Source organism: Cavia porcellus, unplaced genomic scaffold, assembly GCF_034190915.1.
Source record: "Cavia porcellus strain 051 isolate PalLab524CR breed Dunkin Hartley unplaced genomic scaffold, mCavPor4.1 scaffold_2, whole genome shotgun sequence".
NCBI lineage: Eukaryota > Metazoa > Chordata > Mammalia > Rodentia > Caviidae > Cavia > Cavia porcellus.
The window spans coordinates 75,367,254-75,489,149 of record NW_026947485.1 but is presented as its reverse complement, the minus strand read 5'-3'; the positions used below and the strand labels follow the sequence as shown (position 1 = coordinate 75,489,149).

The window sequence follows — 121,896 nt, the reverse complement described above, 5'->3', positions numbered from 1 at the left end:
TGTAAGGAAAGACCAGTGCCAGAGAGGTAGAGACAACCCTGGAGTCGTGGGGAGTGACATACAAAATTTTATTATTATTATTATTATTTTATTTCTCGTGTGCACAAAAAGAAAAGAAAAAAGAAAACGAACCGACGCGCTGAAAGTGGCTACGGTGACCAAGGGCATCAGGCCGCAGGGCTGGGCCGGCGGGGCCAGGGCCTGAGCCTCGGCACCCTTTGCGCGTGCCGCGGGTCCCTCCTCCCCCACTTCAAATACAAAGGCTCGAAAGGCAGAGAAATCCGGGAGAGGACTCCACACCTTTTCGGATTTGCTCAAGGACTTTTATTTATTATTATTATTTTCACTTTGACTTTGTTTCTGTTATTTCGAGTCGTCACGATCCACGGGTGAGGAGACATGCAGGGCGCATCGCCGCTACCGAGGGCAACTACGGGGCGGGGGCGCGGCTCCCGGCGGCCGGGCCGGGCAGCCAGGCGCGGGGCTCAGGGAGAGGGGTGCGGGGAGCAGAGCGAAACCGCGGAATTACAGAGGAAGGGCCAACGGAACGGGCGGGCGGGGTCCACGGGACCACGTTCGTCATTTTGCATAGAGATTTCTTTCTTAATTTTTTGTAACGTAAAAAACGCCCCTGCCCGCGATCTTGCTGTGCTTGAAGTGGGGTGCAGCTGAGTCCCCTCCCGCAAGCCGCGACTCTCCGGCTCCGCGCGGGCGCACCCCTGGCGGGCTCCAGCGCAGCCCTCCGCGGTTCGCTCAGTCCCCGCCGGGCGGGCGCCGGGGAGCGGGGCGGGCGCGGGGGAGCCGGAGGGCAGGACGCTGAGGTAGGGCGCAGCGGGGTCCCTGCCTGCGGACGGTGGCCGCGTCCCTGTGCCCCCTGCGGCCCCGCGGCGCAGCCCCGCGCCCGGCCGCGCTGATTGTGTGTCACAGAGGCGCCCCGCGGGGCGGCGCAGCCGGGCCTGAGGGTGGCGCCTTCGGTCCCATCGGTCCCGCCGGCCGGGCGCGGGGCGCGGGGTCCGGGCGGGGGCGCTCCTCGGCGGCGGTCACACGGGGACGATGTGCAGGCCGAAGCCGTCGGCCTGGAGCCGGACGTGGTCCGCGCGGTGACTAGTGGCGGTCATAGGCAGCGGCAGCAGCGGCAGGGGCGGAGCCCCGGGGGGCGGCACTATAATAATAAGGGGAACCTGGAAGTTAACACAGGAGAAGAATGGGCTGGGTGAGAGGACAAAGGAGAACCAAGGAGGAGAGACAGCCGGCCGCGCCCTCCCCAGCGGGTCCAGCGGGTCGGGCCGGGGTCGGGCGCGTGGGGAGGAGACCGCGGGCACGAGTAGGAGCGATGGGGCCCGGGCCGGGAGTCCCCTCGGGGGTCCGCGGGCGGCCGGGGACAGGGGAGAGTGTGCGTCCTTAGGAGCAGCCGAGCCTCTGCGGCGCGCGAGCCAGCCCGTCCCTGGGCCCGGAGGCCAGGCCGCCCTGGGCCGCGCGGGGACTCACTTAGTAAGGCGGGGTTGCTGAATCTCCAGGCCTCGTTGTAGGCGGTGTACTGGGGGTGGCTGTACGGGTTGCCGGAGAACTCGCTGCCTGCGGAGGGCGGGGTGGCGTCAGCTTGTGCGCTGGGCTGCACGCTCCACGCCGTCCGCAACTGAGGCAAATGCCACCGCCTGGCTGCCACCAGCTGGGCAGAGGTCGAGCGGCGCGCGGGTCCGCTCAGAGGCGGGAAGGCTGGGGGCGCCACGTCTGTCTCGCACTCGAAGGGATGGTCGGGGATGGCTCGCGCGCCTGGCTCCGGAGCAACGCCCTTTGGCCCTCCGGGAAGGGTTCATTCTGGTCCGAGGGCATCTACCCCTGATCATTCGGGCTTTTGTGGTGGACACTGTGGTTTTAGTAGCCATCGCCACACAGGGTGGGACCAGGAAAGGTAGCCCAAAAAGGCCACCCTTGAGACATTTTGTCCCAGAAACCCCAAGAACAGCGTCATCGCGCGGTGCCAATGCGAGGTGTGGGATGCGCTGCCTCTCACCGGAGTTCAGACGCGTGGGCCACGCTGCAGGGGAGGGCATGCAGAAAGCAAAGGGACCTACTGACTGCGCGCGCGTCCGGTCCCAGAGGGGAGCCCCTGGGCCTGGAGCGATTGGTAGCGTTCTCCCCACCTCCTGCAGAAAGTCCAGGCCTCCAGGTTTCCCCTCGCCCTTTCTCCTGTGTGGTGACCCCAGACTGTTTACAGTGATCCCTAACCGCGGGTTAAGTAGAGGAGAAGGGCCCCTCTCTGAGAGGGAGCTGAGTGGGGGTGGGGGATGCAGCCACTGGAAAGCCTGTTTATTGACGAGGAGGGAAAGCATGCGTGCAGCAGGATAATGAGCTTCTGAGCTCAACTGTGACCAAGAGGAACTGAGCTATCTCCTTCCCCATCGCTAATGAAACAAGTGTAATTTCCTCATCAGCACTAGATTCTGTTTAACGACTCCCCCCGTGCCATCATGAGCTCTCTGCAGTTTCCCTCATCCCCACCTCCCTGCAAACTCCCCACACCCACCTCCCCATTTTCCCTGTCCCCCAAGACCTCCTCCAGCCTCCACCTGCTAGATGCTGCACCCTTCCCCCAAGAGTCTGCCCTTCAACAATGTTTCTACTTCCCCAAGTCGGGGCAGAACTCCTTCCATTCACACCTCCCATTTCTTTCTGCCCCCTTTCCTAACACCCTGCCCCACTCCCAGCACCCTAAGCTCTGTTTACTCAGAGCTGTCTTTGGGTAGGGGCAGCCAATCAGCCTTGTCTCCCACTACCAATGACAGTTGAACTTCAGGGACAGAGCACACAAGACCATCTCTAGAGGCACTGGGGTTGTAGGCTGGGTTGATTCTTACCCTGTTTAAGACAAAATTTTTGGGGTTTCTGCAGCTATTTTTTGGGTCTCTGGCTTCAAGTCCTGCTCCCAGTCTGAGAGAGGGCTAAGACAGTGTATTCCAGCCTCAGGCAGCAGCCTCTGCTTCTCTGATTTGAACAACACAGATACCACACCTCCCTGGCAAGGGCCCTAGAAGAGCAGCAAGGGCCTAGGTCCTTGGGAGCAATATGGGGATGCTCTAGCTCAGCTCTCTGAAGTCAACCTCTCTGGCCCCTGCCATAGCTTGTCCCTGTTCTCTAAGGGACTTGCTCCCTCCTCTCTCTGAACTGGGTTGGTCCTCCACACTGGTCTTCCCTGTGGTTGGTGTGGCCCGGGGTGGCTTTGTTTGACTGAATAACATGGCCCTGGAAATGGTTCTTGGCTCCAAGTTTCCATGGAAACAAGGGCAGGCTCTTCTAAGTGGAGTCAGCTGGCTGGAGCTGGCTGGAGCAGAGGATGGGCTGAGCCAGTACTCCTGGGGTGTGGGCGCTGGGGAGGGGCCACGATGTAAAGTGAAGGGCACTTCTGCAAGCTTCCTGTCTGAGTTGTTCATGAGGGAGGATGAGGGGCCATTGCAGCCTCTAGGCAATGAGAAGAACCAATGGACAGGGAGTTTGCAGGGAGCTGGTCTGGGTCCTCCACTCCATTCCCAACTACAGAGCACTCAAGCACACCCACTGTACCATCTCAGGCAGTAGCAGCTTTGTTACCTACCAGGAACCATGCCTGCCAGGGTGGAAGTGGGGTAGCTTCCCTGGCCAGTAGGGGGCACATGAGGGGGGTAACCAGGCAGAGTGGTGCTGGCCATGTCACGACCTGGAAAAACACAAAGGGGAAGGAGTGAGGGCTGGAAGACAAAGGCTCAGCTATGCTCACACCAGGACACTCCTGGAGCAGAAGGAGCTCAGTGCTCCTGGACAAGCAGGACTGGAAGTGCCTATGGCTGGGTCCCCCGCATGTTGCCCAGATACCTATGTCTACATCAGCTGTGTGTGTACAGCGAAGTTCTGTGCACTTCTTTGTGTCTGAGTATCTGTGTGTCCTGCCCTAGTCTGTGTCTCTGCATTGCAAACCCAGATGGAAGGGGGCAGAGCTGACCTGATTTTACTACTCCTTTGCAAGGTATTCTGCTATGGTCTCTCCTGTAGCCAAATGGACCTCTTCTTGTCTTGCTAACCTCCCCACTCCCTGACACCTTATCTTGCCTTCAGGCTTACCATCACTCCAGGGACTGATGAGGATGCCCTATCTTCTCTGAGGGAAGCTGCAGGTACTGGGCCTGGCAGGTGTGCGGGGCCAGTGAGCTATTTTGCAGTTAATGTTTATGGCATTTAAATGGCAAAAAACCATTCCTGAAGTGAATCAGGAGCTTTGAGCCAACAATGCAAGTGGATCAGATCAAGTTCCAGTAAGCAGACTCCACCCTCCTGCTTCTAGCAGCTGCTGGAATTCTGGAGTGTGGGAGGCAGGGCCTTCCTCGATAGTGTCCTTCCTGCAGAAGGCACAGTGAGTAGAACTGGGGAGGTGCCTCTCATGTGCAGACACTCCCCGGTCCTCAGCTGACCAACTGGCTTCCCTTCCCTTCCTGCTCCCTCCATGGCTGTGGAGGGGACAGCATCTCCCTTTGCAATGTTTAAGCAGGCTGCATCTTTTAGTGACAATATTTGCTCTTTCCCCTCTCCTGCACTTGCACATGGCAGACTACTCCATCCTGCCGGGGGCCTGTGGGTCCCCTGCAGATCCTCCTCAGCCTAGTCAGCTGCTGGCCACCGCACCACTCCTCTCATGCCTCTTCCAGCCCTGAAGACAGTGTGTGGCTGGAGGAAGTCAAACAACTCTCCACACCCTCCCAGTTTGCTTCTCCTCAGCCAGGCCCTGCTCATCATCGCTATGACTGTTGGACTGCCCTCTCCAACACTCTTCCCTTGTCGGTGACCTCACCTCCTGCCTTCCTGAAATGTATGGTTTTCTCATCCCTACTGTGACACATTGGAATGATTCATCCTTCTCCAAGTGTACAACACAGCTACAGCAGAGGCCTTTGCGTCTTCAGCTGCCTGCTGAACATTCTCATTAGCTGTTCCACTGTACCTCAAACCTAATCAAATCAAGGCAGATTCATTTCTACCTGCTCATTTCTACTAGGTCTTTGAAGACTAAAAGACCAATAACCTTGGGAATCTTGACAGTGCCCCCCATAGGAAGCTCGCCATCAGTGTTGTTGATTTTGTAGCCAAGTCTTCTACATCTGCCTGGTTTCCATTTCCTTTATCACCTTCATAACTCAGCATCCAGGTACCTAACCTTGGCTCACCTCAAGGACTTTCCTTTTCTTTTCCCTTTTGTCCATCCAGATGTGACTGCTTGGGTAGTTCTTGGCTCTTATTGCACTATTTCCCTTCAAAAATCATCACTGACTTTCCAGAGACTGTAGTCTGAATCAAACCTCTACAGGCTTTCAGAACTCTCCATTCAACTTTTTCAGCTCTGATTCTTACCCTGCCTGGTTTCACTGACCCTTTAATCTGTGTGTCCTAAACGCCCTGTGCTTCACTGTAACCTTTCCCTCTTCTTCCAGCTCAAGCCTCAAGATTGCTACTGTCCTACTTATTAGGAAACTTCCTTTTAATTTTTCTATATAGCATCTGAGCTCATGTACCATGCCAGTGTAGTGCATAATCAGCCCTGCTGTTCACATCATGGTTTGTTTCTTTGTAGGCAACCCAAGGGCAGGACCTGTCTTTGGCTCTATCCTGCATAGATGAGAACATGGTATATATTCAGTGAACACTTGTTGATTAATTCTCTGTCTCTCCATTGCACTTACAGCCAATTCCTACAGGGTTATAATTGTTTTTTAATTGTTTCATAAATGTTGATCTCTCACTAAAAGGTAAAACTGGGATGGCATGTAAATCAAGCTGCTTTTTCTTTGACACCAATTTAAACTATACAGTATTTTATGAATTTTTATAGGCAGGCAAAAGATCTACAGTGAAAGACTGTGTTGTCACTTAGCTTTAACATGCAGCAAAATGATTTTCCTCTATACCTGTCCAAAGTAGCTAGAAATTTTACATTCCCTAAAACTCAGCAACAAAGTAGGACAGCCAAACAAAAGATCACTTCTGACTATGAGATCGAAGAACCTGTCTTTGATTTTTTTTTGTCAGTTCTTCTGTTGACAATAAAAAGTGCACATTTTCTGATGATCTCTCAGTGTGGTGGACCCAAAGTGGGCAATGACAACATTTTGGGTTTTTGTGAGATGCAGCTGTCACTGTGTTGCTCAGGCTAGCTTCAAATGCCTAGGTCAAGTGAGCCTCCTGCCTCAGCCTTCTGAGTAGCTGGGACTGCAGGGAAGCACTACATGGTTCTTTCGATTCCTAAGGAGATCAATAGTTTGACACTTATGGTCTAAAAATGCCCAGCACAGGAGAGTTAGGGAAGATGTGGAGGTTTTGAACCTGCCAAGTTTCTCCTGACTTTGTGGTCTTAATCATAAAACAGGAAAAGGAATGTGACTTTTTCTTACAAACAAATTTAAATGCATCTGAGTTCTGGGTTTTAGAGGCATAGCTCCCATAAGTCTTTTCATAAAGAGTCCCTCAAACTTCAGTCTTTTCACACAATTGCCCCCCTATTTCAGGAAAGAGAAAACAAGCTAGGCACCTAGAAAATTGTCTATAGCTAATCTGGCAACCCTCCTCTTGTGGTCTATTCCCACTGAAGGAACCTTCTGTCTTGTAAAATGGTATGGCCAGCTTCCAGCAGGTAGAAACCTTTACATGCTGAAAGTCATCCCCTGAACTGTTGGTTGGAAGACACGTTTCCAATTTCTATTTTTAAAAACAAACTGATTCTGGAAAGCACTGTGTACCAATTTTTTAAAATTTGTGGGAGAAGAGCCCATGCTGAGGAAGAAGCATTTGAACTTGTTGGGTTTGGTACACAGCTATGCATAGTTCTGTTACATCAGTGTCATTATAGAGATGACCTGTCCAGGACCCTTGAGCAGACACAGGTATAAGCCACTGCGCACAGAACACGCTCCATGGCTTCATTAGTACACAGGGGCTACCTGGAGAGCAGGGGAAATTGACCAAACCCTTGCCAGAGCCATATATCCTGCTGCAATGCCACTGTCAATAATGGAAAACACATACTGCAGGAAGTTTTCAGATTATTAAGATCATCACACCATTTGCCCAGCAGCATTCTCTGAGCGAGCCTCCTTCTATGAGAGAATATGAATGGGCAGTGGGACTTGTGCAAGGAACAGTCAGCAGGGAAGTGGGCACTGAAGTACTACAGACAGACAGACAGACAGACAAGAGTGGACTCTCAAACTGCAGCAGCCACCTCTCTTACACAAATGAGCCAAAGCACAGAAACGGCAGAAAACAGCTACATGGCAGAACGTGTCCCTTATAAAACAGGTGCCAGCCGACAGAAGACGGCAAGCAGTAAAGTACTGGCTTTGCTCTCTGACAAGGCCAGGAACATGAAAACAGCACCAGGAATCACAAATGGCTAAAAACCCTTGTTATAGCGAGAGGATGGGCACTTCCTGTGCCTGCTTGCTTGCTAAGGTTACAAAGCTTTTAAAGACAGCAGTGCCTTCCAATCTAAAGACATTAGATTTCTTCAACTAATGTCCTGTTTTAAAAGTGAGGAAGTGAAGCCTCGGAGAGGCACAATGATGGTCCCGTGGTTACAGGACCAGCACATGATGGAGCCGGAGTCCGAAGCCGTGTCTATACCACACTGCTGTTAGCGAGAGCATGGACCAGACACTCCACAAAAGAGCCCAAGAAAAGGCAAAGGAGCCAGCTGACTGGCAAAATCACACACCGTCACACTGCTGCGAAGCTGAGCCCAAAAGAGGACACAAAAACTAAACTGACACGGGAGGTCGGTAGTAAAACTCCATGGTGTGGAATATTAATCTCCTTTGAGAGTTCACTAAAGAAAGTACTTCAAGAAAAAGTAGTAGTTGAGAGCTTAAAGTACTCAGAAGTGTTGGAAGCACTGTACTTGAGAGGATGTCTTCTCAGTTCAGCTGCTGAAGTCCCTGAAGATTCTAAAGCCAATTTCTGCAGCAATCACTACATCTGAATCAGACAGTGCACTTTTGTCAGACATTCCTTAGCAAATGGGCCAGAGCAAATCAACTGTTTTGGAGAATCTAAGTACAGAGAAAAGTAAAGTGAGACACTTTCTTAAGAAATTAGAAAATTGGGGCTGGGGATTTAGCTCAGTGGCATAAGTGCCTGCCATGCAAGCAGGCAGTCATGAGTTCGATCCCTGGTACCGGTAAAAAGGAAAAAGACAAAAAAAAAAAAAAAAAAAAAAAAAAAAGAAATTAGAAAATTTAAGCCATTAGATAATTTGCTACTTTAATCATCAGGCGTGTGACCGCAGGGCAGAGTTATATTTCTCTGTTCACCTTGTTGACACCTACTATGTACTAAGCACTGTCATATTTTATTCCTTTGTCTTGTTTTGTGGGGGGAGTACCGGGGATCAAACTCATGACCTGATGCTTGCTAGGCAGGCGCTTATGCGGCTGAGCTAAATCCACAGCCTCTCCCATTATTTTATATGTATTAACCCTTACATCAACTTCAGTGATGTAGACCTGTTTTTAATCCCTGTCTCAGACATAAGAAACTGAAATTCCAATGAGCTAAGTATAGTCAAGATTTCAGTGATTAGATGGCAGCACCTGAATACAGAACACACAGTACAGTTGGGAATGATTTTGGAATGATGTTCTCAAATACCACACAGCTAGAAAAAATGTTATTTGGTTCAGGTGTGTAACCTGGGATCATGTTAAGCTATTCGTTCCTGTAGAGGAGCATCTTGTGGCCACTGCTTCTCACATTTCAGCTTCCTTTTCTTTTCTTTTTTTTTTTTTTTTGGTCTTTTTCCTATTTATCGGTACCAGGGATCGAACTCATGACTGCCTGCTTGCAAGGCAGGCGCTTTATGCCGCTGAGCTAAATCCCTAGCCCCCTCAGCTTCTTTTTCTACATCGGGGTTTTCATTTGATCCCATAGGACTACAAAGATAGGGGTCCATAGGAATCCAGACATGAAATGTTATAGACCCTATAAAAGCATATCTTTCTGGGTAGATGGCACATGGCTTCTGTTATTTTTAAAAGCATTCATGACTCAAAAATTAATAAAATGTGCTTATAAAAAACCAAGAGGTCTATTTTTTGGCAAAAGACATTGGTTTGTCTGCAACTACTTGAATAATATCAATAAACAAGGCCATACAGAAAGCAGCAAAACATGGACCAGGGATGCAGCTCAGGGGTAGAGCACTTGCCCTGCATGCACAAGTTCACCCCGGGACTTCAAAAAGCAAAAGCAACAAAGCAGCAAAATGTGAAGTACAGCAGGGAGGCCTAGCTCAAGTTCAGGGAGATGTTGGCATTCAGAAGACCAAAGAAATAACAGAAAGGAAGCTGCCCAAGAAGCAGAAACCGCTGCGAGTGATGGCCTCAGCAATAAGACTTACCAGACACAGACTTATACAGCAAAATTTATACTCAAAGACTTTAGAGATACATTTTCTTGGCATATTTCTCTGAAAATGAGCACTTTTGCTACCCATTTGACACTGTGGAGGACCCTAAGGCCAGAAAACATAACTCTTGTTTTACTATCTTGTCCTCAAGTTTTGTCTGCTTCTTATAAGGTGGTAGAAATGAAGACATTAGATTTCTTCAAGGTTGGCAATCTGCGCTTGCAATTGACACAAGCATATATAACACAGGAATATAATTATTAAATTTGGTAATTTCTGCCTAAATGTACTCTATATTTGCATTAATATACCAGTTACTATTCCATTATGACCCATCCCAGTTATGCACAATAGAGTAACAATCTTTGAATCTTTGCATCAAAGGAGTGGGAGAGAGTTTTTACACGTTCTATTTTGTTTATCTTTCTCGGGTTTCTGAGTTCCCCGGGGCTTTGTCCTCTGGGGCATAGGTGCCTGTGTGAGGAAACGTCGGCCCTGGTGCTGACTTGGGTGGATGCATAGCTGGGGACTTGCTTGCTCCAGGCTCCAGCAGAGGGGGCTGTGCCCACAGTGAAGGGTAGCTGCTCTAGCTGATTGTGCCACCCATTGACAGCAGGACCTATGGTCCCTGGGGTGTGGGATGCTTCCTACATTTGCACAGGCTCAGTAAAATCTCCTTGACAGCCAAACAGCTGGTCACAACCTGTCATGTTGTCCCCACCCCTTCCTCCCTAGCATGTGACCCTCATCAAGTTGAGAGCCTGCCAGCCCAGGGCCCCAAAGAAAGTGGACAACAGATAGAGTGGTGCTTCTGGATCCCAAGGCAAGACTAGATGAGAACTGTGTTTTCAGGGTGAAAAGGCGCCTGGTTCCTTCATTTATGGAGGATGAGACTGAGGCTTAGTGAGGAGAGAAGAAATCTCCAGCATTCACCTCAGCTCGCTCTCAGATGGCGCTTTCTCGGGCTCCATCAGCAAGTTGCAAAGGCAGAGCAGAGCTAAAGGCAGGTGCTGGTACCAGAGGCTAGGACCAGGCTCAGCAGGGGCTCAGTGCATGCTGAGACCCTCATGCTGGGTGGGCAGAGGTTAAGCCTGTTTGCACAGTCTCCTGATACTCCAGGTCTCCCAGTTCCTCTCCGGCTTTATTTTGTTTTCTGAGAGCACTGAATTGTCAGCTCTAATCCTTCTGAAAGCGCAGCGTTTTTCAGGCTCTCTGTGTAAGTGAAACCCTAATCCCAAGGAAAACGGGCACTTAAGCTGCTGGAGCATTAGGCTGCTCTCAGAGCTGCTGCAGGATATCCTCCCACCCCACCTGCCAGCCCAGCCGCCACTCGGAGGAGAGGGGGTGATTCCAGGCTCCAGGCAAGCAAAGTCCTTGCAGAAGTGACAGTGGTGGCAGAGCTGCCACCCAAAGCTCAGGGTTACAAAAGCACTAGCCCATTTGCCCCCCGAGACTAGGCTGAGGGTGGGGTGGGGGTGGAGGACAGAGCTCTGATCTTCCAGAGGAAGCATGAGGGGATTTGCTTGTCACCTTGAGGGTAGATCTAGAATAACAGGTTTTCAGGTCTTACCTAGATGGCTTTAAAGCTCCTGACACATTTTCAAGCTGTTAGCTCTCGTATATACCTGTAAGAGTCATTTGGACGCCACTATGGAGAACTTTTGGTTATTCAGAAAAGACCGAGTAGACAGACGCGGCTTCCTTAGTCCACCTTTTCCTCATAGAAAGTGCCAAGTAATGCAGGAAACAAGCGCAGTGTTGAGGGGTCCCCATTTTGGAGAGTTCCACTCTGGTTACTCTAAGCAGCTTGATGCATCTATGACAGCCAAGCAGCAGCCAACCCTTTCCAACTGGCCGGTCGTGACAACAGTGCCCAGTGAGCTCACTGGGACAAGCTTTGTTTTAGCCTCAGATGTCTACTGTAGATGACTGCAATAAACATTGTTGACGATTAGAAAATACTTTCGTTCAGATTTGGACTGGCCTCTGTTCCTGGCCCCTAAATGGATTAGGGAGACCATATTTGGAGGAGCAAGTACAGCTAGCTGGCATGCTCTGCCTCTCGGGTGTCACCAATGGTGCAGAGATGAAGGGAAGAAAAGGCAGAAAGGCTCATGGCCCTGTCCAATTGGCATTTGCTTAGAAGACGGAAGAACTACGTCTCTGCTAAGGCGCCCCAAGCCCCTCATACCTTCTGTCCTCCTTAGTGTCATCTGCCCATGTGCCCTGGGGATGGCAGCCTGCCCTGCTAACATGGCCACTTGGCATTGACCTGGCCCCGAGTGGGGAATGGGCGTCTGGAGAGGCAGCTTTCTTTGTGCTCCAAAGTTGGCTTCTCTGAGTCCTAGTGTGGGTAAATGCCTCTTCGCTTTTACCCTTCCCTTCCAAAGGAGGACAGGGAAAAGGAGGGGACCGCAGCCTGGGCAGTGAGTCCCTAGTCTTCAGGCCTGGGCACCCGCATATCTGTCACTGTCTCATTGCTATGGAAATGCCCCCATAATTAAATCAGGGTGCGTTCAGGGACCAGAAGTCCTTGGGGGATGTAGTGGAGGCCTCAGGATGTCTCCAGGAGGGAGTCCCTTCTTTGGGGGCCTTTTCAGTTTAAAGGCAGGGTCCAGGCTCATGGGTGTGGAGAAGCCATCAAGCAGGTTGGCCCCTGCTAGAACTCCCCAACTGGTGGTCACATGCTCTGACTGCTCCTTTCAGGCTGGAGAAGAATTCTGATGTCTGAACCCTAAATTCCTCCAGCTAATCAGAGGCTTTGCTCTGACAGACAAGCCCAGGAGACTTCAGCCTCCTTCAGAAACACTTCTTGGCCTTTATTGCCCTCTCCTCCCCCAGAGGCGAGCCACAGGCTAAGTGTTTTATGGAGGGAAGTGTGATTGCATGGGAAGGGGCTGTTAACTACAGGAAAGAGGCGGACCCTGGAGGTCGCAGGACTCCCTGAGGGGGAGGAGGTTTCCCAGGGTCTATGCTCTGTTTGTCTGCTTAAAGGCCACTCTGCTGCTTGCCATAGAGATGGGGAAGGAGTCCAAGGTGCTGAGAGGTGGCACCTCTTTTCCAAGCAGAGCCTACACTGCTCTCCTCACCTCTAGAGGCCAGCCCTCTGCTCAGCCTTCTGGCCTCTGTCAGACCTGATCCAGGAGAGGACCAGCACCTCCTGTCTCAGACACTTCCCCTTGGGCAGCATCCACAGCCTCTCTGGGCCCTATCAGAGCTTCCTCCAAAGCTGCAGGCTCTAAGCATTAGGCAAGCCTCTCCCAACCACTTAGACAAAAGCATTTGCTAGCATGGGGAGGCACTCACATGCTCTCTGTCCCAAGCTCACCAACATTCAAGTATTTTCCCAAAGAAAAGGAAAGATTCTTTGCTAGGATTCAGCAGTCTGTGAGCTCAGATATGCCTGGAACAAGCTCTGCTTTCTGAGCTGCCCGAGGCTGAGCTCTCCCAGGGGCTCTAGCCTCCAAAACAATAAGCTAAAGGTGTGGACTTCTTTCTCTCCCTTTTTATTTCTATTGGCCCACAATTTGCTGAGCAGTGGTGGGGAAGGGGCCCCCGGAATCTGCATCTGTGATAAAGGTGAAACTGTTACTTCTCTGTGATCTGTTTGGAATATCAAACAGGTTTAGTTTATAGCTGCTTTTACATTATTCGGTGATCTCCAGCTTTACATATTGCTTCTGCTAACTCTTCTTCATGATAGTTCCTATTCCCACGGTGGGTAGCCTTTAAAGATGGCTTCCCCTGCCCTGGGGAGTTCTTCGTGTCCTGGGTTACTGTAGGCCGTCTCCACAGACAGGTTTGCTGTTATTGGGGGTGTCCGAGTGGGTTACTATCTCGGTGAGTTGCTATGTAAATTCTCGGCTTAGGGTTCCTATGACACACTCCTGCTATGAATTCAGACTCTGGATCAGGCTGGGGTCCGGGCTCTGTGTCTCTTTTGCTCTCTGGGCCGGTGGCATGAGCACATGTACTTCTCTTCTCTGGACAAGGCTGACTCTGGCTTGATGCAAGACAGCACTGGCTCTAGCTTCCTGCCTCTCTGGAGTCAGGCTGCATCTTGGGTCTGGTGTTTCTCACATCTTGCTGGGGCCCTGACTATGGCTTTGTTTCTAGCATGAGAAAGGGAGGTTTGGGCTGCAGTAACAACTTCTGCAGTTCTGTTTTGCCCAGCTACTTGAGCTGCACTTAGCCTGCCTTGTATCTGACACCAACTTCTGCCCCCACTACAGCTCCTCATGAAAAGAAGGTGCCCTCGCAACACTGGCCAGTGCCCACTAGAGGCCAGCGATGCCCGCTGTGTGCCCTGCTCCAGGACAGGTGTGTTCTAGGCTTCTAAAGAAAGCGTGGGCTGCAAAATCCCTGACTTCCTTCAGTCCTGTCTTGACCCATCTGGCCTCTGGCTAGGGGCCTGCCCGCTCCTTACACTGGCCTTCCCCAAGCCAAAGAACTCTCTAGAGACCTCGGAGCATCTTCAGTGACTTTGGAGATCCTGCAGCTCACTCTCACTTTCTCCACCCAGATCAGCAATCCCCCTGGGGTCTCTGCAGGTTCCCCTATTGCTCCAACCTGGCCAGGCCCAGGGAGGTAGGGGGCAAGTTGCAGGAGCCGTGGGAGGAGAGGCTGCTGCTTCTACCTTTGATGGGCAATTTAAGAATGAAAACTCCAGCACACAATTTTAGCCAGAGTTCACACTGCCCAGGCTGTGATCAGGGCCCTGGAGCTGCTGAGGGGTTGGTGTGGTCCCCTGGAGAGGTAAGGTGTGATGAGAGGCAGCTGCAGAAGCCAACCTAGGGACACCTGGGGCCAGAGTGCCCCGGCCGTTCTCCGTCTGCCAGGTCCCTTTCTCCTTATCACTGAAGGAGGGACTCGGCTTAGTTCCAGACCAGCAGCCTAGAGCAGTGGGCTGGAGAGAAGAGATGCCATCCAGCCGGAGCAGCCCAGCGGCGGAAGGGAGAGCGGGTGATAAATTTAAATAACCAGCTTGACTTGGCAGCTTGCTGAGTTGTGATGCAGTGAAATTAAAATCTCGGCAGAACCTGCAAACACCACCAAGAAAAATCGGTGTCTCGCTTTGGTTCCACACTAGAAGGGGGCGTGGAGAGCTCGGGGGCTGAGCGGCAGCCTCTGGCAGCACCTTGAGTGCAACGTGATCAGCTGCATCCTGGCCCACAGGGCCCCACTCCCCTCTCTACACAGTGGTCTCTCAGTCTTGACCTTGTGGAACGGCTGCATCAAGTGGCTGGTGAAGTTTGAAATCGGCCTCCAGAGCCAGGAGGTGGCAGGAATATCAATAAGGCCTGATTGTGCAGGTGGGGTGAGGGCCATCCCAGCAGCTTCCCGAGGACCCACCTGAAACTGTTGTGGCCTCCACTGCGCATCCTTAGGGAGGAGGATGGACTGGATGCAGGCCACCCAGGGGTGAAAAGAGCTTTGGGAATGTGTGGCCACCTGAGCCACGATGCTGCCCAGGGTGACCTTGCCATCCTGTCAGTCTCACTCCCACCTGCCCACAGTCACCTACCTACCAGGAAAGACCTCCCTTTCCTTTCTCTGCCAAAGCTCTTGATATTCTCCAATGAAGTGAGCTGCTAAAGCACATTGGGGGATTTCTACAAACATAACCAAAGTCTCTCCAGCCTGAAACCCAGTTCTCACAGACACCAACGCTGTTCTAGAAGAACTTGCCCAAAGCCCACCCTGTCTGGCTGGCCTTGCGGTCTTGGTGCCACAGAGTCCCACTCAAGGCTGCAGGCTAGAGTCCTCTCTCAGTGGCCTACGGAGACTCCACGCAGCATCCGAGTCTCACCTTGACAGTACTGCCAGCAAATTTGGTTTGTCCCCATAATAAACATGTCATGAATCATTCATCTTTAATAGATTATGCAAATTAGGAGGACATAAAATCAACAAAGATCAATAGCTGCAGCAGTTTAATTGCCAGAAAAACATTTTAAGAGTGAGCATAATCTGCAGCCTTTCCTTGGGTAATGGCACTATTAATCCAGACATTAGTTCTTGGCCTAACTGAGGGAAAACTGTTCCTTACCCCTGTGCCACCCCTCCCCCACGCTTCCCCACACTCCTCTCTTTTTGGTAATTTCCAGTTTCTGAGCGAGTTTCCCCGTCATTACCACTGGTGAACAGCTCCGAATGTTAATGGTTCTGCTTTTGTTACTCCTCGCTTGATTGAAATGTCGCATACAGATTGAGATGTTAGTGCTAACTTGCCACCTGGGAATGTCAAGCTGGGTCTGAAATGAACTTTTCTCACACTTGGATCCAGATGGATCAGCCGGAGATGTTCCCAGGCTGAGCTGGGACCGTTCCAGGGCCATGGGGGGGAGGTGGGTGGGGGTTGCCCAAGGTGGAGGCACTTTTCACAGCAGCCCTCACATGCACTGTGGCAGACGCCCTCACCCAGGGGTTCATATCACTACTCCCAGGATGTCCTTGTCTTGTAATCATGGGCCAAGCACCAGGAGTACTGTGGACCTGGAGCTCCTGTGAGCTCTTTTACTGGGTCCCCGGGCAGGCACCTTAGGAGTGACCACTGCGCCTCTCCACAGATGAGGAGACAGGAGGCCTGGCCTGGTCCAACAGCTCCCAAGCTGCTGCAGAGGGATCCTGCCCAGGGCCAGCAGATCTAGGCTGTATCCCAGGCAGAGTCATCACTCCCCACAGCCCATAGCACTTTCGGAACTTAACTGCAGGGTTCCTGCCCAAGGCTGGGCCCTACTGTCTGCCACCACCCTCCTCGGGAGGACCTGGAGAAGCTGGCCCGGGGATCCCTTCACCCCCAGGAGGCTCACGCTTACTCCAAGGCCACTGCAGCCTGGGCCACACTCAGCCCTGTCTTGTGCAGCACCTGCCTGCTTTGCCACTGGCTGTGCTGCTGACTGCCTGGGGTCCTGTTGCCAGCTCCCCAGGCTGCCTCAGCATCCCCTCATCCCTTCTCAGTCACCCTGACTCTCCAGAAACAATGGCACATTTCCTTCAGCGTCCCTGGAATAATCAGGTGAATTTTAATAACACCTCCATGTGTGTCTCTCCTGCCTGGGTGCTTTCCTGGTCCAGAAACCCGCTGCAGTACCAGGCACCTTCTACAGTTTGCAGCCCTGCAATCTGGAGCTCTGTTCACAGAACTCACTGCATAGCGACTCCAGCTGCCCCCACAGGGCTTGACCCATGGGAGCTGCTGGGCATCAGGAGCTGCTGTGTTTGACCCCAGCCAACCTTGGGCCAACCTTGGGCCCAGAGACTTCCAGCCACAAGAGAAGGCTGAAGCCACTCTGACTGCAGAGAGCTGGGTGGCAGGCCCTCAAGTACAAAGTCACAGTCCTCTGTGCTGCCAAAAGTGACAGGAAAGGGGCTCCCCAGGAAAGAGCCTTGGGGATGCGGGCTCTGGAGGTTATACACGTGCCTACTGACCTACTTGCCCTCTGCATTCTTTGGCCTATGTTGTAACTAATGGCTCAGAAGTCTTGGGCACCTTGGGGGAGGTAAGTGAAAAGGCAGAGGCCAAGCAGGAGGACAGGCAGCCAGAAGCAGCTTCCTAGGGTCCATCTTTCCAGGCTGACACCCAAGTCCCCTGCCCAGTATTTTCTTCCCATGTCTGCACACATCTGTTCAGAAAGTACCCTGGTTTTTAGAGGCACACTCTCAATCTCTCTCTCTCTCTCTCTCTCTCCCTCTCTCTCTCTCTCTGCAGATATCATGGCAGGCAGGGCACCCACTTGTCACAGTGGGCCCCAGATGGCACAGCTGAGGTGCCCTAACAGACAGCAGTGATCCCACCCTCCTGGAAGCCCCTTACCAGTCACGACGGGGTACGTCTGTGTGCCTGACACGTTGCTGCCCAGCTCAGGATTTGTGGATGCAGACAGACCCGACTTGACTTCATCGAGCCCAGGGGTCAGTGTTGGGAGGGAGTACTCGTTCCCCTGTGAGGCCAGAGAAAAGAGACAGCCCTCTATTGATGTGTGCACAGAGAAAGGGCTTGGTGTGCAGATGGAGAGGAGGAACAGGGCTCCCCCAGATGGGGCAGAAGGGGGAGATTGGGAGGGAAAGCTGCACAGAGATGGGGCAGACCTGACACGGTGAGGCAGGGGTGCCGTTTACACAGGGTGGCCGTTTTCCCAGGCCTTTCATTGGTAGCACCTCCTGCCTAAGCAGCTCCAGGGGAGCCTAGCACTGGATGCCTTTTGGTGACAGGTGCTGGATGTGCAGGTGTCCCTGGGACAGGAGCTTGGGAAGATGGACCACCTCAGGAGGGCAGAGGCAGTAGCGGGGGAAGGGGCTGAGAGGCCTCCAGCCTGGCATGGCTGGGTTGGCTGATAGGGTGTGGGTGCCCCTTCTTAAAAAACAAACAAAGACAGCCCCACGGGCCCCTTGCTCTCTGCCTGTGCACTGGGGTATGAAATTGGGGAGGGGGAGAGTCCACATGCCCAACAGAAGGGTGGGAGGGGGCCAGTCATTGACTCTGAAAGGGTGTCCTGCCCGGAACACTCGGGTAATTGCCTTTTTATTGCAGCTACTGCCAAGCCAGACCCCGGAGCTGGGCCGGCCAGGAGCCGCACAAAGCAGGAAAAGTTGCTCTGATTAATATTACCTTAAATTAAAACTGATTTTCTGCTCTTTCGGGTCTGTTTTTTTCCCTTCCGCTTCCTGGCCCCCCCAGAGGACCCCTCCCCTCCCTGGCTGGATGGGATTGCCTCGTCATTTCCAATTCCTTCTCGTATTGATCTTCCTGTAGAAATCAGTTTTGTAATTAGCTGCAAATTAGGCCTTCTACTGGGGGTGAAGCTGCCCCCTGATTTATCACCAGAGTAATTCGCTGTGATCGGAGAGAAATTAAAATGAACTCAATTAGGCTTCGGATTTGCTTTATGGGCCCTGCTCCGAGTTTCAGGGGGAAAAATGACTGTGCTGGTGTTTAATAGTCTAATGAAAGTAAATAAAGGTTATTCATTGTAATACAGCCGGGGACTCGGGAGGGTGCATGGAGCCGCCCGCCTCGGCCAGCTCCTCCTTTGTTGGTTTATGGCTCAGGGCACCTTAAAAAGACTTTTGATTTTTGTTTTATGAAGACAAACAGCTTATAGGATAAAAGGACGGGCGGGGAGCAAGGCCAGTGGCTGGGAGATGCTGGAGTCTCAGAGTGGCACTGAGTGGCTTGGAGCCCCAGGGGCCTTGCTGGGGTTCGTGTGCAAGTGCTGTGGGCTGCGGCCTGACCGAGACCCCAAGCCCTCGAGGGATGGTGGTGTGCTTAGGGGAGGCACGTGGGGGACGCCCTCTGGGTGAGTGGGAGCAGGTCCTGGAAGTGCACGCATCCTGGCCTGGCCTGGCCTCCCTGGGGAACACCCACCCTGCCAGATGCAAGGGGTGGGGGCGGAAAAGGCTATGGGTGCTGGGGTGGAGCCGTTGGAAGGAGAGGAGCTGGAGACGGTCCTGCTCCAGGGCTGTGGGAGGCCTGGGTGTTGGGAGGCGCTACTAGCCTGCATAGGGGCATACGCACCACTGGGTGGAGGAGCAGGAGGTGGCATGGGCAGCCTGTGATGAGGCTGAGTGGGGGATGCCGCAGACTCGCACAGACTTTCTACAGGACCAGCGAATAGAGAAGGGACGTGGCATGAGGACACTAGGTTGCAGAGTAATGGTGAGAAGGGACCTGATAGAGCCTTTGTTCACAGCCTTCATTCTACGGATAAGAACCAGGTTCTGCGCGCTCTCTTCAGCACAATTTCTTTGAAATAAAACTCCAAGAACCTGCTGTTCAGGTAAACTTTTGGCACTTAGCTCATTGTAGATTGGAGTTCTAGTTGGCTATGTTGCTTTGGTGTTTAAATTTGAATTTCCTTAATATATACAAGGATGGATTTGGGTTATATTGGAATAGACATTGATTTTATCTATTTACCAATAAACTCATCTCTTCAAAAAAAAGAATGAATGAAAGAAAGAAAATAAAAAGAAAGAAAGGCTGTGGAAGGCTTGCCCCAGAACTCACTGCTAACTCCCGTTATCATGGTGCTTTCTTCTCACTGTAGGCCAGTGGCCCTCAGTAATCACGCGTACAGTGCCACACAACACCCGCAAGAGCCTGCGCCCTGCAGACATCCACTGAGTCTTCATGGCAGACCTCATCTCCTCCTCCCCTACTTCGGCGAGCCGGAGGCTATGCCCTCACCTGTTCGGACTTGATGTGCTCTGATGCCTGGAAGACATCAGGGTAAGACGGCCGCTCAAAGACCCGATCCAAAGCTTCTAGCTGCTGCTGGGTGAAGGTGTCAGCTCTCAAGTGCTTCCGCAAACTGTCCACACCACTCTGGGAGTCTCCGTTGGGGACTGAGCCCTCGGACACATCTGGGGAATACATGGACGCCTGGACATTAGCAGAGGAATGGGAGAATGAATGAAGTAGATGGGGACCTGGCTCTGGCCCTGCCCAAACCTCTTCCTCCAGCTGCAGGCTGCCTCAGAGAGCTGGCCAGGAAGTCAGAGCCCTGCAGGACTGAGGGAGGGAAGAAAGGAGCACAGCCGGGGTGCAGGAAGGCCTGGAAGAGGTGGAGCCAGAGGGACTCCCTGGGGCTGCCTCCTAGGGAGCTGTCTCCCAGCTGCCTGTGGCTCCAGGATAGGTGAGCACTGACCGGGAGCTGGGGTCTCAGGTGGCATTACGGAGCTTGTGGAGAAATGAACTTGGCTCTGAGATGAGTTCAGTTCCACTGAGTCCATGGGTTGAAAAATCAAGTCTCCAAGGGCTGAGTGTAACATGGGGCTGGGTGGGATGATTAGCTGTGACCTGAGGAGAGGCCTCTGAGAGCAAGACTGGGGCTCTCAGAGGCGTCACGTGGGCTGGGGATCATCCATGTGGGCACATTGTGGGGTGCCCCTCTCCTGAAGGTCTCTGGCTTGGCCTTCATCCTGAACCCGCCTCTCTGTCCCCTGATGCTGCTGCGGGTTTCCATGAGAGGCTGAGCCCTGCCCTGGGAAGGACAGGTCTGCTGGTGCCCTGCTAGTGCCCACTCCCTTGGGGCCACAGCCCATCCTGTCCCCAGGTCAGGCTCTGCCCTGCATCCTTCCATGGCATTATCCCTGTTCCCATCTCAAAGTCTCTCAGCATGAGGGCCCCTGGAGAGTAAGAGGGCAAAGAGCCCGGTGCTGCCTCTCCCTCAGCCTTACCCCGCAGCTCTTCCAGCCCCAGCCCCAGCTCATCACCTTGGCTTAGGACCAGCTGAGGGGTTGTGGGCTTGGGGCCAGCCCATGCTGTAGGCCTGGTGTTCCTCTGGGGCTGTTATATATATCAGTTTATAGGTGATTATATGATATGATATAATCAATATTGCATTATATACAGTAACACCATACGGTATCATTTGGGAGACTGTAGAAAATATTACATATTGATTAACCTCATCCTGCAGCCATCCACCCTCTTTGGGCCTCCTGGAAGGCACCCAGGGCTCTGCTTTCCTGAAGGGACCCTGTTTCTTCTCCACACTCTGCTCTACAGGGGACAGCAAGGGCTGGGACAAGCAAGTGTGCATGGGCAGGATCCAGTCTAAGAGGTGAGGGGTAGTGCGATGGTCTGGTGTTCCAGTGGACACAGAGCCTGGTTGCTGTGTTTTTCAGCATAAGGTTCTGGAATATTTTTCAGTCTTAGTGGGTGGAGGCATCCCATCATGTGAGATCCCTGGGTGGGACTGGGGTGTGGCACACTTTTTCCTTTCATGTGAGTTTTCTCTGGACTTGTGCATGCTTGCATGACAGAGTGGGCCTTTCCCTTTCTGCAAGGACCTCTGTGGCTACGCAGAAGCAGGGCCCGAGTCCCATAGCTTCCTGTGACTGCTGGTCTCTCCAGGGAGTGTGCACCTTGATTTCATAAAGCCACTCCCAGTGGTTCTCTACATGTGCTGCTGTGGAGCCCTCTCCTCCTGCAACTCCCACCTCTTAGGGAAGCCCTATTACTAGGGCCGAGGGAGGCATCCATGGTCTTTGTTTGTGGCTGCTGACTGTCACCAAGTGGGCTCTGGGAGAGAATGTCCATGTATCTCAGACCAATATTAACACATGATTTTTGTGGATGTTTGCATGTGTAAGTGTGGCAGGCTCCTGTCACACCTCTCTTCAGTATAGATTTGTGTTTATGCCTGTATATGGTTTGGTTCACCCTGTGCATGCATGTGCATGCATGTGTATGTGTATGTGCATATGTGTGTGTGTGTGTGTGTGTGTGTGTGTGTGTGTGTGTGCATGTGTGTATGTAGAGACTGAACTGAAGCTTTGTCCTCAGGTCACTGGCTGGAGGAGTCTCTTTGCCTTCATTTATTCAGAGGCCCTTCAGATCTTGACAAATCTGTCACTCTAAATTTGCGAGAGATTATGGTGCTCTCTCTCTAGCCTGCAGAGAGGTGATATATGATATCTGCTGCCCCTATTGATTGCCTGATCTGGTGGCAGAGGCCGGCGAAATGAACTTGAAATGAACATCATGCCTCAACTCATTGTGCGTATAATACACTACTTAATCCCACATTTTTCAGCCGCTATGGAATTCAATTGATCAATCATGTTCCACTGATAGTACTGTTTTAGGGGTTATTGCTGCTCCCTCCACTCACTGACCTTTTTATTTATTTATTTTTTTTGTCTTCCCTGCCCTGGTGGGGAGACAGGTTACAGAGGCACCATGGAGAGAAGGGGGAGGGCGGGAGGAAGCCTGTTACTGGAGGCAGCCTGTTACTGGCCAAGGGAGGTGGAGACTGGGGGAGAGGACAAGGAAGACAGGGTGGGTAGCAAGAAGGCCAGTGGAGCAGGACAACAAAGTGGATGGCAGGAGCAGGCATGGCCTCCAGGGTGGGAGGAGGCCCGAGGAGGGGAAGGAGGGCTATGGGTCACAGTCCTGTCTCCATAGGTGTCGAAGCAGCACAACGCGGGCTATGTGTGCTGGGTGAGGCACAGTACTACTGCAGGGGCTGGGAGCGCACTCCTTCTGGTCCCCCACTGCAGGTCTCAGGGCCATCCATACCTGTCTCTCTCCAGAGGAGGGGTCGTGAGGGAGAGGGCAGAGAGTGGGGAGGAGCGGAGGGTGGCAGAGGTCGGGGTGGGCAGTAGCCAGGAGAAGCTTCTGGAAGGAGGAAGCCAAGGAGCACGGGAAGGGCAAAGGTGGAGAGAAGAAGCCAGGCCCTGGACAGGACGAGGACACTTGGCATGGGATGGAGCCAGCTGGCAGCTCTGTCACTGATGCCTGGACATCCAGCTGTGAAGGGCAGCAGGGTTGGTTGGAGAGGGCTGAGAAGGTACAGAGGAGAACAGAGTAGCAAAGAAAGAGGGAAGAGAGCACAGAAAGAAAGCAGGTAACTGCGGACAGTGCTGGCCCCAGAGTAATGAGAGGTACTCAAGCCAGTGCTCCCAGAGGCAGAGCCCAAGGCCACAGCAAGGGAGACGAAGAGACCCCAAGAGGCCTGGCTGTCAGAGGGCTCACAGCAGAGCAGGGCTAGACTAGAGCTGGGGCGGGAGCAGGTCCCTGTGTAGCTTTCAGAGCAAGAAGGAAAGGAGGCACAGGGACAGTCATATTGCAGTACCTGTCCCAAGGAAGAGGCCCACCTGGCAGCCCTGGCCACGGGCTGCTAGGCAGTACAGTCCTTGTGGACAAGGGCCACAGCCTGATGCATTTCCTAACTTCAGTGTCCGGCATGGTACTGCAGCTGTCCAGTAAATTGCTCACTGCGAGAGTAAGACCCTCTTGGTGGAATTCACAGTCAGACCTTGGGCAGGAGTTTTGGAATCGTGTACCTGACTGGCCTGGTGCCCCAAACGCTCTGAGATGAGCTGTCTGTCTAGTTAGCCTCCAACGGTGTCCCTGCATCCCTTGGGGCTCTCCTCATCTCCAGCAACCCTGTCCTGCCAGGTTACATCAGAGCCTCAGGGCAACAGAGGTTCCCAGTGAGGAGTGGGACCCAGAGTTGGAGCCACAGAGCTGCCATTGCAAGCAGACCACAGAGGCTTCTCAGAAATGGGGCCCAGGGGGCTGGGGATTTAGCTCAGGGATAAGTGCCTGCCTTGTAAGCAGGCAGTCGTGAGTTCGATCTCTGGTACCGATAAAAAGGAAAAAGACAAAAAAAAAAAAAAAAAAAGAAATGGGGCCCAGGAGCCCGGAAGTCCTTGGCTTTCTGGAACATTCTCATTTCCAATATTCTTCCCCAAGCTCAGGTCCTGCTGTTAGGTGGAGTTCAGAAGTCCGGGTTACTGCAGGTGTAGCAAGGGTGGCCACCTACTAGAGCCAGGAAGGGCTCCATACTAATCTAATAGTTTTTATCTCTGGAGGACCCTGCTCTGTTCTCTGCCCCCTGCCCAGCTACCTGGGTGGCAGACAGGTATTAAGAGCACCTTACATGTCATTGCTATACTTCACTGACTCTGTAACCCTTCCAACAACTCTAAGGGAAGTACTGATACCCACTTAAGGATAAGGAGCCAAAGAGAGCTTGAGTAGTTTATCGAAAGCTATGCAGCTAGTAAATGAGAGCCGAACTTGGCACCCAGGTGTGCCTGACTCCAGAGATTCTGTGTTGCTTCACTCTGCAGCCCCGGGGGGTATCCCCCCGCTCGCTGCCGCACACCTTCCCACACCCTGCAGGACGACAGCATGTCTGGTAAGAGCAGGGGAAATTATCTGGCTGGGTGAGAGGAGGGCAGGCCGCCTGTGCTAGGGCTCACCAGGAAGCAGGACTCTGAGGACAAGGAGCCAGCTTACAGGCTCTCTGTCCCCTGCAGTGCAAGGGCACACGCAGAGGACAAGCTCCACAAGGCCTTTTTAGCAATGTGAAGAGGATATAAACTAATCAGTCAACAAACAAACAAGCCAACTTTGTCATCTATTCTTTCAAGGGGAGCAAAGCTCATCATCTCCTCTGCCTGCTTCATATCTGCATAGTGCCTAATACTGTCGTCATAGACCTGAGGTCTTTTGGGCTTTCTGACCACTCCCCAAAGTGAGCTGGAATTATAATGCCCCCTTTCCTGGGGAGGAGACAGGCTCAAAGCCACTAAGGTGCAGATGAGGTGGGGTGGGGAGCAGCTGGCTCCAGGGCACACCCAGAAGGGAAGGTACTTGGTGATGAGCCAATGGGCAATAGCAGTGCCCATGAGTCGCCGTTAGGGCGCTGGCCTCTCTGTAGACAGAGAGAGATGGGCTGGAAAGATGGCCACCAACTTGGCGACAGTGGTTACTTCCTGACCATAAGTGAGTTCTGTTTTCTTCTTCTCTAAATTTTTCCATACTGTCCAGGCTTTGTGTAGTGAACATGTACTACTTGAAGAGTCACTAGTAAAAATGCCTAGGGTGCTGGGGGCTTAGCTCAGTGATACAAGCGCCTGCTTGGCAAGCCTGAGGTCATGCGTTCAATCCCCAGTACCGCACCCCCAAAATGCCTAGAGGTCGGAGGTGTAGCTCAGCGATACAGTGCATGTTTAGCACACCGAAAGCCCTGGGTTCAAATCTCAGCATCATTAATAAAAATAAATGGATGTGAAGCCTTATTCTCCTCAGTAGAAAGATCTGATCTCATCCCTTCAGCCCTTTCCACCTCCACCTGCCCCTGGGGCGGAGCTTGGCCTCACATTCCTCACCCTGGCAGAGCCCCTGCTCCTCCCAGTGGGTGCAGACCTCTCTGGAGCTGGGGCAGGGGTGGGCAGTGGGCAGCATGTCTTGGCTCAGGCTGGGGACAGGGGATGGAGAGTGCTTTCTTTCTCGTGTGTTTACATTCCACCTCCACTTGCCAAGTGGGCATCTCAAAGGTTAAGAGGCAGAAGGAGTGACATGGAGTGACCAAAAAATAGTGGGGGCAGGGATACAGAGGGACCCAGGAGCCTGAGGCTCTTCCGAGTCTACAGAATCAGGAGGAGACAAGAGCAGGTCCGCCCACCAGCCCAGTGAGCAGGGCTAGGTATTGAGAGGAATTTTTAAAATTGTACCCAAAGCCCACATTAATTTCCATGTTCTAAGTCACTGTACAAATATTCACAAATTGCTTTAGTATTCTAAACCCAAATACAAATACGCAGAGATATTTCCAAAGATCCACAGGGAAACAGACACTTATTAGGGTTCTGTCTGCCCTGACTAAATCTGCTAACTTTAGAGACCCTCCTCCCACTCCCCATCATTATCATTATCATTGTTATTGTTGGTAAGGTTACCCAGGACTGAACCCAGGGTCTTCGCACTGATCTACCGCCTGCCCCTTTTATCTTGGAGACAGGGCCACGTGAAGTCACTAAGTCGCCCAGGCTGAGCTCGGCCCAGGCGATCCTCCTGTGATCCTCATCCTCCTCGAAGGCTCGCACAAGGTACTTATAGTTACTCTTACTATTTTTGAGATGAGGAAATAGTCTTGGAGAGGCAGAATTGCTTGTTCAACATCAACAGCAAGCAGAAAGCCTGGATCCCAACGAAGTAGAGTGTGGATCCAGTCTGCCCTTTGTGCCTTCGGCATCACCATCCCAGCCACCATTTGTGGCTGAGTCCCAGGCAGGACTGGGTGCCTCACACACTGCTGGGGCCTCCCAGGAGAGACACCCTTAGATCAGTGTGCAAAGGAGATGGGTCAGGAGAGTGCAAAACCCTTGTGTGATCACACTTCTGGGAAGAAAACAAATATTCACCACAAGCAGAAAAGTGGCATGGGAAGGAAAGAGACAGCATGGTGGAAGTGGGGTCAGGGACTGTGGCTAGAGGCTGTACCACCTTCCCTCTCTGAGGGGCTCACCCCTGCTGCCCCCAGTCTCCCAGCTGCCAGTTGTTGCAGTTTCAAACTCAATTGTTCTCCCCGGTACTGAGGCAAATGGAGTCATTAATTACCTTCTATCGGCTGGGCTGAGTTCAGAACACGATCAATATCCCCGCTTGTCATGCAGGACAGCGGCCTGTGCAGCCCCAGCCCCACCCCCACACTGCGGCTCGCCAGGCTGCAGGTCGGGGCTGCCACCTGGAGCCAGCCAGAGCAGGAGGTTCTAGATGCTGAAAACAAATGGGGCTACCGCCCTGAGTCTGGTGCCTGGCAGAGGGGAAAGGAGGAGGGCCAATGTGATGGGAAGGGAAAGGGCAGGAGGAGAGGTGGAAGAGAATAAAAAGAGGGAGAATGAGGGGATGAGAAGAGGGGCAGGGAGACAGGAAAAGGGATGGAGAACAGATGGGAGGAAGAGAGGGTGGGCAAGTTCGGGACGAGGGGGAGAGAGAGACAGCAAAGGAAGATGGAGGAGAGAGGGCCGGCTGGGGTTGGAGGGTGGAGCACGGCTTGATCACGGATCACATTACTGTCTCCAGCAACGAACTGGACAACCTCTGGCGCATAAGCCCTTGGCCAACCTTGGTGGCAACCCAGAGCTTTGGCTCTGGGCAAGACCAAGTCTGCCCAGCCTGCCAGTCCTGGCAAAATATTTGTGATCCTCCACCAAACCCAGCTTCTAAACATTCCAAAAGTTCACCATTCCCTGCCTTTGGATCCCACACCACTGGCCTCAAGGGACCCTGGCAGGGACCCTGGCAGGGACCCCTCCCTGGCTCAGATCCTGGGTGGGCTGCTCACTTCTGTGCCGCCAGGGGTAAGTCCTGTGAGCTTCTCCAGAGTGAATCCCCTCAGACATACATAAGAAGGCGGCCAGCAAGACTGCTGTGTCCTTTCTTTGTTCCAACCATTATTCACCTGACTGTAGGAATAAAAGTAACTAAAATGGCCCTGGTTCCTGTTACGGTACCAGACACGATGTTTAATGTACACACATGGATTCAATCCTTAGCAGAGCAGCAATTGACATTTATTAGGCACTTACTATATATCAGGCTTTCATGTAAGGTTTTATGTGTGTGAACTCATGTAATTTTCACACAAAACATGAGCAGGAAGCTTCTCCGGTCATCCCCATGTCACAGATGAGGATAGGGATGAGCAGGGGCTAAGGAATGTGCCTGATGTCACACAGACGCAACTAATGGGCAACCGGGGTGCACAGCCAGGCTTGGGACACCCTCTTCTGGCGCCTGAGCCCATGTAACTTGGCGCAGCTGAGGACGGGTGAGGCTAGGTAACTTGCCCGAAGCTACTTACTACAACCAGGAAGAGGCACAGCCAGCTACAAACTCTGCACGAGGCACAGTTATGTCTTAATGCTTGTTTTCTGCATTAAATTATGAATTTCATAGGCAAGCAAAGACTCCACATTCCCATCTATAAACCTAGCATGGGGCCTCTTACTTGGTAGATGATTCCAAATGTTGGCTGATTTGTTGAACAGAATTCTAAAAGCAAAGATTTATACATTCTTAGCTTTCCCTGTTCAGCCCTACGCCTTTCAGAAGGAAAAAGAAGCAACAAAAGACACTGTTCTGCTGGGTTCAGTATCATGACATTTTATAACTGGGAAGTATCCTGAGATAATTCAATCTGATTCCCTCTTGAGATATTTAAAATTAAGACACAAATAGAACCAACTCAAACTAAAACCAGGCTCAAGGAGTTTAGTTAATGCTCTATGTCACAGCGCCGGCCATTGTTAGAAGGAGGCCTCAGGTTCCAGGCTTCGTCCTTTCCACTACTGCAAGTTGCTTACTTCTGACCAAGAAAGAAAACAGAAAAAAGTGGCAGTGGGGATGTGGGGAGAGAGCGAGTGCATGCAGCACTGCCTGGAGGAGAGGAAGGGGCTCTGGGAAAGGTGGCCAGGTCAGCAAGCCATGCACACAAAAGGGAAAGTGGGCATGAGACCACAGCAAAGGCTCAGGGCCAAACACAAGCACAGTGAACTAGCAGGAAACAGCTTCAGAAGCTCAAGTGACTGACCTGACTATGCAAAGAGCATGGGAGCAGAGGAAGAGCGGGGAGAGAAGACACTGAAGGAAAATCACCCCATTTTAGACAGCTAAGATGAGCCTGGATCTTAAAAGGACATGTATTCCAAACAGTGGAAGATTATACAGCCATTAAAAAATCATGTTTCCAAAGAATATGTACTGATATGTGAAAATGATCCTCTACACTATGAAGAGGCAATTGTGGACGCAAAACTGTATTATATAATATCATTCTAGTTTTGATTAAAAATTACATATATAAGGTTACCCATGAATAGGAAAAAAATAGAAAAAAATCAAATTTCAGTAGTAGTTATCTCTTAGTGATGAGATTATGGATTTTTTAAAAAGAAATTTGTTTCTTCCAAAACTTTGCAGTGAGCACATAATATGCTTATGATCAGACAAAAATTATTCATTCACCCATCTATCCACCCATCCATTCATCCATCTCTGTCTCTATTTCATAAAGAACACAAGACAGATGGAAGGGGGCCCATGATGAAGGACCTGGATAGGAAAGTAGGTTGGGGCTATCGGGAAGACAAAGACTCATCAGAGCAAGCAGAGATGACAGAAAAGGGCCTTGGCCACTACACTTGGAGAAAGAACAGAAAAGAAGACAGGTTTACATTTATCCTGGGAAAGAAGAGGTAGCAGAGCCTCTCGCCCCTCAGCTTGATTCTGTCTTCTCCACCCAAGGAGGGAACCTTCCAAACCTAGCCCATGGTAGGTGCGCTGGCCACTGGCACCCCAGTCCAGCCCATGGGCAGTTGGGCCTGCATGCTGGGAGGGCTGAGATTGGTGACAATCACTGAGCCAAGACAAGCTGTGAGGGAAGAGAAAGGAGTGACAAATCCTACACTGTCTTGCCTCGAAGGGAAGGGGAAAGGTAGGATTATGTGAATGAAGCTAAAGAAATCCAGTATCAGACTCTGGATATTTTTCAGACATGATTGTTATTACAGCTAATTTGAGAGCACTAGAAAAGAAAACGTGATAGCCCAGAATCTGCAGTTCTGGCCAAGAGTAAGCTGTGGCAGCTGACCCAGTAGCGGGGTACAGGTCGAATGGTGTCCCCAGGAATTTGGCCCGGTGCTCCTCTTAGAGCCCAGCCCCCTTTCCTCTTTTCCATCACTGCCTCTCCAGCCTTGACCGCAGCCTTATCATATTTGTCTGTCTGGACGTGCATGGATTATAAGCTTCTTGAGACCAAGACTTTGCATAGCAGGAACTCAATTCACTCAGCAAGTTAAGCTGAAGTTTTCATCAACTGACTGAGGGAGTTATGTGGCTGTCCTAAAAGTTAACACATCACAAAGAATCTCCTTTCCAGCCTATGGCCAGTAAAGAATGGTTGGAGATTGGTGGGCTCATCATTCACTACTGCAACCAGGAGGGGGGTGGGCCATTTGCTTTCTTTTATTTTAAAGGAAAGTATCTTTTAAAAAGAAGAAGAAATGACTTGGATGACACAGAAGACATCCTTGTGACCTTAATCAGGTGGAATTAAGAACCCAAACCAATGAGATGAAATTCAACAAGGATAAATGGAATGCCCTATGTTTAGGTTAAAAAAAAATGGATTACACAAATGCAGAATGGGTAGACACGGCATGGTGGCAATTGATGTGAAAAAGATCTTGAGGCTTTAGTTGACCACGGACTCAATATGAGCTTGAGTCTGACACGGCTGCTAAAAAATCGAATGTAATCTTAGGCTACATCACGGGCACAGAGTCTCCAGGAGGGACAGTGGCAGTGGCGTCACCGTGCCTGGCACTGGCTGGACTGTCTCTGGGGTCTGGGGTCTGCTTAAAAGGAACATTAGCCTGCAAGAACGAATTCAGCGACAGGTGACCAGGATGGCAAGGGCACTTCCACAGAGGCAGAAATCACATCATGTGAGAAGCTGAAAGCCACCTAGGCTGGGCCAGTTATGCTGAATGAATGGGAGGGAAGGAGGGAGGGAAAGAGCTAGGGAGAGAGAGGGGATGCTGAATGGAGACCTTTACTGCCACCCAGCACTCTGCACAGTAAAGTTCCTGATCTCTTATGTATTTTAAGGATGGGGGACCGAGGCATTGAGAGACTGTGTAACTGGTGGAAGCTCCCAGAGCCTGTTTGAATTCCAAGGCCCATGCTTTGCCCCCAGTTCCACACTGACTCTGCACAGAGGCAGAAGAGTGGATGTGGTCACTGTCCCTCCCTATCTCCATCCAGGCAGAGGCAGCAGCTAGCCAACAGAACTGTTGGACAGAGTACAGGTGTGAGTGGCAGGGAAGATCAGATGACCCTGAGATCCCAAGACTGCGCCTCACTATTCTCAGCCAGTCCCTGACCTCCCTCCGAAGGCCAGGAGTCCCAAGGGACGGCTGGTCCCAATCTCAGCCATCCCTAGGCTCAGGTCACCTCCCACCTGCTCTGTTCCCGTCCTCCTGGATGCTTGCTGAGCACACGGCCACATGGGCCAGCACTAGCGGTCAGGGAGCCACATGGTGGGAAGGCTTCACGCTGGCCCGAAGACCCCGAGAGGAAAGCTAAGAGCTCTCAACACCCACCAACGCAGATGGTGACGCCACCAACTCCCAGCTCAGAAATCCACCCGCCAGGACAGGACAGGGTAAATAACCATGAGGGCCCTTATATTTCCTAACCATTCTGTCATGAAGACAGAGAAAGCCGGGAACCCAGAACTCTGAGAAATTATACTGGCAGTTACTTTTCTCCTTTTATCTTGTGTGTGGTATTGTGGAGAGAACTGGGGCCTCACACATGCTAGGAGAATGACGCTAAGCGACAGCCCCACCTGTTAAAATTTTTATCCTAAGACACGGTCCCTGTAAGTTACCCTTGAACTTGTGATCCTCCTACTTTGCGCTCCTGAGTGCTGGGATTACAGGTGTACTAACACATTCACATAATGTTCCCAGACTGAATAAATTAACTCCCTCTGTCCCCTCAAACCACCAGGTTATCTACTGCTGAGGCACAGCCAGCCCAATGTGTGGCCCATGTGTGAGGAATTAAAGATGCTGAATAGGTATGGACCAGGGAAAGGGAGGTGAAGGCCTTGGCAGTAGGAAGGTGGTGGTGGGCCCTGACCAGGAGGGGCAGTGTCCTGGGTGACCAGCCTTCCTGCTGGCCTGCCCATGGGCAGGCAGGCTTGCTGTGCATCTCTGATGGGACACCAGCCTCCTCTGTCCTCCTTGGGCTATCAGGGAGGCATAGGCCTCCTGCCTGGTGCTGCCCCTGCCCAGTTTCTAGCCAGGGCTAGAACCAGTTAGGAAGCTCTCCAGCCAGGAGGGAAGGGGGCTTTGTTAGCTCAAAGGACACAAGCAAGGCGAAAAATTACATACTAGGCCGCCCTAAGTATGCTTGTTTAGAGAAACTGCTTGCATTTATGAAGTCTTTGGTGCGGAAAGCAGGGTTGCAAATGACTGCATCAGAGCGACAGTAAAGGCCATTAATTTCCTGTTATGTTTTCCTGTGTTGGGGCTTTATTAATTTAATTTTACACTGTCGAACAACAGCGAGAGCTGACACTGCCACACTGCCTCGGCTGGGGTTTTCTTTCTGTGTGTAGCAAGGCTTTTCCTGACACGCAAATCAACACCATCAGCAGAGCCAATAAAGGCGTGCTGAGGGAGGGGGCCATGGGTTGGGCACGGAGGGCCCAGGGGACTGCAGGCTGGCCAGGTGGGTTCCCCTCCCTTTGCCTGGCGCCTCGGCTTTCAGGACACCCCCACCATGGGCGACCCCTGCCCGACCTCCTCTCCACCTGCCCTCTCCATCCTCTGCACCCTGCCCTTGCTGACTCCGCTCTGCTGATCTCTGTCCCAGCTCCTGGGGAATCTGGAGTAGAGACGGGAAGTTCTCAGGAGGAGGCAAGAACGAAGTTTTTCTTGCTTTCTGTCCCAGCGGAGGCACGAGCCACCCTTGGGGAAAGGCCTTTGCCCCACTCTCCCCTGCAGGTGGTTTTCCTCCCCTGTGTTCTCCAGGCCCAGGTGATGTGTGCGCTAGCAAGGGAATGAGCATGCAGCCTTCCCTCTGTGAAGGCGCTGCTCTCTGCCCAGGCTGTCTGCTCCGAGGGCTGCTGGACAGAGTACAGATCTCCCAAGGAGCAGTGCACATGCCTCATGGACCGCACTGACTGTAGTGCAGGCTGGGGCTGCATTCCTCTGGCCAGCCTTCCCTCCACTCCACCACTCTGCAGTCCACCCCTGCTCCTGCCTGTACTCAGACTTACCCAGACCCAGACCCAGACAGACATTCAGACACACACATACAGACACACATATGCACACTGTCAGACCTTCTCAAAAGATGAAGCCTGGGGCTGTGGAGAAGGGAAGGGGTAAGAGCGCCACCTGGGCATGCCCAGGAGATGCCCAGTCTGTCTCCAGTGGAGATGGCACAAAAGGTGTTTGGAGGTGGGCAAGTGGCCCCAGCGGGGGATGGCCAGTGGAGGGGCCACCTGGAGGCTTGGTGCAGGCTTGCAGGAGAGGGGGCAGAAGCACAGGCCTGCGCAGGTTGAAGTCTGGGAGGCCTCTCTTGTTGGGGCTGTCAAGGTCAGCAGGCCTGAGTTCACTGGAGGGTCAGGGTGGTTTGAATTACTGGTTCTGCTGCTGCTCAGGCTCTGAGGCTGGCGGCTGTCTCCCAGCCCCTGTGCCAGGCCCCACCCTCCCCCAGCCCTCTAGGCTTTCCCACTCCCAAGAGAAAAGAGGGAGGGTCCCAGAGGGCCCTGAGGGAGCCAGACTGGGGCCAGGTCCCTCCTAGGGCTCCACAGCCCAGGCAGCCAGGAGGACTCTGTGTCCTGCAGGCAGCCATCCTAGGTCTCCCAAAGCCTCCATTTTCTCCAAAATGCATTTCCTGAGGGTCCCCATGGTAGCTCTCTGCCTTCCTTTCTGCTGCTCAAGCTGGGCTGCAGTGAGGAGGCACTAAGGAGGCACAGTGGCAGGCTGGGGACAGCCCCTAGCCTGGCTCCTCCCACTGCATCCACAGCCTAAACCAGGAGAAGGGCAGAGCTGAGGCAGCGGATTTCTCGCTCATGCCCTTGCTGGGAGGGGAAGGAGAAGGTACCTATGTGCAGGGCTAGAAGGCAGTTGCCAAGGGAGGACCAAAACTGTCAGACACGACAAACTGCTGCTAGGTGCCTGCATGGGAGGGGTGGAGAGCCTGGGCCTTGGAGAAAGAATACCCAGTGCTTTGGGAAAGCTGCCCGTGCCCAAGGCAGCCCCTTCAAGGCAAACCTGAACATGCTCTCCTGGGGTGCAGCTAGCCAGTCTGGTTTTCTGGAGCTGCACGAAAAATACATGTCTTTTGCTGGAAAACTTGAAAAACGCTTCCTTGAACAACCCATTCTACCCACAACAGCATGAGCTGGCTGGGAGGTGAAGACAGCTAACGATTCGGGTGCTGCCTCTCCTAGGAACACAGGGATTGACAGGTGCACTCCAGATCCTGTGTCAGCCATGCAGCTGAGCCTAAACTTCCTGCAGAAAGCATGAGCCACCAAGGCGGAGCCGCAGCACAGGTCCTGATGTGGCAGCAACGAGACCTACATCCACCTTGTGGAGTGATATGGTTGCCAGCCACCAGAGGTGGGGCCAACATCACCCAGAGTGTGATTAAAACTGCGCTCCAACTAAAATAGGAAATCCCCTCCAGGTATGAGCAGCCTCATTTCCCCAGTGCTAGGAAGATACCACCACGACTGAGACTCTGCTTTCTTCAGTTGGCTTCTTTGTCGGATGCCTTAGTGAATGCTGACCTTTGAACCTTAAGTTTTTCTTAAACTGAAATGAGTGGACATGAGCCAGGTTTTGAATATAAGTTGGAAAATGACCACAGGCGGAACTCTGCAGTTAAACTCAGGCACTCGCCTCTGTGTTGTTCTGCTCTCTAGAATTTCACAGGACCTGTCCTGTGGGGCAGCATCTGTGATGTGTGTTATGCAGCTGCACGGCGTACCAATTATGGAATTGGGATGGTAGCATATGTAATGTCAACAACAACCCACAAAGCACCCTACCCCATCTGAGGTTTTGCTTCTGTGGTTTCAGTGAGCTGCGGTCAACCACAGTCTGAAATATTAAGTGAGGGTATTCCAGAAACAAGCAATTCACAAATTTTGAATTGCACGCTTTTCTAAGTAGCGTGATGAAATCCTGTATCCTCCTCTGTCCTGCCCCATACACAAATCGCCCTCTTGTTCTGTGTTGCACTGGTAGTCACTTATAGCTGTCTTGGTTACCAGATTAATGTCATGGTATCAATATATTGCTATAATTATACTATTTTATTAGTTATTGCTGCTAATCTCTTATTGTACCTAATCTATAAATTACATTTTATCATATACCTGCACATAAAGGAAAGAAACAAAGCATGCCAGGGGCTGAGTACTGTCACAGTGCATGCCCTGGTCTCCCCATGAACAAGGTCTGCTGGGCTGCCTGGGTTGGGAATCAGAGGGTGAGTGTTGGTGAGGGGTAGGAGGTGAGCCACACATAGCTGTGCCCACCGCTGGACTGCAGGAAGGAACTGGTGCCACACCGGCACTGTTCAGAACAGTATGGCCGTGTCCCCTGGGCCTTCGCGGCATCCTCTGCTGTGTATCCTACTCCACTACAACAGTAAGGACTCAGCAAAACCCCCAGCTCCTCCCTGGGGCCACAGACCACTTAGAAAGTCAATCTTGGGCTCTGGGCAGTACCTCTGGACGCCAGCCCAGGCCTGCCCTATCCAGGAGGAGAGCTGGGTGACCAAGGCGGGCCTGCTGTCCATTAATGAGATGCGCTGAGTGAAATCCGGCCACCGAGGCAGCCTACAAAAGGAGGGGATCGCAGGGCCAGGAGCAGAGCTGCTCAGGTAATTGGTTTATCTATCTGGAAGCAGGGGGAGCAATCTCAGCACAGACAGACTAGCAGTAAAGTCTCTTCCTTAAGGCTATTTCCTTTGTCTTTTCAATTGCTTGCACATCCATGTGAGAGAGGGAGAGAGTGTTAAAGAGAGAGGGAGAGGGAGAAATGTTAATTTGTGAATTAATGGCTTTTCTCAGCGGAATTGTAAATTCAAATGTCACCTCACACGGTGACACCATGGCTGGTCTGCTGAAGAAGCAATGATAAAATCCCCCACCTCCCTCATAGCCCCTCCCTCCCCAAAGATCGCTGTGGAGTGGAACATGCTACTTTTAATTTGCAATAACAACACAACGGAGGTATGCGGTAATGACTGCCGCTTCCATCCTCCTCCCGGCTTCCTGCCCCCCAGGCCAGGTGGCTCCCCACTCCCCCGGCCCAGGCTCCAGAAACACTACCCTGCCACACCCTGGCTGCCCCCCACGCGCCCACCACGCCAGATCATGTTGGGGTGCATTTGGAATCGGCGCTGCTGCAACCCTCTCTTCTTCAATAATCAGGGAATTAATGACCCTGAAGTTAAAGTGAGGCTGATACCCAGGCCCTGCCCAGCGTTGGGAAAAAGCCTTCATTGTTTTCAAGCAGAAGGCGGGCAGCAGTGAGGGAGATTCATGGATGGAGATTGAATATGCAATTTTCTTTCACCTTGCCAAGAGCTGCCCCTGGGCTGTGCCTGGCCTAAATTTTTCCTTTTACCATCTCTGCCTTATCCGGCCCTCCCACCTCCCTTCCATTCTTTCCAGAAAATTACCTTCAAAATTGATTTCCACTTTTACAAACAAATATAATGGGAACACAGGAAAAAACTTGGGCTGTGATGAATTAGGGCTGTCAGGTGCTTCCAGGTCTCCTTTGCTTTTGTTTTACTACCCGATCTACTCTTTGTTTTTCCAAGGGCTGGAAAATCTGCCCCATCCACTGAGCGCCTGACCCGCAGGGCCAGCAGGGCCTCAGTCCCAAACTCCCTCAGCCGCTCACGGAGGAGCGATTCAGGCCCCCGAGGCTCTGCTGGCCTCTTAGGTTCCCCACTGGAGCTTGAGCCACTGCCCCTTTCTGTCCTCTGTAAGCAGCCTCTCTCTGGACAGTCTCTAATCTCCACCTCCAGGCTACTTGTTCCCTTTGAGCCCCACATTGTACTCCCCGGGCCCTCACACTGCTTGAAGTCCGGACCAGATGCAAACTTGCACCTCTGATGTGGGTCACATCAGTGTAGGCCTCGGCTAGCACAGATGAGAGACAGCAAACACTGAGAGATTCTGAAAAACAGGTGGGTAGAACACGGGGCCAGGCGCCTATCAAAGCCCACATGCCCTGAGCGAAGAGTTTCCAGCCCCAGCTTCCTGCAGTCAGCTTGCCAGCAGACTAGGGTAAGGGGCCCCTTGGGCTAAACCAAATGCATGCCTGTGCCCAGGACCACATCTCCTGGTCATGCTCAGGCCTGGCTCACTGATGCCTGTGGGTGTGCATGTGGTCACCTTGGTTCTCTCCAAGTCTGTACACTACCTAGAAAATTGCAGGCATCCCCAATGCTGGACATTCTGCACCCCTACACCCAAGACCTCAGAGGGACAGAATATACATATATTCACACGTGCACAAACCATGGGGAAAATTACACGTAGGTCCATAAAACAAGCATGCATTTTCCAAGGCAAAGAGATGAGCTTGTGCACGAGGGCAGGAATGGACAGATGGACAGAGGGAGTATGGTGCGCCTCTCCCGGAGAAAAAAGGGGCTCTGCTGTTTGTTCACATACAGAGACAACACCTGTGGAGGTGGATGGATGATATGTGGCCCAATGGGCAACCAAAGAGCAAATGAACAGGGAGAGACAGGTGAAGTTTTTGCCAAGCGTAGAGGAGAGGACAGTTGTACTGGCCTCCTCCAGGCTAGCTTATCCCGGCATCCGGTGAAGGTCACCATGGGTACAAGGACAGCTCCAAGGGTAGGGAGCCTGCACCACACAAACTTACCTCAACCTCATTTTCCCGAGAAACCTAACCTAGCGTTAGGCACCCAGCCCACCTTCCAGCATGGCTAGCCCCACACTCTAGGACTCTTCTCCACTGTCCTCGTGGAGGAAGGGCTGCTACCTCATCCACTTTATATAGCGGAAGACCAAGTGATACAAGCGAAGTGGCCTTCCAAGGTCACACAGCTAGCGAGTGGGACTCACTCTGCCATGCTAAGCCACTGTCCATTGTAGCCGGCTCCTGGGACTACATCGCCTCCTGCTCTCTGCCTGCAGGAAGCAACCAGCCCTTCTCTGCAGCCTGCTCTCTCCTGGGTCCAGGGTTCTTAGACAAGGGCAGGTGCTGCTTATTTCCACAGCGTATTCCACTCATTTGCTCCAAGTCCAACCTGAGCAATACTCTTGGGAACTTCCAGGGGAAACCAAGTAAGGAAATAAACTGCTTTTTCCAGTTACAGAAGCTGAAGGAAGCTAGTAAAGGCAGTGATAGGACTGGGCCATTTTCAGCCGTACGACCTGTCCTGCCTACAAATGCACAACTGCACCAGCTTGGCGCCACTCAACTGCACAATTCATTGTGCACCTAATTAATGAAATGCAAAATCATAGCCCCTGTAATCTCACACATCAGAAGACGATGCCAGCACACCCCTCACACAGGCCATGGACTCTCACCATGTGACTTCATTTGGGTTTGGGACAAGTTATGTAACTGCTCTGCACTCCAACACCCTGGCGAAGGACAGGGATGCTCTGGGCTGTGGCCAGAATCAATAGGGAGAAGGTAAAGGGTTTTGTTTGTTTCTTTGTCATGCTGAGGATCGAACCCAGGGTTTCATGCATGCTGGGCAAGCACTCTATCATTGGCCCACACATCCAGCCTGGATTTTAGTAGACTATGGCTAGGGCAGCACAGATCTCCAGGGCATGAACATTCAGGGAACCAGTGTCCTGTCTGTGTTGGGGAAACCAGCCCTAGTTTACCCAGCCAGAACTGGGTAGCTAAGAAAAGAAGATTTTGAAAGGGAAAGGATGGGGGCTGGTGCACAGCCTGCCTTCTGGATGCTTTGGGACATGATTTGCTCATCTTTCCCTGGCCTACCTCCTTCCAGGCTCGCCGCCCGTACTCCTGGGAGGAAAGTGAAGCTATTTCTCCAAGGGAAGTCCAGGGTTTCCCCACTGCCACAGGCCAGGAAGGCAAGGAGTCTCAAGCAGCCTGTGATCACTGTCAGCTTTCCCCTCTGGGGGACAGCTGAGCGCACTTCACGAATATCCCTACAGATACCACTGCTGCAGATACTCAGAATGCTGAGAATACGCTGAGCGCTGGTGCCAAGCTCTGGTTATTGTGGCTGTGAACACCAGTAACTACTGCTGAGGTTGTCTCCACGAATGCCAGCACACGCTGCGGTGATCGTCCTCACTAATGCCCACCACTGTGCCCCTGTTAGAGTAGAGGAATAGGCCATGCTGTCTCCAGAGGCAGAAGCTGGAGCCGTCTCCCAGAGGGCAGAGAAGTGTCTGTCTTGCCTTCAGGGTATGACACTTTCATAGAGCTGCCAGGGCCCAAGGCCACAAGAGGGCCAGATGGTGGAGACAGCCAAAGTCCTCCTATCTCTGGCCCTCTACTCTCTCTAGGGCCAAGTCCCTGGCCATGCATCCCCCATCACACCCCGCACAGCAAGTTCCTCAAGTCAGCTTCTCTTCCCTCTGCTATCCTGGCCCAAGAGCTGAAGGACACAGTGAGGTGTCTGTGCAGCCTGTGCCCAAGGCCGCCTCCTGCAACCGATGGGCCTGCCAGCTGCTTTGCTACCTTGGCCTGACTGCAGAGTTGGGCTACATCATCTTGACACATAATTATCTCCCTGTTCTTAATCATCTGAGCTGTTTCCTAATGCAAACTGGGTCTGGCTGCTCAGAGGCATGGGGCAGGGGAGGGGAGGAGGGCTCCTGAGGTCTACCTCTGCTCTCTCCTCTCTCCTCTGTCCTTTGTCCTTACCACCTGGGTCCCGTGGAGCAATGGTCAGAGAATGGTCTGCCTCCTGGAGCCAGAACAAGGACAGCTCCATGCAGCCTGGGGCTGGTCAAGAGGAAGGTTAGTCAGGACAGGAGAAGCCTCACAATCTAAGCAGGCCTCTGGTCCTTGTACCACCTGGCTGGGCCCAGCAGTGACAGGAAACTTCAAGATCCCATGACCCTCTCTTGCAGACCTCGGTGGCTCCCTGCATGGTCTCCCTGCTGCCATGCTGTCCAGACCCAACCCTGTTCCTGTACTGTATGTTCCTGTCCAGACCCCTTCAGAGGCTACTCTTGCTTTTAGGGAAAACCAAAAACCAAAAACCAAAAACCAAAAACCAAAAATCAAACCAAAACTTCCACCCTCCTTCCCTGGCCAATCCTGGCCTGCTCTCCTGCAAACCTGACCCAGCTACTTAGTCTTAGGTCTGCCACTTCCCTCCTGCCCACACCTCCCTGCCAAAGCTGTCCTGTGCTGCTGGCCACAAGCCCTTCTGGTCACAAGGTCATGATATCAGGTAGAATTTCAGGCTGCCATTGTCTTGGCTGTTCCACGCCAGGGCCCCTCCTCAGAGAGGCGCCAGGGCCCATGGCCAGGTGACCATCAAGAATGGTGTCTGACATGCCTTTCTGAGCTGTGGGCTCAGGGCTTTACATGCCCCATTAGACTGTAAGCTACTTAAGGTCAAGAGCTGTATTTGTTCTGCTTGGAAATCTCCTCCACTGAGCCTTGCTGCTGACGTGCAGAAAGCTTCCCTGGCGGAACTGACTCCAAACAGTGCATGTGAGCAAGTGCTCAGGAAGGAGACCTGGGCCTGCCAGGCCATGCCCCAGGTGGCCATGGCCTCGGGCCAGCGCCCAGTACCCTGGTCTCCCCTTTGGCTCACCATCAGGGCTCAGGCAGTGGGAGGCAGGAGTGGCCCTACTTGGGCCAGTGGGGGAGAGGGTAAAGAGGCTTCTCTGGCTTCCCTGGACTCTCGGCTCTGTCACAGTCTAAACGATGCAGGTGATTAAAGAGAAACCCTTGGGTTTGCGGCAGCTTCCACCGAAGCTCTCGGGGTGCCAGGGAGCTTGGCTGAGCTGCAGTGGAGGAAGCCCCAGGGACAGCTTGGACTTAGGGCCTTTCACAAAGTCTCCCCCTGCCCATCAGGGGCTGCCGCCAAAACAACCACAATGAAATTTAGTGAGTGGCAAAGGCCGTGGCAGCCAAATGGGTTTGGATATTTTGGAAGAAGGAGAAATAGAGCCAGACAAGCTGTTTTCCTGCAAAACGAGGCCATTAGGGCTTCTGGAAGGAGGCCAGAGCCAGGTCATCACTGTCTTGCCAGGCCGAGGCTTCTCCTACACTCTGTCCCTTACACTGGAGGCCAAGACTCAGCGCTCTTCCCTCTGCTTGGGTCCCAGGGGTCCTCAGTGTGGCCCTTCGACCCTCAACTTTGTCCTTCTTCTCCACTCTTTACTGCCTTACAATTTCCCCAACGGGGCACAACTGTGTATGGCATGACCATAAGACCTACCGCCCGCCCCTCAGTGCACTCTGGGAAGTAAGAGTTGCTGCCAGCCAGGATGCAGAGACAACAGGTGTGAACCAAGACTGCCCTGGGCTAACGGGCTCTAGTCCCTCCTTTTATGGGATTCTGTTTCACGGGACCCCATATCCTGCTAAGGACAGCAGACTACTCCTCTCCCAGCGGGGACCATGATCGAACTGAGGCAGAAAGCACATCTCAGATACTTCAGTCTGTTTGGCTGAGCCTGCCAGTGCGGTTGCTGGCTTCACGTACCAGAAGGGAACCAGAAGTCACCATGGGAACCCCCCAACGCCAAGGAATTCAAGGAACATCTTGTCCAAGCTTGTCCCACCACCTCCCCTGCATTTCTTACTCCCTTAGCTCCCAGCTAACAGCCTGGCTGCCCTTGAGGGAAGCAGGGCAAAGGCCAGCAGGAAGCACGCGTGGAGGTCTGCTCTCGCAGAGAAGCAGTGTCCAGAAAGGTCCCGTGCTCAGCTCGCTGAGTGTTCAGTGGGAGAGGACACCAGTCAGCTACATGCAACATCGCTCCTTATCTTCAGATGGTTGGGATCAGGTGAGGACACAGCGGGGTGGCCTTTTACCCTTGGGTCAGAGACCAGTTGTTCACCTAGCCTCTAAAACCTTTTCACGGTAAATGGCCTTCTCCTGGCACCCTGATGGGCTAGCTGGGGTGAATCCCAGTGGAAGGTGAGGCCATGGGGCTGAGCAGATGGTGAAGCTGGTAGCCCCACCAGCAGCCTCCCTCCTCTCTCCAGGAGCCAGCAGGGCAGTGGGGGGACTTGAGCTTTGCCACTAAAACTGATCTGCCAGCAGAGCAGCTGCAAGGCCAGCGGAAACCGGAGCTCCAAACCCAGGGACAAAGCGCGCGAAGGGGAAGCCAGACCGCTTCCCTCCTCCTACCTTCATCACGTTTCCTCTTCTCACCATTGGAGCGAGGAATCCCCAGGATCCCATTGATGGAGTAGGATCCCACCGGGTCATTGGAGGCGCTGGAAACAGGAGGGGAGGCCGTGCTGGGAACTGGACCAGAGTAAGGAGGAGACACCGTAAGGACAGCAGTTTTGATTACAGGCCAAGCCCAAGGCAGGAGCAAAGCAATTCCACACACGCCCCTTTGCCCTCAAGGTACGAGGTGATCACACTGCCACATACACCGGGTCCTTCACACTTTTTCCAGCCCCACAGGTGAGTGGGATCTGCTGGCCCAGGCCTCCTCTGCACCGAGGCTGACTCCCTCCCAAGCACACCTCGGCAGCGATCTGGAGAGCAGGGCTCTGAGGGCACTGGAGGACAGCCTTTAACACTCCTGGTTTAGAGACCTCTCAGGTTCTCTGGGAGGGGCAGGCTGCTCCTGGGCTGCAGCTCTCCCGGGAGTGTCTCGTCTTGAATTCACGAGGGAAGGTCCTAGGCTTCCTCTCAGGGCATGGACCACTGAGCCCATTGACTGTGCAGTGACCAGCTTGTTATGGTGTCACTCCACCTTGACCCCAGGACACACTTTAACCGAGGCCTGGGAAACAATAGCACCTGCTAATTCCAGGAGGGTTGGGCCACCACTTCCACTTCCTGCTGGTCAAGAGCAAGGGGGATGGTGGTTAAGACGGGTAGCAGGAAAAGTTTAAGCACATTCCAGCCCCTTAGACCCCAGGCCTCAGCTATGGGTGCAGTGTCACTGAGTATCCTTAGGCCAAAGAGAAGTCAGCCTGTGTGAACCTGGGGCAGGCCTGGGTGGGTCTAGGAGAGACGTGAGCATGGCCAGAGAGAGGCAGAGAGCTCCAGCATAGATGAGGAGGGAAGGAGAGAGGAGAGGGATAGATTCAGAGCCATGTATGAGAGAGGAGAGGAGAGAAAGGGAGAGGCAGACCAAAGAAAGACAAGGGAAGGAGGGAAAAAGGAAGAAAGATAATTTTTTAAAAAAATTTAAAAAAGTAGAAACCTGGGCATGATCGTGCATGCCTGTAATCCCAGCACTTGGGAGTCTGAGGCAGAAGGATCATTGTGAGTTCAAGACCAACCTGGGTTACAAAGTGAGCTCAAGGCCAGCCTGAACTGCATAGTGAGACCCTGTCTCGAAAAGACAAAAAAAAAAAAAAAAAAAAAAAAAAAAAAGAAAGAAAAAAGAAAAAAAAGAGTAAGAGACTAGATATGAAGGAAAGAGAAACAGATAGGGAGACAGAATTTGATAAAAGATAGGAAAGAACAAGAAGAAGAAATGGGGTTTTTTGGTTTTGTTTTGTTTTGTTTTTGGTACCACGTGAGAGGCAGAGATGGGCTGTGTGAAGTAATCACATTCAGGAAGACCATGATTCTAGGCACTCGAGGAGAAGACAGACTGGAAGCATGGGGCCCTGGGCCTTGTTGGAGCAGATGGTCTCCAGGGCTTTCCCTGGACAGGGCCAGCCCCCTCCCCCCTGATCCCTCTTACCGATGGTGTGGCCGGGGGCACTCACTCCTGTCCCAGTCCCGTCTGGCGTTGGGTGGAAAGGCTGCTGAACTTTGGTCCGGATGATCCTGCAATGGCACCACACAGTGTCACACACCATGTGTCACACACCCGGCCTCAGCACTGTCCTCAGCGTCTTCCCTCTGCATGCCTGCCTTCACCGTGAGCTCTGGGCGGAGCTGCGCATGGCATTCTGCCCCCACTTCCCCATGTGTCATCTGAATTGTAGCTTGAGTTCTGGCAGCAAGGTAGGGAACATAGCACCTTCTCTTGTTTTGGGATGAGGAGACTGGACCTTCACCTTCCTTCCTAAATCAACACATGTGCCTGGGTGCCACAACTTCCTGGGTCCGGAGATCTTTTTGGAGCTGGCTCCTCCAGATTTGAGGGGAGAGGGGTGTTTTCCCCATGTCCTGAACTAGGGAGAGCGAGAGGAACGCTGGGCCCAGGAGACACTCTTGTCACCAAGCCTCTAACACCACATGTGGTCCTCTGCCACAGTCAGGTCTTACACACCCTCCTCCTGGGCCCACTCTGCTCTGAAAGGAGCCACAGCCCGGCCCTGCATGGCCGCTGGCTCCATGGCTCCTTACCATAGGGCCTTTCTAGACACAGCCTCTTTATAGAGGAGGGCAGGACCAAACCACACGCTGCACAGCTGGGAGGAGCCTGGCTTCCAGGGATGCCAGAAACCTAGGGCTTAGTGACGTGCAGGGTCCACACTGGAGCCAGGGTTGAGAATGCTTCCTCTGCCCTGCACCCACAGCCTTGCCAGCCGCACTGCTCCTTCCCAGTGAAGACTCGAGCCAGGTGTACCTTAGCAGGCCGGGTGCGCTGCCAGCTGTGAGCCAATGAAGCTCTGACTGACTTGGCCAAGAACCTGCTGGCAGGAGGGCTGAGGCCCCTGCCTGCCAGTCCTGGAGCGTGGAGGCGAGGCTCACTACCAAGCAGAGCTAAGTGTCAGAGCACGGGTGGTCAGCGGCACAGAATGTGCAAATAGGAGGGCTGGGAAGGTCAGCAAGGACAAGGCTTGGCAGAGCTCCGAAGCAGCACTGAGGTGCACAAGAAGCACAGTAGAGAGGGTCCCCTCTGTGTGGCAGGGCCCTGCACCCCATTCCTGCCTCTGCCATTGGGAGACCCCATAGCCTTTGGCTCCTCATTCAACTTCTCTGTGCCTCAGTTTCTTCAAATCTAAAGCAAGGGGCTGGACCACTGTGGTCTCTTTCTCCAGTAGGAGTGACATGGTTCTGAGATGGGCAGACAAGGGAGAGGCAGGCAGTGTGAGCAGGTGCCAGGGAGAGCAGAGGTCCAGCCTGGAGCCGTATGGGCTGGACGCTGAAGGGCTCAGGCCTCACAGCCTGCCAGGGATGTGGCATGGAGGGAAGAGGCAGCAAATCTGCAAACCAGGTTGCAATGATGAAAACCGCTGTCCCCCATTTACTGAACTCCTATTACGTGCCAATACGATGTACACTCTATATTATTGACATACACTCCTCTTGATTTTCACAATAACCTGCAAAGTCGGTTCTATTGTCCTCATTTCACAGGTTGAAAAGCAAGACAACTGAGAGTTCCACAACTCACTGAAGCTCACGCTGCTGCTCAGGGTAGAGTCTGAGTTCAGTCTCCTTCCTCCTAAAGTCAGGCTTAGGGCATCTTAAATCAGAGCACTGCCTCAAACTAAAGGAATCCCAAGGAAACTAGTCCCAGGAAGCAGCGTCCAGGCAGTGAAGGTAAAGAGCTGGACTCAGGAAAGGAGAGAAAGAATTTGCAAGACACTATTAGGGCAAAATGGTCAGATTTGACCACTACTGGTGGTTAACCGTGGCTGTGAAATCTCTGTCCCGTGTCACGGTATTGGTGATGGGGAGGTGACTGGTTTTTGCGAAAGTGATGCTGTGGGTCTTGCACATGCAGCACACGAAGTAGACACAGCCAGCTGTGACACACAAGCATTGGCTGGGACAGTGAGAGGGACCAAGGAGATGTTCTGGGCAGGTGTGTTGAAAGGACTCAGAGGCCACAGGCATGGATATAGCAAAACCTATATTATGTACAGAGTGGCCTCACCCAGGTCCGGAGAACAAGATGCTAAGAAGAACACCGGAGATGAATGGATAAAGAAAGTGTGGAGTTTACACACAATGGGGTAATGAGGACTACAGGGCCATCAAGAAAAGTGAGGAATCATTTATAGGAAAATGGGTGCACCTTGAAAACATAATGTGAAATAAATCAGACATGCAACCTTCAAAATCACATGGCTTCTCTTTTGTGGGAAATGTAAAAATATAAGGAAAGAGCAAAATAAGTAGCAGAAAGACGCAGTAAATCTCTCTCAAATGGGAAGGACACTGAGAGATGAAGGAGGGGAGGAGAGGAAGATGAAGAACAAGCTGTGCTATGCACAGGGACTGACTCCTCAGAGTCTGTAAGTGTCACGTAGTAAACAGGGGTGCTGATGAAAAGAAGAATGCAGGTTGCGGGGCTTGGGGATCTGGGAGCCGCTGACCTCAGGAGAACGGTCCCAGCAGACTGGCAGCGCTGGAGCCAGGTGGGACAAGAGTTGGGGTGACCAACAGCAGTCGGTATGTGAGTCAGGGACAGACCTGGCGGAGGAGCAAAGGTGAGCCAGGGCAGGAGGGACCTGGGTGAGCTTGGAGGCTGAGGAAGAAAAGTGGAGAGCAGAGTCAGAGGGGCAGATGGAGCGCGCAGGGTGGTGGCCGGGGAAGGTGCGGTTTCCTGCTGGTTGGAGACAGTGCAGAGGAGCTTTTACAATAGGGCTGACAGTGCATGCTTAGGCGGTCAGGGTTCTGGGAAGCTAAGGCAGGAGGAGTGGAAGTTTGAGTGCATCCTTGGCGATTTAGGGACTTACTGAGATTCAGTGAGGACCCAATGGTTCTATCCCCAATCCTTCCCATCCCCATCCCCACATACAAACAGCTTCTGCAGTTTTTAGCTCTCAGGAAAGCAGAAGGTGGGGCCATCTCTGAAGAGCTGGGGAGAAAGTTTGGAGCACAAGCACCATGGGAAATATCAAGCAATAGCTGAGGGCAGTTTGGAAGAGTCTTGACCCACGCAGAGCAGCTATTCTGATCACTGGCAGTGCAAGCTCCGCTTAAGGGCGTGGGCTCTGGACCAAGAGAGCCCTGGGCTGGGGCAGGGTGGGACAGATAACTGGATGGCTCCTGGAGTTTCCATCTTTGTTACCCGGAAGCCTCTGACCCCTGGGGCACTGTTGCAGATTTAGCTGAGGCAGCAAGTGATGGAAAATCACTATTTCCTGACAGCGATTTGCTGGTGCATGTGAGTGGAGCTGGGTGGGCGCCTGCCGCAAGTTATACCTGCTATTGTGTCCACCCAGGACTCTGGGCAGCAGGCATTCTCACATCCGAGGGGATCGCAAGGAATTTCAGAACTGGGCTCTTGGAGGCCTGATGGGCACCCATGGACTCCCGCACTCTGCAAATAACTGTGCAGCTCATGGGTCTTCCACGGAGGGGCTGGAGGATGCGACAAACAGCTATGGAGGATGAACGCCTGACTATGCTGCTTCCCACATTCCTTCCCCACCCCGTCTTTGTGCTTGGCCCCACAAGTTGGCCAGACACACCTATGTCCTCTGTGGCCTCAGACAGAGGTCAAATCTATATGTATGGACCTGGATGTCACATCCCTACCTGGGTGCTTGTTATCATCTGCATTTTCATGGAAGGGCTGGTGCTGCTCCCCATTTCCCGCCTCAGCAGGCTTCTTCCACAGGGTGCTCTGTCTCCTCATGTCAGAGGAGAGACCGCCCTTCCCAGGGGAAGGCCTGTGTCCAGCACAGGGCTCCCAGGCTCTCAGACTCTCCCGTACAAGAAGGTGTGAGAATAGTACAGGGAACTGGAGCTCTGGCCTCTCGCCTCAGCCTTCCCAAGTTGGATCCCAGCTCTACTACTTACTGCCTGGGAAACCTTGGTGATTTGTTCCCTCATCTACAAAACAAGATAATGCTATTCTGCACTTCCCAGGGCTTACAGTGAGGATTCAGTGGGACACTACATAGAAATGACGAGTATGATTGTTGGCTTGGTAGAGCCCACTAGCATTGTTATTCCTATAGTGAACCCCCGGGGTTGGCTGCTTTCAATTTAGGGGCAGAGCCTGGTGTAGGCAGGAGTCCTCCCCTCAATATGGCCTGGCTTGGTCAATACAGGGGCCACTGAGATGCTGGAAAGAGCACTGAACATACAGGAAGAGCCAGAACCATGCCAGGGAGAGATTACACATAAAGACTCAAGGAGATAGACTGGGTACTGGACCAAGCCCCACTTGGGGCTTGTAGGAGGGCTCCAGAAAGGATATGAAAAATGGCCTGGTGTGGCAGGCTCTAGAGCAAAGAATGGAGAAGCAGACGTGGATGGAGAGGTCACTGCCTCTTTGGTTAAATTCCCAGGAGGCCCCTCTACTACCTTGGGACTGCAGAGGTCTCCCTGCTCGGTAAGAGTCTCCCAGAGAGGAGGCACTCAGCCTCCCAAGAAAGCACAGGCTGAGGACCCTGATTCCTCTTCTACTTCCACCCTCTTCCTCCTCCCTCTCCCATTTCTTCCTCTGTGCTTCCTTCTCTCTCTCCCTCTTTGTCTTTCTCTGACCCCTTGTCTGTTTGTCCATCTCCTTGCACCCTGAAGTCCCACTGTGGCTGTGTGAGTTTATTGATCCCTGGGAGCTGGGGGAAGCGAGAGGCAGGGCTGGGGTGCAGACTCAGGGATGGAAATAGAAGGCTATAAATTATTTGTGACAGGAAAGCAATAGTGGCAGAGTGCTGAGCACAAGTCCTGTGTCACTATTAGATTCCTTTTAGCCTGATGACACTGTAAAAAAGGTTAAGTGTCTGCTGGAATCGTACACCTGGGGGGCCGGGGCAGCTGGGAGCAGAACAAGCCACTGAGAGCAGGTATATCAATTCTCCAGGCCAATAATATTCCTCTCATTGATTGCCACGCAAAGTTCAAAAATCTCATTACAGCCAGGCAGACCGGGAACTTTTTACAAATCAATAGAATGATATAATGTATGTATACTTAGTACAAATGTATCTATTCATCTATCCATCCATCCACGGTCTGCCACGGGGTTTCCCAGTTAGCCTCCCCATCATATTGTGTTATGTATGATATTATATTGCATTATATTATACAATAACAAATGGTGTGCAAGAATGGCCCCTGTGGTGGAGACAGGAGAGGTCCTATTAGCATTGAGGTGACCTCAGACAGCTCCCCTTGGAAAGGATACGAAGAAGGCTGTGTACTTCCAGGACTGGGCTGCTCAGGATTTCTAGGACCTGTCCTTCAGCAGAGGCCCCCACAGCAGCAACCACTGTCTACTGAGTGCTTGCTATGTGCTAAGCAATGTTCTCGGTGCTTCAAATGAGCATTTAACTTCATTCTTTCAGTAGCCCATTTTGCAGATGAGGAATGCTATATAACTTGCCCAAGCTCATTCATTTCATAAATTCCAAATCTAGGATTTGAATTCAAGGGACTATCCAAGGGCCCTTACCTTTAATCACTAGACTGTACTTGTATACAGGAAAACATGTCCAAAAGCTCAGAATCTAAACTCCTGGGGTCTGTTTCCAGTTCCATGTTGTGTGAAAAGAAGCATAACAAACTGCCTAGAACCCCAGAATTCCTCAGTAGAAAAAGGGAGTAATATTTACTTCAACCAGCTACTGACAGTATATGTACCTAGGATCCCATCTAAGCATGTGGGCGTGTCTCCATAAACCTCGCCCACAATCCCAGAATTCTAGGAGGCAGAAGTTAGAGAGCTTAATCTGAGAAATTTAGAGACTTAGTGACCTGTTCTGAAAATAGGAAATAAAAAAGGGCTGAGGACATAGATCAGTGTGAAAGCCCTGGGTTCAATCTTCAGTACCATTAAAAATTAATAAAGAAAGAGAAGAAATGATCAATCAACCAATCACATCTGACCACTTAGAACAAACTTCTTTCCCAACTGTGGAGTTACTTCCCAGAGGAATGGCAGGCTGACCTCAACCTGGTCACATTTGCTCAAAAGGCCTTAGAAGAAAGATGTCAAGTATCTACTAAACACATGTGTGAAGATGTTCAAATAATCCTAAGTAGTCCTGGGGTGGCCTGCCTATATTAAAGTCAGCAGAAAGCCCTGGCATGGGAAAGATCTGTCTTGATTTGATGAATCAGAGGAACTCTGAGGTGGAGATGTTTTGGGGCACAGGCCCCTCTGCACACTGCACCGGTGGGGTAGTGCTAAGGCCTCTCTGCCAGTGACTTCAAGCTGCCTGGGTATCATAAGCTGAATAATCCTAGAAAGCAAAAACTATTTGCTTCAGCAAAGGACATTTTGCCCAATTAACGCGAGTAATTGCTTAAACTGGAGTTTTTGATTGCTGTCTATGTTGAGAACTTATCTCTGGCTGAGCCCTGAGGCAAGTCAGCCACAGGCTGAAGACTTCTCATAGCAGACTTTCACGTGATATATTACAGACCATCCTGGAAGTTCTTTAACTCTCCTAAAAATGGTCCCTACTCTTAAAAATGCTAAGAAACTGTCATCTCCCCTCTACATCCCAGGAACTGAAAACTAAAACTTACTTCCTCCTGCCTACAGAGACTGTAGGACAGGGCAGCCCCTCTACGCAAGGCCTCACGCCTGCAGCCTTGTGAGGCATGGTGTATGTCCTGCTTCTGTGGGTGCTGGCAGTTTATATGGAGGTTAGAAGTGTCTGCCCAGGCTCTCTCACAGGTCCTGCCATTCAGATCAACAACTGGCATGTGGCCAGGGTTCTGTGCACAGAAACAGACTTACAGCCAGGACATCTGGACACAGCTGGAACACACAGGTTCCTGCTGAACAGGTTCCTCCCTAACACATCAGAGGCTACTGCCTCAGTTGTTGCCTCTCAGAAGTCACAATTAAATCCCAAGAAATGATGGCTGGACCTACCATGTGCAAGGCCCCGGGTTAAAGCCTCAGAACTAAAGGAGGGGAGCCTCCAAGAAATGAGAACCTCATAAAAATTTTGCAGAAAGCTGTCTTCAAACTACTGTACTTGAACCACTTGCACTGGAATCCTCTAGGGTATCGACTAAATCCTAGAATCCTCTAGGGTATCTACTAAAATGCAAAGCCCTGAGCCCCTCCTGTGATCTTCCGAATTAGGGTTTCTTTTCTAACATCCCATGAGAAGAGTCGTTTAAGCTGGGAGGGGAGCACAAGCCTATGCTTGTCAGCACCCAGGGGTCCTTTAAGAGACGTGGATGAGGCCTTGGGGAGGGCAGGAAGAGTCCCTCCATCAGTCCACACTTTTCTTCATTTGCTTACCCTGAGTCCAACTGACCGTCACCCAAATTCAAGAAATTATTAGTTTCTCTGTGAAACTAAGGCTGAGGTTAAAAATAAAAATCACTTTAGTCTTCATACATCCTAGGATGGCAAGTCTACAGGTACAGGGCATGTCTGATGTATTGACTTAGTCTTCTAAAACCAGCACTGAGGTGATAATTCTCCCACCAGACCTCCCTGGGAACCCAGGGCAGAGACAATTCACCAGGCTGGATGGGCCACGGGACTGGCCCAAGGGGGCAATAGTGATGGTTTATATGATGAATGGAAAGCATATGGATTGATTTAACTTCAAGATACGCATAGGCTTAAAAATTAAGGGGCAATGTGTTTAACTAACCATTTGGAAACCAGTCCGCGGTGCGTGCCAAGCCCAGAGCGTGACCAGACTAGCTCCTCTCACCACCACCCTGGCCTCATCTGTCAGGGCTCCGGATAGAGTCGTGGTGGCCAGTTGTCTGCCCCACGGTCCTGCCTGGGAGTTTCCCACGTGATGGTGAACAGGTGCAGCTGTGGACTCACTGCCGAAACCAAGCCCTTTCCCGGCCCCCACAGGTGTGCGATGTCCACCTCTGCTGTGGCAGCAGACATAGAAGCCGTTAGTGACGGCCTGGATGCCCTGCCTCAGCCTGCCGTCTGTTGCCCGGTAGCTACTCCAGCATTTGGAAAGGGCCCACCAGTCCCGCTCTGCCTCCTGAAAGAGTGTGGTGTGGCTACACCCTGCAATCCACTCCTACTACTCACAGGAAACACTCACAGGCCTTGGGCCTGGCCTTCGGAACCTTTCGTCTTGCTCTCCCCGAGCTTCCCACCTGTACCTGCCTGCCCCTCTTCCCTCCTGAGTCCAGTGCAGAGCTGGCTCACGCCTCTGCCTGCTCTCCTAGCACAGGTGCCGCATCTGTTTTTCTCATCACCTGGAGCCCAGGCCCGTCGTAACAAGCTTACTAGCTATTTGTTGAGTAACAAGTGAAGATTTTTATTATCAATAACATACGCCCGCTATGTACCAGCAACTGTGCTGAACGCTTATGTAGATCATTTAATTCTCATAACTACCTATGAAGACTGTGGCCCTGCTCTACAGAGGTGGCAGCTGAGGCTCAGAGAGGTTCTACAACTTGCCTTGGGTCACACAGCTGTTAAATAACAGAGGCCAGTGTACCGCTGTGCTGCACCCAGAGACGGTACTTAAACCTGGCTGTCTCATTGCAGAACCTGTGCTGCTAACCACCTTGTAGAATAAGCCAGTCACATCAACAACAGATGGTAGGATCCAGGAGATGTTAAGGCCCAGCTGAAGAGCAGCATAAAATAGTAGTAAAACTAATAACTATCATTTATTTCATATTCAGTGTATGACAGGCACTGCAATAAAATGCATTCTCTCTGCAGATCCTAACCTGTAAGATAGGCTTCCTCTCTAGCTTACCTGGGAGACAACAGGAAGGGTAAACAACTTGCCCCAGGTCACATGCTTAGTAGCACTGGGGCCACATTTCGGATGCTGGCCTGGGACTAGCATCTGAGGGCTGAAAGATGTGACCTCTGCTGACATTTGTGTATTAATATTATTTATATTAATATATTGGTGTTTATTACCTATTTGAGCATGAACAAATTTTTTGTTAGTCTTTTTGAGACAGGGTTTTGCTATATAGTTCAGGCTGGCTTTGGATTTACAAGCAATCCTTTTGCCTCAGTCTCCTAAATGCTGGGATGATAGGCATGTACCACCACTCCCAGGATGAACAAGTTTTTGTTTTGTTTTGTTTTGTTTTTGGTACCAGGAATCGAACTTGTGACCTCACACTTGCCAGGCAGGCGCTTATGCTGCTGAGCTATATCTCTTGCCAAACAAATTCTATTTAGTTTTCTCATATCCATGATCTGAACAGCTGAGCAAATATATAGGTAGACAATTAGCAGAGATCTTACATGGCTTTGATTCTTAACATGCTTACCTTCTCCCGTGTGTGCCAGTTTATGAGATAAACATCATGTTTTATTACAAATAAATCATAATTTTAAATCATGTGCACAATATAACAATACTACATGTAGATATGCCTCTCAATTTCTATGCTTTTAGACATTGTTTCTATAATTAGTGTATACATCATGCTTCTTTAATGCACTGATCCAAGATTTGTGACAGTGGAGATATTGACAAAAGTCTGATGAATATCTGCCAAACTATGCCTATCGCTGTTAAACATCTAAGTCACAGGGAGGCTCTCCACCCATCTCTGCCCTGTCTCAGGTGTCTGAGTCTTACATCACAACCACATTTTCACTCGCCCGTGCACCAGTGTAGATGCACGTAAGTGTGCATTTGTATATCTGTGTATCTCTCTGTCTACGCCAGGATGGGGTGGGGGAGGGGGTGTGGAAATGAGAGAATTATTAAATGCCAAGTAGATGTGCAATAAATTCCATTGATTTTATAAACTCCAACTTGTCTTCAGTCTCCTTCCATTCTTTATCCTGGGGGCATTGCAACAAAAACCTATTTTAAATACCTTGGCTTCCTCCTTCCCCCTCCCCAAAAAAGTGTCAATATTTTATTTGGATTTTTAACTTCACTCCATAACAGTTGTTTGACCTCCTGACTCGTGCAAGTCACATAAATTCTGGGACTTTATTCAGGAGCCATGTTCCTGCTATTGAATAAGCAATTTGGGAGGGTGAATTAATGACTTGTGCTGTTGCTGGAAAGTCCCTGAAGAAATATTAAAATTGCTTGCAGACTGAATCGATACTCAGTGAACACCCAGCGAGAAGGCCTCCACTCAAGGAGCGGCCACAGAGGCCGGAGTCGGAGGGGAATTCCTGCGCCCAGCCTGGCAGGAGTCTCCACCCGCCCTCCTTCCTCCCTGGAGCTCTGTCATTTTCCATAACAGCCAAGTCTTATTAAATCCCAGCCAGGAGAGAGCTGATTTGTCCTGTCTCAGAAAGAGGCTCAGGGGACAGTTTACTCTCACTAGCAGTGAGAGCCCCGAAGCCTCATGGGGGAGATGGCTGGAGTTGTCCACCTGCCCTGAGGCACGGCAGACTGGGGCAGTGCCCTAGGCGTGCAGTGGGCCTAGTGTTGCAATGCTGGCTGTGCCTCTGTGCCTCCTGATTCAGCCTTTGTACGTGGCTGTGCTTAGGGAATAGGGAGTGCGGACTGTGCTATGTGCCACTGTGGACCACGCTGTGCTGACACATTCTGGCTGCAGTCCGGGACTTGCTGTTTCGTGGCATTGTGTCCTCAATGTGCTTGCACTGTGTGTGACATTGAGCTGCAGGAATTTGAGTATTGTTTGGAGGCAGACCCTGTGCTTCTGCTTTGAGTGATCATTGATCATATCGGCCTCTTTTTATTCATAATGCCTGTCTCAGAGACTGGGTTAATGAGTGTCTCTTTAGTGATGTGGCTGAGCAATGATGTCAGATCTGGGTGACAGTGTAAGATTTGGGAGTTGCTTTAATAGCCCTCCTGGTGTGCTTGTGAGTGAGAGTGTCCATCCTCTGGCTTTTTGGCTCACTCGAGCCAGTCATTTGGAGAGGTGAAGAGATGGGGGTGTGGGTGTTCCAGAGATGCATGACAATCAATCACTTCCTGATGATTCAGTGTACACTTAGTCTTCTTGGAGCCAAACTACCACTGCGCCTTGACTCCACCATGTGGGTCCTGGCTACCTTCCCTGTACCTACCTTATCTGGGGAGTGGAGGTCCAGGGCATTGCCTAAGCGTGTTCAGATCCCAGTGAGCACTAGAGGGGGTGGATGGGAGCAGACACCTCCAGCCTAGCGGGGACAACACAAACTCTAGCTACCAGACTCCCTGCCCTCTCCACTTAGCGGCACTGGCCAACCACTGCCCTTCCTTCCCAGGGTCCCCTGATGACATGTCGCAGGAGCAGCCACATGAGGTCACACACCACAGCTGAGTGCAGGTACAAGTAATGGCTGTGACCATCCACCAGGGTGTGGGGGCCTTGATCTGTGCTTTCATGAATTCCTTTTTATGAATTCCTGGCTAGCCACTAGACTGCATGTGCCTAGTGACCACATGTGACTTCTCCAAGACAACAGACATGCCTGCACTTCCCTGGGTCCAGACAGATGGGACCCTGAGTTTCAGAGCCAGTAGGTACAGGTTCAAAAGCTGGGACCTTGCTCAAATTATTTAATTTTTCTGCATGCCAGTTGCCTCATCTATGAGCAATCCTGTAGAATTCTGTGTGGTTATTCATGAGGCTTACATCAATCAGTACACAAAACATGCTTCTAGTAGCTTCTACTGAAGTCAGCACTGGTCAGCTATGCTTGTAATGATGGTGGTGATGAACATAAGGGTTTATTACATACAGCAGCCACGATAGGCTAATACATATATAGAGCGTGCTATATTAGAATCCAAAAATTGGTCAGGCACACCTGTACTCCCAGCACTCCAGAGGCAGAGGCAGGAGGACCACCGCAAGTTTGAGGCCAATGTGGGCTACATGACTGAGTTCAAGGCCAGCCTGAACTACACGGTGAGACTCTGTCTCAAATCAATCAATCAATCAATCAATCAATCAATCAAGGTGTATGTACATGTGTGATGCTGTCAGGCAGCATGGGCTGGGGGCAGCTCCTTCCTTAGAGCTAGTCCACTTGTGCAGAGGCAGAGGTTGACAGAGACCCCACTGCCCATCTCCACCTCGAGGTGGCAGCCAGCTCTGTGGGGATGCACAGGCACAGAGGAAGACTGCAGCCCTCACGCAAGTTTCACGCTGACTGGAAAACAAAAAAAAAAACAAACTTGGAGCTCTCAGGATTCCCATTTAGCTTATTAAAATTTTCCCTTATAATTTAAAAAAAATCTGGACCTTTAGCAGCTAATGCATGTAGGCAAGGAGTAGCAGGTGTGGGTACTAAAGCTGGGGACTAAGGATGGGTAAGACAGTGACTGCAAGCTGCCGGGTAAGTGAGAGTCAAGGTCACTGAGTTGGACGTGTTCACTGAATGAAATCAACAGGGCAGGGAAAACTTTAGGCAAAATGGGACTAGACCCTCGCCGTGGAAGGCGCCAATGGGACCTCCTGTGAGGACGGGAGGCACACTGTCGCCGAGCGTGGTCCTGCAGTCTTCAGCTTTGCTCTTCCGAGTCAATGGATAAATAACTGTATCACTGTCCAGTTACTTTCAGATGTGCACTGGCTAGGTTAAGCCCAGAGTAAGTTTTCCTTCTTAAATTTCCTCCATAAGTCGCTTTTCCTCAGCAGTAGAAGTAGCTACCGTGATCATCAAACACCCATGTGTCCTGGGTGTATCCAGGCATGTGGACCATGGCTACGGAGTGCTCTGAATTTGCCCAGTACTTGCTCACAGCTCCCTCATCCTCTCTGTCTCATCTCCATGTTTTCCTCCCATCCCTACCTCTTCCTGTTCTCTCTCTTGCCTCTTACTCTATGACATTTAAGAATCAAAGGACCCTTCAAACCTATCACAGGAGTTTTCCCCCCTACCATTTCATTTTATCTGTACAAAGAAGCTACAAAATGCAAAGCACCACAACCATGAAAATGCCATGAAGCCTGAAAAATGCCAACCTTCAGCTCCTCAAGGAACAGCAGGCTCATCCTAGAGCAAGGGTATGCCCTGGTACACAATACACACACACACACACACACACACACACACACACAGGAAAGAGAGAGGGAAAGAGGCTGGGTTTACAAAGTGGATCAACTAATGCTGTTCAGTGATGAGAGGACGGAGTTTCCTGGAAAATGCAGAGAGCAGACTCCTTCCCTAAACCCTGCCCTGAAGACACTGTCATCCTCCCTAATGTTCCTCTACACATCTCTGCTCAAAGATATCCTTTTAGCTCTTTACGCTATTTTATTTAAATGATTTCAATGTTTATGTACACATTTTGACATAGACATGTAATAACAAGCACACATTTGACTATTACTATTGCAGTAAGAATCACTAGGCTTTATGGAGCCCTTAATATCTGTCAGGTACAATTCCAAGTAAGTTTACATGGATCGGCTAATGTAACTCTCAAGAGAACCTAGATAAGCCCCACACAACTGCCCCCGTGTTACAAGAGTGGAGAAACTGGGTCTGCAGGGCCCACGAGGTCGGTCTGTGTGCACCGGGGGTAGGAGGCTGGATGCACAGCCTCCCTCTAGCTTTGTACTACGACACACAGATTGATGTGGATTTCCTGGCACACGGTAGGAGTTTACTAAAGCTTTGCTGATCAGATAAATGAAAAAATAAGTGAACAGGCATGTCTATTGAGAACCTGATGTTTTTCCCTTAAGATGGCAAAGTGAACTTCCTGAGGGAAGCCAGCCCAGTGGAAAGCTTGCATTTACTTGGATGGAGCCACCTCCCTCCTGACCAGCATCAGGGATGGAAGAGGGCTCTGGGCGGTGCTTCTGTAGGCATCTCCACCCTCGCACCAGCCCAGCCCGGCACAGCCTCTCTGCCATGGGAACTCAGAACCAAATGCATCATCAAACACTGCTCTAACTGCAACAGTGTTTCTAAGAATATTTTTCTCTGGAAACAAATGTTTCCCAATGTGTTGACTCTGTGCCTGAATGAAAATGGAGAAATCCAATCCATTAGGTGGATATATCTAAATCACCAGATTTTTGGCATCATAGGGACAACCTTTAGAGATGATTGACCAAAATTTTTGGTTTCTATCCAGATGTTTGGGAGTTGCCATGGTCATTAACCTATTTGTCAGCAGGTGCTCATGCATTTCCAAGACACATAAGTGAATACTACAGAGGAAAAGAATAACCCAGAATAAAACAGACTAAAAAGGATGGGGGAGAGCTATTCGAAGTCAGCCAGGCAAGCAGCCCTCTGGGAAGGGGTTACTATCTTCAAGACGCATTATTAGAATGTGGATCCAGTTCATAAGAGACTCATGTATTTACAGACCTTTAAAAACCACACACGGTTCTACCCTTGACTGTCTACAGACATGAGCCAATCAGATCCCTACACAACAGAGTGATGACCAACCCCAGGTCCGGCAGAGCCAACAGTCCACTCACAGTCTGTCTGTGCAACCAGCCCACCCTCTCCACACCGATGCTCTCGATGCCTGAGTACCCGGGCCCTGGCTGTCTTTACCAACTGCCAGTCCAGGCTGCCAACCGTGCAAAGCTGGGTGAAAATCTAGTTTGTGGCTGCCTTCTCCCTTCCTTCCTGCCTCCACATCTTTTCTCTGCCTGAGTTTTAATAATACCTACAACTGGCTTATGTACAGCAGCATAGCTGTCTTTTAGTGTCTCTGACTAATACATCCAAATGATTTTTGTTTCCCAAGTTTCCTCTCCTCTCAGCTTAATTTATTTTTAGTAAATAGAGACTTTAGATCATTCCATTTAATAGCATTTAGGTTATTGCTCTTATCAAAGGGATTGTGGCACTAAAGGACTCCTTGTAAGGGACATTTGTTTTTTCTTACCAGCAAGCGGCTCTCCCTATGTGTGAGAAGGCTGCGCGCATGCAGGCGGGCATGCGCGACGTCCTCCCTAGCCTGTGCCTCTCCGCTCCACTGCCCTGTGTCAGTGCCACTTGGCACAGGCAGGACAAGCCCGGCAAAGGCCTGGTGTGGACAGTGCTGACCCTCAAACTGCTGGAGATAAATCCAGGCTGCAGCCCCTCCCTGTGAATGCTGCTCAATTCTAGCAGCAGGCCTGCATATGCCCAGTGGGACACTTCCTCTGAATTCTCCCTCCCACGCACACTCTCATTCTGGAGCTGCAGAGAAGGCCTGGGGTACTGCTTGCCCACCAAGTTTTGGGGATCCAGTCCCCAAGAGGCTTGGTTTGTGTGTGTGGGGAGAGGACACTGCCTCTCATATTCCTTGGCTATTGTTGCCTTTTCTCCTTCTCTTATCCTTTTCACACCTGTTCCACATCCCTAACTGGCCTCTCTCTTCACATGGGACTCAGTCTTCAGGAGACAGCACCTGCAGAGAAGCAGTTACCTGACCTGACAGCCCGGAAACCAGTAGCTTAAAGGCCAGCCCATCACACCACTCCTAGAGATAAATCCCATTGTATTTGCATTTTAATTTTCCACATAAACAAAGGCCCAGAGTACTCACTTGGGCAGGATCACTGGATGAATTTAATTAGAAATGAAAAGTTTATAGGGCCCTCTTTAATGCGATTAATGCTCAGTTAACATTTATCACGTCGGTATGCTGGAATCACCTTTTCTAAGCAGTCACTGGCCATGAAATGAATTTCTCTCAACTTTTTTTGTCCCCATCCTGGGAGGTCATCCCCTAAGGAGTCTGTATGACCTTCCACTGTCTCCCTGGGGCAGTTGAGCTGAGCCAAAGGGAAGCGAGGGTGGGGGAAGCAGCAGATGCCTGCGCAGGGAGGGAGGACAGGGCTGGAGTGAGACAGGAAGAGCTGGCCCAGGCTGGGGGCTGAGCTTCGTAGTCTGGCTGGAAGGCTTCAGAGTCCCAGCCCCAGCGTGCCCGCTTCCCTCTTCCTGTCCAGGAGGCCAGACAGCCACCGTCCTTGGAGAAGCAGGAACACGAAACCTTGACTCAATGGGTTGCTTGAGGAAGCCTGGTCCTATCTCATTTATTTCTCCTCATTCTTTAATTCAGGTCTGCTGAGATTGGTCTCCTGTCCTCAGCCAGCTGATCTGAGTGGTAACGAAGAGATGGAGGAGGAGGGGAACGGACTGGGGGTGCCCCCTCTGCAGGTGACAGGAGATCACCGCCCTGGCTTCTGATCCTATCCAAACACAGGCTCGCTTTTTGGACACAGGTAAACAAAAAGGAAGAGACTGACACTGGATTTCCTTGTGTGATTTACACATGCCCTCCACTCCAGCTATTACACCAACTTCCCGCGGAGCAAATGCACACTGCTCTGTGGCCACATCTCCAGACACTCGTGTGCCAGCAAACTGACTGCACTGGGGCCTGTGGTGAACACGGGCTGGCCCTTGCCTATCACAGCATCTGTGGTCCTCTCTACTCTGCGCCCTCTGGATAACAACCCCCTCAACACACAGGCTCCAGTGGGCACAGGGGCTCTGGGCAGGAGCCACATTGTCCCCTAGTCAGAATCCTGAGCGAGCTGCAGCACCTAACTTCCAAATACCCCCTGGCATGAGACAGCACCCTGGGTGTGAAGGTCAGGCTCAGCTGGATCACCCAGCTATGCATTCTCACAGCCATGCAGACCCTCCTGCCTACACATTCACCAGATCCTCCCAGACGAGCTGCCAACCCAGCACTGGGCACTGCCAGGTATGAGCTGAGCAGCCAGGGCCACAAACTCTGGGGGCCCAGGAAGAGCACCGGGGTCAGGGAGCCTGTCCTCTGCATGGACTTCCTCTGTTTGATTCTGGGGTCTCCAGCCTCCCTTCAGGTTTCTTGATGCCACCGTGCCTGCCAGGTACATCCATCCCTCTCTAGCCTGCCGCCTCAACTCCTGCCAGGCCCGGAGCTTCCCAGCCGTCCTCTGGATTTCTCTGGCCCTGAGTCACAACCAAGGGAGATCACCGATGGACTGAGGCAGCAGAGCCAGGCGTCCCAGGGAACAGCCAAAGGCTCAGGTAGCAGGGTGGGAACGCAGACCACCCTGGAAGCAAGGGCTTCCCTCCTTTTCTTTTGCCCTTGCTGCTGCTCACTCAGGGCTGCTGGGGCCAGCCCGCAGCACCCAGGCTGCCACAGCCTGACACTGACAGGCCCTGCAGCCACATGCCCCAGCTGTCAGGCAGCAATGCGCAGCTTGCAGCCCTGAGATTTTACCCCCAGCCCACTTCTCTGCCTCCACTCCCTGCTCAGAAGTGTGTTCCTCTTCCTCTTCCCTGACTGATCTCCCGTTTCTCCTTTAGCAACTGGGCTTCTGCTGGGTGCCCACCATCCTGCACTACAGCTGCCTTCTGAGACCTTGCAAAGCCCTAAATGGCTTGACTCAGAGGAGCAGGACCAACCTTGACCTGGAATTCTGCAGCTGCACTGTCTGCACCCTGCTGTGCGCTTGGTCCCAGCAACCCAGCTGCCCTTTCACTTTTCAGCTTCTCGCCTTCCTCACTCCTGCAGTCTCCTCACCTCCCATTCCCACCCAGGCACATCTCAAGATTCCCTTGTGGCCAGAGTGGGTTCTACTCTCCTCTCTTCCCTTCCCTGGAGCCTCTGCACTAAGGGGCTCTGGTGCTCACACTAAGTACTTACTACCGTTCTGGCCAAAAACAGAGGTTGGTGTGTTGAGATGCATAGATTAGGGGCTGTCACCTGCCAGCCAGGACAGAATCAGGTCCAAAGCTATGGGTTTTGTTTTGTTTTGTTAGCCGTACTAGGAATTTAACTGAGGGCCTTCACACTGAGCTACATTTCCGTCCTTTTTTATCTTGAAAGAGATCTTGCTATTTTGTTTGCTCAGGCTGAGCTCAAAGTTAAATGACCCTTCCACCCCAGCCTCCCCGAGCACTGGGCTCACAAGCCTGTACCCCACAGTGCCATAGTTGTGCTTGACTTGACTCTTGGCAAACACCAGGCTGAGCTTTGGGCACTGCTTTCTCCCCCTCTCATAAACCTGAACCTCTTCAGAGGAGAACACCTCCTGAGCTTAAAATACAAGCTATCTTCCCATCATATTATCTTTCAGGAAATGCAGGAACGGGTCCCACAGCTTCTGCAGCTAGAGGATGGGCTATGCATGTTTTCTCCTTTTCAAATAAAAACTGCAACCCTCGGCAGCAGTAAGGCGGGACTGGGGACAGACAGGCAATGCTGAAAGCAGCTAGAGCTGCAGATCTGGGGTGCTGGGAGCAGACAATGGGCCCCCGGATTAAGGCGTTTCCTTGTCAGGCCTGCTGGGAAAACTGGGAAGCAGGGCCTTAGCCTCTGTGGGCTCAGAGGGAGCCCCTACTTCAGCTTTTTAGGGAGTTTGGTTGATCTTGTACATCAGTTACTAGTATTGCTACTCTGTCTCCAAACCACTAGTCCAGCCCACAAGTACGTCCCTTCACAGGCACAAGCAACCCATCCTACCACCACTACAACACTCGCCATATGCACTTCAAAACACACGTTCCCACCACCCTGAATTCCTGAGTTGCCTCTGATTGCCTGGGTCTACTATGTAACACAGGTCTGTGCCTATGCCTACAGGTGTGAAGCCACTGCCCTCCCTGCCATGCCCATGGCCTCCCCTATCTCCCTTTCTCCAGTCACCCTTGTTTCCCTTCTCCAGGGTCCACTCCTGCCTGGCCCCATCCCCAATTGGCCAATTCCCCTCAAGGCCCCGTACTGAACTGTCCTGTTGTCCATTTCCCAGGGACAAGGGCTCTGGTTACAGAGTTATTGATTGGTTTTCATGCAGACAGATGGGCCCTTCCTGGGCTCCCATGGAAACCCCTGGCTGTATGGGCTGATTGTTGCCTCTCTGGGTATAGGATTGCACTGGAGACCACCCTCCACGCAGCCTCCTTTGCCCGGGCCAGGACGGAAATAAATGGAGGCTGCTTGAGCAATAATAAAAGCAATTGAGTAGGTTACCTGTGCAGACACAAGATTTATGCCTTTTCATATTTAGTGTGATTGTTTTATCCAGTTCTCGAGACAGTTGGAATCCTATTTATTTAGGATTTCCCCTCCTTTCCTCCTCTTTACAGCACCCTCGGCAACCGACTTGGAGCTCTGGTCGGGAACAAGCCATCCTGTCTGCCTCTTTTCAAGAGACAGGAACTCAGAGCCACCAGCCACCACCCTCCCTGAGGCCTTCGTGTGGTCTAGACACTCGCAAGCCATACACCAGGAAGGCATCAGACCAGTGTGACTACTGGCCAACAAGCCCAGGCTAAAACTGCTGCGGAAACAGAAAGGGACTCCTTAGGAGGGAAGTCTAGCTTGAGTGAAAAAACAAGATCAACATTCATGCCTCCTCCTAGGATGGACAGCCCCTGTAGAGGAAGCCCTGTCTGGGGAAGGGTGGCCGAGCAAGGGTACTGGACAGCAAACAGCTGACAAAGGGCTGCCATTTCTGGCCCCAGTCTGCATAGCCCAGGGTCCAAAAGCAAATACTCTGTCCTGCTTCTTAGGTGGTAGAGTCATCAGCTTGCTCTGGCTCTGGGCCCAGAGACTGAGCAGCTACATGGATGTGAGATGTGGCAGGCAACACCACTTCTCCATCCCACTCTTGGGCTAAGCCCAAGAGCCAATCAGAGAACCTTCTAGAACTGCAGCTTCAGAAGAAAGAAATAGGTCCTAGTCCAGAGCAGTCCTTGCTGCAGGAAGAGAAGGCATGCGCCCAGGCTGAGGGAGAAGACCAGGGGACAGTGACTGTGAGCAGCAGGCTCCGGAAGGGTTCATTCTGGAGAGCTGAGGGTGGGGAGTGTGGGGCAGGTCTGGAAGGAGATGCCTCTCTGGACGGCTCATCCATGGCCATCCTCAGGGGGTCTTCGGTAACCCTGACTTTGCAGAAATTTGTGCTGCTTTCTCAAAGAAGTGGAACTCCCTGCCCAGAGCAATAGCCAAACTGGAAGACGGCGGGAAAATCAGTTTCTCAGCCCCTTATGTAGGTGACTTGTCTCCTTTCTGGCACCTTGAATCTTTTTCCATCTCTCCTCCTCCAGACCATCCCCATACCAAGTTCAATCTGGAGCCGCTTATTCATAAGCACTGCCCTCCACAGCAACTCCCTGAGCAGCAGCCCAGAGCGCAGTGATCGGGAACCCAGTATTTGGGAGGACTCATATAAATCCCACACGCTAAGATAACCCAGTCAGTTCTTGGGGTTTTGGCCATGGTCTCGAGAGGCTTCCTGACCTGCTCCTGTAGCCCAGGGGGGAGTTCTACCAGTAGGAGGATTTGCTAAGGAGAATGCAGTTTGGTTGGCCAAGCCTTTATCGAGACAGGGTTGGAGAGTGCCGAAACTGTTTCTAAAGCACAAAAAGCAATTTAGTTTATAGCCATAACAGCATATTTCAAGTGCGGCAACAGCATCTGTTTGGGGAAGAAATGTTTGGGCGAGCGTGTGGACTTCCTCTTTTGCCAGTGCAGGCTCCTGCCACCCTGACTCACAACTGTTAGAAAGGACCTGAGCACAGACCACCTCACCAACAGCAAAGTTCCAAACTCAGAAACTCCCCATTTCCCGCCACACTGTGGTTTGCACAGTGAGGAAGCGCTCCAGTAGGATTTTCAAAACAGAGCAAGGGCCAACTTCTTAGCATAACCGGCCATGCTAGCCTTAGATAGGCTCAAAGATGCCCATCATCCCTTTCTTTCCAGAACAGAGAAGGAAGTACACTAACGGTGGGGTGCCCCACAGAGTTTTTCCTAAAATGAACCATGGGAGGCTCTGCCGGAAGCAAAACCTAGGACAACATGACCATGCCCTGTTGACCAAGCGGGCTCTGAAGCATAACTGTGGATCCACGTCCTCTCCTAATGTGGCTGAACCTGCCCACAGAGAGCTACTTCTCCACAGTCAGAGGAGGCCTCTGTCCTCTACGGGCAGCAGGGCTTGTGCCAGGCCCATTCCGAAGCTGTGGGAGCCGTCACCCAAGGCTGTTCCTTTCCCGGAGCTCATCTGCTGGGCAGCTCACACAGGTACTTTCTTCCAAGGCTGGTGGGTGCAGCTCATGATCTCTAGAGCTTGGTTGGGAGTCACCTGTCTCTGCTCTCTATCCTCAAACTGTGTTCTAAGGCAGCTCTCCAAAACAGCTCTGTCAGTGAGGGGTGTGTGTTGGGGGGAAAGGGAACAAAGGGTGATAGGCCTGGCTGCCCCCACCTGCCTCAGCTATAGATGAATTGGGGTCCTCCAAAGGCTGCCGAAGTTCATCCTGGGTGGTGAGCAGCTCTCTCTAATGTTCTCCAAAACACTGCCCCCCTGTCAGTGCACTGCTCCTGCCAGCTCCCTGTGGCTCCACATGCTCTCTCCACAAGACCCCAGCTCCAACCAGCAAGCAGCCAGGAGGCACGGTTAAGGATGACTCCAAAAGCAGCGCGCTTCCCCTTTCTACTTCCCTGCTGCCTTCCAGCCCTAGCTTCCTCCCAACTTTGAAATACGAAATCCTTTCCCCCCTCCCAAACCAGAATCTTTCTCCAGCTCCTCTGGAAGGTATCTGAATGTCAAACCAACAAGTTTTCAGACCTGGCTGAGCCAGGTCCAAGGAGCTGGAGGGTTCCAGAGGGTGCGTAATTAGCTGATCAGTATTATGTTACCCCATTCATAACTGAATAACTATTTTAATACAGATGGCACACACTGGGATAATTTCTGGGGTTGCCTCGCAGTACATTACAGTGTGAGTGTGGTAGAGGGAATCTTCTTTAGCCAAGGTAAATTCTATCAGCTAATTTTACTTGCTGTTTTCAGGATAATTGGGATAATTTCATATCATCTGCAAATATTTTTTTAAAAAACCTATAATAAATGATGCCAATTGCAGCAAAAAGCACGACCCGAACTATTGGTGGTCCTGATAATAACAAGCTTATAAAGAGCACAAAGAATAATGGTGTGACGCTCAGCCCTTTTCTCATTTGGGGGCGCTTTAAAGTGGGGCACTTGACTCCAACAGGCCATGACTTACACAGGGTGTCTTACAATGGTTGGGCTATACAGTTCTGCAGTCAGGAAGCTGGGTTGGGCTCCTAGTCCACCTGTTGCTTTGCGCTCTGTATAGCAAGGGCCAACTTCCCAGCATAACGGGTCATGCTAGCCTTTGACAGGCTCAAAGATGCCAGAGAAGCATATGGCACATAGTCAGGATGCTTTCGTGGGAGGTGCCCATGGATTCTCTCAGAGGGACCTAACTCTGTCCTCTGGGGACCTAACTACCCTGGATGTCCAGCTGACTGACTCTGGCCTGTGTCACTCCGTGTACTTGAACTTGTCATCAGGGCAAAGACTTCAGTTTCAAAACCAACACCTTAGCTGTGAGGAGCATCCCACAAAATTCACTCTCAGCTTCCCAGTTCTCCCCCTTGCCTGGCACCTCTCTCCTTGTCCAGCTCCTTCATGCCCTGCCAATGGCTGGCTGGCGGTTGGCATTTGCTCCAGGAGCCTGGATGCCAGTGGTTCTAGCCTGGAAACTTGTTCAGAGCTGGCTAGCAGGACCGAGGCTCCTGGGAAGGAAGCTTTGTGGGAGTGGTGAGGGAGCCAGGACTGGAGGTTGCCCCCAGACAGGAGCATGCCTTAAGAAAGGAAGTCTGTTTGGAAGCCATGAATAGACACTGGTCATTTTAAAGGCTTCACTATGGGCCGTGATTGTTGCTAGATCCCGAGGCATGTAATCTTGGAGACTTAATTACCACAAATACTTGGATTCATTTCCAGGACACCAGTGGGGAGAAGCCTGGCAGGGAATACCCAGTGCTGAGCCGGATACAGTTCTGTCTGTCCATCTCTCTACCCTGTAGGTATCCTCTCCCTGCCAAAGGCCAGATAAAGGGCAGAGCCTACACCTTGGAAGACACCCTCAGCATGCAGGAGTCAGGAGCTGAGTCCTGCTGCCCAGGCCCAGGGAGCTTGCTCACCTGTTGATGGAAGAGACGCTGGGCACTGTGTCGTTGTCGCAGATGCCCTCAGCCAGGAGCCGGTCACGGATCTCCCAGGCAAACATGGTTGGGTTCTGTCGCTTGTATTCAGCAATCTTGTCCACTACTTTGGGCGTTGCCACTTTGGGCTTAGAGCCACCGATCACACCAGGCTTGATGCTGCCAGTCTCGTAGTACCTGCGCCGGGAAGCCGGCGGGGTCAGTGGAAGCAGGTGGTGGCTGATGTTGGGATGGGGGGCTGCAGGCTGCAAAGCCACTAAGCCACTCTCCCGCCCACCCACCCACTTTAGCAGCAGAGTGCAAGGAAAAGGGCCAGAGTGGCTGAGCCAACTTCCGGAGGGTGCTGAGCTAAGGTGAAGGGCATCAGGAGGAAGGCAGGGAAGGACAGCCACGGCAGGGGCTGGGCGCACACCTGTCATCAAAACCTGCGCCCCTGGAAGGAGAGCCTGGGGCTGAAACACCGCCTCCAGCCCTTTCCGGCCTCCTGCAGGGGGCCCCCTCTGGGAACCAGCACCCTCCTTCTGCCTGCCCAGTGCTATCTCTCCTGGGGATCTGCTTTCATGCGCTACGACCTAGCACTTCTTCAGACCACCACCACAATAACTCACTGGAAAGAGAGCTCTTCCCTCCGGATGCTGGGAGTAGAAGAAGTCCTCTAGGGCCCTGGAGCAGGGTGGGCACTGGGCTGACTCTGCTCTTCTGCCACCAAGTGAGCACCCTTCCCGAACTCAGTAGCTGCCTGGATCCCTCCAGCTGAAGAATTTCCTTCTCTCCTACCCAGTGCCTCAACTTTTAGCCAACTCCTTCCTGGAGAAGGAGACAGGGTGCCTCCCCAAGGCTCCAGCCCTCACCTGCCCAGGATTTTGCTGACACAGCCATGGCTGACCCGAAGCTGCCTGGAGATGTCGCAGGGCCGCACACCCTGGTGGGCCAGCTCCACGATGCGCTGCCTCACCACGTCGGGTAGGGGCCGGCCGTTCACAAACACCCCCCCGAGCTGGTTCACACCCCCGTGCCCTGCTGGGGAGAGACAAGAAAAAGACAGCACCCCACACACAGCAGGGACCAGCCATTAGTCAGGGTCGGAATACTAGGAATGGCAAGAGGGGCAGGCAGGGCCAAGGGGCGGGTCCCTGAACTCTCGGAGATGGTGGTGGGCTGGTCAGTATGCGAAGATTAGGGATTGGAACCGCCAGGTAGAGACGAAGGTGCCCAGATGCTGGGCAGAGGGCTGGCAAAGAATGTGAGTGAGACCCTTGCGATCTGCAGGGGAAAAGTGAGAGATGAATGGAGAAGCCTGGAGAGAAAAGAAAGGAAAGAGGAAGAACAGGCGTGGGGAATTAATGCCAGGGAAGGGATACAGGAGAGAAGGTGCAGGAATGAGCCATGAGGGGTGATGGGTGCTGAGGCGCTCCAGGGGCAGGTTCAGGGTGCAGGGCTGGGAAGCTGATGGTTCTGGGGGGCCACCAGCCTCACTCTGCCTAGCTGAGCCTCGGGATAGCAGGGCTACATCCTCGCACACCCAATTCAGCTCCACACCTCTTTGTGTTTGTTTTCAGTCATTATTGCGCTGCCTCTTTCCCTGTGGGGTTTTTGTTGGTTTGATTTGGTTTTGATCAGGAGTTTTTCTTGCCTTGATGTTTTTCATCTTTGGCTATTCGGGAGCCATATTTCCCTCTCACCTCCCTAGTGTCTAAAGCAGGGGGAAAGCCAGGTAGGGAGGGGAAAGCGCTGGAGAGGAGGACCCACGGTCCGCTCCACTCGCCGCCAGACCAAGGCGAAGCTGAGGCGGCTCTGGCCGCTCGGTTCCGCACCAACCGAACAGAACCGCGAGCTGCTCAGTTCTCCCGCCAGCCCATCGAGCCGGTTTGGCCCGCGGTCCCGCCCAGGTCTCCTGGCACAGCCTCCCGGCGGAGGACACAACCTATGCAGCCGGCCCACGCCAGCTCGAGTTCCCCTGACCTCTTAGACCTCGGCAGCCGCCAGGTAAAGCCAGGCACCAACACGCTGGCTCCTGGAGCAGAGGAGCGCGCTGGTTTCCAATCCGCGCCTGCCGGGCTCCCGACCTTGGAGCAGGCGGCCCCGATGCCAGGCTGGAACGCGCGGCGGGTGCCCGGTGCTCCCTGGCCTACAGCAGCCCAGCAATCCTGCTTCCTAGCACCCAGCCTGCCTCCGCGGTAACGGAGCAATCTACCCGCTGGCTTCCGGTGCCCGGCCTGGCCGGCTACCTGCAGCCCCGGCCCGCAGCCCCGGAGTTTCGGCGAACGCGGGACATTGCGCATCCTCTGCGTTTCCTTCCCATCTCCTGGAGGATGAGAGCGAGCTTGGGCGAAACCCCTGGGAAGGGCGTCTGAGCTGGCTGCTGGGGAGCCCAGGATTTCTTAGTTTTACCCCCACCCGAGTCTCCCCGTGGGTAGCCCCCTCCTCCTGCTTCCCCTCCCTCCTGACCACCACTATCAATAATTTAGGCCCCGGGAGAACTCGCGTTACCCGGACGAAAAGGCGGCAGCTGCGGGCAGATTAAAGATGAATAATTCAGCCTCCCCGGGCTCTGGGCCCGGCCCTTCGGCCCCAATCTGAGGGCTGGGGACTGGCGGGGTCCAGGGCCATGGTCTGCTGCCGCGCGGAGTCGGCCCGAATGCGCCACTGCCGCGGTCGCCCGCCCGGCCGCGGCTGCTCTGCGCGCTCTGGGGCTGTGTGCCCGCCTCGACCAACTTCTGCCGGCCTCGCTGCCCTGTGGGTTTCAAGGTGGCTCCCGTGGGCGCCAGGCCTCGGCGGCCCCGGGCACCATCCGCAGGAGAGCAAGAGCCGGAGCCGGCCGCGAGGTGGGCAGCTGGGTAGCACGGTGCTGGCGGGTCTCGCTGCCTCCGAAAAGGAGCAATTCCCCGCACGGGCCGCGGAGATCCGCGGCGGCCAAAGCTTCCAGGTCGGGCTGCCTGAGCTTGGGAATCATTTAGGGAAACATGTTTATCGCAGGAGTAGTTTTTAAAGGCCCCTTTGAAGCTAAGTACATGCATAGAGAAATACGAAGCCTTTTCCTCCTTGCGCTCTCATTTTAAGCACAGATTCGAGCCAGGTCTAAAAAGTTTCCTTGTGAAAAGTTACAAAATAATCCTCAATTCATTAATCCGCAGATGGGAAGGGGTTTTTGTTTAGAATTCTATTGGTCTCTCTCTCTCTCTTTCTTTTTTTTTTTTCTTTTTCTTTTTTTTTTTTTTTTTTGTCTTAAGTGCCTGCTGAAAATCTCACAGTTTTCCAAGGTAAAGAATTAACTAACATGAATGAGATAAATTCAAATTTTATTAAAATAATTCCTTCTTTCCCTATTTCCTTTCTCTCCATCTTTTTCTGTAAAGTCATTCTAATTTTCTTCCTTTGATTTCCTTCCCCTTGTTTTGATTTCTTTCCCTGCTCCCCAGCGTCGTCGGCATTTGCCTTTCTTTTGTTCTTTCCCTCTCATTTTTCCGCTCTTTGCTGACCTCCTGGCCAGGGCACTGACTGCCCAGTCCTCTGCAGGCACCAGGAGGTGGCAGGGAGCCTGCAGGATGGGAAGCACACTGCTTCTTCCTGGGGCTGTTCTGCTGCTCCCTCCGTTTGATTTCTCCTTGGGCTCCTCTTTGTTTTTAGAGCATCTCTTAGGGCAGAGGCAGGGAGAGATGACCACTGTACCCTGCCAACCCTGAGCCCCAACTCAAAGGGAAAGGAAGGGAGACAGGAGACATGGGAAAGAAAAAGTAGGAAAATATTTCAGGGCAGCTCACAAGAAGCCTAACCCAGGCTGAAAGGGCTAAGAGAGGCTGAGAGCTCGGGGTCAGAAGGGGGCACCCCACCGAATACTCTTATCACAGCCGTCCTTATCCTAGGTGGCCCAGGCTAGGAGTCTCCCCCTGGAAACCCACAACTCTTAAGTTTGAGAAAGGTGAGAGGTGCGGAGGGAGGAGACAGCGACCAAACAGCCTGAAAACTGAGCGAATAGTCCTCCAGCTCAGGGCAAGAGACCGGCTAGGGGTGGGTGGCAAGCACGACCCTTCTGTGGACCCCATGACCTAGGAAGAAGCAGGTGCAAGGAGCAAAGGTGGTGACCAGCATAGAGAGGAGAAAGGCCAACAGAACGGTGAGCAGGGTGACGGAAGGCAGACGGAAGAGAGGCTGGAGGCACTAGAAGCGGCAGGCGAGGGAAAGAGGCAGAGAGGGACCAGAGAAGCCAGCCCCTCCTGGCTGCAGTATGGGACTTGCGCGCGGGAACCCGGCCGCACTGGGTCTAAGCAGGGCCGAGCGCGGGACAGGGGCCGGGCGCGGTACTCACGGTGCATCGCGGAGAAGGGGTCTGCTTTGCAGTGCATATCCATGGGGAGACAGAGGAGCGGGAGCAGCGCGGCCGCCGCCGCCGCCGTGTCGCCTCGCAAACTCAACTTCAGGACTTGAGGAAAAAAGGGAGGGACGGTGGGGGAAGGAGGTGAGCGAGAGCCCGGCTGCGGCGGGGCGCGCGGGGGCAGAGGCGGGGGCGCCGCGCTGCGCTCCCTGCCGAGACTCCCTGGCCCACCCGGCTCGCGAACCGCGGCGGTCGCAACTTTCCACCGTCGGGGCGGGGGACCGGGCGGTCAGCAGTGTGGCCCCGGGGCGGCGGGCCGGGCCGGGAGGCTCCGGGGACGCATGGCTCGCTCAGCGACCCCGGTGCCCTGTCATCCGAGCGGCGTCCGTCGGAGAAGGACGGGGAGCGCGGCCGCGCCGAGCGCGGCGAGTTGGCGAAGTTGGAGAAGTAGCAGTCCCCGGACTGCCCGCAGTGCCCGCAGGGGGAGCCGGCCGACCCCCGCCCGGAAAGGGCCGCCCGGCGCAGGCCGGAGAGCAGGAGAAGCCGAGCGCGACGGCTGCGTGGCACTGGCCCCGGGTGGGCTACGGCTTCGAGAAGCCTCGGCCGGAGACTGGAGCCGCGGCTCCCGGCGTGTGTCTCTCTAAAAGCTGCAGAGCCCCTCCAGACCCCCCTCCCCGCGTCGGGAGATGGATGACTTGTCAGACAAAGGCAATAGATTCCACCACTCTGTGATTCGCCAGCGCCGGAGCCCGAGCTGGGCGAGGAGGGCCCCGCGCCTGTCACTCCGGTGCCAGGAGGGGGCGGGGAGGGGGAGGGGGCGCGGGCCGGGGAGGAGGGCCGGGAGCCCGGGATTAAAACTACACTGAGAAGCGAAACTCGCCGATAAGATAAACGTTAGATAAGGATAAAGGGCGGCCAGGCTAATGAATATTCCGGCAGCGGCGAGGCCCGAGCGCGGAAGCCGGGCTCGCGATCCCGCCTCGCGCCTCCCGCCCCTCGCCGGCCCGCAGGAACCTGCGCTGGCCCGGCCTGCGCCCTGCGTCCCGGCTCTGCCTCGGCGCCGCCGAGTCGCCCTCGCTCCTCCCAGGTTCTCCCTCTTCCCCTCCCCAGCCCTGGCTTTAGGTTTCTTCCCTCAGGTGCCTTCCTGCCCAAGACCTGGTCCCCCCTCTGGGGCGAAGCACCCGCAGGTTGCCCCCTTCCGTCCCGCGCGCACTTGGGAGCAGGGCCTCCCTGGGCCCCGCGCCACCCGGGTCTGGGCGCTCAGGATGCCCCGTCCGAGACTGCAGCGAGGGCCCACCTGCCTGGGTGGGACCCGACGGACGGCGGCGGAGCGCGGAGCCAGGGCTGCGGGACCCTGGGGGAGCGGAGGGGCGGGGATGAGACGCGCGGAGCGGCCGGCGGCGCGCAGCAGACGCGGAGGGAGGCCGGCGCGCTCTCCCGGCTGGGAAGAAGAGGCCCGGCGAGCGCGCGGGGCGCCGCCGCTGCCGCTCTGCGGTCCGGGGTTGCGCGGGCGGGCGGCGCCGCACGCCGGCCTGGATCCGCTCCTCCGCAGCCCGCGCCAGGTCCGCTCGCACGCGCGAGGTAGGAGCAGCCCTTTGTCTTCTAACTGGTTAAGTACAGAATATCCGGGAGATCTTTATGAAATATTTTCCCTCGTCTCATAAATCATCTTGGCACTTCAGCTGATGTTTTAACTCTCCCTCCTTCACTCCCTCCCCCCTTCCCTGGGCCTGCGAAGGGCGCCTGGGCAAAGCCCGCGCTGCGTTGCGCTTGTTTCCTCCGCCCTGGTCTGCAGTCCGGCGCCGCAGGGTGAGGACCACGGACTTCTGCTCCTGACCCGCAGGCCAAAGCCTGGGTAGCAGCTAGGATGGCGCACGCACCTGCCTGACTCAGCCGGATTCAGACTGACTCCTATCGGGCGTCTGGAAACCTGGTTTTCGGGGCAACCTTTCTCCTGGCACGGGTCTCGGGCCAGATTCAGCCTGCCGGGGTTCTGAGCATCTCACTGCTTGAGGGGCTGGGTCCGCTGAGATCGGGGCATTTACCCTCCCTCCCGGATCGTCCTGAGCCAGACTCGCCTAAGTCACCGCAAAGTAACTTCTACGAAGAAAACAAAACAATTTAACATCTGTCCCCCTACCCTCGCCTCCACGTGCGCACCTCGCGCGCTCTCGCCTCTGCTTCTCCGGGGCAGCTGGGCAGATTCCCCTGGGAGGGAGGCCCAAGACGCAGGGTCCTCTGGAAGGTCAGTCGCTTCCTCTCAGTGCCTGCAGATGGCGCTCCCGGGTTTGCTTTGGCCTCGCAACCCCCACGAACACGCACTAACTTCAAGTGGGAAGTGAAGGAGGAAAAGAGCTCCTGCAGCCTACCCAGAACAGCTTCCAGGCCTGCGAGAGGGAACTCTCAGGTGCTATCATCTGGTACACAGCCTTGGGCTTCCTTTGGGAAGGTAGTTAACCCAGAATCTCAGGTCGGGGCACGGAAGAAGGGTCCTGGAGAGAGCCCCTGTCTGGAGTCTCCCTGTGCTGGTGATCCTGTAAATTAAGTCTGAGCCACCGGAGGAACGAGCCTGGGCAGAATCTCCGGCTTCACAGAGACGTTCAGATTTTTCTAGCACTCCACAGATACATCTCTACATTACATACACCGCAGCCAGTGTGCTTGGACCACAGGCATTTTTACATATCGGGCCAAACGGATAATTTTGCATTTTGTAGAAGAGGGGACTGACGTAGTGCACAAAATGTGCTGAAAGTTGTGCTTATGCACCTGTGAGTTGTATGGACCCGCTGGGCAGGAAAGAGCCTTCCGTGTCCAGTTCCCTCTCCCCCTGACAGGGCGGTGGAGTCAGAAGCAGTGCTCCTCGATAATTTGGAAGCCTTATTAGTCCGGGCTCCAGCAGGAAGGCTTGGCCTGCAGGTTTTTCTCTCCTCACTGGCATCTCCTTCCGCTTTTCCCTTTCCTGCTCTTCCTTTTCTTCCTCAATAGAGTGTAGTAAAGGGCAAAAAAAAAAAAAAAAAAAAAAAAAAAAAAAAAGGCAAGAAAAAAGGAAGAATGAGGAGGAAAGAGGAAAAGAAAGAGAAAGAAAGAAAACAACCCAACCCCAAACACAGCCCGGCTCCGACCTGTCAGGGTTGGTTGCTTTTCCCGTCTGCCTCTAAATGAACCTTTTCTCTGTGGTGTTTTCAAAGCGGCCCTTCCACCCCCCAACCTAGGGGCATTTACACTTCAAACAAGGTTCCCGCCTCCCTGCGGAAATTTAAAGGCAAATAAACTTTTGGGGAGTTGCTCTGATACCCATCTCTGGATTTGCTTCATTAGCCGCCTCTGTGCATCTGATCTGCCCAATAAATCTTCCTTGTGGATCTTAGCTCCTTCGGCTTGCCTGCTCCCTTCCCTGCCAGCTTGCCTGGCGCCTGGCAGATCCCCTTGCAGGTCCCCTTCTTGGCCAGCCAGGCTGGGGCCACTAGGTTTTTAGCTGGACAGTGCCTGCCATGCCTGGGAGTAGGTGTCAACACGGGGGTTCCTTGATAAGCACCCCTCATGAATGTGTCTAAGCAGAGGTGCTCATGTCAGGTGAGAATCCCAGTCCCAGGTCCCGATGACTTTCTAGAACACTGCAGAAGTGAAGGGCCTGCATAGACCCATCCACCGCCTGGCTTATGCCTGCTCCTTTCCCCACTTTTTTGCTTGTTTTCCCTTTGCTGCACCCTGGCCCTGCACTTTCTGCCCCTGCCAGAAAAGACAGAGATGTAGCTGGCGCCCCTCAGCCCACTGGGCTCTGTCTTAGGCCCAGGTGCCCAGGCTGGAAACGCAGCTGGACCAGGAGGGCCTTGGAGCGCCCAGCCATGCCCCCTTCCTGTGGCCTGGCCCGCCTTCCTCCTGCCACCTCCATGGAGTACCAAGGGGAGCAGGGGCTGGCTCTGAGAAAGGGATTAGAAATTCCGAAATTAAATGTATCTCCCTAGGAAATGTTTCCCACAGTGAGGACCAAATTAAACGCATTAAAGTTCGGGATGGAGGGGGGCAGTTGAGAATCAAAGGGGGAAAACTAGTCCGAAGGGAAAGAAGCAGGGACTGAGGGAAGAGATGAGGGTGGAGTCAAGCAGCTGCTTCGCAGTCCAGCTCGGTTCCTGCGTTCTTCCCAGTTTTGGAAATCACCACCACCAAAAAGACAAAAAGAGCTCTTCAAAAAAAAACTCCAAGACAGACATCTGCAACCCACTTAGCCTGGTCCAGGCACACCCTGGAGTGCACACCCTTGGCCCTAGGTCCGGGCCGCCGCGACTGGCCCTTTCCCCTCCCCCTCCCGCTCTACCCCGCCCCCCTGCCGAGCCCTCTGGTCACGTTGGAGGATGGCTTTTTTTTTTTTTTTTGGAAGAGCTTCTGGTACAATATGGAGCACCATGGGCTGCAATTTCACACTCCACAGCACATTCCCCCTAAAGCTACTTTCTTTTTTTTTTTTTTATCTAAGACCCCCTAATTTCTGCTTCCTCGCCGGCTCCTTTACTCCCTCCCTCCCTCCTGCTCTCACTCTCCTTTTCCGGCTTTTGTTCCCAATATTTGGGCACACCCCCGCCCCTCCCCCAGTGAAGCCCGAAGGGATCTGACTCCTGTCACCCCAGCCGCGGGGTCTGTTGTTCTCCTGGGCCAGCGCACGTGCTGGGCCTTTATCCTCTTTGGTCTCTCCTCCTGAAAGCACAAGAGGCCCTTGCAACCTGCCCGGCCTTTCTAGGGCCCTCTGAGGGCTAAAACAAAGCAAACCACTTGGCCACCAAAGCGGCCTCTTAGAGACACAGGTCAGGTGGCTGCTGCCTGTGGGCTGCTGGACTAGGAGCTGAAGAAACACTCAAGTGAGCCAAGAAAAATCAGTCTGGCAGGTCCTTAGGGTGCAAGTAGAGGGTCTTGGCCTGAGAAAAGGACCCTGGTGCCTCCTCACCAGACTGCTAGGGACTTCTGTACAGCTCCAGGGCCATTCGCCCCATAGGCCCCAAGATGGAGAAGCAGCCAGTACCTGCATAACTGCTTTGCTTGTGTAAGCCTCAGTTTTCTCACCTGTGAAATGGGAATAACACCTGTCTTGTCTACTTTACGGAACTAACCATTTGGCATTTTGGAAAAAAACTCCAAACATTTCATGGTTTATGGAATCATTGCTCAGCTTTCTGAGCACCTGACCTTCCATAAAGGGAAGGGAGGGAACTGAGCACTCAGGGAGGCAGGGAATGCAGTGTTTTTCATTTTGGAGGCAGAGTTGGCAGCCCCCTTCTGAGTTCCTCCCTTGAAGATAGTTTACTTCCTCACTCCTCAGAGCAAGTTTTCCATACCACAGGCCCCCAGCCAGTCTGCTAAAACCCTGGGGTGGAGCTGGTCCCTTGCAGAGACTTAGGGAAGGAAATCCTGTCAGGTCCAGTTCCAAACAAAGACAGTGGTCCAGGATGGGCAGTTAACTGGCCCCAGCCAGTGAGGATGAGGTGGGGGTGGAGGGAGAGGCCCTGCCGAGCAGGCAGGAGAAGGAGGAGAGAGGAGGAGAAGAGGTGTGAATGTGCCAGGGGACTCAGGCACCTGCTCTGCAAGGCCTGAAGAAGCTGATTTGGACAAAGCCAAAGTCTCCACCGGCCAGCTGGCCCCTGCCCTCTGCCCAAGCCACATGGAGAGCAGGGTGGGGCTGAGCCGCAGTGGGGAAGAAATGATTAACCCTCCTGTCAGCCAGGCCCGGCCCTGGCCCTGACCGCAGTGCTGACAGGGGCATCCCTAGCACCACCACCACCACAACTACCGCCACTGTGACCAGGGTGGGGCAGGTGGTGGAAAGGGAGCGCAGTGTGGGGCAGAGGAGGCAACTCCAGATGTGAGAAGAGCAGGGAAAGCCACCACAGCCACAGCCAATGCACAGCGGGGGAGAGAGGGGCCAGCTCACTGTGGCCAGGGCCAGCACTCTCAGCACTCTCAGAAGAGAAAGAGCTGGAGAAGGGCATGGGGCCCCAGGCCGAGTTTCCCTGGAGTTCTCAGCAGACACCAAATGCACAGGTCTCGGACCCATCCCTCCCTCCCTTCCTCCTCTCCAGCTGCTGTGGATGTGAGGAGCAGGGTGACAGCATGCCAGAGTCCTGAGCAAGCGGGCCAGTAGGTAAGACAGGGGAGACCCGAGACCCCCCAGCAAAAACTGGAGGAGAAGCGGGGCAGAGACAAAGGACCACAGCCTAGGGGAGAGGGAAAGGGGCAGTAGGTGCCCCAGGTGGGAGAGCAAGGACAGGGCCCTTTCAGGAGCCTAGCCAAGGCTAGCATGTGCTGCCTCCTCCAGTAAGGCCCAGTCTGGAGCAGGACGCCCCAGGGGATCCTGCAGTCTCTGGTGGGACAGAGGGGCTGTGCAGGAGTTGCTGCAGCCAGGCTGTGTGTGCAGGCTCATGAGACTGTTCAGGTAGGTGGAGAAGGCTGGGGGAGGGCAGCGCTGCAGTGTCCGAACCCTGATCCTGGCGTGAACCCCCACCTATCACTCTCTGTGACCAGAGCTGTCCACTTCTCACACTTAAACAAAAGGCCTGAACTGGGTTCCTCAGGGGCCAGGGCAAGGTCTCTTTCTGGAAAAGACAAAAAAAAAGTGTTTGGTTTGAGACTTTCGAGGTCACTTGCCTCCACATAATCTCTTAGGTTTCTGTAAGTGCTCCTATGAAACAAAAGGGGCCAAGTAAATCTTAGCTTAAAAGGAGGTCCAGGCCCCAAGTTCACTCTGCCATGTCACCAGGTCTGGATCCACTGGAGGTCGAGACCTGTGGCTCGTGAACAGCCGGCTGGCATACGCTGATTGATTGCTAACTGATGGGGCAGAAGACCCTTTTCGTCTCCGAGGCACTTGGGAGCACTTTTGCTATATCTCCTTGAAGGCAGTGTCTCAGTGACGGGACAATGTGAGTGTGTGTAAAAAGTGCACTTGTGGGTGTGACCTAGGGTGTTTAGGCAAACAGTTGCGTCCCAGGCGGACTGTGTCCAGTCCATCGCCTACCCTCCTCCTGCAGCCCTCCGAGAGGCTGCTCTGAGGCCAAGACCTCCACAGTCTCTTTCAGCAGGGCCGCCAATCAATCCTGCAGGTCAACACAGCAATTAATAACGGGGTGAGGAGCCTGGCAAAAAAGGGCATAGAGGTGACAGGCTGTGTCTTCCCCAGTTTCTCAGACTCGAGGGAGACGGGTAGCTTCCCAAGAGGACAGAAAAACCTGGGAAGTCCGTGAGCCAGGGGGTGGTTGCAGAGGCAGGGGGCCAAGGACAAGGAGGCCACGGAGCCGGAGCCCACGGGAGGCCAGGGCGAAAGCAGGGAGACTGTAAATAAGTGCCTTATTTTTATGTTTCTGGAGCCATAGACGGTGACAGCTGAAGACCACAACTGATGCAATATTCCCCTTCCCTCTCTCTCTGCTGACAGTTTTCACTGCTCAGAATGGCTCCGCTAGACTACAGACTAAATAAAACCCGCTTTGTTCGCAAACCTGGCTGCAGCGGCTATGCCGGTGCAGTCATGCAGGTGCATGGCTCTCCAGTCTGTTATTGTTATTTTAAGCTAAGGGGTGAGGCCAAAAGGGGCCCACGGCCATGGTGGGGACACAGGGATCCCAGGGAGTTGTGCCCTGGCCAGATGCAGCTCCAGAAACCTGAGGGCAGGGCGCAGGAGACCGGGAAAAAGAAAGGATAAAGGGAAGGCTGTGGGGAGGCATATGCCTCTGCCAGTCTGTTCCAGGGCCTCTTGGAAGATAGGGTCGCTCCCTTCCTCTTCTGTGACACTGCCCTGCAGCTGCCTAGGTCCTCTCTCAAGCCATGCCTGCCAGGAGCCAAGCCTGGCTGTGGGAATGGACAGAGGGGAGGGAAAGGGAGTGTAGTACGCAGCCGGCCCTCCCAGCTGCAGTGCCCCTGCAGTGCAGGAAGAGTCCTGGGCTCTTCAGAAACAACTCAGGCCTCTTGGGATGAAGACCCTGGCAGGCACATAGGGATACCCCCTCAGTCTGCCCCCCTTCCTAGGTCCTGGGGAGGGCACTTGGGTGGGCTGCTGGGACCCCAGTCCAAGCACCTCACAAGCCACGGGGAACTGCCTGCCAGGGGAGAAAAAGGGAAAGTGGAAGTATGAGGAGCCAGCGCAAAGGGGACAGAGAAAGGAGTGGGGCAAGAGACAGGATAGGCTCTAAGCAAAGCAGAGTGGGGAGAGAGGTTCCTGGGAAGGCCCAGCCGTTAGGTCGGTCCTTGGGCTGCGTATTTATGCAGTCCAGGGGGTACACAGATGGACTCAAATGAATTCCATCTTCAACACCATCAGAGATTGATTTTGTACTCGCTTTTAATTTTGCCATAATTAATTAGATCATTACAACTGCTTGCTATTGATCTCCCTACTTCCACCTCTGGTGTGAGGGTCTGCCCAAAGCCCTAAAAGCTAAGGAGGCCACAGTTGAGGCTCCTGGGGGCTCAGGTCCCCTGTGGCCCCAGGACCTGGGGGGATGGGGACAACCCAGGGACTGAGCCAAGAAAACAGAGAGGGCAGAGCTGGAGTGGGACCTGAGTTAGCAGCTGAAAGAGCTGGAATTTGAGCTGCATGGGCAGAGAGGAGAGAAATGAGATTTAGGAAAGGTGAGGAGTGAGGCCAAAAGCACCCAGCGTTAGGCCTTGACCTCTATGCAATTATTTGGAAAATTCTGGAAACCTGACCCAAGGCTCCCAGGGTTCCAAACTAAACTTAGGTACTTGGTTTGCCACCTTGCACTACACCACGACACACCTAATGGGCTGTGTGTGTGGGGGGGGTGGGTGGGTGTTGGGAGGAAAAAAGAGTAGAGCCCCTTGGTGACAGATTCAGATTCTCCTACTCCTCTGTCCTCTGGAGCCTGCCTCCTTGTCCCCAGGCCTGTCTTGATTTTGAGATCAGAGCCTGCTCCCCACCCAGATGACACATGTACACTCGGCTCATAAGTCCATACACAAGGCACACACGCGTGTGCACACGCTTGTGCGCCCCAGTTCTCACCTACTGGCATAGTCCCACGCCCATCTCAGGGAACTCTGACTCGGAGGAAGTTACACAAAACATGTCCGCCCCGAGAGAAAGTGGAAAGTTCAAACCCTAAACGCCGGACCCAAAGCAAAAGGCAAGTTCTAAAACAAGAGCAGGAGGAGCTGTAAAACTCGAGTCTTCTGGGTGGAAAGTTTTCATCAGAAGGCTGATGGGCCCTGGGCGGCGGGCAGGCACCGAGGCTCCGCGGCAGGGAGGGTCTCGGGCAGGCGTCCCTGTCCCCGGCGGCCCCGGTCGCCGGCCCGGGCGCGAGTTACGAAGCACGGCAAAGGAGGGTGGGATCCGCCCTGGCCTGGCCTCCCCGGCGCCTGGCGCCTCCAGGCCGCTTGGCTCCTACCTGCCCGGCCTGCTCGCTGATCCATGTTCCGCTCCCCGCCACCGCCGCCGGGCCTGCGTCTGCTTCCCGGCTGCTCCGCGGCCCCTCAGCGCGTCTCGCCTCGGCCGCCGCCGGCCGCCCGGTGATCTGGGCGCAGCCACCCACGACCGAGCGGCTCAGATAACCCCCGCCGCCCGCTGCCTCGGCGGTGGCGGTGCGCTGGCTCGCGCCGCCCGTGCTCACACCCTGCAGCCGCACCAGGCACAGCCCGCCGAGAGCCCCGGGCTCCCCGCCCCGCACGCGCGCGCACACGCACCGAGATCCTAGCCAGCCGCAGGCAAGCGACACCCTCGCGGGCTGCCGGAGGCACTCAGAGACCGAATCCCGGTCCAGACGCCGGCACACCCTCTCCCCACCCCTTCTCCACTGTGTATGCGCCCCTCTTGTAGACTGCAGAGTACTGCCCAACTTCCAGCGGCGACCTTTCCCGCCACCCCTCTATCCGACCATTAGGCTCCACAGCCAGCTTGGCTGCCTCTGGGTCAGGATCAGTCTTCGTGATTTCCACGGATGCTTCCCAGCGTCTGCAGGACACACAGACCTTCGCAGAGGTTCCTGTCACCCATGCGATCGCTATTGCACATTGTGTCCCTCTGCAAGCTCTCTGCTCTGGAACCTCTTTAAAAACTCAATAAAAGGAGACAGTCCTGGCTTTCTCACATAGAAGAAATGGTAAGGGCCAGGGGCAGAGGGCCAGGGGCAGAGCTCTGCCTCCCCCAGCCCAGGACTCTTGTTCCCTTCCATTCATGCCCTCTCCAAGCCCCTGGTGTTTGCCCTGCCTCATGCTCTTCCAGCCTGGAGGCCAGCCTCTCACACCCTGCTTGCAAATTCTCAAATCTCTCATATTTCACTTTTCTCATATGTGCATGCTTGCACCCTACTTCTTATGCGTGTGAGCATACACAGCCTTCATGAGCACCTGCCTCCCCACTGTCCCCTTTCCCCTTTACTCACTTTGCTCAGACTCCTGCTCACCCTGGGCCTCCTTACCTTACCACCTCCCTCATACCTAGGCTGTCCAGGCAAGACCTCTGGGGAAGCTCAGGCTGCAGATGGCAGGCAGAGAAGGCACACAGACACCTCTGCCCCAGGAAGACAGGCCATGGGTTGACCCAGGTCTAGGTGGGGCTGGAAGTCTCCCCCGGGACATTTCAGGACACTTCGCTGCCTGTCCCCCAGAAGGGTTACCCACTGCATGTAGTGACAAAGCTGCCGGGTGACAAGGGCCTAGTGACAGGGTGACAAGGGCCATCATCACAGCTCCTCAGCAAGCTCTTGAAATCTTCCTACAAGAATCTGACTTTCTCCTCTTTTAGAGCAGTCACAACCAGCTGATGATCTGACCAACTATTTTCCCCTCCTGTGCTGCTGGGAATTGAACCTAGGATCTCAAGACACTGAGTTCCTCCCAGCCCCATCCCAGACCTTGTTGGATTTTCTTTTCTTTTTTGTCTTTAGTGATTTTCCAGCCCAAGTACATAGAAACTTAAAGCAAAACTATTTTTTCTTTTTGTTATACACAGAACAACATTTCTAGGGGTAGGAGGGTAATATGCACTACTGAACTCTAGTCACACACAGCCATCCGTGTAGCTGCTCCAGTACTGTGCGAAATTAGCCTGTCCCTATCACTGCCTCAGGCCACACCCAGGGACACATGATGTGTGTGGGGTGAGCCATACCTTCAAGGCACAGCTCTTTGTGTTTTTGTTTCCTCCTCTCTAGGGTGGTGATAATAATTCTTGCCCTTCTCACAAGTTTCTGGGGAAATAATGTGTGTACAAATGGGTGATGAAATGTGGAGTGAGACCACGCATACACCAGATGCCTCCCCCACACACAAGGGATCTAATCAGAACTCCACACTGAGTTATGTCCCCAACTCCTTCCTTTCCTAAATTTAAAAGACAGATTTTGTTTTGTTTTCTTTTGATTCTGGGTCTCACTATGTAGTTTAGGTTGGCCTTGAACTCACGTTGATCCTCTTGCTTCAACCTTCTAAGTTCTGGGATTACAGATGTACACCACCATGCTTGGCTACATTTTTAAACATTTTTGAGATAAGGTCTCACTAAATTGCTTAATCCTTCTGCCTCAGCCTCCTAGTGTGCTAGGTAACAGAAACTGTGCTAGGCACACAGCTGGGGAGGTACCCCTGGGGTACCAGAGCTAGAAATGGAGACTTACATACTTGGCTCAGGTCCCCTGCCTGCTTGTGAACCTGCTGGTCACAGCTCCCTGAACACAGGACCCAAGGTTGGGGCAGGGCCAGAGCCAAGGCCTGGGCCCAGGGGAGGCAGTGGAAGCCTTTGTGCTAAGCAGCCTACAACATACTGGAGGGCCCCCTCCCCCAGAAAGAATGAGATGCCTCAGCCCAAGGCTCTGCCACTCTTCCTCTGGAAGCTGCAGGGTGATGCCAGGCCCACATGCAGACTCTGTCTCAGCCCTCTCAGCAGGCCAGGTTCTGCTTGTCTTTGTGTCCTGGCCCTCAGCCTTGTCCCACTGTCTCATGGGCCCTTTTGCTCATTGCTTGCCCCATTGATTGTAAGTCTCTCTCTGGTTCTCCAAGGAGTCCCAGGAAAAATGATCCACCAGCCTATTGATTCTTCATTAGAATTACATTTTCATGTGTGCTAAATTGGTTTTAAAAGCTTTTTCTGTTGTTATTATCTTGTCAGACCCTGAGGTCCAGGGCAAACCAAGTTTAAATGTTGTGGCTTCTTAGGGGGGAAAAATCACTAGACCTGGGTCTGTGATTACACATTTTCATGATGACAATTGTGATTTGGTTTAAGTATCTTTAGGGGAAGGGCCATATAGGAGCCACTTACATTGGGATGGGGTTGGCTGGTGAGGGAACCAAAGCCCCATCTTATTTTTCTGAAATTAAATTTAACACTTGAACTTGTATTCAATGCTTTTGGGACAAGAGAAAAGACAAAAGATTTTGAAAACCCCTTCTATGTCCTTACTCTTCTGATTAAACAGAGGACAAACAGGAAATTCACCACTACTTATTCTCTCTTTCTTCCTCACTAAGCAGCTAGTATGTGTGTGTGTAAATGAGTGTGTGTGTGTGTGTGTGTGTGTGTGTGTGTGTGTAATACAGTGCTGAGGCAGAGGCCACAGCCTCCTACTTTCTAGCAGGGAAGAACTCAAGAAAATTGGAAATACTGCTCTGCACAGGCCAGGGCAGAGTGGATCCACATGAGGAAGGAGAGGAAAGAAGGGGCAGAAAGGAGGGAGGAGAGGAGAAGACAGACTCGGGGATGGATTGGAGGCTAAATTGGCAGAAAGAGGGAAAGTGGGTGAGGAAGAAGGAGTAACTGTGGAGACAGAAGAGAGACGACCTGGGCACAGTCTGATGGACAGAGGCCAAGGAGCAAAAGAAAAGGAAAAAGGGGAAGGGAAGGGAAGGGAGGAAAGCAGTAGAAATAAAGAACAGGAAGGGGAAGAATGAGAAAAGAAAGTACACAAAGGAAGAGAATGAGAACAGACAGAGGGAGGGAATGAAAAAGACCAAAGTAGACAGCCCTGGGGTGCTCTTAGGTCTTACAGTCGGCCTGGACCCCGGCACAGCCCCCTCCTGGCCCAGCAGCTGGCAGTGGGCAGTGGGCAGTGGGCAGCGGGCTGCAGAGGAGCCCAAGCAGGAGAGCTGAATGTCTGTGATGTGTTTATCCCCTAATCAGTTCATTAGTTATAAACAACATGACATTAGAAGTTAGGAGGCAGTTGATATTAATTTTTATTTAACTAGTTGATGTTTAATCCGTCACGCCAGGCTGAGTAGCTGCGAGAAAGATCTTCCTGACACAAAACCAGTTAGAACTTCATAAGGCGCAATCAGTGTCCCTGCTCGGAACAAACAAGAGAGACAGAGACACAGAGAGAGAGACAGAGACAGAGATGGAGGCAGAAGCAGAAGGAGCCCTGCTGTGGGTGAACACAGTGTGGCAGGTAAAAGTAGGGTGCTGGGCCTTTCCAAGGGCTAATGGTTCACAACTCCAGCAGGTACAAAACCCAGCAACTGACCTGACAATCAACTGGGGTCCAGGCTGGCACTACGGCAGGCCAGACCAGGCCAGGCAGATGCAGGGCAATGAGTGGCCATGGCCCTGCCAACTTCACTGCTGCAAGTACCAGTGCCTTTCAGCAAAGAATTTGCCCATTGCCCATTGCATGGCAGGTGGCCAAGGACTAATGTCCCAGCAAAGCGAGGCCACTTTGGGAGATTCTGGAGGCAAGCATTAATCTCTTCTTTGCTTCAGAAAGACCAGGGCGGGCCAGAAAGGAGAAAAAGTCTAGGAGTTTGTGCCCAGCAGCTCAAGTTGGGTAAAGTCCACAGCTGGCTCAGGCCAGAGCTGAGAGTATGAGTGTGTGAGGCTCAGTCTGTTGACTGTGGCTTACAGTGAAGAGGTACAGGGTGGGGTTCTGCAGGCCCGGCAGCGCTTTCCCCTGAGTTTGCCTATGCCAACACAAGGCCCCGTGCACCAAGGTTCCAGCAAGGACCAGCTGCTTGCCTGGTAGTATGGGCTGCTGCTTTGAGCCTTCGGCTTACCCCAGGTTAAGCTGCCCATCTCACACCTGCCAAGAGCGCGCGGCTTTTTCCACCCTCACCCCAAGCACCCGCCGGCACCACTTGGTCACGCCCGCTTGCGCAGTCCGCGGTGGGGGCCCGGGCGGTAGTTTTCCGCTGTGCCCAGGACAGTTTGGAGGGACAGAGGCATCCTCGCCTGCCTGCGCGCAGGCTCCAGCATCGCCGCCGTTTGCATGTTAATCTGCCTGCACCTCCAGAAGGAAATCGCTGAAATTCCGAAGAAAATTGCCTTTCGCCAGCGGTTAATAGTTAACTCAGACAGGAAAGTTCCCAGGGAAGAGCGAAAGCCAGGCGAGGGGTGCGGGGGCGCGAGGCTCCAGGGGAAGCTCCGGTCAGAGGCACTGGGCCCCGCGCACCTCCCCTCTGCATCGCGCGGCCCTCGCCCGGTAATTAGCGTCCTTTAGCTCACAAAACCCTTCCTGGGAGAAAATCTGTTCCCTCGTTCCGGGGCTCGCTTCAGCACCTGACTCCGCCGGGTGAGGCGAATAAATCACCGCGGCGGCGGGGGAGCCGGCCCGGGCCCGCCAGACGGGGCCGCAGGAGGACGGGTGGGGCGGAGTAGGAGGAGGGCGCGGCGCCCCCTCGCCAGGCAGAGGCCGGGAGGGAGCGCGCGGAGAGAGAGGCTAAACCCGCGAAGATAGTGCAGGAGTCGGGCGGGGAGTAGAGGAGCGAGGATGGAAGCGGAGGAAACCGAGGGAAGCTGAAGAGGGGAAGAAGTTAAGAGGAGAGGACCAGAAAGAGGGAGGAGTCAGAGAAGAAGCGGAATAAAAGACGGCCCGGGGCGCAGAGGCCTGGGTCTCTGCCCGAGTCCTGTGGCGCGGCCCGCGGCGGCCGGGTTCGCGTGGCGCCGCAGCCGGGGAGGTCGCGCTGGGTTCCGGGCTGGAGACCAGGGCGCAGTGCACGCAGGCCCCTGGAAGGGGTGCCGGTGGGGGACAGTGTCGTGGGCCCAGGGCGGGAGGCGGGGTGAGTGCATGAAAGGCGCACGGCTCCCCGGGCGCGCGCGGGCTCCCGAACTTCCCGCCCGGCGTGGAGGCGCTCGGAGACGCCCCCGCCCGTCACCCCGCAGAGCCGCAGCGAGCGAGGGCAAATCACGCTGCGAGCTCCGCGACCCCGCGCCAGCCCCGCGCCAGCCGAGGGCGCACTTCCCGCCGCCACCAACCTGCTACCCCGCGCCAACTCGGGCCACAGGGCGAGGGAGGAAGGGCAGGAAGAGGCGCGAGAGGGAGGAGCAGTGGGGGTGGGAAAGGGGCCGAGAAGCGGAAACGTGGGCCGGAGCGAGGAGCAGGGGGCAGGGTGGGGCCCGCCAGGCGGGCCAGGTCGCGGTGCGGGCAGAACGGACGCTGGCCCTGCCTTGGCCTCATGGCCCACGGCGGCCTCTGCGGTTTGGCGCCCCCAGGAGGCCGAGCGGAGCCCCGGAGGCCCTGGGGGAGCGGAGCGCTGCCTCGGCCTGGGGTGACAAACGTCCGCCCAGGGGAAGCCTTCGTCCTCGAACCTTCTGGGTCGCGCCACAACCCCAGACTTCGCTAGTGACGCGGCCCCGCGCGGAGTGAGGAGAGTGGAGAAGGCCGTCGGGGGCGCTTCCATGCAGACAGCGCACAGCTGACACCTAAACCTGAGCTCTTTGCCCTCGGCCGAAGGCGTCGAGGAGCCCGGCTAACATAAGGCTGCGGGCGCTGCGAGTCCGCACCGTGCCAGACCGTGGTTTTAAGATGAATTCCACGATGGCTGGCATTTCAAGGAGAACGTTAGCTGGTTGCAAAGAGAAGCTGCTGAAAGCCTCACGGTGCAGGCTGCATTGGTGACTGGAAAGCAGGGGAACACGCCAGGGTGCTGGAGAACACTTGTAGAAGGAGATGGGGTTGCGAGACGATTAGATAGAACCTAAATGCAGGGGATAAATGGGGAATGTATTCCCCGAAGAAGGGACAGCCCACGTAGTTGGGAACCTGAAAAGGATTCCTTGAGGCCAACCTGAAGGCAAGGCTAGTAGCACAGGGAGGCAAGCAGAGCCATGAAGGAGTTCTGCTGTGGAGACTCCTTGGAAGGATTTGGAGAGGAGGCCTCCTGGAGATCCGGACCACAGATTGCAGGGGAGCAAGGGAGGAGACTGGGTGAAGGCCTCTGTGAGAGGTGGTATGAAGCGTCAGAGCAAAACAGTCTGGGGAGTTAGAGAAGAGAGGTGAGATATGAGAGGCAGGTTGGTGGCAGACTGGACACGTATATGTGGGCACTTACATATTAGTGCTGGGATGAGATGAAGGCTTTCTGGATAACTTTATTTACTGAGAACTTGTGGCAATCTTCCTGCTTCTATCTACCAGGTCTGTGCCACCAAAGCTGGCTCCCCAGTAACTTCAGTCTCAACTCTGGCCCCTCCTTGGTGTGCTCTAATCTACCCCTCTTCCTTGGCAAGCCCACTCCTGTAGAGGTCATTGATGTGGGAGACATGTATCATCCTGGGGCAGCAGTTTTTTCTCCACCTCCTAAGATGTCGGAGAAAGCAGGAGCAGAACTTGGGTGGATCTTGTGAATACACTGTGCCTAAATGTTTGCATCTGTAAAATGGGGACAAGAATTTCTGCCTTACAGAACTATTGGGTGGGTTAATAAGTTCACATATCCCTGTGGACATTTGACCATGTTAACTCGAATCCCCACCAGCCCTGGACTTCTCTGTCATTGTTTAGGCTCTGTCTCCATGCAGGTGTTGGGTGTCAGAGGTGCCAAGAAAATGACCTGGAGTTGTCAATCCAGGGGTGAGAGTTTGTACTCCCAATATTCAAGGGCATTAACTGTGTGTCCACATCATCCCAGGTGCTTCAGGCCCAGCAGTTCCCTCAAGGGTCACCTACTATTGTGAGTTGCATTTTATAGGTGAGGAAACTGCAACACAGTGTTTTGTAACTGTTCCTCAACTCCTGTAAATAGGTGCTGGCGTCAGGCTTTGTGCCAGATAGGCACTCTGTGACCTACACTGGTAAGCATATGGTACATCAGAAACTTCTGGTCCCCAAAGGCAGAGGGGAAGAAGGCTTTTTGGTTGAGAGAGTCCTCACAGGACTCTTAGGGTTTCTTTTTGGTGAAATCATTTCCTGGTCCCTCTCCCTTGCAGGCCCCATAAAGTCCCCTTTCACCACCTTACTCCTCTTTTGTCTCTTCTGCCCAGGATAAGTCTGAGAACTCAGAGCTGGCCACTAGGACTTGGCCAACCCAGACTGTGAGGCCACAGGCTACTGTCCCTCTCTGAGGTTCCCTCCTGCTCTTCCAGTCTTAGGAGTGTGTGTGTGTGTGTGTGTGTGTCCCTCCCTGTGCACAGGAGAGGAAAGGTCTGGGGATGTCTGGAGAGGATCCTTTCCTTTCCTTCCCTTCCCTTCTTTTCTTTCTTTCTTTCTTTCTTTCTTTCTCTCCTCTCCTCTCCTCTCCTCTCCCTCCCTCCCCCACCTTCCCTCCCTCCCCTCTCTCTTCTTTGTTTCTTTCTTTTCCAGAATAACCATTTCCCAAGCACTCAATTGCCGCTCTTGCAGGCCATCTCCAAGTCTTTGAAACAGGCACTGTATCTAAGCAGATATCCACTGCAAAGTGCCCAAAACACTGAGGGGCTCCTCTTAGGGTCTTATTTCCCAGGGTGCAGTTCCTTTCCTTTTTTTTTTTTTTTTTGTCTTTTTCATTTTTATTGGTACCAGGGATCGAACTCACAACCGCCTGCTTGCAAGGCAGGTGCTTATGCCGCCGAGCTAAATCCCCAGCCCCTGAGCTAAATCCCCAGCCCGCAGTTCCTTTCCTCTAACAGTTTTAGGCACCAACTGACTCAGTTGGGGAGCAGGCGCAGGAGAAGGGCTGCATGGACATTAACTAGAGATAGGGGTTTCTCCTGCGGCTACCCAGCCCTTCCTGCCAAGGGAAGGTTGAGTATACTGGGGTGTGCGTGGCCCACGACATCCACGTGTAAACTATCTCCACTCAGCCGCATGCCTGTGGACTGGGAAATGGAAGCCTCCAAGTGCCTGCATGCCAGAGCTCCACACACAGTAGGACGCCCTGAATGACAATGGCAAGGTCACATGCCCATCATCACAGGCTCCAGGCTCTCATGCTCCTAGGCACCTGTGTGAGCCAGGAGCTGGGAGCAGCAAAGAGGGCGTCCTAGGAACTCAGGACTGCACAGGCCAGGGCCACAGGCTGGCCAGCTGGGTCAGACGAGGCAGAGGCGAGTGTCGCCTGGATGAGTGCGGGGAGGGGAGGGGGGAGACTGCCGCCTGCATCCCGCCTCGGGAGGGCCCAGCCACTGCCTCCGCAGAGCGCGCCTAGTTTGGGGCTGCCCACATCCCTGCGCTCCCTGTGCGCTCCGCGCTGCCCTGCCCGCCCTGCCCACCAAGCGCCAGCGCTCGATTAATAATCATAAACCCCTCGCTCACCCTCCTCTTAAAATTAATAACTCTGTAATTAGAGTCATTTCGGGAGCCTCCTGAGCCGCTGAGGCCAGCCGGGCTGCCCGCTGCCCCGCACCCTGGGCAGGAGGAGGTGGAGGCCAGCGCGGGCCGGCATCTGCAGGTATGGACTGAGAATTAAAATCGCTCTCAACAATCCAATACACTTTTTATCAGCCATCTATCTGAGAGCCGGGCCCATTCATCATCCGAGGCATTCTCCCTGAAAACAAGACCCATTCAGATTTTATACAAATTATCATATTTATCATCGTCTCCAACTCCGAGTAACATCGCCAGTGTCTGCCTTCTCCCCGGGGAGCTGCGCTCAGCTCTGAGCACCACTGCGCCAGGCTTTGATCCCGCTCTCCTGACTCCCCGGCGGCCCCACCCACCGCACGCACGCAGTCTGGGACATCTTCTGCCCATCTCACTGCTCTTGGAAGAGTCTTGCCTGCTCTGCCACCCCCAACCATCACTACTTTTCCGGGTCCCAGGGCTGCTCATAGACTCAGGGAGGCAAGGTTCCCAGGGGCCAGCAGCAAAGTCGCAGGGCTGGCCCCTGACAGCAGCCAGTCTGCAGGTCCTAGACCTGGCCCCCAGCAAAATGCCACAGCCTGAACTGCCCCAGACGGCTCTGTAGATGTGCTCCCTGTGGACCGCTGATATGCTTATTCCTCCATTCATTCCTGGATTGTTAATTCAGAAACCTTCCCCCAGGACCTTCTCAGGGCCAGGGGGCCAGCGCTGGGCTTAGCTTGGGAATTTCGTTGGGGATGGCACAGCAGCCCTTGCCTCCGTGGAAGGTACAGTCCAGAACAGAGTATGCTGCAGAACCTCCTGCAGTGATGCTGGTGTCCTGTCCCTGCACTGCTTGTGCTGACACTAGCTGTAGGTGGCTACTGAGCACTTGAAAAACATCAAGTGTGAGTGGAGAACTGATTTTTTATTTAATTAAACTAGTGTATTTGGCATGATTGTGGCTAATGGCTCCTGTGTTGGCTGGCACAGCCCTGGCAGGCAGGTTAGTGTTCATGTGGTTGAAAGAACCCCTCCCTGCAGAGCTGTGGCAGTCCTGTAGAGGGGACAGAGGCCTCACTCCTCCTGGCCCCAGCTGCCAGCTCCCCAGCTCCTTAAGAATGCAACCCCTAGGACATGTATGGCAGGAAACCCAAGTCCTTGAGCAGGCCATGTGTGACAAAAGGATCTCCGAGTGCTTATTTTGGCTGCAGAGACCATCTGTAAGTGCTCTTCCCAGGGGCTCAGACACCTAGAAGGTGAGAAAAGTTGGGATGAAAGCAAGGAAGGAGGAATCTGAGCAACCAAAGGCTTCTTGCTTTCTTCATTTGTGCTGGGGACTGAACCCAGGGCCTACTGCATGCTAAGTCATGCTCAGCCATGGAGCGATGCCCCCCACCTGCATGATTCCTCAGCTGTGGAGACTGCTGCCCTGCGGAAGCAGGAGCCAGTGATTCTAGTGAGATCCTCCTGCCTCAGACTCCTAGCTTGCTGAGACTGTAAGTGTGTGCCATCATGCTAAAGCAGTTGTCTAATTCTTTTTTTTTTTTTTGGAAATGGGGTCTTGCTATATAGTCCAGATTGGATTTGAGCTCACTGTGTAGCATGGGCTGGCCTTGAACTTGTGGTGACTCTCTTGCCCAGCCTGAGTGCTGGGATTACATGTGAGTTATCCAATATTTTTAAATGTGGGTCAAAGATTTACTTAAAATTCTTTGAAAGCTGGGCATGGTGGCACATTCCTGTAATGCCAACACTCTGGAGGCTGAAGCAGGAAGATCACTTCGAGTTAAAGGCCAGTCCGAATCACATAGTGAGACCCTGTCTCAAAAAAAAATTGGAAATTAATTAAAAATTTAAAAACAAACCACTTACTTATGCAGGTGAAAAATGACAGATGTAGAAAAAGAGTTGCTGCAGCTCTGTTTGCAGGTCAGAAGTATCTTTGGAGTTACTGGAATGACTGGATTGATGTGCACCACAGTGTGGGCCTCAGTTGCTTTTTTTGCCTTGTAGGGCTTTAAGAGAATTGAAAGAATTTGCTCCATGTTCACTTACTGTTGATGCCTTGGCTTCTGGAATCAAGTGTTCACATTTATTTATTTGGAAAACAGTGGCAGCTCACCTTGCTTTTCAGCATAAGACAGCCCAGGAGCAACAGCCGTCTCGGAGCCTGGGGGAATGACTGGTATCAGCCATCCAGCCGACTACCCGTTTAGCTTTGACTCCTCAGGAAGTAGCATCATCTGTAACAATGTACTTTACCTTTGAAATGTACAGGTGTGAAAAGGTCTCCAAAGTAAATAAAGTGAAACAAAAGCATGAAATGACGAGTGTCATTCACAGGATAAAAGAAGTGAACATACCTACATGTGCACAATCGTATGTACCCGCATTGTGGTGGTTCACAAGAAGCTGGAATCGGTGATCGCCTCAAGTGGTGAGGTTGGGAGGGCAACTGTTGTTTCCCCTTTACCCCTGTATTGTTGCTGTTTGTTCCTGGAATCTTGTGCACACTTGCCCTGTGCTATCCTCCCAAGCTACATGTCCAGCCTCTGTTGTGCAACTGTGTCATTTACCCACACACAGTTTGGGTCTTTAGAACCCTGGCTAGGGGCCAGCTGCAGCCTTTGGGGCACACGTTTATAGGCTCTTTATAGGTGTCCCTTCGATGTTGGGTTCATTGTTTGCATTCATGAGATGGCTCAGGTTGAGCCACTGGGAGGCTGGCGCCAGCTCAGTGGTAACATGCCTTGCGTATGCAGGCTTCTGGCTAGACCAGCAGCACCAGGTTTTGGGCACCACATGATTGGCTAGTGAGGGAGCTTTCTTGGCTCATGGACCAAGAACACCACACTGCCTTTTCCTAGCAGAGAAAGGAGCCAGGATCGTAATGCCACGGGGGTCAACAACAGCATTTATTGAGAACTTGTTCTGTGCCAGGCAATGTGACACTTCAGGTTACATTTGATCCTCAGAGCTTATGAATCAGGTACTGTTATTATCCCATTTTACAGATGGAAATGCTGAAGCAGAAGAGTAAATTATGGTGCCCAGAGATAAACTGGCTAGGAAGTGGCAGAGTTGAGAGTCTTATCTGGGTATTCTCACTCCCCAGTGTGGTCCTTACCTATTTCAGTGCACATAGTACACTCTGTAATCTTTTGTTTTTCCAGTACTGGGCACTAAACCCAGAGCCACATCCATGCTAGGTGTACGCTCTACTGCCGAGCTACAGCTCAGTCCTGTTTTGTACCTCACTGTGAACTCTTCCCAAAAGTGTCTGTCACTCCTCTCTGGGGCCCTCCAGGAGTGTGCAAACTGCTCTCTAACATGGATAAACATACCTGTGTGTTTGTCAAATACACTTGCATAGCAAGAGAGCAGATGCCTGGAGGGACAGACTCCGCAGGTCATCTGCCATGTGAGAAATGAAGTCTAGCTTCCAACAGTAGGTGGTTCCAGGTTCCCTGTGCCCATCCTCCCTATTGCCCTTGCATGATCTTATGCCAAAGAGCAAGAAGAGTCATCTCTTTTCTCCAAATAAACATGAATACTTGACTCCAGGAGCAAGGGCATTAACAGTAAGTGAATATGGAGCAAATTCTCTTTCAAATACTCTATGAGTGGGCCAGGCCTGTAGCTCAGTGGCATAAGCACCTGCCTGGCAAGCGTGAGGTCACGAGTTCAATCCCTGGTACAAAAAAAAAAAATAAAATCCCCTCTGAGGAAGGCAGAAAAGGGTTTGATTCTTAGATTCTCCTTTTGCTGATGAGGCAACTGAGGCACACATTGTGGTGCAAATCAACCTCAACATTTCCAGGAGTTCTCCATTTCCTTAGAGAACCATAGGGAAGACCTCAAATGGGCCCCAAGCTGGAGATGGAGGCAGAAGTAACAGAACAGCCATGACCTTTGAACAAAACGTCATCCATTGGTGGCTGGAGTTCTGTGACTTGAGCCCTGGCCAGTGTGATTTAGAGCCTGGTGGTTGCTGAGCTTTCTGTGCATAGAACATGTATATTCTCTAAGGGCTCTCAAGGCACCGCATTCCTTCACAGCTTTCCCTTTCTAATAACAACTGTGTTTTCCTGCCAAACCTGGACAAAAAGGGAATGAAACACAAGATTCTCGACCTGCTGCTCCCCATCATCTCAGCCCCAGACCTGGATCCCAGCCCTGTGCTTGACTAAGGGAGGGCAGGCAGGCAGACATACAGGAGGAGCACTGTGTCTGTGCTGTGCGGGCAAAGGTCAGGCTCAAGCAGGACTCAGACTCTGGGAAGGCATGGGGCTCAGTGCAGCCTTAGATGGCTAATCTGGCAACTGGATGATCAATCAGGCCTCCCCTAAGGCTTCAAGTGTCACCTTCAAGAGATTTATTATACAAATAGTTATAAAGTACTTGCTGGTAATGTATTTGATTAACACTGTCCTAGGCACTTTATAAGTGTTAATTTCCTACTGCTGCTATAACAAATTATCAGCATTTTAGTAACTTAAAACAATGCATTTGTTATCATAGGCTTCTTGGGTTCAGAAGTTTGAAGTGGGGCGGGAGAGCTTTATTCCTTTTCTTTTTGAGACAGGGTCTCTATGCAGTTCAGGCTGGACTTGAACTCATGGTGCTTCTCCTGCCTCAGCCTCCTGAGTGCTAGGATTGCAGGTGTGTGCCATGACACCTGGCACTTTTTTGTTTTTGGAAGCCCTGGGGAGAATTTGTTTCCTTCTTTTCCCCAGCTTTAGGAAGCTATTCACATTCCTTGGCTCATGGCTACATGGTCACCTATGCCTCTGTTCTCACTCTGCCTTTGACTTTGATACTCTTGCTTCTTTCTAAGGGACTTTTGTGATGATCTTAGGTCTGTACACATAACCCAGGATAATCACTTCGAGATCCTTAATCACATCTGCAAAATTTCCTTTGCCAGAAAGGTAACATACTTTTTTTTTGGTATCGGGGAATCTTGCTCAGGACCTCACACTTGCCAGGCAGATGCTGTGCCACTGAGCTATATCCCTGGCTGCAGAAAGGTAACAATCACAGGTTTGGGAGTTAAGATTTTGGGTGCCAGTGACTGATTATTATTCTGCTTAATGTAGCAAGCATTAACCCACCTAACCCTAATAACAACTCTGAAATTGGCAGTGTCATCATTTTGCAAAGTAAGATACTAAGCCAGAAGTTAAGTCCTTTGCCCAAAATTACAGACTCAGTACCCAGCCAAGCTACAGTTCAGCTTCCCAAAACTCAGCCCCTGAGTCTATCGTGATGACCACCACATGTGTGGAGCCTGAGACGCTGGGCTGGCAGGTACAAGCCATGTCCATGTGTTTTGTTATCACATACATATATGTGTGCCTTTCATGTGTGTCTATTCTGCTCAAACATGCAGAAACTAATCATATATGAATACACACACAATACCTGGGCACATGCATCCAGCAACACCCCTTATGCTTATATGCACTCACACTGCACACTGGTACATATGCCATGCACACTATTTATATATACTATGTCATGTACAATTGTTCATAAACTAATATTGTGCATACATAGCAAATGTGCTTTGATACTACTGTACCCACAAATATCTGGTGCTAAGAACCACACAATGCCCTCTGATACATGCTCTGCAGAACCATGTAAACTTATATTCCCTTTTAAATATGCCTCGCAAAAAATATGTCATGCCTGAAGTGACACAGTGAGCCTATAGAATAACACATCACACACACACATTCAGTAAATACCCGTGCTCTGTACATACATAGCTTACATATACGTGCATCCTGCACAGACACACACACACATGCTCTTCATAAATGGATACCATGGAAACATTGTGCCCTGTCCTCCTACTCACATGCATATTTAGATACCATGCATATGTGCTCAAGTACTGTGCACATACACACAGGGTTCCTGGGCACACACTGCACACACATGTGGGACTCTGAATACACACAGAATCCTCTAATACAGTTTATACACCTCCTGCATTTACAGAAATGTAATCTACGCTAAATTCTCTGGTTTGATGGCTACTTCAAGAGTGAGTGTGCCTGGGTTCTGACCGGGCTTGGGCTGGACCCATTCTCCGCAAAAAAGGGAGGCGGGGGGCGGGGCCACCGGCAGCTCCTCCCCATGCGGCCTCGGTGTGATTGTGAGATGATTGGGGGCGGGACCAGCGGGGGTTCCCGCCTAACCCTAACCCTCCCTGGGCAGGGTGCGTTCTGCCCAGGTTGGGCTGGACTGGACCCAGTCTCCCGGAGGGGGCGGGGGCGGGGCCAACTGCGGCCGAGGTGTGATGGGCCTCAGGCTGGCAACCTCGGGCCTGATAGAAAGTAGTTCCAATACATGTTTGTTAACTAGGTTATCTAGGCTGTGGAAGATTTTAATGTTGAATTTTATAGCTTTACCACGCTCTGCCGTCCTTGTGAATATTGTAATACTGCATTTTTTACAAGTTACTCTTCTGTTAATGTTCCAGCTAGTAACTTTTATAATCCTCCTCAATGAAATTTTTTTGTATTCTTCCGCACCGTTAACCCCAATGGCGGCTCCTCGGCCCCTGGCAGGAGGCAGAGATGAGATGAATTTCTCTTTAATCAGAAATAATAATAATAAAAACACACGCGGCTCCGTCGCCTCTCGCCCAGCTTCCCTCGCGCTGCCGCCTCCCGGGCCTGGGTTTCAAAGGCCAGCTCGGCCTGGTCTCCGTGAGACTCCCGCTCCTCCTCCTCCTCCTCCTCCTCCTCCTCCTCCTCCTCCTCCTCCTCCTCCTCCTCCTCAGGCCCGCGGCTTCGCCCTCCCTGCCCTCTGCTCCCTCCCCAGGCTCCAGGACACAGCGTCCACTCCTGCCCCTTTTGTGGACTTCTTCCTTTTCAGCCATGTCTCTTTCCATCTCTGTGTCCCCCGCAGTTTCTGTCCTCACAGTCTTTCTTTTCCTTCTTCAGGAGATTGGAAATCATCTGAGAGGGAGTGGGAGTCCCGCAGAAGAGCGGTGCCTGCGGGCTAGCGCTGGGGTGCATTTGGAAGCACGGGGTTGGGAAGCCAGGAGGGGTTGGAGGCCCGCCTGGGGGAGACTGAGTCAGGGCCTAGCTTCAGGATCTGGGCAGCCAGGCTCTTGCCCTGGGTTCCCTGCTGTATAAGGAGCAAGACCCAAGGACCGTTGTGAAGAAGGGCGGCTACCTGAGAAGGAGGCTGCAGTCTGGGCAGTGGTGTCCCCCAGACATGGGGCAGGCGAGTGCTGCACCTGGACGATGCCCTTCTATATCTGCGATAACACAAGGAAACGTGGCCCATGAGCTTAGCAGGGTTGATGTACTTAGTCAACGAGTTTCATTGCACATCTCCCCTTGTGCCGGGCCCTGTGCTAGACCCAGGGAGCATCATGATTTGTGAAACACAATCCTGGATCTGAAGAATTTATGAGCTGGTGGAAGTGACAGAGATTAACCAAATAGTCATCTCAATATGTCTTTGAAAACTGGCATCATTGTTACTTAGGATTTTGAGCTGGAGAATATATCCCAGCTTCTGTGGCTCCAAGCCTGTGAGGCTCCCTGTCACATTCTTGGCTTCCCACCTCCCTCCCTGCGCATAACACCCTCCTCCCCCTTTACAGGTTGCGGACCCCCCCCCCCCCCCGCGAGAGATTTTTACCAGCGGTGCTTTGAGACTCCATCCCTAGCAAATCCCACCGCGTTGACCTGCTCCTTTCCCCTGCAGAAAGGGTGGCGGTCCCACCACGCGAGAGCAAGGCTGGCCAGCATCTGGAAAACAGAGCCCCAGCTCCGCCAAACATCTGGAGCGCTCATCTAGATGGGGATGGGAGGGGTAGCGAGATGGAAGGGCTCGGCTCTCGGGACTCTGAGGCCCTTGCTTGGTCGAGGTCGGCATCCGCCTTGGCCCCATGGATGTCCCCGCTCGCGCCGCCTGGGCGGATGGAGGCCGGATTAGGCGAGGGCCCGCTCCCTGCCTGGAGCGGCCCGCAGCCTGCACTGGGCCGCCGCGGGCAGGCGCGGGCCGGGTTCCCGGGACCTGCTGCGGGGAGGGCGGGGCCGGCGCGCCTGTGCCGAGCGTGGAGGCTGCGAGCGCACGCGACAGTAAAACATCTGTAATGTGCCATTCGCCGCTGCTCGCTGATTGCTCATGGATTAAAGATTAAAATCTCGGCTTTGGCAGATGGGGAGAGAGAGGAAACTCTTACGAGCACGTTTTGCATCTGCATTTCATTCTGCTCGTTCCTTGCGCTACTCCTGGCGGCGCCCCGCTACCCCGCCCACCCAGCTCCCGGCTCTCCCTGCGCGGCCTGGGGCTTTGCAGTCCTCTTGCAGCCCAGAGCTCCAGGCGCCTGAGCGTCATCTAGTCCTGTCTAGGGTTCCTGTTTCCCGATGAGGCCAGTTACTTCCCGCCCTCTCCCCTGGACCAGGGAACCCCTGGACCCCCCCCCCAACCACCCCAGAAAGAGTTTGCTCCTTCCACGAGTTGAGCTGAGGGGCGCCACCCAGGTGCCTACCCTCTAATGATACCACTGGACGCTAGGGGTGGGGCACGGTGCTGAGGCGCACAAGGTGCATCTCCTGGATCTGGAGAAAAGTGATTGTGGCATAGGCAGGTGTACTCACTTGGGAAATTGTGTCCCCTCTTTGGTTTTCACTGTGAGCTGCTGCTGGAGAGGAGAGTGGGATGGGAAGAGACACTCGGTGGGAGGACACCCGGCGGTTTTTAGGACAGGGAGTAGAGGGTCCCGGACCGTCCCTGTAAATCTCCGGGTCTAGCCCTGGAGGATGCACTTGGGATAAATGGCTCTCTCCAGAATGTGTCCCTGGGGAAGGAAATCCAGGCAGAGAGAATTAGAGACAAAGGGCTACCAGAAAGACAGACGGGCATTGGAGAGACAGAAAACTGAACAAAAAGCCGCAGAGTGGCATGGCAGATGTGAGCCCCTGCAGCCGATGTGGGGGCGGAGGCAGGAAAGCTGGGCTCAGGGGACCCTGCCTAGTTTTCAGGCCCTGATGTGGAGCAGGGATTCAGTCTAGGGTGGACAGAAGAAAAGCTAAAGAAGGATGAACCAGAGGAGGGTCGGTGTGGCAGATGTAATTAATTACAGCATATTAAAATGTTTGTTTACAGAGATGAACAGCGACCAGAGGTCTGATGGTGATTAATTCACAGCATTTCCCAGCCCTCTTTGAGCCAGAGTCCTCCTGGGGGGCCTGGGGCAGACTGTGCTGAGGTTCCAACCTTGTCTCAACAGGGATTAGTGTCCAGAGTGCCCATGCTGGGGTCGCTGGTGGCGACTGGAAGTCATCTACTCAAGCTCCCCCATCCACACACACATTCTGAGACATCAAGGACAGGGAGGATTTGTGATTTTCCCAAGGCCACCAGCTAGTCAGTGGTGAGACCAAGATCATGGTTCTGGCTTCCTGGAAGTGTTCAGGGCCCTAGTGATACTGAGAAGACAGTGATGAGGAGCAGAGCAACACAGCACAGACAACAGAGAGGGAGGGGCCTCAGGGGTAAAGAAGGGCTTGGAAGGGAGGTGTGACCTACAGCCCTTCTTAGAGATGGGGTCAGAGGCTCCCTCACTGGAGAGGTGTGGCATGGCTACCAGAGATGGTCCTCACTGTACTCTCTGGATCCCTGAAGAGGGAGGCAGAAGCAGTCAGCACCCTCAGCTTTAGGGTCCAACAGTCTGGCAAGCTTTGTGACCCTGGGGAATTAGCATAACGTCTCTGTGCTTTCATTTCTGTGACCCCTCTCCCCAAAGCTTTTGCACTGAGCTGCATGAGCTATACCCCAAACTCTTTTTACTATTGATGTTGAAACAGGAGTTCTCACCAAGTCACTGGGTTATCTAGTCTGGACTCGAATTTATGATCTGCCTGCCTTTGCCTCCCAGGTGCTGAGGTTATGGTGTGTGCCAGCATGCTGCCTCCAGTCTCATTCCTCATCAAGTGGATGCCTCCCTGTTAGGCAGCTGAGAGCGGTGGGCACTTTGCTGGAACTTACACCGGGGAATGTTGGGGGCTGTTTCTGCTCCCACCTCCTCCTGGCCGCCACAGTTACCCCAGCAGCAGAGACAGGAGCACATCCACAGCATCCCCCCTACGTCCTTCATTCATTCATCAGGAATCAGTGGCACACAGGTTGGGTGGACCAGGGTGAACAGGTTGCCTGCTTGATGTGGGCTCCCAGGACTCCTAAAGGCCGGTGGCAAGCCGCCCAGGAAGGCCAGTGCAGTGAGGCACACACACACAGAGGCGGAGGGGGCTCCTGGAGTGGCTGTGCTCCAGGCCAGGTTGTCGTGGAAAGAGTCAGGTCCCTGCCAGCCAGGCAGTAGCAGCTCTGGAGGAGGGGAGTGCCCCTCTCTCAAGGCACCAAGAGCCCACAGGGACTGCAGGGTACCCTGGTCGTGGAGAGGGGTAGGATCTCTGCTTTCTCTTTCAACACCAGTTTCGCCCCTCTGAAGCCAGGAAGATAAGGATGAGTCCAAAGGTGCAGGAGGAAGCAAGCTGAGGAACGTCGGAGGAGGAGTGGGGTGAAGGGCCAACTCCTCCGCAGGCCCAAGGCAAGGATGTGGCCTCGAATCCTTGAGGCTTGCTACCAACCGACTAAAGGACCAGACCGCAGTGTGCCTGCTTCTGCACAAGGCACTGGCTCTCCCACGCTCGTGGGTGGTGGCCGTGGCAGTGTTTGTGAGGCTGTGTGTGTGTGTGTGTGTGTGTGTGTGTGTGTGCCACCAATCCGGGTGCCCACACAAGTGAGGGAGTGGAGAGGGTTCTGCGTTCAACCCGCAGGGAGAGGGCAGAGGGACGCTCTGGGGCCTGGCAGGCATGCCAGTGCCCCTCAGTGCTCTGGCAACCACCTTCACATTGTGCCCTGGCTTTTGGGGCGCGAGTGGGGTTGGTCACAGCAGGCTGTCTGTTGCTGACACGTGCCCGAGACACACCTGCCCAACTCGCTCCACCATAGCCCCGCGTGGTCACCCCCCTCCGTCCTCCCCTTCCCTAGCGATCTTGTAGAGCCAGTGAGGAGTCGTGCAGTGTCCGCGCGGGTGTCCCTCCTCCACCCTGCCACGCGGAGGGATGCAGCCAAACGCGGTGGGAGGGGATTGAACTGAGCTGTCGCTTCCCATCAGAAGGAGGATTGCTGGCGACACACGCAGGCCCTGCGGCGTTTCTGTGTCAGGGAGTTTTGCCGGCGCCGTGACCCGTGCGAGGGGTCGGGCTGCTCGCGGGGAGCGGCCAAGAGTGACCGGCGCGGCCGGCCGCATCATCGCCACCTGGCCGGGTCACTGCGCCTGCTCTCCAGCGGACGCGCGTGGTGGGGGCTGCTGGGGCGGGAGAACCAGGCCTCTGCAGCACCCGGACACCCAGTGGGGAAGGCCTGCAAAGAAACATCTCCCATGTCTGGGGAGGAGAGACCCAGAAGCAGCAGCATCCAATATCCTGGGCCTCAGTTTCCCCACTGTAGTGGGGCGAGAACTGTCGTGGTCCAGACTCAGGAATGCTCTGTTCTCTGGAAAGGGAATGCTAGACCTGAGATCAAGTCCTCCAGAGAGGAGAGAGAGGTGGGGAGCTTCTCCAGACAACCCCTTCCCCCCCCCCCGCCCCCAACAGGGCTACAAACTCATTCCTCCCCGCCAAGGAAAGCAGGGACTTGGGCTTGGGCGCAGCGCTTCTGTGCAGGTCGGAGCACATGGAGCTTCCCGAGCGGAGTGCAGGGTAGAGAGTGGAGGAGGGGCGCAGGGAGGGCGGGGAGAGCTCCTGACCTCTTCCCCCGGCACACTGGTCCCATCTGAAGTCTGCCGGCTCCCATCTTCAGCACTTAATGATTTTGACGGGCCCCACCCGCGCACCATCGGAGCCTTTGTGTTTGCCAGACCAATGGTCCCCCTCCTGGGTCCACCCATCAGTCACCCGGAGCTCCAGCTGTTCTCAGCCTTTGGAGCAACCTCCGCAGTCACCACTACAAATTGGCTCTCAACAGCCTCTTGGAGACCCTTTCTCTGCCATTGTCTCGGGACAAATGGCCTTTCCCCTGCACACTACCCCGAAGGCCCAGCCCGGCTGCCTGCTGCTTTGGAAGGGCATAGGGGCACTGAGTCCTCCGGGATGACTGCCCTCCTCCTCTTCCTTCTCTGGCCCGTGCAGTCCAGCCAGGCTGGGCCCCAGAGCATGCCTACTGCCACCACACCTGCTTCTCACAGGCAGGGCCTGAACCTCCTGTGTCCTGTGTGACCCTAAGAGCAGGGGGAGTCTGCTGTGTACTTGTTGATAGAGCTGCTGGAAGCTGGGGGAGGAGGGTGACAGGGCCAGGAGCATGGGGCTCCCTGGAGCAGCCGTGGCCATGCACAGAGCCAAGACAATTACATGCCTAGTTTTACTGATTGCATTAAAATCATTAGAATGAGGGATCTGAAAAATCATACATTAAGGGCAGAATTAGAAAGGGCTTCCGAGACTGACACAGCCATCCCCAAGGTGCAGCTGGCACAATTAGCTCCATTCTGTTCTGAAAGCAGGCTCTTCACTGGGCTTCTCAGTGACCTTTGCACACCCACTCCCTCTTCCATTTTCTCCTGCTTGCAAAATTTTTGCATAAAGTGGTCCCCCTTGTGTCCTTCACTTTTTCCCTCTCTTCCTCTCACAATTCAAACTTTGCCCTCCAGGACTAGATTCCTGGGTCATAGTAAGCAGTAGGCCTGCCGGTGTGTGCCTATAATTTCAACTATTCAGCAGACTGAAGCATAAGGACTGAAAAATTGAGGCCAGCCTGGGCAACTTAGCAGGAGGTTGTGGCTCAGTGGAAGAGTGCTCACCTTGGGGGTGCTTGAGGCCTTGGTTCAATCCCCAGCACCTGGGCTGAGAGGTGGAGTGTGCCCAATAGGTCCTTGGGTTTTGGGGATGGGAAATAGACAGGTCAAGCTCTGAGGCAACTTGTTCTTGGTTGGAGTACCCATCCCAGCACCTGCCTAGTGTCAGCAGGGCAGCAGGAAGTGCATAGACAGTGGTTGGGGTAAGGGTGGAAATGGGCCTCTCTAGGAGAAGGGCGGACAGCCACTGTCTGGCTGAGGCAGAGCTGTGGGCTGCCTGTGTGAAGACACCAGTGTGTGTGTCCTGAGGAGCCCCTGCCCTGTGTGCCCCTGTACCTCCTCCACAGGCCTCCTTGGGGTCTGGAGAAGAGGTCACCAGGGACCTCAGGGATCCAGTAGACTAGGTGGGGCTGGGTGTAGAGCCCAAGCCTGGCTAGGGGAGTAGTGGAGACGAGGTGGGGAGTGTGTGTGTGGGGGGTGGAAGATGGAATTGCCATCCCCAAATGAATGGATGGTGGAGTTTCTCTTTTGTAACTGGGAATAATTAAGATAGATGTGCGGATGGATTAGCTGTCCTGCAAGGTCAGGAGCGCATTGCCAGATCACTCTATTATTTTGCTGCGCCACAGCTACCCAGCTAACGCCTTTTTCATGATATTTTGAACATCCACACAGAAAAAAAACCAAGTGAGTGCGCACAAGATACAAATGGATCGTTTGGTGGAGAAATCTGTCTTCGTCATTGCCGCCAGGCTGGGATTAATTCGATTGAAGGCTCCTCCAGGCTCTGCCAGGGAGACGGGTTTAGGAAAGCAAGAGAGATTGGCTTGTACCCCTGGGAGCAGGATTGATGGGCTGGTCAACCAGGCTGGGCTGGGAGCGGGGCTCGGCTTGTCAGGCATGGTCCTGGCCTTGGCTTGAATAGGGTCCTCCCTTGAGGAAGATGCCTAGACTGGCCTGGGACCTGCAGGGTTTTGCTTTGAGACTATGGCTGTGACAGTGGGAAGATCTCAGGTTCTGGTGTCCAAGTGGCTGAAGGGCCTTTCTGGGCATAGGAAGGGAGGGGCCTGTTCCCCAGTGACATCTGTCTTTCATTAGTGACCCAGGGGAGCACACTAGTGCTCTTCCAGACCCAGGAGCAGGACAGGGAGATGCAACTGTCTAGTCAGGAAGAAAACAACTACTGAGCTCACATGGCATCTCCAGTCCTGCACCTGAGTGATGGGCATGTGGCTCTTGCCTTTGCAGAGTGTGGTGACTGGGAGGGTACACAGCGGCTGAATTGTTCCTGCCAAGGCAATGGGCTTGCGAGAGCAGAGCAAGGGGAAGAGCCTGGCCCAAGAAGTGACAGCTCTTTCTTCCAGGATGATGGGAAAGCTAGTTCATGGGGGAAGAACCGTCAAGACAGAAGAGAGAACAGGCAGAGGGCACAGAGTGGGGGAGGACCAGGAAGCTAGCAGGCTGGTGGAGAACTCATCACCTGCCAAGGAAGGTCAAGTGACTGTTCGAAGTTTCACAGGTAGTGGGTGGTCGGGTTGGGGCTACAAGGAAAGTCCTTGGCCTTGTAGAATCTTACCTGCCTGATAGGGAAGCAAAGGTCTTCAGACCCCACAAACAGGAGACAGATGAGCCTCATTGGGAAGCAGGGAACCCCGTGCCATAAGTGTGCACACAGACACATACGTGCACACACACACACACACACACACAGGGGATGGCCTGGTTTTTTTTTCACTTATATGTGGATATGGAAAAATTTAAGCATGACACAAGATGCAAATCAAGACTCCTCACATCCTTCACTTTCTGTCTCCTTTCTAAAACTAACTACTAGTGTATTTGTGTGTTTTTATGGGAATACTCTACATTCATAAGTGGTAGTAAATTATTCATGTCTTTCTACATCTTTTTTTATTAGCAGCTGGCATGAGGGTGCATGCCTATTATCTCACCACTTTGGAGACTGAGGCAAAAGGATCATGAACTCAGGGCCAGTCTGGGCCTCAGAGCAAATTCGAAGCCAGCTTGGATTATGGAGTGAGATTCTGTTTCAAATGACAACAAACCCAACTATCTCTTCTGGAGGTTGAGGCAGGAGAACTGTAAGTTCAAGGCCAGCCTAAGCAATTTTGCAAGACCCTGGCTCTAATTAATTAATTGATTAATTATAAAAGGTTTGGGGATATAGCTCAGTACTAAAGCACTCCTGAGTTCAGTCCTCAGTAGCACAACAAACAAAATAAAACAAACCACAACTATTTGGAGGTATAGTATTCTTGTTCTTTTCATAACGGTGCAGCATCATGTTTTGCGGATGTGCTGGTTATTCACTGAGTGGATATTAGTGTGTACAAGGTTGCCAGAGTGTCTATTCTGGAGGCAGCATTGCTGGGCTTAAAGGGACTGTGTCAGAGGGGTCTGGCTTTTGGGCAGGGAGGGGAGAGAGCAGTGCTGTCAGAAGAGTGAGGCAGAGGCAGAGGCAGAGGCACCTACCTGGGCATGTGATATACCCACGAAGAGCAGAAGAGCTAGGGAGGTAGCAGCTTGGGTTACAGCCATGGTCCTGTTTTATTCTGGTCTTTTGGCTTTACACAAGTTCTTTTTATTTTACTTTATTTTAAGGAGAATAAAGTCCAACAAAACAAAACTGAATCAAGTCAATCAAAACTAAGCAGTGAGAGTGGAACAGAACTTCAAAACAGGAAAATAGGAATCAACCATGGCTACCATAATGTATCTTGTTATCATCACAGTAGTTGTCCATACCATCAGATGTAGCAAAGTCAAACAGCACAAAACAATAAGACTGATCAAAAACACAATATTGAATAAAACAAAACAATAAATTGGAACAAAACAAAACAATGAACAGTACTGCACATTGGTACTTTCAAAATAGTTGCTCAGGTTGCCAGATACAGGGACAGGGATAAAACAAAACAGTACAATGGAGCAAAACACTGGAGTTCAGAAACACAACAGGAAATCCCCACAGCTGACACAGTGCACACTACATCCTTCAGGTGGATGCCCAGAGCACCAGCCCTAGGCCTGCAGAGTCAACCAACCCACACACGCATGGAGCTGTCCCCTTTCTCTCAGTCGCCAACATCTCACCCTGAGTCTTCCCAATCAGCAGCGGAGGGGATGCTCTTCTGGTTTTTCAGCCCACTCCAGCTGGCTCACAGGAAGGAGTGGTTTCTCTTCTGGCTGAGGCCCTGTCTGATCCGCATGGCAGAGCCTGCTTCAAGGGAAGGCTTGCTTGGTTTCTCTTCTTTCAACAATTTTTGTTGCTAAACAAAATCTTTTGCTATGTCATGAGCTTTTGAGTAGACTGAAACTTGAGTTACCCTTAATGAAGATTTTTGGCTGTACTTGTACCTCCAAAGCTCCAGATTATTGACTCTTTAAACAAGTTCTTAAATTCATCTAAACTTTTTGTCTAAACTTTTGCAAATGGGGAGATTAATATGTACCACATTTATTTGTTATGAGGTTTAAAAATGTTTTCATAGTTACATGTGGGAAAATGGGTAGATGTATTCTATATTAAAAGTAGCAATTATCTCTGGGTTGTAACATTTGAAGTGTTTAATTTTTTATTTCCTATTTTATACATCATCATGGTATCTAAGATTTCTGCAACGTGCATGTGATATTTTCACAGTCAGAAAGGAAGTGTGTAGCACACAGATGGTTTCTGTGGGACAAGGAGAGAGGTGTGGCTCATACTTGGTCAAGATGACCCGTGGCCAAGATTGCTGTGTTTGGATGGATTCACAGGATGGAGTTGGCAGGAAAGCCCGTTGGGAAGTGGGGTACACAAGCCACAGTGTGGGGCCAGACCACCTTGGTGGGGGAAAGTCCAGATGAGCTGACAAAGCAACTCATCTGGGCATTTTATTCGTTCATTCCTTTTCCAGACACTTAGGCTCTAGCCAGACTTGGAGCTCTCGCTGGGGGGCGGGGTGTGTGGGACTCACGGTGGTAAAGAAGCCCACGGGCTGTGTGACTTGTTCCTCTGATCTGCCCTGCAGGAGCTTTCTGAGAGCCAGTGAGAGCAGTTTGGCCTGGTCAGGAGGCTAGGAGTTCTCCGGGGAGTTAGGCAGGAAATGGAAGGACAAGTGGGCACTAAGTATGAAGAAAAAGAGAGAGGAGAGAGTAGGGGGCAGCCCGGGACAGAGGGTCGGGATGGTGAGGCCAGAGTGCCACAGGCTGGGGATGTGAGCAGCCGGGTGGCCTGGCTCCCTGGGGCCTTTGGAAGTAATCTGGGGTTGTATCTGGAGAGCTGTGAGAGCCATAGGAAGGGCTAAGCCCATGTGTGACATAAGTTAGCTTGTGTCATTAGCAGCCCTGAGGCTGTGGAGCCTGGACCCTGTGAATCAGTGAATTGGATTGCTGATGCAGACAGAAGGAAAAAGGGCAGGTGAACAGAGAAGGGCGAGACAGAGAGCTGGCGAGGCGTGTGCCGTGTGTCGGGGCTGAGGCTGTGAAGTGCAGCTGCGGGAGGCTCTGTTGGCCAGGTGGAAGACAGACGCTGCTGCTGCTATCCATCAGTCACCACCTTCACATAGTGTAGTCCTTGTCTGTGCTGGGCCCGGTCTTAACTGCGTTTTGCGTGCTTACTTCATTTAATCTATGAAGCTGCCATAGGAAGATAGTACTATTACTTGCAATTGATAGGGGGTTAACCATCTTGCTCTGGATCACCTACTACTAAGAAGTGGAGTGGATTTTATACCTCATCCTGGTTCCAGAATATAACCACCAAGCTATCGTGCCATGGAAGCTTTTTGAGCAGGAGAAGGATGTGGGCAAGTTTGTGACTGGAAAATAATTCTGGTGGCAGGGAGTAGGATGGATGAGTTTAGGGAGAGAGGTTTGCAGGTGAATATTTCAAATGGCTAGACTGAGGTCAGGGGTCTGAGCCACCGTGGAAGAAGAGGAAGGGTAAGGAAGGGATGGAAATGCAGCCCTTCCCTAAGGAAGGGCTCGTGCATGGATGGAATTTAAGATGTGTATTAGTTGTCTATGGCTGCTGTCATAATTTACCTTAAACATAGTGGATTAAAAAAAAAACACCCATTTTGAAATCTCATGGTCCTGGAGGTCAGAATGCAGGCATGCTTGATTTTTCTCTTAGTCTCACAAAGCTGAAATCAAAGCACTGGCCAGTCTACACCTAAACCCTGCAGGGGGGTGCTTAACACTTGTTCCTGTGTTCTTTTTCTGTATTAAGATTGAACCCAGGGCCTTCACACAAAGTTCTATCCCCAGGACATTTTTTCTTTTTTATTTTGAGACAAGGTCTCACTAAGGCACTAAATTGCTCAGGTTGGGCTTGAACCTGCAGTCCTTCTGCTTCTGACTCCTAGAGTGCTGGGATTAGTGGAATGCACCACCAGGCAGAGCCTCATTTTTGTTATTAGAATTCAGTCTCTTGCTGTGGCTCCTGTTTCCTTGTGGGCTGTCATGAAGGGTCACTCTCAACACCTAGAAACTGCCCTCTGGCCTCTCTGTCTTCAAAACCCAGAGCAGCATACCATCGTTATGTTCAGGTGCCTCCAGCTTCCTCTTCCACCCACAGCCAGAGAAAATTCCTTGCTTGTCTGTATATTCAAGACAGGGGCTAGCCAGCCTTGAACTTGCAATTCTTTGCCTAAAAAGAGCTCCCGATTCACCTTGTTTTTGCCGTGTGGCATAGTCACAAGGGCGACATGTCTCGAGGATCAGTGTCATTCTGTGTGACCACAGTTTGTGTTCCTGGGTCTTGGGAGGCTGTGTGATGAGGGACCATGGCCATGCTGTGGAGCAGATTGCCTGAGATTTGGGAACCAAGCTACTAGAAACAGAGTATCGGGCAGTGGATGAGATGGGCCTTGTGGTGGACAGGTAAAGTGGTTAGAGAGGGGCCCCTCCACTCAGCAGAGTGATGCTGGGACACTGCTTTTGTCTCCTTTTGCGTAGAGACACACCATGCACAGTGAGAGCAGTAGTCTCAGGAATTTTCTCATGTGCTGACGCCTGGACCACTACCACAGATGAGCATTTCCAGATGGCCTGCTGCAGACTCCCGGTGCTCTGTCCCTCTTGTTTTCCCATAGGTGACTACTGTCCCGACCTCAGTCTCCACAGTAGACTGACATTGCAGACTAATTTGAAATTCATCTGGAGTCACATGATATGTAAGTCTAAGTCTCATCGAATCATTGGTGATGGGTGGGAGATGTAGCTCAGTGGTAAAACAGGCACTTAGCATGCAGTTCAAGCCCCAGCACCAAGGAAAGAAACGCATTGGGTGCTTTCTGTGGGCCAGGTCTAGTGATGACAGACAACTTGCCCCAGAAGAAAGGGAGTCCCACTGTTGGGGGTCACCAGATAGCCCAGGGGAGATCAGGAAAAGAAGAAAGAGGGCAGAAGCTGGGCATGGTGGTGTCCACCTGTAGCCCCCAGTGACAGAAGAGGTTGAGGCAGGAAGACTGTCAACCTGAGCCCCTCCCGGGCAACTTAGTGAGTTTCGAAAATTTAGAAAGGGACCAGGGCTGTAGCTAAGTGGTAGTGTACCTGCCTAGCATGTGTGAAGTCTTGAGTCTGATGCCTGATACAGCAAACCAACCAACTGACCAACAAAAAACCAATGATGAAAAAGCAGATAAGCATGAAACAGTGGGAAAGAGAAGGGTGGAGGAGTCAGAATGTGAGAGAGCTGACGTGCAAAGCAGCATGGAAGCCAAAGACAGGGCGCTTCCGGAGAGCGTGCAATCAGCAGGGCTGTGCACCGAGAGGTTAATCAATGCGTATTTATGAAGCACCACTCTGTACAGGGCTAGCTACAGAGAGGAATGCAGAGCTGCATAAAACTCCCCTAATGATGATCTCTAGCGTGCCAGAGAGGTAAGAGAAGGCCTGGAGGTGGGAATGGAATGTTCAGAGGCATCCCATTATTGTCCTGCTCTCCTTCTGTGTGGCTCTCCATGCCACAGAGACTGCAGGCAGAACCCCAAGGTGGCCTCTTGGCCCTGGGCTCAGGCCCTGTGGACTTCCATGGCCTCCGACTCTTCCCCATCTCCCTGTCACTCTGACTGCAGGCATCCAGACTTCTTTCTGAGCTTGTCTTGTTCCTACTTCACTCATGATTTCTCCTGCCTAGAAGACCTTTATCCTCCTCCTTAGAAAGATCTAGTTAACTCTGTGTGCTGCTATTTACCTTTCATGACAAAGGTCATCTCTTGGAGAAGCCTCTCCTGACTTTCCAGCTTAGAAGAGGTCCCTTATCCTGCACGCCCATGGCTCACTCTATCCAACTTCCTTTCCTGAGGAAGGATGGAAGGAAGGGAGGAAAAGAGAAGCAAAAGGATTTAAGCTGTATGCCGCACATGGACCAGCTCTCCACGATGAATGCAATCATATGTACTGCAACATGGACTAATAAAAATAAAATTGAAAGAAGAACTTTCCTAGCACAGCTCATGGTGAGCAGTTGTGTATCTGTGTGATTACTGCATGTGTTTATCCCTCTCATGCATCAGGGACCTGATAGCTGTACCCACCTGTAACTCTTGAGATATACTTACTGCATGGGTAAACTTCTGAATGTGGACCCAGGAGACCTCCTTTGAGCCATGTGACCTCAGATATATAGCATTCTTCACTCTCCTGGGACTCAGCTTCACCATTACACAATGAAAGGATAGATTTGTGCAGGGCCTCTTCAGCCTGCTGTACTTAGAGCCCACGTCGCACCTCGGAAGACTGCCCTGAGCTTCCAGCCTGCACTGTGCTGAGGAAAGAGGTGGGAACCCAGTCCTGGCCTGATGGGACAGAGCAGTGCAATCTAGGACAGTGGGGGCGACCCTATGGCATGTGTGTTATTTGCTTTCCTTTTAAGACAAAAGATGTTAACGTATGAGTCTTTTTTTCTAACCTAAAACCTCGATATTTAGGCTTAATGCAGAAGTTGTTGCTTTGTGATAAGTAAGGTGGGTTTTGGGTCACAGTTTGGGTGCTTATCTCTAAAAGATTCGCCATCACTGGTCTAGGATTTCCAGAGAAGATTCCAGGGAGACGTTGGGGGCAGAAGATCAGATACATGCAGAGGAGAGAGCTTCAAGGACCAGAGAACCATGGAGTCCCTAAATGTGACAACCAAGAGCTGAGGCTGGCTCAAGACCAGCCTGCACGGGGCTGGGGATTTAGCTCAGCGGCATAAGCGCCTGCCTTCAAGCAGGCAGTCGTGAGTTCAATCCCTGGTACCGATAAAAATGAAAAAGACAAAAAAAAAAAAAAAAAAAAAAAAAAAAAAAAGACCAGCCTGCATTATGTAGAGTTCAAGGCCATTTGAACTGCTCCACACAGTGAGAGCTCACCTCAAAAAAAAAAAAAAAAAAATCCCAACCAAACCAGTAGACAAAGGAGTTAGGCTGCAAGCCTGGGCAGGGTCACTGGAGATGTTTTCCTGAGGAGGGCACTGGGAGCAGAGAGGCAGCAGCTGGGAGGTGGCACACAGAGGACAGGAGCAAAGCCAGAGGGGATTCTAGGGGCAGCAGGAGACTCTTGGGCTCAGAAGGGAGAGGGCAGGACTGGGAATAGCAGGAAGGGTGCTCACTGAATGAGTGTGCAGTTGTCCTGAAGTCCTAAGGGCTTGGCTCCTTGCCCCCAGCCTCCTGGAGGGATGGTATTTGTTTCCAGAGACAGTGTGGGCACAACCAAGGGGGACAGTCCCACCTCCCTCCACACACCCTGTGCTCCAGACAAACTGGGCTGCTCCTGTTTCCTGAGCACACCCCACACAGGACAGAACCCGAATCTGAGAGGCTCCAAGCCAGGAGCTGAGGCTTAGTAGCTGTGTGACCTCAGGAGAGTATTCAACCCTCCTTGGACTTCCATTTCCTATCTACATACATGAAGACAGTAACACCTGTCACTACAGTTGTAGCAGAGAGCTACTAAGATAATATGGATGGAAGCCATCCGCGCTTTTGGTTTTTGTTTTGTTTTGTTTTGTTTTGTTTTTTTTGAGATACAGTCTTACTCTGAAGTTCAGGTTGGCTTTGAACATACTTTATAGCCCAGACTGGCCTCAAATGTACAGTGATCCTCTTGCCTCAGCCTCCTGAGTGCTGGGATAACAGAAGTGTATACCACGCCTGGTTGGCCATGCATCTTGGTGCAGAATAGATGCTCCCTGAAGTATGGTTTCCTTCCTCTCTGCCTCTATTTCTGCAGCTCTTTCCTCTGGCTCAGCCAGCTACTGGTCCTGGGAGACCCCTGCCCAGCACCGATGGTACTTCACCAATCCGCCTGCCAGCCCTGCCAGCTTGCAGAGCTGTGTACCCTTCTGGATTATTCCTGTGGAGTCTGTAGGTACTTGTGCTTGGCTCTAGAAGGTGTATGAGGAGGATTAGCCAAAAGGAGGAAAGGGTGTTCATGTAGGCCTTGGGAAAACGTACAATGCCAACTTCATCCCCTGTTCGTTGGTGGGATCTGGAAGACCAGTGGCAGAAGCCACAGAACTTAGTGGTGACATCTGAATGGTGGAGGGACAGGCAGATGCACGGTGCCCTCGCCCAGTTCACCTGGGGAGTGCAAAACTTTTGGAAATCAGCGATGACTTGGGCTGGAGCAGAGGTAAAGGAAAGTGACAGCCAGAGTGTGGTCACCATGGAGAAACTGTGTTTCAGGAAATTAGCTGAGTCATGCTGAGAGCAGATTGAGGGCTGGAGAAGACAGAAGCGGCCTCCTTGGGGAACCCTCTGCACTGCAGCTGCCATGGGGGCCTTGCCCCCTCAACACTTGCCTGTGCAGGAGCCAAGCTGTGACAGGTGGGGCCTGGGGGTCTAGAGAGGGGCAGGGGGATAAAGTGCCCAGGCCAGTGGAGGACCAAAGTTGCAGTGTACCTGGGTTTCAGAGCAATGGCCTCTGATTTCCCCAGGCCTCCTCCACCTCTGGGCCACCCGGCCTGTCTCCTGTGGCAGCCCTAAACTCCCCAGGTCTCTCTCCTCCTAGGAGCCCATCTCTGTCTGCTCTCAGCATCTGCAGGTCTTTTCCCCTAGCTCCCCATCATTTTAAGACAGATGATGGAGACCTAACCAACCATTTCTATCCTTCAATCCCTCTTGCAGGGACCAGTTGGCTTGTTTACCTCTAATGCTTATTTCCTTAGTGGAAATGAATGGCAGAAGATGTTGTCCTCTGCTGTATTAAAGAGGGCTTTAAATGGTTAAATACTGAACATGCCATTTCTTTTTGTTAGTTCTGAGACAGGGTCTCACTGTGTAGTTCAGGCTGGCTTTGAACTCTTTAGGTAGCCCATGATGGTGTCAAATTCCGGGCAATCGTCCTGCCTCAGCTTCCCAAGTGCTTGACCATGTCATTTCTTACTGCCTTCAATGAGCTGGTCCAGGTAGGGAGATGGATGGAACTGTTTCTGACAATGAAATGAGCAACACTCAATGAACTGGGAAGCTGGGAGTCAGCAGCAGTGACATTTCCCCAGGATTCTCTGCTCTATAGAATGACTTCAAACCCGTAGTCTCAGTTGGCCCTCAGAATATGAGAGCTGGGTTTGGTGGCAAATGTCTGCAATCCCAAGTTTGAGGCCAGCCATGTAGTGAGTTCAAGGTCAGGCTGGATTACATAGAAAGATCTTGTCTTAAAAACAATACTGAAAACAAAAAAATCAATAATAATTAAAAAAATAATCCATGAGGTGTTCTAATTATGTACATTTGGTTGATGGAAAATAGGCACAGAGAAGTGACAGTCATTTGCCAAGAGTACATAGCTAGCAAGTGGCAGAAGTAGGACTCACATCCAGACCTCATTCTGAAGCCTAAGTACTAGCCAGGAGAACTTCCATGCTCGGGGGCTGGGGGAGAGAAGACGTGCCAAAGGATGTGGCCTCGTGGCTGGGGGAGTTCCAGGAGAGCATGGGTGGCCAGTAGGGGAGAGAGGGACTTGATCCAAATCCTGCCCCAACCTTCCTGGCCTTACTGAGGGGCCCGGGCAGAAGCTCGGGCATCTCTGGAGCCAGGTTTTCAGCTCCTCAGGTTGATTGGTAGACATCTGAGCCCAAGGCCCCTGCCTCCCTGGGCCCCTTCTGGCCCAAGAGGCTGGTCAGCACCCCTTGCACAAATCCCAAGGCCCTGAGAAAAGGCCTCAGCCATCTGTCCAACTCCCCTCCCGCACGCAGGTCAGTGTCCCCCCGCCGCGGACAGCCTCCTGCGATGATGGATCACTGGCCCCAACGCACATATTATTATGAAATGGGTTTATTACACTCTAAATCTCTCACTAATGTGCTGCCGCTTAATCCCTTTATCCAATTCTCAGTCTCTCAGGCTTGGCCACTGCTCTTTCCACCCAGGACTGGGCTTGGATGGTTTATTAGACTGTTTCTGACCTGCGGTGGGGGAAGCGGGGTGGGGGCTCTACAGGAGTGGGGAGGAGAGAGGTCTATCAGGGCTTGTCTGGGAGCCCTCCTCCCAGAGCCTGTTAGGGGGCCCTTCTATCTGTGTCCTATTTCCTTCCCCCTTTGGGTTTCCCTGGCCTTGCTGATAGGCACCCACTCTCCGCCCACCTCCTGGCTCTCACTGCTTTTGCAGCCCCTTCTGACACTCTGACTGTCTTCTGTTTTCCCTGCAGCCAGGCGGAGGCGGGGCTTCTAGGGTCAAGGTCCCCCTGGATGAGTAGAGCTGTGCTTCCCAAACTTTCCCACTCACTCCCAGCCTCCTGCTCCCGAAAGTTCCTTTACTTTTGCTGGGTCTCAGTCTTCCCAAGTCACTTCCTGCCTGGCCTGAGCAAGCCGCCTTCCTCTCAGCACAGCACCTGGGTCCACAGCTGGCCCTCTAGGCTTCTCTGCCCTGACTCCTCTCTGCCCCACTTCTGGGCCAGACAGCAGCAGCCTGGGCTCCACCTCCTCCTCCCTGCACCCCGCAGTGCCAGGGCCTCTGCCCTTCCCTCTTCACTCCTGACTGGCTGCCCGCTGGCCTTCTCTTCCCCCGACCTCATCTCTGTCTCTCCCAGTATCTCTTCCTGACCGTCCCCCCCACTCTGACACACCAGCCGGTGAGGCAGCCAAGGCTTCCTGCTGTCAGCTGGGGAATAGATAAAGATAAATGATATTATGTTAAATTCCACTTAATGACAAATTTTTAATTTTCTGAACATGGTCATTTTCTGGCTAGTGAATCAAGTGGAGGGAGCTAATTACATGAAGATCTGAACAAAAATAACTCCTAATTTTCAAGGATAATGGAAGAGAAATGTTGGAGATTAATGGCACTATTTATCTTTTTTAAATTTCTATCTTTCTCTGTGATAGCCGTGCTCCCCAAGGAAAATATTCATAAAATGAAATTGAAGTCGTAACTTAATAGGTTATTAAAATTTTTGAGTGCATATCACTTTCCTTCCGCAGCACTGTAAATTTAAATTGAAGTTTGCGGCTCCCCGAGTCACCAGCGGAGTTTTTTTTATGATGGCACAATAGAGAGAAACATGCATCTTTGTCAGGAGGTATTTGCTAGTCTAATTTTATGGCAGGCCGGATTATCAGACGGGAATGGCAGCGCGGGGAAGCTGACAAGCCCGCAGCCGGCAGCCATGTGTTTCCATTAGCGCCCCGAGCCGTCCGGGGCTTCTCCGGACTCTCATTTTCCACTTCAGTCTTTTATCTTGATTTAAAGTGAGGGCGCCCAATATTCAGGGCCTGTCATTTTTCTCTCTCACACACTCTCCAGCTCTTCCTGCTTCTCCCCTCCCACTTCCTCGCTCCAGGGCGCTGCTGCACCCCAGCTCTGGCTCCTGAGTGCTGCCTGCCTGCCCCGCCCTCCTGCTAGGGCCCAGCCCCACCTGGGAGGAAGCCAGGGCAGCAGCTCAGGGGGCAGCTGTAAATCTGCGTGAAGCCTCCTCCCCACGGGCTCATCAGGTCCTCCAGTGAGGCTGGCTCTGTAAGCCCAGCCCCATTGGGCCCTAACTGAGTGTTAATGAGGTTGCCCAGAGAGGGGCGCAGCTGCTGGCTTGGGCAGAGGGCAGCTAGGGGTGCCAGCACCATCTCTCTAGGCCCCGTCTCTGTCCCTGCCCAGGTCTCTGCTCCCAGTTTGGTCTCTGAGTCTCAGACTTACAAACCCAGAGGGAACCTTACAGAATCCCAGTTCAGTGCCCCTCTTTGACAGATGGGCAGCGGAAGTCTGGAGCTGGGAGTCCTGCCCTCAGGATGTGCGGCCTCACTCAGAGCCCTGGCTGCCTTCGTGGGAAGCTGAAACCCGCCCACCTTGCCATGGACTTCGGCATTCTCCTGGGCGCAGTCTTGACACCAAGGTCATCTTACTTGTGCCCTGCCTCAGCCCACACCTGCCAGGAGCTGAGCACTTCCATGGCCTCAGCCCTCCCCTCTCCATGTGGGCCCCCCATGCTCCCTTATATCCATGTTCTCTCTCCTCTCCTGCCCCATGATCTTTCCCAGACACCCCAGATCCATGATGATCTCCTGCCTGTGCTCAGAAACCCACTCCGTACCAACACACTGGGTGGTGTGTCCTATGTGCCCACGAGTCAACATTGCCTGTGGCTGTCCCTTCCCTTGGCCACCACATGTCCACAGAGGACCAACTGCAGACCCAGGGGTGCCTCTGTGCTTTTGTTTCTGGTGGGACCACTGGAAATGTCCTCTGCGGCCAGCTGCACCTGGCTGGAGTCTTCCCTTGCCTTGGGCCTCTCCAGGGGCTGGTGCAGTGTTTGTCTGTCACCTGCTTCCCCACTGCCTGAGACAGGCACTGCACCAGCTCTGACTACCATGCTGGGCCAGGGGCCTTCCGCTCAGCTCATGCACCTTTCCCCAGTGGTCAGGGATGCTCACCTGGGTCAGTCCCATCCTGCATGTCCCCTGCATGCAGCGGAGAATCCTGGATAAGGCAGGCAGTCAGCCTGTGGAGAACTTCGGCAAGCTGGTGCTGAGACTTCAACTCCTGTATTTTGTGGGTGGGGAACTGAGCGCCAGCAGCACTGGCAGTGCCCAGGTTCTGCTGTGACCGGGGCTGGCAGTTGAGGCTCACAACTGGGTGTCTGGACTTGACTTTCAGTGTTCTCTTGGCCTTGCCAATCTGCCCCCGGGGGTTCAGGCCAAGGCTGTATTTGTGTAAATTGGAGCTGCATGTTTAACCTCAAGGCCTTGGTAACAGATAAAAGTCTTGGTCTGTGCTTCCAGGCGCTGCTGGGGGTCAGTGGGGAACCTGTGACCTCTCTGCCCCTCATGCCCTCCCTGCTCTCCAGCCTGCATGGCCCCTGTTCCTGGGCTGCCCAGCCTGGTCTTTCATGGTTTCTGGCTCCTTCCCCCTTCACGGCCCCATCCTTCCCGCAGGTGTGTTGCAGGCGTGTTGCAGGTGTGTGGCAGGCGTGTGGCAGGCATGTGGCAGGCATGGCCATTTCCACTCGGCTGGCTATGCCACACAGGTCAGGTGGCGAGTGGCCCGGCCGCCCCCACGCCGCGCTCAGCCGTGGAGCCAAGCGGAGGCAGTGCCTGGATCCCCAGCCACAGCTTCTCGTTAGAAAGAAATTAAAAGCCACTCAATTTTGGCTAATATCCCTCTGAAGGCCTTTAACTCCACCTGTGACTAACCCATTCATAATCACTCTGTTTTAGTGGCTCGGGCTGATGTAGCCTCAATTAATTTGGGAGGAGAGATAAACGGCCTTTCCTCTTTGTCTCCCTCCCGGCCTCCCGCTGGCCCGTCCCCTACAGCCAGCCGCTTTGCCAGGCTGCCTCGGCCTCAGCCTCACTCCCCACCTTCTCTGGCTCCCTCTTTCTGGTCCTGACTGTGTAGATCTATTTCAGGTCTAAGTCTGTCTTTTGAAGTTTCTATTTTTCCCACTCTTCTTGCGTCTCTTTCAAAGTCTGTCGTAGTTTTTATCTTCTCTGCATTTTGCCTGTCTCTGTGCTGGCTCTCTGTCTTTCTCCCTTCTCCCACTTTTCCTCACCCATTTCTCTACTTGTTGGGTCCTCTGCCCTTCAGGCTTGTCGCTCCCTGCTCTGGTGCTGTGGCCACTGCTCAGTGTCTTTGGGACGACTTCCCTTGGCCACCACCAGGGAGCCGGCCTGTTTGTGGCTGTTTCCAATGCTGTTTCCGGCCCTGGTCTCCCAGTCTCTGCTGTCTCTATCTTTGTCTCAAGAGCTGCTTTTCTTGTGCTCAGTTTCCCCTTGTGACTCCCAGCCCTTTCTGTTTTCTCTTTTCTCCTTCCTTTGCTTTATTCTGCCTCTGCCTCTCTGGCATCTCAGCTTCCGCTGCTCCTCCCCGCCCTGCCCTGCCCTCCCCTCCGGCTCCCATCAGCAGAGACTTTTCCCTCTTCCCCCTTGGCTCAAGCTCCTTTTTCCCTCCTGGTGCCTCGAGCCCACCAGCCCATCAGTCCTTTTGTCTTCCCTTCCCCTCTCGATGATTATTAATGATAAAGGCTCAAACATCACATCAGTAATTTCTGAGTGAGTTTTTGCAATGAAACTGGGGCCTTCTCAGCCCCTCCCGAGTCCCACAAATTTTACTTTTGTAATTTCACGCCTCTGGTTATCACCACACTGCTTCGTCCCTCTCTGCCTCTCAGCTCCCCTCCCTTCCCCCCTCCCCCCGGAGAGAGCACTTAAACTTGTTTTCATTCCCTTATTCTTTATTTTTTTAATGTCCACTCTCTCCGGAGTCAGTAATGTTCTTCCTCTCTTTCCTCTCCCATTTTCTGTTAATTCTGCGCCATCTGCCTTAGCATCTGTTAAAAATAAAATTTCCCTCACACAATGAGAAGCCTCTCTGCTCCTCCCCTTCCCCCTGAAGCCCCCCAGGTTTGGTGCTGGGACCATCAGATGCCACTTCCTCTCCTGGGGCCCTCCCCTCCCCCAGTCCCTGGTCTGGTTTTCAGAGAGGCACTGAGCTAAGCTGGGTGAGCAGGAGGCAGGGCAGGCGGGGCTGGGGGCAAGCTGGAGGGGGCAGCTGCAAGGGAGCTAGGGTGGGGCTGTGGAGGAGCCGGGCTTCACCCACTTGCCTTTGGGACCCTGTCCAGTGGAGCTCTGGAGCCTTGAGACATAGCATCTGCTCAGGTAGGCAACAACAGGTGGGGTAGGACTGGGAAGAGCGGCCTGGCTCTGCATTCGGGAAGGGAGGCTGCTGTCTGGTACATCCACTGCGCTGCTCCTCAGAGGTGCTGGGCCACAAGCTAGGGTGGTGGTAGGAGTGCATTCGGGCAAGGAAGGACCTTCCCCCGGGCCCAGTGGCCAGCCCCAGTGTGGGCTCGATGTGAGGCTAGATGAGGTGTCCTCCTGCTCCCGGGGCTCAGCTGGGGAAACGGGTTACAGGAGTTAGCTGCCTCTGTGTCCTGAAAATTCTGTGGGTGATGCAGGGCAGTCCTGGGCAGAAGCCAGGACTGTGTTTGTGTGCATGTGGGCACATGCCTGTGAGTTACGGCTTCTGACCTCCATTGGTCTATGTGTGTGTGTTTGGGAAGTGTGTGTGTGTGTGTGTGTGTGTATGTGTGTGTGTGTGTGTATGTGTGTGTGTGTGTGTGTGTATGTGTGTGTGTGTGTGTGTGTGTGTGTGTGTGTGTGAGAGAGAGGGGGGGGGAGGGAGAGAGAGGGGGGGAGAGAGAGAGTGCTATGTTTTGATTTTCTTTTTGTGTGGAGCCATGTCCCACAACACCTCCGAAGTGTGTGTGGAGTGCGTGGCTGTGGGTGTGTGGCCATGCCTCTCTGCGAGCTGGTGTGTGACAGTGCGCTGATGTTGTCCTAGCTGCCCCTGGCTTGTCTGCATAACTGGCATGTTACAAAACAAGCAAACAAGCAAACCAACAAGAGTCCCTGCTTTCCTGTGTATGTGGCTGGGTGTAACTGTCTGGGTGCACTTAGGTGTGAAAGTGTTCCGAGCCCTGTGTGTCTGTGCACTTGTGCGTCACCAAATCCATCCTCTGATGTGGGGTGTGGCTGTGGCTCACTATGACAGCCCTTTTCTGGGGACAGGGGCTCTGCTTGTGATCACTGTCAGGCTGGCACTCGTGTGCAGACTGTTCTACTTCTGAACAAGGAGGTAAGTTTGGAATTTTTCTCTAGGAGGCTGATACAGCTCGACTGTTTTTCAGGATCCACTTGGGTGTGTCTTTTGATGTTTCCTTGGACTCAGGGCCACAGAAATGGGTTCTGAGGCTTGGCTGGGCCAGACATAGCCTGATACAGGCCAATAAGGTCATCTGAGATAAGGCCACGAGAGAGTGACTGTGGCCACCAGGCAGTGGGGTGGTGAAAAGACATAGACTGTAAAGCCAAGCAATCTTGAGCTCAGTAGAGCTCAGTTTCCACATCTTTAAAATGGGGAGAACTGTCTCCAGCATGAAATTGCTGTGCGGATTGGGGTGAAAGGTGGACAGCTTACCTGAGACCGAATATTAACAATGATAAAGCTGTAAACGATGTTTCCTTTTTTCTCGAGTAACTCTAGAAGGGTCCTTGCCATTTTATGGGTGCAGAAACTGAGGCACAGAGTAGAAACAATCAAGACCAGACAGCTGGTACTGGAGGTTTCCAGTACCAGCCCTTGAATGCTGTGTGTATGCTGGGGGCTTTTTTCCCCTTTGCGGGGTCCCTTTCTCAGGCCATCACAGTCCCAGGCAGGAAAGGAGCCCAGGGGAGCAACAGTGCTCCTGAATGAACTTTCACAAAATATCTTGGTCCTGCTCTCTTCTGCCCCACATCTGCCTAGGCTCAAATTAAATTGGCCTTCCTGGTGTCTCCGCCCGGCCTCTGGCGCCAGCGGGGACTCCAGGGTGGTGGGACCATGCCAGGCGTGGTCCTCAGGGCTCCCTGTGGCCGTATACTGCAGCCAGGGAGACTGAGGCGCGGCTCTGGGATCATTGGGTCCCCTCTGCTGGCTCAGAAGGACCCAGCAAGCATCGTTGCCGCTGTCCAGGGTGCTGGACCCGGGCCTTGGAGGATGGCGTATGGCCAGAGCACAGGCATCCAGCGCCCTGTGGGGCGGGGCCTGCCCATTTCAGAGCCGAGAAAACTAAGGAAGGAAGGTGCCAGAATGTGGACATCAAGGGAGACACTCTGGGGAAGATTTCTTTCTCTCTTCCCTTAGACCAACAACAGATTCACGCGTCACACGTGCATTAAAGAAACTTGAAAGAGACCACTTTCTTGTCAAATGACAGAAACATTCTTTAGGATGACCACCCAGGTTCTTCAAAGGGAAAAGAGTCACACTTTTTAAAAGAGAAAAAGAGGGATAAACAACTGAGTATGTTGGTAAATGACCCTTGTTTTTTTCTCGAACAAACCAGATGTGAAAAATTTGAGCATACCCTTGGTATTTGATGATATTTTGTTAGGTGTGATAATGGTGCTGTGGTTAAAATGTTCAAGTCTTTGTTATTGGGGTTTTTTTCCTTTATCTGATACTGAAGCCAAGGAGCACTAAGTTACACCCCTGACCCTTTTTAAAATTTCAGTTTGTGACAGAGTCTCACATAGTTTCCCAGCCTGGTCTCACACAAGTGACTCTTCTGCCTCAGCCCTCCAAGTACTGGGATTATGAGTATGGATCCAGCCTTTAACTGTTAGGGGTTTGTCTTGAAAAGAACCATTAAGTGACTTTCCAGGATTCCTCAAAGAGCCCCTTTTTCCAACTGCTCGGATGCCCACAGCTGGTGGAGCTGAGCGTGTCTGTAGCCAGGTGTGTCCATGGGCCTGGGTGCTGGTTTGTCAGCTGTGCTTGCTGGTGCTGGCCTAAGTGCTGGTTCTCTATCTCAGCGAGCACGTAGGTAGCTAGGGATGCCTACAGAAAGCCAGACTGTTTATAATGATGCCCTGTGACATCTTAAACTCAGCACAGCCATGGAAGGGAGGAATTGCTTTCTGGTGTTGCAGATGCGGGAGCCATGGCAGAGAAAGTAATTATCTGTGGTCTCACAGCGGGAAGGGTGGAGTGCAGCCCAGGTACACTGACTCCCTTCCCTACTGTTCTTGCTAATTGACTAAACCACAGTGGCCTTATTAGTGTGCGACAGGCTCATGCCTGAGTGTGCCTCACCTGGCGGGAGAAGGGAACTGTGTGGTCCCAGGATGTCCTGTCCAGGCAGCAGATATGGGACTCAAACCAATCAATGGGAATTAAAAACCATACCAAAGACTCACGTGATCTGGAGAATTTACCTGGGCGCAGAATGGAGCTCACTGTGATTTTGTAGGTAGACTTTCCCTCCCTTTATGATGTAAGATACCATCTCTTAAGCACCGGGCAGCTGTCTTCTCAGCTGTGAGGATGCACACAACTGCACATTCACAGCAGTGTCTGGATGAGTAAGGATTCAGTTAAGAGTGACTTTATTGTGGAGAGAAGAGCATGACTTAATGGCATGGGGCAGAGCACAGTCTTGGTCTCCACACTCACTCACTGAGGGAACTTGGACCAGTTCCTTTCCTTGTCTGGATCTCACTTTCCATATCCATCTAAGAGGTAATCATACTTGAAAAGATTATTAGAACCCTAGATGAGATCGTGTAAAAAGTGCTTGGCAGAGTGCCTAGTGTATAGTACGTGCCCAATAAAAGTTAGCAGACTCCTTGCTGCCCGGTGTTTTACAGATGTTCTCTCTGAGCCCTGACTGTAGGAGAGTGGGTGTTTTGACTCAGGCTCCCTATATTCTCCACTCATGCTTGCTCCACTGGCCCGGCTACCTTCCTCTCCATGAGCTGCCTGCTTTACCCAAGCATTTCTGAAAGTCAGTAGAAGGGGCTTGGCATAGGAGACCTAAGGGAGGTGTCAGGGCTGTGCCTGGGGGGAAGAGCAGCAGCGTGGGGGCTGAGAGTGTGGGGTTCACGCCCTGGAGTGCCATTACTAACAGGGTGTGAGCCGCCTTCCTTCTGTACAATGAAAAGGGAGGCTGATGGGCTGTGTGAGACTTCACAGGAGTGAGCACTGAGTGAGGGCAGTGTTTATGTAGGTGTTTGTTTGTATGACGTTGAACTCAGGACCTTTGGGCTGAGCTTCATTCTTACCCCATCACCTCCTTTTCATTTTGCTTTGGTTCATTTTTTTTTGTACTGGGGATCAAACTCATGACCTCATGCTTACCAGGCAAGTGCTGGAGCCACTGAGCTAAATCCATGGCCTTCATTTTGATTTGAGTGTTACTAAGTCATCAAAGTGTCCAGGAAGGGCTCAAC

At 52.9% G+C, this 121,896-nt stretch overlaps 1 protein-coding gene and 1 long non-coding RNA gene across 2 annotated transcripts; one reads left to right on the top strand and one right to left on the bottom strand.

Annotated features, from left to right (window-relative positions):
* Positions 1-301: 301 nt before the first annotated feature.
* On the bottom strand, positions 302-67,157 carry Pax2 (paired box 2; the record flags this gene model as incomplete). The annotated part of the gene is made up of 9 exons (XM_063235990.1): positions 302-1,162; positions 1,489-1,575; positions 3,593-3,694; positions 17,238-17,364; positions 19,611-19,786; positions 41,616-41,735; positions 43,141-43,226; positions 66,065-66,262; positions 66,937-67,157. Coding segments are annotated over 9 exons (1,239 nt in total), but the record flags the coding sequence as incomplete, so codon positions are not given.
* A 16,480-nt stretch (positions 67,158-83,637) lies between these two features.
* On the top strand, positions 83,638-109,378 carry LOC106028767 (uncharacterized). The gene is made up of 4 exons (XR_001202399.2): positions 83,638-83,785; positions 107,807-107,887; positions 108,527-108,596; positions 108,924-109,378. It is a non-coding gene; the product is annotated as an uncharacterized LOC106028767 (long non-coding RNA).
* Positions 109,379-121,896: the final 12,518 nt, after the last annotated feature.